At 34.2% G+C, this 129,861-nt stretch overlaps 1 long non-coding RNA gene across 1 annotated transcript; it reads right to left on the bottom strand.

The window, feature by feature from the left end:
- Window positions 1-20,792: 20,792 nt before the first annotated feature.
- LOC143911734 (uncharacterized) lies at window positions 20,793-94,418 on the bottom strand. Its single transcript, XR_013260588.1, has 2 exons — window positions 92,546-94,418; window positions 20,793-21,475 (listed from the first exon to the last, which is right to left on the bottom strand). It is a non-coding gene; the product is annotated as an uncharacterized LOC143911734 (long non-coding RNA).
- Between the last annotated feature and the right edge of the window lie 35,443 nt (window positions 94,419-129,861).

Raw genomic sequence — 129,861 nt, forward strand, 5'->3', positions numbered from 1 at the left:
CGATATTTAATGAAAAACAACCAAAGTACAAAAAGGACACACAAACAAAACAGGGTGTAAAAAGGATATACCAAACTATAAGAATCTATGTAAATAATTGCATTAAAGCCAAGAAAAACAGCGACGTCGGAACGGAGGTTACTTTATTACGAAATCACACAGAAATTAAGCCAGCTGCGGTAAAATATCGCAGCTAAATACAAGAATAAGAAGAGAGCAAGAACCAAAGAAGAAAAGAAACTGAGAAAATATAGTCGAGGAAAAAATAAACGCGAGGTCGGTTTGTTTAACTTTCTCGAGACGCGGGGTTTTCGCTGGCAAACGCACGCCCCTTCCTTGAGACCAGCTTGATTTATATTAATTTCCCCGGCACCGAATGCAACGCCTGTCGGTGGGTGGCCTTAGGGGTGGTAGTAGCGTTTTGTTTTAAATAATGACGTCGTTCTTGAACCACCTCCCACCCTCCCCCTAAGCTCCTCCGCTTACCTAAGAAAGAAAACCGACAGAGCAAAGGGTGGTTGTAAAAATTGTACATAACGATCTAATGAATTAAAGGTGAACGAAAAGTACCGACTTCACACTTGAAATTAGACTAATATATTGTTGAATACAAAATATTAAACAAACTGTGCTTGATTCGACCAAATATATGTTCATATGTACATATGTATGTGTATAATGGACAAATAATGTATATCATAATATCCAAGAGCTTCCGGACTTTAGTTGTTACACGTCGGACAAAATTCAATTCATGTAATACATAATCAACGAGTAAAATGTGTCTAGTCATGTACAATTTCACGCTTTGTCCCAAATATCACATGTACATACATATTACACGCACCCAATAATTGTGACTTCCCCGACGACGACGGCAATGTCGACGACGATGATGATGATGGTGAGTGCGCATGTAGCGATGATGCGTGTAAACGAAACGAGAGCGCCGAGTAAATCATGGTAAATTCGAGGGTAGTTGTCGTGTTAACGAGTCCTGATTGAGGGCGTTCGCTTAAAGAGAACCGACTAATAAATATCCATGAACGTGAAAGGATTGAGAACGGCTCATCGAACGCGATCACTTAGCGTCGATGACTGGCCGAAATTCATCTCTGTGTCCGAGTATGTACATATGTACATACACTAGGATTTTATTAAATCAAATATGAATAATTTCGACTATCCGTGACACGAGCACTTTACTACTGGAATGGAGACGGTTTCGAATAGTTTCAAAAAACATTACACATAAAGCGTGTCATTTCACATCCAATTGAACTTACATAAATTAAAACATCCATTTAATCAGACTCATACTGCCAGTTGATTGAAACGTCCATTCACAACAAATATTACATATTTTCTAACCTGACCATTGATGTACACTAGATGGGCCCTGACGTGTGATTTTGGTCGGAGATCTTGTCTTCACTAACTGAGGGGTGCGGGGGGTTTAACTAGCGGGGAAGTTGGGAAAAAAAAGGTTTTTTCCCTACGACGCAGCGGTACCTATCTACCTACTGAGAGAAACTGTGCATGCGCCATGTATTTTGCATGCGCCAAAAGGGAGACCAGTATAAAGCGTGAGGGCGGATCTATGTGTATTATATATCTATGAACCTGGCAGTTTTAGAAACAGGACTAACATTAACCGTCACAGTCATTTTAACGGATAAATCCCTTGTTGATGTGAAAAATAGACGATAGATTCATTCTCATAACCGTCGATGTCGAAGGTCGATGACCTAAGAAAAGTCGAAATCTCGAATCGAAACTGCATACATTGGTCAGGAATATTACAGTGAATATTACAAGCTAGATTTACAAAATGGTTTCTATTTATACAAACACTCTAAATTGCGAACAAAATTAGCAACGATCATAATTCTACTTTAATGGTTTCCTGAAAGGGTTTAACATTCGATAAACAACTAAACGTTCGATCGTTAATGAGCTTATTATTATTATCATTATTATACTGTAATCATAATCGCCGCGATGTTCTTAATGGCAATTTGCATCGTATTACGATAAGCGACGATCGTTATAATCAAATATGCATTTTGATTCCATTAACCGAATAACATTTTCCATAACGTACATAATTTTGCAGGATGTTTTAAATCATGTTCACTTACCGTGAGTGCACCTATTACGCGAATAAAATCTGCTAAAAGGATGGGTGGGAGAGATAAAACGGCGCTTTTCGGCCAAACGTTATACGTTATTAGGTGCAGAGAGAGACTTGGGAATACGTACGGGGTGGTGGTGGTCCAAGCAATTCCTGAAGAATGGCAGGGACTTAATGGAAATTTAGCATCAGACCAGCAACGGTCGAGAACCGGCAAATTATGGGAACGAGCGCAATCGCTATCTACGCCGGATTACCGGGATCGAATCCCGGTAAAACTGGGCATATATATTATACACACACAGGAAGAAGGAAACGGTGAACGAATCGGGCGGATTTCCCGATTCGTGGATATTTCGCTTGGATTTTATGCGACTACGTATGCATTTTACGTATTTAAATTGAGACATTAACGGTTGGTCGGACACATATGTATGTAGTTACTAACATTAATGGTAGATATACCGACATATATAATATGTATATTTATTACCAACTTTTACGTAAAGTTTCTAAGGCAGTAAGAGTTTTAAGAATGAATTTCAATTAAACATGGTTATCAACAGTATGTTGTTGCCTGCAATTTACCAAATTTCATTTTAATGATTAAATACGAATAAATTTAAATTGAACAGTTTCAGTTTAGATGCGCACAATAAATTACTTTAGGAAAGAGACTGTCCTTCTGATAAGCCTTTACATAGTATACGTGTAAGAAAATGTTTACCTGATATTAAATGACTTTAGGAAGACAAGTGTCCGTTTGACACATTCGTAAATACGCCTAAGCGTTATACACAGTACGTGCATACTAAATAGAAGACAAGTTATCACAAAGCGGATATATCATGTAAGTATGTACTACATACTTTAGGCCGGAGCGAAAAATGCGGATTTTGGATTTTCATCAATGGACCTAGAGTGAAAACTAGCGTCGTATCAAGTGAATATTAAATATAAAATTTCATCGAACAATGTCCTGTGCCTCCAACCAATCGATTTATCTCGACAAAAAATTCTAGGTTCATCGATGAAAATCCAAAATTCACGTTTTTCGCTCAGAACTAATTTACATACATACAATGTATCTGGCAGACTCTTGCGAATCTTTGGGAGTGTGGAATTAAAATTATTTTAGTGCATAGGTTCGGAATCCGGTGCATAGTTTGAGAAACTTGCATCCCTCTTGCGAGTTCGTAAGCACCCGTGAGATAAGCGCACCCCTACGCGAAGACAACACCAACCTAAAAGCTGCAATGGGGGGGAGGGGGTGGCGGTTGCAGAGAGACATAGGAGGCGAGGCAGGAGGGCGGGAGGGGTGGGGGTGGATGTTGTTTCGGGCAAAAAGCTCTAAAGGCATCCAATGTGCTTTATCTCGAGCGGAAAGCCGTTGTTAATCATTGTCTTCGAGGGAGACAATGGGCATTAGTCGCGCGCGAGCTTTTTATTAAGGCCTCTCTTCATTTCGGGCCGAAACCGAAGACGGCTCGCCGTATTTTCGCCAAGGGCTTATTACTTCGGCCGTCATCCGGTCTAGATTGATAGCTTTGCTTACCAGTTACAGATTGGAACGTCGTCGATGAATTATAACGCGCTAAATATGCGCGAAAGCTCGCCGATCGGCGCACGGCTGCGAAACCACTAATCCGAAAGCTCTTAAGCGGAGAAGGAAATCAAGCTGAAATGTAGACGGAAAAAGCACGACAGGATTCGCTTTTTCATCGTGTATTCCAATCAATTAGAATAATTTTGATCTCGAAGAAATTAATGTTGGCTTTTATTACAAATAGGGTAACCCTAGAGCAGACATACATACATATGTACATACATAACTACATACAATGTACAAATGTATCACGGAATTAAGGAATTACGCAAAAAATACCAGAAATCAGACATTTAAAATTTTTTTAAAGTCTTGGTTTAGTTTAAAACCACAATAATAGTTTATCGGTATGTAGATTGTTCCCTTGTAAACTAAGTCCATTAATGAACAAAGGAAATAAAGAAGAAAATTGCCTCGTTTGCAAATCTAAAATATTGTTCAATTGGTATCTTTCCTCTCTAGAAGGCAGTTAAAAACCACCTAAAAAAAAACTTCAGTGATTTTTGATAGTCCATTAAATAAATATATCAAGTGAAACAATTTTAAATATATGTAATGCAATTTTCAAACAAACAGCATAAAACGTCATATTTGTTTAACTATGTACACATGTAGGCTAAAAATAGAATGATGAAAGAGAAGAAAACAACAAAAGAGGCCACAATGTCCTAAACCCAAATTCACTGAGTCTTCCACCCTTCAGAAAATGAAATCCTTTTAGCGAAAAATCTTAAGTCCCGAGAAAAAACAACTGTTTCTAATACTAATTATTACGGATTATCTCTCCATTCAATCTTTTAAATACCTAGGTATGTCTGTAAATAGTCAATAGCGCTATATATTTTTCCCTCAACAAACTCCCATGTAATAACAAAATTTAACCTATGCGTATAAATACATACAATGACAGTTACATATTAAAGCGAAAATGTAGGTTGCGCTTTGTCTCCACTATTTATACACACACACAATACACTTCAAAGCCTTCTGCCGCAAAATACGATCGTCGAAACGTCAGGACGGGCGTGCGTAGAATCTAATCAACACGTTATCGGTTCATTATAACTACGATTAATCCTAGAGAGAAACCCTTGTTTTTGTTGGCAAAACACACAAGCGAGTACGAGTATTAGCAGTCAGTAGTACATACGAGTAGTACGGCGTACGAGTTACTAGCGTCGCTTAATTTACGGCGGCGGGCGGGCCCGCTAACCCCTTGATTACGGTTTAATTAAATTTTAAATAATTAATAGCTGTAGACCGATCTCGGTGCGCAGAGAGCCAATAACGACATCGAAGCTCACTGAGAATCTTGCGGCTTTCACATCGACTGTCATCGATTATGAATAATCACATGTAGAGGGAACCGACGAATAAAACTCTAAACTTTGAATTCGATTAATATTAAACTATTCCAAAATAATACTTTCACCCGATTTGTTTTTCATATAAAAAATAAAGTAAAAATTTTTGTTATCACTATTATCAGAGTTTTAAAGAAAGGAAAAGCCGTAAGAATTGCTGAAATTACAAAGACTCGTTTATTTAATCGTTGTCTTATACATGTATGTACATATGTATTTACACTTGCTTTGTGAACACCATTGACATTAACAATAGTTTCATTTGTTACGATTATTTACGGAACTTCTTATACAGATTCATACATATGTACATATGTATATGTATTTACTGTGGACTGACTATAAGTCACGAACCCAACTAATTATTTTTATTACTAAGCATCATTCTTGCTCTAAAAATATTTATTTATTTATTTATTTATTTATTTATTTTAAACAGACCATTGTGGCATAACAGGAATTCCTAAAGCGCCACAATGGTCAAAAAATATAACACAAAAAAGAAAAAAAACAAAATAACAATTAAACATAAACATAAATACATCTACATACATAAAAAATAGCATTTATAATAACAGATAAAGTAAAAATATCAAATAAAATATAGCATAAGGAATGCCTTGCACCTACAGCCAGTTTCAATAAATATGTAAGAAACAACTACAAATACAAAACATCCCTGTAAGGCCCAAATGGAAGAGAGTTAATCAAAATTTCACTCATAAATCACAATCAATCATGAAAACAATGATGAGCGCAGACTACCAGATAAATGGGTTAGAGTAATTTCCGACAATTTACGCTCACTAAGGTGGAAAATATCACATTCAGTCTCGGCAGCAACGATTTCATTAAGAAGTCGGATAGCTCTTGGAATAGGAGCCATTCGAAAAAGGACTGTGCGGGCAGGAGGTACAGCCAGCAAATGATGATGTCTACCACGCACATAGTGAATAGGGACATAAAGCCCCAACTGCTCCAGCAACAACGGGCATGACGTATTACCACGTAAGAGCAGGAGAACGAAACGAATTAATGAGAAGTTTCTCCGAAGTTCAAGGGAATTATACCCAAGCATGCCCAAAAGGAAAGGAGTGGGGTAGAGATATGGGTAATACCCATATTCTTTCCTATATAGGAAACGAAGAAATGCTTTTTGCACTTTCTCAATCATCAGAGAGTAATTTGCTTCATGCGGATTCCACACAATCGCATTATACTCTAGCTTACTTCTCACACGCGAATTGAAAAGCAAGCGAGAAGACAAAGGATTGGAGAATAATCTTGCATATCTCAAAACAAATCCAAGTCGACGAAAGGAAACGTCAGCGACTTTTTTGATATGGTTGTGAAAGGTGAGCTGAGGATCAAAAGTGATACCCAAATCGACAATAGATTCCACACGCTTCAACAAGACGGATCTAATGGAATATCCGTGACAATAGAGTGAATGTGCACGTCCATAGCTCATAATTGCACATTTGTTTAAATTAAGTTCAAGGCCTAAACTAGAACTGAACTCCAAGACAGCGTTAATATCAGCTTGAAGGAGAGAGGCTTGCCTCTCATCCTTGACAGCAAAAAATAATTTAACGTCGTCAGCAAACAAGAGACATGATGCATTACATAAAACTCTAGGGAGATTATTAATAAGAATTGTAAATAGTAATGGGCCTAAAGTGGACCCCTGAGTAACACCAGATCGATTAAAAAATGAAGGAGATTCATAAAGACCATATCTAACAAATTGCTTCCTATCACTAAGATAAGAAGCAAAGAGTTTAAGAAGACGCGTTGAAAAACCCACTTCAGCTAACCTGATCAAAAGAGCGTCATTATTGACTTGATCAAAGGCTTTACGAAAGTCAAAGTAGGCTACATCAACTTGCTGACCAACGTCAACTTTAGACATGATCAAATGTGTGAAGCAGGCGAGATTAGTGGTAGTGGAACGACAGGGTGTAAAACCATGTTGCTCATCACACAATAATCTTTTAAACTGCGCAAGAATCAAACGGTGAAGGATGATGTCAAAAATTTTGGGAATAGCCGAGATAATAGCAATAGGTCTATAATTTTCAACCTCATTTTTAGAGCCACTCTTATGAATAGGAATGACTCTAGATAATTTCCATTTTTCAGGATAATTACCAGAAGCAAGAATAAGGTTAAAAATAAACTGAAGAGGCTCTAAAAGCGAATTACAGCATACCTTTAATACGTCAGGGGGCACACCGTCAGGCCCAACAGACCCCTTCAGCTTCATAATAGCCATCCTAACATCTCCCAGCGATACCCGCGGAATGTCTATACCGACACCCTCAGTACCAATTTGTGAAGCCAAACTAGCATTAAGGGATGGTTTTCTCTGGTCAAAGACAGAGCTAAAAAATGAAGCAAAAGCATTGGCGATCTCAGGACCGTCAAAACTTTTATTACCAAATGAGAATGAATGCTCAAGACCATGTGAAATATGCTTACTCTTAATAAATCTGAAAAAGTGGTTAGGATTAACCGCAATAGCACTCTCCATCTCATTAAGATAGACAGTATATCGCTCACTCACACCACGTTTCACGATCTTCCTAAGAGTCCGGAATTTCTCATAGTCACAAAATGATTGGCTACGTTTCCATCTTCTATGAGACAACCATTTTGCACGAACATCAGCTATAAGTTTGCACCCAAACCACGGCGGAAATACCCGCCGATGTTGTTCCGAATTAGGATAACTGATGAACCGAGGAACATGACTGTCAAAAATATTATAAAGTGTATAATACAAATATTCAACAGCATCACCAGTATTCATGAGGTACATTTGGCGCCAGTCAATTGAACGAACCTCATTATAAACCAATTCAGAATCAACACGAGCAAAATTCCATCGCAGTGAGGAAACCCCAACCGATGAACAAGCTGAAGCAGCTCTCACAGAAGAAATAAACAAAAGCTCAATATGTAATGCATCATGATATAGGTCCTCAGGGATGATCGCAGTTCCTTTTGGGCATTGGATCATCGTTGCTGACACATTACATTCATTCACTAACATAATATCAAGCATACTTGGATTAATGGGTGAACCAATCTGTATTATGTCGCAATAGGAAATCACAAAATTAAATTTATTGCGGACATGAATATTAGCACTAGGTAGATTAAAATCACCCATAATTAACAATATATCACGTTCATTCATAAAATCACGCACATTCATCATATTCACAAACAATAACTCGTATACGTCCTCTTTCGCAGCAGGCGGAATGTAAACCACACATATAAACATTCTCAAAAATATAAAATCAACTCTCACCCATAAGTCCTCACCAGATAGAGTTTCAAAATTTGTCATCCGGACTGACCGAAACCAATCACGACAAGCAAATAATACACCACCACCACGTCGATCAACTCTATCGCGACGATGCACCCTTCAGGAAGAATCAAAAAGTTCAGCATCAAAAAATGATGAAGTCAACCATGTTTCCGTTAGTGCTACCATATCATCACAAATAGTAGAAACGGCTGAATTAAACGCAGCCAGCTTTGTCCTGAGACCTCGTACATTTTGGTAATAAATTACCAATTTTCGGTTTCCCAGTTTGGCGCGTGACTTTCTTTGAGACAAGAAATGGCAGTTTTGATTGAGCCAACGGAGACGAAACGGAAGAGGAAGCAGAAGAAGAAGCCAACACAGTCACAACAGCATCACGACTATCAGGACCATTTGAGCAGGCAGATGTAGGAGAAGAGGCAAATGTAGGAGAAGAGGCATACATAGACGTCACTGCGACCGTTTCCATAGAAGATTCACCAATACTTGCAGACGTAGTTTTAATATCAGGCTTAAAACATTTAGCAGCTCCCGAACAAACATCAGCAAATGAAACACTTGGGCGCAGCTCTAATGATGAAACAACGTCAGTGGCAGACATAGAAGTAGTATTAGTATTCGATTTTATATTCTTAATGCTCATTCCCCAATCTTTAAATCTACCAAAATGAACACCAGCAGGCCAAGAACCAGCAGAAAATAACAGGCCAGCGACAGAAGCAGGAACAGATACCTTAAAGGATGTATATGATCCTCGTGCATTAAGAGGGGAAACCACAATACCATCCTTTAATCCACAGATGGCACTAACGTGAGTCAAAACCTCGTCACACGAAGTGTCCAACGAGAGCTTCCATATATGTATATTGACATTCCTTTTGACGGAAACAATAACTCCCGAATCTGCTGTTCCCACCTCAAATTTACGTCTAAGTGGAGGATGTTCAGCCGAAGGTCGGTCAGGTAATGCGGGTTGTCCAGGTTTTTCATGATTAATTCGCAGACCAGATTTACGTCTATTTCTTTTCTTTTTGCCCATCTTTACGGCTGCATCAGCAACGAGAGAAACAGAAGGAGAAGGCACAACACTTCTAATAAGTACAGGAGAATTCAAGCCTCGTATTAACTGCTCTAAGGATGAAAATCTTTTCTCAATACGATCAATTGCATTGACACATAGTTCACGCCACATTTTACAACAATCGCCCATTGTAAAAATTCAAATAAAAAAAATAACAAATGACAATTTTTTCTTATTCTTTCTTCTTTTGTTATTTTTTACCGTACTAAGTATATAATAATTTATCGATATATATTAATCAGTTTAACCACTGTATTTAAATCACAATTGCAAATTTTTTATCAAAAATGAAAGCAACACCAATAACACTACACACAATGCAAAAACACGACACTATTAATCGATAATATATTCGAAAAAAGCATCCGAATATCGGACAATCAAAACAACGAACCAGCTAGTTAGTATGCTACCTAGCAACGTAATATAATTATATAATTATTATTAATTAAATATAATTATTAATATTATGCAATAGATTATCTTCATTAGCAACGTTTTTGTTTACTTTACAAAGCTAATTATATTTTACGTCAAAAGACCCAATTTTTATTTACCTACAAAATATGTACAAATATGTAGGAGCAGAATCGAAATGTAATTGTTAAAATGTAACATTGCCGCTGTCATCACTATTGAAGGCACTTTTTGAATCTAACGAAGAAAATATCGGGTGAAAGTCCTACGAGCTGTTGATCGATTTCTGCGGTTTGTACATACATAGATTGGGGGAAAAATGGAGTGGCATTTTCGGGGGTAGATATCGTTGATTAGGGTAGAGTTTTGTCGTCTGCGCCCTTAACCTGTGTCTCTCGTACGGTGAACGAATGCGTAATCAATAACAGGTACCACACCGCGGGATCTGGCATACCCCGGGTTACGAATGGGGAACTTTCGCGTTAAAAGTGCACCCTCACGCAAATCGACCATTACACCGCGCGCAGTGTTCCACCTTCGTCGCTCGCGTATTAAAAAAGTTTCATATACATTTTTTTTGCACTAAAAATTATATACGATTATTGCACACACATAATATTGTAAACGATTTCGAAACAAACGAACGCTTTTCTTTGTTTTCCACTCGTTATTATTAAATATTACCCGACAGAGAGTTTGTATGGCGCGTCGTGTATAACGTGCCACTGCCACAACCACCGCCACTTTAATAACCCTATCGTGACTGCCTACTATTTTACGGTTTTCTGGCTTGTGTCGCAATTAAAAGTCGTATAATTAAATTTGTCGTAATCGTAGGGATGTGTATGTGTGTTGTACATACATATGTGTGTCGAACGGATTCGTAATGAAACGCCTCTGAAAATTTTACGCAAACCGTAACATAAACCGTAATTACAAAACGTTCCTCGGTAATATTGTTTCATATGAGATAGTAAGAATTACGACACTTTAGGCGTAGGTACGGATATAGTAAAAATATATTATATCAAACCGCCCCTGGATAAAATTCGACTTCGCCCTCTACACCCGCGCTATCCTCGCCCCTCTCCCCGGCAAGGGCGGGTCGCTATCATAAATTGAACACCACCCCAGATAAGGAGAGGCAGGTGGGTAGACTCCCGGCGGCAGATAACGATGGAAACACCCTTATCACGAGCTCACCCCCCGCTATGAAGGTATCACATTCCATCCCACCCCCCCTATGGAATAAAACACGCATGCAATTCTAATTTTTAAGCAATTATTAATTACAGTGTGACAGCATGTCGTCAGGGATGAACGTCAAAATAAAAATCAAAATATTTATCAAAAAAGAAGCCTTCGAAGGGAAAAATTTAGAAAAATTTCAGTAAAATAATAAATACATATGTATGTACGTACATACATAAATAAATAAAATCTTACTTTATCATATTTTTCTTTAAAGTTGTCCTATTTTCAAAATTAAAATGCATAATAAGTGTTGCTCAGCTGTTCAAATAAAAATCATGTTTCAAATTAAATTCCAAGTTAAGTATTTGTAACTTATATACTATGGTTTTGTCTTATGTTTTAAATAAAAGATAGGAGGAAATGAGACAACTTCAAATAGTAATTGAGAAAGTATATACATTCAATGCTATAAATTTAACATGAACTGTCTGAAAACCAAAAGGCAGCAATTCCGTCATAAAACTGATTTGCTTTTAAAGAATATCGTATGTGACCAACCCAAGACTTCATCTATGTATTTGAGGAATATAAGAAGGTTAAAAAACAAACGATATTGAACCGTACAGACACATTCACACATACCGGCAGCATTATGAAATATGGCAGCATTTTCGATACAAATTGAGCGCAAATGTATGAAAACTTGCACAAGACAATAGTTCTAATTTCGATTGTTAGATTTTGTTCAAATTTTTTTATTCCTTAAAATTACTATCAGTATTATACACAATAAATATCAAGAAGATTAAAATAATTTAAAAGGTTAAAATAAAATAATGAAATATTGTTTTAAAAAAAAATACTACTTCCGGTTTATAAATTCTGACCAAAACCTTATCAGCTCTAAGTTAGTACGTAAAGAATACAAATATAATTTTTCAGCTTGATACGTTCAGGGATGTGGACGGAATAGAGCCCACAACATTTTTGACCTTTCTAAGAGAAAAAAATTCCATTTCCGGTTTATTAAATTTAGTATTTTTTTTATTTTCATCGCATTGATACAATAATTATACTTGATTTTTTTAGTGAAGAGCACACATGTTAAAGAGGTCGAAAAAAATTGAACAAGAGTAAACTGCCACTTCCGGTTGACGGATGCTTACAAAATTTTATACATATCTTGTTATTAAGCTTAAACTTGTAGATCTGAAATTTAAGTTCAATAAACCAAAAGGTTTCTGAGAAAAACTACTTCCGGTTTAGGTTAAAATATTTTTAAAATATAAAGGTATAAAATTTATAATTTCTATTACATGTAAAAAAACTTCAGTCCGATTCAGTTAGCGGTTTGGGAGATAATTGAATTCAAAAACTTAAAAAAAGAGGACACCTACATATAAGGGGAGGTACCATTTCCGTTCAACTTAAAATAAATTGAAAAAAATTTACGTCGTATCGATAAGAATTTCAGTAACCGATACTAAGTTTCAGTTCGATAGGACTTACAGTATTCAAAATCCCCAAAATACACAAGATACACAGACACACAGGCACACACAGCCACACACACAGACACACGCACACACACACATTTTTTCTAGTTCATGAAAACGTGATCAGTGATCAATTCTGAGTTTGAATCAGTCAAAATCTCGAGTTCGAATTTTCGCACGATCAAAAAACTTCATAATTGTTACAACGTACATAGATAAAGTAATAAAGTTATTACTACCGCTACTATTATGTATGATATATGTACATACATATATTGTACACTATGTACACATACAAAACTTCGTTCTAATTATAGCATACCGTTTAGTGCGGACTCGCGTCTAATTAGATATTAAAATAACGACACGGAAGCGAAGACCGCTTCCAACAAACAGTCCAATTTCAGCCCGAATCTACATAAAATTTGCGTGCGAAATTTTCGTCGTGCGCCAAAAATATTCCCACCCTTTCGCTGTTGTTGCATTAAATTTTCAGTTTTTCCAGTTGCACTTCAGCGCAGAGAGCGCGAACCGTCATCCCATTCGCTCCGCGTTATTATTATTGCAGCGATCATCTTTATTTTGACTTACACAACTTGACTATTATTGTATCTGTAGCTTTACTAATGAGATTAGCACACAATTTTTTAAAATAATAATTCAATATAAAAAGAAAAGTAATTTAATGAATGATTTTAGTTCAATGTTTGCTTGACCAATACAAGAGTGAATGCGACATTTTAACTTCAAATAGTTATTTGTATTAAAAAGCTATTGCCGTACCTTTTTAATTTTTTTTATTTAATTTTTAATTATTTAATTCAAGCCATTTAAAGGTTAACGAAGTTGTCAAATAAAACCCTCAAAGCGAAATTAACACCCCTTAACGAGTATAGTCTGAAAGTCCTTCCATCGGATAGCGAGATGATTGTCCAACTATTTTGTATAAAATGAACTGCGCATCACTTATAGGTTTTTTAAATTATAATGCAATAAATTGAATTCAAAAACAACTATTGAAATAAAAAAGGAATATAAGGGAAGGGGGAAAAAGAAAAACTGGGGAAATATAAGAAAAATATATTTTTATTTGATATTAACGCGTTGAGGAAAAGCTTCCAGAAGGAAACTTCCTCCTGAAGCTTTCGGAGGAAATCTCTAAGTTTCTAAACGTACCCCCTATCCCTTACCAGATCACCATGATGCAAGGGCCCGGTAAGGGACCCATTGACTGTTGAATAGCATCTCCCTGGCAGCCTGCATTCCAGGACGGGACCAAAAAAATGTATGTGAAAAGAGCTTGGGCAGTTGGATTCAGAAATTAATCATCACCATATCATTAGCATCATCATCGCCATCATTCAACATGCTGAAAGAAAGCCTCTTTTAAAACTCTTGCATGCAGTTCAATTCCAACCCACACTCATATATGTATGTATGTATGTATGTATCTAACTTACTTAGTCGACCAAAACCTTCCTTGCTTACTTCTATGTATAATCTCTTGGATATCATTAAATTATCTCATTTATCTATTAACTTTCAATGGCTCAATACGTCAAATATATGTGTGTGTGTAAAAAAAAGGAAAACTCATTCATCCTCACTAGATTTTCTCACGTTCATTTAAAAGTAATGCTGAACCACAGGTGGTTCATAAAAACAAGTACTAAAAAAAACTGAATTAAAAGTTATATTATACTGGTAGAATATTTTATACAGTTGATAGTAAGCAGGATACAAATACGATAATGATAGGTGAACGTATAATATAATGATCTGTGTAGAAAAGGGGGTCAAGAATACGATCAAAATAATAAAAAATTCAACATTATTAATGAAAATTTATATAATTAATTTTATTTATATGAAATCTTTTGTTTACTTTTATTTGAATTTTTTTGTAGTTGGTTTTGTTTAGTTGTAAAAAAAACAAATTAGATATTCCCACAGATTTGGGACTATTATTTTATCCATATAATGGAATGTGGATCGTGAACGTTTATGTTACAATATCAGCATCTCAAATGTTAGCATATACATAAACCGTAATAGTGGTAGAATTGACGTCAGCATAATAAACACTTTATTCGTTATAATAAAATTGGCAACGTACATTTTATACGTACACATAAAAGGCTTAATCCTATTCAATGCGTACAACGAGAAATGGCCATAAAAGAAACGTGATATCCGAATAACGTGTATTTATTTCCGAACATATTGAAGGCAGATAGATGCGTGGAATCATAAAAATCGTATCGAGATTAAAAAAATTATAGAAGCAATTTTGGAACACTTGAATTTAGTGAAAAACTTTATATTATTATATCATTCGTAATTATTTTAGGTCGTTGTGCTGAGACTCCAATCTCCACGCAATTTTCAATTAAAAGCGATCGTTGTCGGCGTATCTGACGCCATGCTTTGACGAAAATAATCCATTTTGTTCCTGCGTCTTCCCGAGGAAAATTGCGGCAAAACTGATGGAAGAAAATCGCTCGGAAAATGTAATGGAGTCGGCCGTGCGAGGAAAACAATTTGCATCTTAAACACCCGCCCGGATATGACAAATCGACGGAACGACAGAAATGATGATTGGAAGAAATAATTTAATTAAATAATATATACCTTAAAAATACATGAATATTAAATTAAGTAAATCTTCCACTTCTCACTGGTAACGACTTTTCGAACCGAACCGTTCAGCAGTTGAAATTTCTAGTACCAATGAAAAAAATGAATTTTTTTTTCAAATAAAAAAAAAACAAAATCATATTTTTTTTGGTTTCATACATTTTTATAGTATTCAAATAAATCAATAGGAATTCATTTTTGTATTCATTAAATTAACACAATATATAAAATATGAGTCAATCTAATCAAAGTTTTGATTTTCTCTACATATTTATATGTACATACATATATTTATTTATATTTAAATATTTTATACAACAATATAAAATTTTCACAAGATTATGACAAGTACATATTTACATATTATGTACATTCATATTGGTTATACTTAAATATTCAAAAAACGATTTTAAACTTTAAAATACATAAATCAATCAATCAAGAAAACGGAAAATTGTTTCGGACGTGTCAGTGTTTTTAAAGCGAGTTTCGCGACACATCGAGGCCACCCACTTATATATTCTTTATATTACAAGATCATTTTTCACGTAAATGTTCGTTCAATGTTGTGACGTTTTAAACTTTTGACAAGTAACTAATCGTTCTTTGCGTCCTGTTTTTTTATTTTTATTATTTTCCATATACGTATAAAATAATACATATTGAAAGTATCGCGCACAGTTAAGTGGCCATAATCGTATTTGGAAACCCTTTCATCCGTTTAGTCGGCGGCAGCAGTATATAGATTCCTGAAGGCTGTATCGCGACTCTCTCCACGTAAGCCTTTCCAGACCCTCGTTATCCAAATCAGGGATTATTGGGGCCCATAAAACCCTCGGTAGGGGCCCTTAAGATCCACTCGGATATTCGTCGAGCCGCGTCGATACAATATTGCTCGGTTATGCGCGAGGACAACGTTTTCCTATTATATAATATGTATTTTCCCTTTCGCTCCACTTTTTTCATATGTAAAATGTACGGAAGACGCAGAATTTGCGAAATCGTTTGCTAAACTCGAAAATACGATACTGCTTTATAGGAAAAATTACCGTCGGATATACATAAATACGCTTCGGAGAATGGTTTTTTATGTCCTAAAAGGAGCGTTCATATGGACGATTTGCATTCAATGTTACAGACAGATTAAAATCACAATATTTAACTTATTTATATCTTTATATACATACATAATACGGAGGCAACTTTTGCAACAACTTTCTTATGATATAAATTTTTCAGAAACTAGCAAAAAGGTTAGGGTTTTAGTTCACAACACATCGACGGATTTATGATCTCAATACTTCTGTGGTAGAGTTTCGAAAATGATAAATTAGTCTAAAGACAAATATTTGCATTAATAATTTATACACCGGATACGTTTTTTCATACAACAATGAATATTATGATTGAATTACTATAAATGTATTTTGAACTTCATTTAGGTCTGTATTTCCATATATTTTATTTTATTTTATTTTACAAAATCAATTAATCAAGCACACTCGTCTAACAGATTTCTCCAAAGCGACGAGTGTGCTTAAAATATTAAGAAGTACAAAAATAAAAAAATACAAGTTAAATAAAAAAATTATATATACAAATATACAAATTACATAAGGAAAAGATAACTAAATAAAACATGAAATCATAATAAAATCATAATTAAAAACACTAACTCAACCTTTCTAAATGTTCGCGTTATAATTCATTCACTGGGTTTCTTGCCGAATACTTATCGAATAGAGGTTATTATAATATTGTTAAGATGGAATCCTGGCGTTCATTTAAATTCGAATCGCCGGAAATCCCGAGCTCTTTTAAGATTCTAAAGCTTGCACTTCGCGCCCATTCAAGTGCACTTAATTAAAAATTCCCAGTGCCGTGCAGATGCAGCGGCGCACAATCCAGGCGGGGGCGGTGGGGGAATCCAGCTTCCTAGGCAAATGAGGGAGATTAAATGCCGAAGCTTTACTACGAGAACGGGATAAGGAGCCAGGATTAAAACGGAGCCGAGAAAGACGAGGTACACCCCCTCTCGGCAGTAAAAGTAGTTCCTCGACATAAACAATGCGGAAAAACCACCGAACAAAATCGGCAAGTAGAGATGCGCATTTCGTGATGAAATTGCAAGTTTGCTTTCAGCTTTTCTATATATTTGAACCTACAGATATTTATTTACATAAAACAAGTTTACAGTAGATGTATACTAATAGGGCAACTTTAAGTACCTAGCTTCCTTCAGACAACAGGCACTTTTGCAACTAATAATATGTTTCTTTACAATAAAAGAAACTTCCTATACATCATAGCATTATACAAATACGAACGAGTATACATATGTACAATATTTATCTTACAAAATTCTGTAATAATAAAATATAATATGGAAAATTTACAAACGAACATTCAACTCGCGTTTAATCTAGCCGGCGCCGCATTAAATGAAATTTCGTACAATACATTTTCGCGGAAAATTACTACGGCAGTTAACAAATTGAAAAATTAATAATTGAGTTTTACATCAACGAAAAAGCAGCCATAACTCGTTCTCATTACGTCTCCCGCGCACATAATTCGTTATTAAATCATCTCCCAGCGACGATAACTTTCGTTGTGTCGCTTTTTTCTCATCGTACTGCGATCGTTTCGAATGATGGGTGTATTATGCGCGTCGATAAAAACCACCCAGTTTATATACTTTACGTCCACAATTTCACCCCACACCACCCCCTTTCGCCATACCCCGCAGTGAATTAATGAAGTGGTGTCGGAGTTTCGCTGTCACTAAAACACCCCCTCTTCAACCAATTTCCATCCGCCAACCCCCTCATGAAGGTCCCCCCATCCCGAGCAGGCTTAATTAGGAACATCCTGGCGGACTTTTCTTTCTTTTTTTACGTCCTTCCGCCTGTAAAAACCGCCTTAGGATCTTGAGTAGTTGGGGAAGTGAGTTGAGGCTTGCATTCAAGAGGGTTGATGATCGCCCACATCAGTGCAACTATTATGCGAGGTTTCTCTTCGGACGATTGTAATATATATGTATTTGCACTCAATTGTTATATGAAATTTTAAATTATGCAAATGAAAAAATTGCCCATACACTTTTGCTGATGATAAAATTCATCCGTTCATTAATTATTCTCGTTTGACTTTCACAGTTTCCCTCATTTTGCATAATGTACACCCACCGAAGTTGGGTCGTAAAAGAAAATTGATCCGAATACAGAAGAAAATTTTATAAAATACGACTCAATAAATCAAAAACAACGCGCAGATAATATAATTGCTTTTTCGGGTGAAATATTTAAAGATAGAATAATTTGTTTGGTTCTATTCGCCAAATATTAAATTTCACTTATACAAATAGTATTGTTTGCATTGTTTATTAAATCCTTACATTTAAATAAATTAATTAAGGGATTATTTGACCCAAAAACCTAAAAACTTCATGAAACAAACTTTGTACGATTTAAGCATTATCCCAACAAACAAAATTTAAGAGAGTCAAATCTCGATATACATATGTATATTATGTTTACTGTTGTCAATAATATATTCAATTTGGTGAGTTTATCAAAATATATATATTAAGATATTAAAGTTTCCATTCCAAAATTTCTGATAGACTTAATTTGTCTACTTAATTACTTTTTTCGTGTGATTTACAGTGGTGATAGAGATAAATATTTTTTTAAACAACAAAAGGGTCAACAGTAGATCAATCAAATTTGTGAGTCCAAAAGTTGACTCACCGACTTAGCATCTGCTTTATGCTAAGAATTTGGATAAAAAAACTTTTGCCATTCAAAATGATAAAATGAAAAGAGACTCTCAAACTGTAGGACGCGAGACTCTCGTTTGATGGCAGTAGTTGAAAGTTTTGCACGTAGTAACTAAGTTTTGCTTGCATTTGAAATATTCCACGCTCGAGACGGCCGCCATCTTCACAAATAATTTACATTGCTCTTCCTTCGCAAGAAGCTTCTTATGCTGTCGGCGTATTTTTTATCCAATATCAAATATGCATACAAAATAATATTCAAACATTCAACGACAAATAAACAAGTCCCAGAATGCAATCGGAACGCATATTTGAATGCAACCTGCTAAATTACGATTGCGATCTGTAGAAAACCAGAACTGTTACGCATTTCGATCGCTCGTAAACACGGACACTTTACTATCGCATTCAACGTTTATATTTATTGTTAAATGTTAAATGATGATAGTATACGGTTGTTCGTGAACTGTATTATATATGAGACTAATCTATCCGGGTGAGAAAGCACTCCGACGCTGCGAAATAAAAATACGTACATACATCGTTCGGGGGATGAGTGTTTTTTAGGGTGGGTAGCAAATTCAGCAACAATTTAATGGCAACGCCCGTAAACCGGGTGAGACGCCTGACGTAAAAGTGTTAATACTCGCACACATGCACGTAATAAGAACAAGGGGAAAAAACCGTCTGAAAACCGGGTAGACAGTCGGAACGAGGATGAGGTGTGGAGGAGGAGAGAAGCAATCTGGAAACAACAAGTGCAGACGACGCGAGGCTGTAAAGGCGCGCATAAACAATGCAAGGGACAAACTGTCTGCAATCACATACACATATACATAACTATATGTAAGAAAGTTTGTGTAGTTTATCATAAAATATTATGCAGATATCAACGGGATTACTGAAGTTCACATTTTTTTTAATTATTCCCAATTGAGCAGAGATTCAGTGTAAATAGCTTTCCCCTTTTTATATGTATAATAATATATGTATTATAAATAAAACTGCATAAAAATTTTGACTACGATTTGAAAACAGCTTTGAGCTTCAATCATGACATTGACAATGACTATTATCATGCTTTCAATTCAACGCAATATCAATAAATTGAAAAGTACATAAATGTATGTTGCAGGGCTGTGGGAGTCATCGAAAAAGCTGACTGAATTCGACTTAATTCATTCGCACCGTAACTATTGAACTTTAGACATTCGTTACTTATATAAGTGCAATATGCACAAAACTTATTTAGTAAATAAAATATTATCAAAAATAGTCGGAGTCGTAACATTTCAAGCAAAGTCGGAGTTGGAGACTTTTTATTATTTTCTTTAATTAATGATATTATATGTGTCACCTAAAGTCTCCAATTATATGGAAGAAAATCCAGTGATAAATTGAAATTTAATAATTTTACTATAAAAACCATGAATTTAAATTAAATTATAAATAAAATCGTTGAATGAACGTATGTATGTATGTATGTATTTTGATGTGTTTCCTCCATCTCATACTTTTTTTTTCTCATTTTTACTCTCAATTTTTGTATTCAATTTATTTGTTTGTAATATGTACATGCATAGGTGCCTATATGAAATTCATACACATACATATGTAGAATATGAATCTACCTAGTTTTTATTTATACCTACATATTTCATTACTAATAATTCAATTCATTTGGTTATATCTCAATTTTTAGTGATTTTTACTATATTATTCCTTTAATTTTTTTATATTTTGAAAATCATTATTTTTATTACTTACAATTTTATACATAGGCAAGAAAATTTGATCTTAGTACAATCGTTCAAGTCGGAGTCGGAATCAGTATATTTTGAAGCGGCCCTGATTAAAATGCAATTTCAAAAAGGAATTAATAAGAGGTAAGTAAAAAGTAGTCGCGAGTCGTCCGGAAATGCTCTATTGTGGGTAATATACATATATATTTATTTGAAGAAAGACATGATATTTCAAAAATATTATAACAGTTGGAATCACCAAAACGACCAAACTATACGACCTTGACTAGTATTAAATAATTTCTATTATATAATGTGAAGATTACAGTTTGAAATTAACATACATACATACATATGTAGATTAATCAATGACTCATCCCTAAACATTTATAGCTCTATAAATCTTCCCTTTCTTCAATGTTTCGGTATAATTCAGTCGACTTCACTTATAACATTGGAATCCACGGCATTAAACATTAATGATTCTTATATTCTACCCCTATATTGTGACAGGAAAATAATCAATTACAACTAAGTACATACATCGAGGTCTTTCTTGTTGAGCCGGACCCCCTCGGACAGTATAGTATTTTGTAACACGCCAGTCAACTCGGCGCCAAACATTACAATCGTGTATTTATATAATATAAATACCTATCAATCGATATAATTTCGACACCCACCTGAAACAAATAAAACGAAAAGCATTAAATAAACTGCATAATAAATTAGATATAAGGCAACATTATCGATTTTCCAATATATAAACTAGAGGCATCGGACGAAGAGGAATCTACCCTAATCTCGTTCGAGAAATCTCATCATTTGTCTTCCCGATGCTGATAAATCAGTCCGAACTTCTACGGTTCACTTATAGCTCAGGTCTACTCGGAAAAACCCACCCCTTTCCATCAGGAGAGGGGGTCGGAAAGAGGCTTTTTTTTCACCTAGCCACATAAAATACTTTCGTAAACAATCGAATATAGCGTGGCGTCTAATGAAATACAGGGCCAAAAAGCCGGATATTGAGAGCCTCAACTGAGCCGGAAATGGGTCGGAAACCCATCCCACGACTGGTTAATTGGACCCTATTCCCAAACCGTTAATTTGGCAGGCTCGTGTTAACATTTTCGAGCGTAATCATAGTTCTTTCCTCCCGCGGGATTACTTTATATTGACGTTTAAAATTCACAGATGCGGTTAAATCAACAATAAAAACGTCGAATCGATCGTTCTTCAATCAAACGATGAAAAGTCTGCGAGTACTTTTTTCCACGATACTTTCATAAAGAACGTTTCAGAGCTCCGCATGCAAACATATTGATTTCGTATTACGGATATATGAGCCGGGAACAGGGGACCCGTTGATTTATCGAAACGCGCTCAACTCTCTATTGGATGGATTTGGAGTATCCTTGGATGTCAATAAATATTTGGTAGAGGAAGGAACGGGGAAGATAGAGTGGATTTTTCAATCTTTCCGTCCCCCGAAATGAAGAAGGGGGAAAGGATGAAGCAAGCATCTCGTAGTAGATATTTGATGAAAATATCCAACGAAATACATTTGATACAACCTTTGCCATTTTTTATATGAAATAAAATAAATTTCATACAATAAATGAGTATTAGCGTGAAATAAAACTCATTTCAAAATTACAATTTCGGAAATGACGAGCGATTCGTTTGATGTATGTATGTCGATTTCCGCGAAATCCTAAAAATAGCCTTTCGGTAGAAATTCAACATTCGGTTAAGATTGCGATGAAACCTTTACTTTTTTCTATATTTTTTTCGTATTTTGTGTGCGTGTGTACACACACTTGAAGGTTTGCTTGTTTCTTCTGGTTTATATCTCCAGAGATTGTTTGTAGAGCTCTCCGCCGGTTGGAAGTGATACATTCTTTTCTACAATAGAAGCGAGAGCAAAAAAAAACAACACATTAAACAACAAAGGAAAATGGGGAAAATATTAGGCTTCTGTGCTGCCGTTGAGTCGAAGAGAGGATAGGAAATATATTTTTACGAGAAAAACTGCGCTCACACAAAAAGAAAAGTAAGTTTTTCAACTGCATAGGTACATATGTCGTTTACAGCAAAATTGCCTTGATACACAAAGCAAATATTTCTACATTAAATTTAATATGACTTAAAAATGTTTTAAGTAAAAAAAATGTCAATTTATTTTATAGTATGATAATGTATGTATGTACCTACGTATTGATAATAATAGAAACATACCCAAATTTATATATAATATATTATTTATATAGACTGGAATTTTCTTTGAGTATTTCATTGCTTGTATTGGGAAAGGGTGGGCAGCGTTGGCGTGATTATGAGCGTTATAATAACAAGGATATAATCCCGAATAGCAGGACGAAACATTTGTACATAATTCATAAGAGCAATGCCGGAATGCGCTTCGTAACATTCCGACCATAAATCTTGCGGAAAGGGACACCGAGAAACATAAGCCAAAACATCCCCATCGACCATAATTTTGTTGGAGGCTCGCTCGTTTGCTAGGTGATTCTAATTAAATTTGATAGTGCAGAATAATTCAAAAAGATCTCTGAGCATAAGCCAATTGTGAACGAGATTGAAAAATTTAAACCGCATTCTAGGAAGAAAAATGAAGTGGGGAAGATGTAAAAGAAGAGGGCTGAGAGTCTGAGGCGTCTGCGGGGAATATTTTCCCTCCCGGCGACGAGGAAAAAACGAATAAAATGCGAAAATTCGCGGAAATCTCAACGTCTGACGCGTCCCAAGATGGCGCGGCGCACCTATAAAACAAATCGTATAAACGAAACGATACCCAAAAACGCCAACATCCATTCCATTGATATTATTTTCTTAATATAAATTCATTGTAACTTACTTCTATTTGCCCATTTTCGAAGTAGAAAAAGCAATAAAAATGTATGCTTTTTCATCTACTTTTGCATATACGAAGACAAATGAAAGCGAAATAAACTTGTAAATTCGATATTGGTTAATCAAGTTTCGATAAAATCAACCTGAGATTGATCGACGAAACACAGGATTGACATTGATTGGTTGCTACAATAGAAATAATACATACGCTATCTCTTTCACACACGTGCGATTTCTGCAAATAGCTGTCGCTTTTATTCACACATATGTATGTCTACAAAATGAATCGTATCGTTAATCACTACCTACACGTTCAGCACTGTCAACACCTAATTGATTAATTGCTTTATTTCAAAAAAATAATTACGCATACAATTTTATTGTTGTATCAATATTACATTCAAAAGAACTGTTACATTGTATATGATTATATTGTACGCGAATACCATTTGAACTTCAATGAATAACGACCAAAAACGTGTGTGATACTAAAAATAAGAACCCAAAAAATGGAGTTAAACTCTTAAAAGTAGCGAAGTAGTTTTCCGGCTTGTAGAAAATATGGTGCGGGAGGTTTTACCTCGACAGACTACGGAAAACTCTCTCTTGTACTATACTTTTACGACGTGGAAATAAAAGTTTTATTTCGTAAATAATAAATTCAAAGTCGCACTATTTTAAACTACTATCTATTTTGGTGTTCGCCAAGATCGGAAACTATCGGCAAATAAACTGTTATATACGCACTAGACTAGAGACACCATTTCCAATACGTACGTGGTAAGATGAAAATAATTTTATGTATTTTATTAACTATTTTTCAATGACAAAAAGGTTTTAGACCAAACTAATCATAAGCTTATCACCTACTTTATGTCGTCATCATCATCAATGTATAATATGGTTCGGTGAATATTCCGCACAAAGCGATCTTGCACACGTCACTTATATCTCGATCACGGAATATCTGGCACCAGAAACTTCCACCCATCTAGAGTCACACACGTGAACTCTTATACTAACAAGCACACGAGTGCTAGAATTCCGTATTCGCGATTTTCGTGGCAACGATTTTCGTGTGCGCGATCGCAATGTGCGAAATAATCCGTTTACCATTTAATGAATGTACAACGTTGTACATACATGTACAACGCCACCCACTCCCGGATGAAGGTCTCTACAATATGCTTCTATTAGTTTTTATCTTACAATTAACAACTCTCATCCTAAACATTTTTCTTATTTCATCTACCCATCTCCCCTGTGGTTTTCCTTGCCCTTTTACATTCTCTAAAGTACCACTCGAGTACTTTTTTCGTCCATCTATCGTCCATACGTGACCCTCCCATTGCCTCAATTCAATATCTTTACTCTCTCCATTATATAAACTATCATTGTCATATTTCTAACCTTCTATATCTCCTCCTTAAGCCGAACACGCATCATTCCATACTTGTTTGAGTGCATTAGACTTTACGCAGCATTTTTTCGTTCAATGCGCAATTTTCCCGTCCATATGTCATAACTGGAATGACAAATTGATCGAGGATCTTTTTCTACTTTATGTAGGTACATATATAATATATAGCATTGAGCAACAAAAACCATTATTAAATTCAAATTCAATGGATCAAACTTAGTAAAAAAATTTCAGTCTCCGCTCAGGTAACTAAAAACGTGATATTTTTGTTGCTTGGTGTACATACATACATATGTATAGTAAAAGTGCAAAAACATAGAAGAAACACGCAAGCATGTTCGATTAATTGATCATGATTTAAAATTATTGGATTTTTATAACTGCTGCAAATGTTATTAAAATTATCAATTAAATTTTTCTGAACTCAAAATATATAATAATAAACCGATTGTATCTATAGACGGATATAAAATTTCTCATCGAATCCAGAAGACAATATGAAATCATCATTAGGTATAAAAAAGAAGCTCAAATTAAAAGAGTTAAATGAATATACTACCTCAACGTCCACCTACACTAACAATAACGTTAGATTTATAACTCAGGCTTAATTAAAGATTATCATCACGATTCGTAAACACATGTATAAAACCCAGAACTGGTTCACACAAAACGCCACGAAGGCGAAAAACGCGGTTGCTTTTAATTGTTTTGGTTCGTTGTGCAAGCCAAAGACAAATAGGCGATTATTGTTAACGTGCACCAGGGTCATTAGTTACATCCCCGAGAAGACGAGAACATATCTACCGGTCGTTGCAGAGGCGGCTCGAGGCTTTGTTCGGACCACCTGCAGGGCCAGATCGGACTTTTTCCCAAACAAACAATACTTTCCCTTCGACCTATTAATTTTCCTTCGTAATTAGAGCACACCGCTCTACAGTATGGGTGAATTGAATATAAATAAGGAATTCAAGACCTATGTACTTATTGGCCCATTTCGAGCAACTAATCACGCATCTTTCAAATCTGAAACAAAACAAAGTCGATCCTTCAGACGAACTTCAATTGAAAGATTCGTCCCAATCAAATGAAAATAATCCATCCGAGATGTTTCTTGCCTAAAGCGTATATGTATGTATGTAATTGTACGACGAAAGTCGTCCGACAGCTTACCGTGAGACGTAAAAACCCCTCCATTATAACCGAATAAGTTATATTGCTATAATTTCCCCGTTTGATTATACGTATTATACGATACGCTCGATTTGTTCTTCGGCAATGCCATGTATTTAGATAGTTTAAGCACCGGTTCTCCTACCGCACAACTGCTAATCGACCGGTCATTACCTAACCGTTCCGACAACATTGAAACCTAATATTATAAAAACGTACATTACGATTACGATCGATCATGTTAATTTTCATAACAGTGTCATACTGACAAATCTGTTCCAAATTGCATGATTACAATTACGACACGAATCATTCAAGTGAAACAATTAAAATAGAATAAAAAAATAAGAGCACCGAACGTGTGTGATGCAATATATGCACACATGATACATACATACATATTAAAAGCTTCAAAATTCGTCCATACAAAGTTATGGCTATTGAAACAATACAAAGATTATTATGTAAAATCAATACAATTTTTTTTTTAATGAATTCTTCATTCGGAAATGAATCGTAAAATTTTATTACCCCATTATATTATGGCTCGTATTGTTTTGTCATTACATTCCACTGATTAAAACATTTATTTTTATTTTATTGTATAAATTTTCTTTACAATGAATATTTTGGAATTAAATCCCTGAATTATTCAAATGCACGATTCTACAATAAAATAAAAAAAATCAACCTTACTTACCAAAATATTTTTCAATTACAATTGACTACAAAATGACAAAAAATAGAAAGTTTGACCTATAAAAACTTAAGAATTCAATTGAGCTCCTTTGATAGAAAACAGAATACGTGGGTGAGAAGGGTAGTTGATATAATCGAGGGATTAAAGAAATTAAAATGTCAATGGACGGGTGACGAAGCTAAAAGAACAGACGAAAGAAGTGCTCGAATGGTACCCGAAAGAATGTAAACGGATGCGATGAAAGCCACAAGGGAGATGAGTGGGTGGATGAAATTAAATATATTTTTATTGCCGTATAGTATAATTAAAAAAAATGTTGCATGAAGTCTGTCGGTGAGTTGTCCCCGCAATGAAATGGTCGTGCGATGAAATGTCCTATAATCGCCCAATACAGAGACAAATGGAAGCATGTTGGAGAGGCCCTTCATTCCCACCATTCACAGCAGTTAATAACTAATTGCTGTGAATGGTGATGATGGTGGTATCATATTTAACTACGTAATACATCTAATATATAATTTCGAAAGAGACTTTGTATGTAAGTATTTTTGGATGGGAACTGTTGGGAAAGTTTCTATTACAACGATTCAATATTTTTTTTTCGATGCAAATAAATTTAATAAAAAAAATCAAATGAATATACTATTAGATTCGCCATGTTTAAGCTGTTATATTACAAATACTGAGCGAAGCCGGGTAAAACAACTAGTATTTAATAAGGATCAGATTAAATACTGACCACATATTTATTCTTCTTCTTCTAATGCCTTGTCCGCATCCAGGCGTTGGCGACCACCTCGTCGATCAAATAATTGCACCCTAAAAAGTTATTCGATAAAATATCTAAAAATTTAAAATAAAATCTCGCATTACTGTTTCAAATACTAGTTATTCGCGATTTACATTATCCAGAACAAGTTCATAAATAACCATTCCAAAAGCTGTAATTTGAAAAAGACTGGTTCACACCAACATCGCTAACACAGTAGTAAAATATACGGTTAACATCGACACTTTCTTAAGGTTAAATCGAGTAGGTGTATCGATTTCCCGTGATCGAATTTTAAACATGATTACATTACTTTATCTGTGTATGTGTGTATATGTACATATATGTACGTATGTATTTACACACACGCCACAGATATAGAACACATTCCTCTAAAATACATTTGATAACATATAAAAAACAAGAACACACAAAATGGAAATATTCTATGAGATTTATGTGTGGGTAAAACGAGAATTAAATTTCGCATGAAGAACACCCGGTGTTCTAAACAAAAGCGAGCGGACATAAATTCGTGATGACGTTCAAAATTGTATAAAATTTTATGTACATCTGTGTGTGCGAAAGCCTCATCTGCAAGACACTTTCTGTTTCACAAGTTTTAGTGCTAAATTTCACTGTTAGTTTGAAATATATTCCCTGAAAGCTTATAGAATTGCACGCGAGTATTTACAAATCGAAAACGTAAATGTGTACATTTTAACAATATGCCTTCAAATACACGAAAGGAAAAATGTCTATAATGTGTAAAATCGAAATGCGCGAAATTTATTCATTTCGACTTCCGAAGATTTGAATAAAATGGTCGTTCGACCAGCGGCAACATCGCTTGACCATTCGCAGGTGCAATAAACCGAACAATCGATTGCATGAAACTTGGAAGGAGGATGAGGAGAAGAAAGAAGAGGGTAGGTCTGAAGATGTGTCCGGCATAACAAACGAAACTCATCGTAGGGGAGGTGATTTTTTTCTCTCCCTCATATATATATTTTAAGGGAAAAGTCGCCCTAACGAAATGAAAGTCTAAATTGAAAGCTTTATACTAAATTCATTCCGTATCCCATAGTTAACATTATCCTCACGCCGTTTAATTGTACGTATAGCGTATAAAGCGTTTAAAAAAAATCATCTCATATCTTTTACATACGTCCTATTACGTTATAATGTTATACATGAACGTTATTAAATTCTTAGAAAAATGGGCTTTTTTTGCCCAAGAACGATTTAGTGTTCAGCTTCGCGCCCTGTTATTATACTTCGCGACTATGTACATACATACATACATATATGCATTAATAAATAACTACTTTGTTTTAAATAATAATTCACGTTAAAAAATTCGCTTTCGGTTTACTTTTTTTATTATTTTCCGATCCAATTTAGTATGGGATAAATATAAGCTGAGCGGAGTTTTCAATCACGCAAATAAAAATCAAAAATGCAAAGCACTTCGAATTGAAATAATGTTTACGTGCAATGAACCGATCTACGTAGTTATGAATTTTATATGGGTAGATTTGATGGAATTATCTTTGCAATTCATCCCCTTCTGATTTTCGCATGAATACACTATGGAAAATGTAATCAATTAAGTTATTCGTCTGATTATAATTGAACTGGTGGTGCACAGTACAAATCCGCCAAAATTTCCATGTATGTAATGTATGTACATACATATATGTATAGGTATAATCACTGGAAATACTTTATAATAGTAAAAAAAGATAAAATGTTGAATCTTACTTATTGAGTTGGAACAAACTTACTTATTGAATTGGATCCGTACAAAATAATATCATTCATCGTATACAAATAATTAAACACGAATCAAACTGTTGATCAAATATGTACATACATATTTATATACATAATATGTATGTCAAAACTCAAAAGGAATAATAGAATTTCAATTAAATAAATTACAAGGCATGAGACGGAACATGGCTTTGCGATATATAAATTTTAATATTTTATGCGCTTTATTCGGTTCGTGCAAATCTTGCAAGTCTCCCCCTTCTAAGTTATGCTATTCTAAAATTCGAAATAGTACAGTTCGTGCTTGCATTTTCTCCCCCATTTTGGTCGTAGACGTCAAGAGGCCAAACGCAATTTTCTTGGACCAACGTACATACATATGTACATCCTATATGCATAGCCATACAAACGAACCAGTCCGTACGTACTTTCGCCATACCCTCCGCCTAGTTCATAACCTATTAACTTTGCATTTGAACCACCCTGTAATGTGTGTATATGCATACGTATGCGGCATTGCAGCGTCTGCCACGGCAACCAGACACTGAGTCTATTATTCGCGCCGAAGTTGACTTTGTGGAAAATTTCCGCATGTGTGCACGGACGTGTCTGGTTTTCCCAACTTTGGCGAAATTTACCGAAATAATTTCGCCCTCGAAATGCGTTATACAAATACACGGCTTCCGGTCTGTGTCTCTGTGGCACGTAAGATGGTCGAACATCCAGTGTGCGGTGAACAAAGAGGTGTCTTGGGACTAATTTCGGCGTGCTCAATGTCAATGGACAGAAACTGGTCGAGGGTGACGCGGTGTAAAGGTTCGCCGGAACGAAACCGGGGTGGAAACATACTGAGCTGACTCACAACAAGGGTTAAATCTTCTCAGATGTGATGGTATTTGTGTTTCTCAAAAATGCGATCGATACGGAAGTAAGACGAAGCGAATGAAAATCAACCATATTTCCTACGAAAAAATCGACAGTATGTTTTACACTACACCTACATATGTAGAAGCAAAATTTCTTTACATAAAATTTACATACACACCAGATAAGGAACATACTTTCTTTGTGAGATAATTCCCAAGGAGCAAAATGTGGGAGAGTGCTACTCTAGTTTCGTGCAATGTTTCAGCGTTCAACGGGGAATGGGGGGGGGGGAGAAGTGAAATATTACACGTAGAGTGAGAATCGTCTTTCCCATCGTCCCACTTTAGTTACTACATACATCAAAGCAATTCACCATACCTTCGTTAAATAAGTTTTATATCAAAATAAGTTTTATATCAAGAAGTTTTATTCAAAAAAAATATATATATATATATATATATATTTTTATACATATGTGCAATATACATATGTACACATATGTATAAAAATACGTATGTATTTGTGGGTACGACCGCGATCAAGTCACAATTTTCGACTTAAGATCACTAAATGTGGTATACAGTTTCAAATTCAGCCAGCAACAAAGCTTGATGGTTGCTTTAATGCTAGACGCCGATAGGTTGTCGGGTTCAATTCCGTGGGTTGACTTTCTTTGAAAATAATATTTTCCGAGTATTTCTGTAGTGCTGCTAGTCAGACATGGATATTTGTGACAATAAGTCGATAGTTTCCTATCCTAAATGGTTTCCGTATCAAATTGACAAAAACCATCCTACACACTATAACATGTATTTGATAATGATTTCACAAATTTATAACCTATAAATTTATATATATGTTAGTTCAATACCGTAGATATTGCTTAGGGGCAACCCGAAAATAGCATCACGGGAAAATATAAAATTGGGTCCATCGACTATGTCGTGCCGCCTTTCCCAAGTATTAAATTAAAAAATATAAATAGTACCCAATTTAAAACCTTGGCATATTTAAGAAGGGCTCGGAGTCTTGGATCGTGGAATTCCCATACAAAAACATGAAGTGTGTTTGTCTGCTATGCAATTCCATAACTTTCAATTTTGAACAACCCACACCCAATATTTTCAATTTTGAACCCGCCAAATTTATTATAATATCTCGTAGTATCATAAAAATTTTCAACCACCCCGGTAATTCATCTAATATATTTTTAATAGTCATAATAATAAAGTAAAAAACTGTCTTAGTATAAAAATCTAAATATTTAAAACATTAGGTTTAATAAGTTAATATTTTTTCTTATAAACAGACCGACGAAATTTAAGCAACTTAAACAATATTAGTACAGAATAAGAACTTGTTCTCAAACTAAGGCTCGCACGTCTAGGTTCCAGTAGATTCGATGTAAGAAAATGGAAATGTTTTACATCCACATGTGAAGGATTTGCTACCACATTATATGTGTCGGTGTACCCTCCACAGATCAAATTCAATTCCGCGCAACATATTGAAATAGAGATTACCGCGTGCGATGTAATAAAAAAATATATTTATTTTCATGTGAACCCTCTTGGAGCAGAGATAGTCAACCATTACGAGGCTCTAATTATATACAATAAAATAGCCGTGGCATTAGTATTAGAAGTATTATTTTTGCTATTTAATATTTCACGTTTAAAAAAAATGCTCACTGAAAAGTCTAGATTTTTCTTCCGTAGAAATATGTAAATTAATATTTTATATAAATTTCTAACCCCTGCTGTTTTTTATCTCGACTGCATGCGTAAGGAGGTGAGCGGCTTATATGTATGTAAGAGTGGAGTATATCCACTTCCTTATGGAGTTGCGGGTTTTACGACCGTAGAGACCCTTGGAGAATTCTGCAGGAAAATGCAATTCGTTGCATTTATTGCATTGGAGGGTTTGTGGCCGAACGTGAATTTTTTATCATCACGCCCTGAGACTCCGAGACGAAATTAATCCTCTCGAACGAATTCAATTTGCTGGAAAAATGTCTATGCGAAAAGTACGTGAAATGGATTATCGCTCTGTAACAGTTGCATTATGATGGATATAATCGATAGTATTATTGAAGAGTGGTCGTATTATTGAAGAATTATTATAAACTTCCATAATGGAATAATCGACTCTTCATACTTATTTTATAATTTGAATTTCATACTTCAATAAACGATTTTCGATAAGGTAGATTAGGTCGGCATTATTAAACAAATTGCTTTTACCATTGATATTAAATCTCGGAGTGAAATTCACATTATATGGAATTACAATAGATAATTAAAAAACGATAAGCATTAAGTACTCGAACAATTTAAAAAATTGTAACTATCAAAACTCCATTTTTTAAATACTAAATGGTATGCCTGTGCATAATGAAACTTCTCAAAGAAGCGGTGATAACAAGGAGTAGCTGAATTAGAAACATTTAGATGAAAAAAATTGTTATTATATCATTAACTTCGTTGAGAGGTTTCAATTAAGGTGGCTTGAGCATATTCTACGGATGAAAGAAATAAAATGTAAGTGGCATAGCTCAGAAAAACTCGGAAAAACTAATTGGCACAAAATTGTGAGGAAAAGCAAACAAACTCTAGTGAGATGGTTGAAGGCATATAAAGTGTATATATATATGTACTTATTTTGGTGCATGAAAAGTCATCCAGATGCATTTTTTGATAATTTCAGATAAACAAATGGATACGATATTTACGTATACGTACATACATATGTAGGTATAATAATAATTGTGTTAGCTTTAATGATAATGTGCAATGAATGAACTAGCAGATTAAACAGACATACTCATAAAAAAAACAAAAGTCGAATTGTATGTGCGGCGAACACTATCCACCACCCCCTAGGTCGTTATTCCAGCAAAAGGACAGAAAGAAAAATAAAGGAAAATGCGAGGATGAAAATGCACTCCTTCCACCCTCTGAATCGGTCCAACCATTAGCCGTAGGCGATTTAGAAAACGGGAACTGAATAAGAATGGGAAGAGGCGTCGGATATGATTCGACAGGGATTACCGAACTCTCGACTAATGTCCTTACGTGATAATGGACTAAACTGTTAAATTTTACTACGGCGAACCTTTCACCGACTCCCCAGACTCTTCTACGATACAAAGTCGAAAGCAAACCTACGTATACATACTTTCTGCGAGCATTAATTTATTCGTACACTGCACTTTTTCAATACAGCCAGAGAGCCTTTGAAGAGGATAACGAACGGCATTCCCGTGGGTGTTTTTTTTAACGACGGCTCTATCTCACCCCAGCTTTCGATATTAAAATTGGATTACCGAAGAAATATAAGAAAAACTCCGAAAAAAACTAGATTTTAGGCACTGGCAAAGTTGCAACGCGAGGGGTGAATTTTCTCGCGTGATTGTGAAAAAGAAGGGAAAAACAATAAAAGCCTTCCGACCCCCTCAGCACGTTCATCTGGAGCAAAACGCACCGGGCGTTTCCCTCCTGATTACAGAATCCCTCTTCAAGGCTGGGGAAAAATATTTCGAAGCAATCGATATCGTTACGCCACCGTGCACGTCAAACGCAAATGCGTTTCGACGATGATTGTTACTTCTGAGGAAAAATCAGTGGTACCTACACTTCACATCCAATATACGTTACTAATTTTAAATAAGAAATAAAAAAAACGAGCTCCTCAAGTCATAAAATAAGATGTAGATATGTTTTGACTGGAGCCATAAATAAACTAAGAAACATTTATTACAATGCAAACTCTTGACTGTGTATTTGGCACTAAAAAGCAAACTTCATTTCGTCTGCTCATACTCGCATTGAAATATTACAATATTACAATTTGAATGCCAAGTTTAGAATTAAAATTACCAACTTGCTTCAAATTATAGATTCTTAAACTGCGACCGAATTGCGCTTGAAACAAACAAACAATAGTAATTATATACAATATTAAATGCAAAGTTATAAATCAAAGCACTAGTCCAAGGAGTCAATATTTCAAGAGACAAAAAAAAAATAAACTTTTTAAAATGAAACTCGAAAGATTTTATAAGACGAAAAATCTAATAAAGGCTGATTGTAGCTGTAGACGTTTTTATGAATAAATTAGGTAATAATATAATAAAAAACAGAAAATCAAATTTCAACTTAAATTTACATATTTAAAATTAATGATAATTTATACGCAATTTATACAATAGTTAATATTCGAAATAAAAAATGTACAGCTATAAATGTACGTAAAATTACGATACACACATACATACATAAATACATACGTGTATATCGCTTGCCGACCATTTTCACCGAGGGTAGTAAACGCTCGGTGTGATGATACATTATTATTACATCTCGTCCTTCCGGTTCGGAAGAAAGCGTACCGTCATCTCGGTAATTGGGTTGGACCGAACAATATCCTTCCCGAAGGTGGCGCACTATTTTCCCCACCTGAGCGGTGAAACGAGACGTATAAGGTGCGGAGGATATGTATGGAAGCGGAAAACGTGTGTAGTAAACGGGTACCGAGCAGTCAGCTTTGGCTAAAAAAAAAGAAGGTTGTAAAATGAAGCGTGCCTCCATTTGTCAATGTCCACTTTATGTGTCCGCGAAAATGACTTTTCCGACCGTCGAAAAAATGCCGTATAAAAGACGACCGGCGAGCGTGAAAAGCGATGAACGACTTTCTCCGTAGAACGTGTGCAATTTGCTTTCATCCACACTGTGATAATATATATTTTAAAATATTCAATACACTAGTAGTTGAATTCATATATAATATTAATATTTTAATTTTAATTCCTTTTTATTTTACTATTGTGACCACCAAAATTCGGTATACATACTACTAAAAGTACTCCAACTTAAAACCTTAGCGGAATTCCAAAGAAGCTCTGAGATGTATTTAGACCGAAGAGCTCCCATACAAAAAACACTTGGGTAACGCCGAGCGATTATGTTTATCCGTTATGCAAATCCTCAGTTTTCAACTGAAAACCAACAATATTTTATAGGAGTATTAATTAATTTATCATTTTAAGGGCTCTGTGCCGTGTACTGAAGGGCAATTGAGTTTTCCCGCAATGCAATTCCAAAATTTTCAATATAGAACCACCAAATTTGGATTGCTATCCTTGTTGGAAATGAGGAAGAAATTATTTTTTTACACTTTGCCTTCAGAGCAACGCCGGGCATCTCCACTAGAAACTATTATAAATGAGACTATTTCAAAGATATTTTGCGCGTATAAGAAATGTGGATACAAATCAGCAACATTGTTCAGAGGTTAGCGTATAATTCTAACAACTGAAGGTTCACGGGTTTGAGCCCTGATCCAGTGTTGCTAGCCAGACCATGAAGTAACACCAAGTCAATCGATTCCTATCAGAGTTTGCCATTTTATCTGATTTTATTGTTGAAACGATTCCTCCCAAATTGGCCAACTACCTTCATTTGTTATCATTATTTGAATTTAATATTATAAATTTATATGTGTGTACAAAGTTGATCATAGGTGTCCCCTTGAGGTAATCCCGTAAAGACACCTTGGTGAAAATAATATATGTATTATTGTTTTTAAAAATAAAAATAACAAACGCATTTTAAGTATTTAAAATATTTTTCATAATTTTGCAGGAGTTAAATTACTTTCTATTGATTCAAAAAGGGTTCTGTAAACTTAAAAAAATTGAGAAGCACTAATATGTATACACATATATGTAATATGATACTAAGAAAAATTGAATGGATTGATATTAAAATAAAATACAAATAAAAGGTATAAAGAAAAAGTTATTCTTCTGTGCGTAAAAATTCTTATCTTGTAGAAATAAAAATTGTATCGCTGAAGTGGTCAACGTTATAGCCGAGAAAATGGAAGAATAACAACGCATTATTATTACAAGAGCCGTCGGTGATATATAGTGTGTTGAAAAACTAAAAAAGAGGAGAAAAAAAAAAGAAAAACTTGAGGGAAAACCGGGATAAACAACTGTCGATGAGAGCTCCTCCATCAAAGGCGACGTTTTCGTTCAGAAGTGGTCTGCAAAGAAAAGACGAGGGTGAAGTGGACGATGATTCGATATCGAAGGGAGAGAAAGAGGGAGGTGGGGAGAACCAGAAGAGCGAAAAAGATCATGGAGGGGGGAGGGGGGATGTTACAGAAACACGGCACACACATACACAGTTTAGCATGTATCGAATATGTGATATTTGGTACATGGTGGGAGGTTTTCCCCGACAATTTTCACGGGCAGACGGTCGACTCATAAAATTACGTTTATGTTCTTCCATTAGGGTTGTCCCTCCGACGAGAAATAATGTGATAAGGCTGGCGGGCGTACAGCCCCATAACGCTTAATGGGCAGCTGCCGAGGAAAACCAAACCGAACCGGGGGATGATTGAACGAGTGAGACCAACGCAACGCAATGGCGAGATCAACAAGTTAACCAAAACAAAGTCTCATAACCGCAAGCTGTCGACTTGCACACGAAAACGTTTTCTATGTAAAAGGCGACCGGTCAAAAATACGAGGGGGAGTCTACGATTATATTCAATTTCGATCAGAGGTATATTTATATGTGCCAGCTTCAAAATTGTCCAAACTTACAAGGTAAATTTATGAATAAAACATTGCATTTTGTACAGTATAACCGATACATATTACAGTATAACCGATATTAAAAAATAAAATCGACTTTTTTCTTGACTTAGACCACTTAAGCTGTATGTACATAATTATGGGCACAATTATGTACATACAGCTTGGAAACTTAATGAAAAAGTTTTTGTATTAATTAACATGCAATAATAAATTGATCTTAATTTGATGTAAGCATCATCGATCGTACCAAAAATTGATTCGAATAAATTGTTATTAAAATATTTTAATTTTTTTACTACAATAGGTTTTTGTTGTAATTATCGATGATTTTATGAACCTCACTTCTAACAAATATTTTGCAATTTATTATGTGATGATATTTTTTATTTTTCTCCATTCATTTTCCATTGCCTACTGAAGGCGATATAAAATAATTAACTGGATAAATGTTAAGGAATCATTATGATAATACAATTTGAACGCATAAAAGACATACATATGTCATCTGATAAGTTATGAAATGTTTAGTCGTATGTAGATGTCCATATTTATTTATTTATTACAGATAAGCTATAGTGACATTACAGATATACTCCAGGGCGTCACTATAGCTAAGTACATTTATAATAATATACTAGTGGTGCTTGCTACCTGAAAATGAAACAAAAACCATAAAAAAATATTAATTTGTTTTTTTATTAAATTTATTTCAATCGAAAAAAAATAATAATATTTCACTGACCAATCACAAACATCTTTGACCAATTCAGCCAATCAGAAACGACTGTGACAACAGCCAATCAGAAACGAATTACATAAGCCGTTTCGGTTTTATATATGTACATATAAGATTTATACCAGGAAAACCTAACAGATAAACCCAATTCGCCTTCCTGGCCAATTACAAAAAAAATTAATAATCATTAAATAAATGAGAAAAAAAATCTAACATAATTTAAAACTTATGAATGATTTACTGTATACCCAATAAATATACATACATATATTTGAATGAACATCAAAGGCATACACATAAAAAAAGATGTATTTTGAGCATATTATTACGTGCTTGGTAGTAATAATTGTATAAAAGCGTCACTTAATATTATTAAATGAAAGTTTATGATATGATTCGAGATATTGAGTCAATAATATTTCGCAATGCAGTCATTTTTTATTATTTTATTATGTCATATTCAACAATAACAAAGTAATATTTCTGAACCGACTTATTTCGCTGTAATCAGCGGAAATGGAATGACGCAAAAATAAAAAATAGAAAAAAAGGAAATTTGTGCCAAGATAATGTCAGACTTTTACTACCTAAAAAAATGCTAACGCGTTCAAAAAAAGCAACAACTATACTAACTTCATCGATCGAAAAATTATATAATAAAGCACATAATAGAACATAAAGACAGATGTTACCGTAACATTAACGCAGCGAGTAGCATTTTAACGGCGAACTTTAAGCGCAAAATTACCTTTTAACCCACTGGCTATTATTATACCTGCCGAACGTTGAGGCGTAGGTAATTCGCGTAAAAAAATAAGCCCCGGCAAATTTAGTGCGAGAGAAAATTTCCCGTATAATTTACGGCCCAAACTTTCAGCAAATCCAGTGGTTTTTGATCCAAAACTTTATATACACAATAGATTATTATTTTCGAACTGGTTGTGAAGACTAAAGCCAAAGGCGGCTTCAATGTTAACACAAGCCGTCAACAACAAGCCACAAATTGGCGTCTCAGACAATGGGCGGGCGCCATGTTGTCAACAGCCAATCGACACAAAAGCATACGCCATTGTGCGTCAATGGCGCCCGTCAATAGAACTGAAAAAAATAATACTGAATGAGCCTAAATTAATAGGCGATTGATAGCGTATCGAATGCCGCCATGGTGCGTCACCCTGAATTGTTAGAACGGACTTGAACCGGAACTTGCGTGTTTAGACCACATAGTCGAAAAGCACGCGTGCATACATACATACATATATCAGTGCTTCTAAATCTATTCGAAATATATGTAGTTTACAAGTGTATTATTGCAGAGATTCGGTTTTTTGAGAACTAGTGTATGTACATGTTTATTCGTGAGACTAAAAATATCAACAGTAGCTACGACTCAAACAAAATCGTTAAAATCCGAAAACATACGTTGTCAATCGCATTGCAATAATACTTATGTATGTACATAATTATACCATTGAAAAGAGCAAAGGCGTTTATTTTTAACAATGTATGGTATTCCGTAAATGATCTTAATAACTATAACTACTTTTAATTACATTGTTGTTGACAGAGCAAATGTATAAGTTGAGTGAACGATTAGATTTTTGCTGATAATAAAATATAATATATAATAATATCGATACTCCACATCAGCTTCTCGCAAATTCGTCGCATATCGAATTTGTGTATTGTACCAGTTTGTCCATATAAGACGCTATTGTACATATTGTAATGTTAGTACTTATATACAAAAGTTCGATCATATATGTCACTTTTGGGCAGCCTGTCATGGCTCCAATGGTAAATACATATGCATGTGTATGGAGGTACGCACACATGAAACATGAAAGCATGAACAGCGACCGATTCAAATAAGTCAAAATCTCGTGGTCGAATTTTCACATGATCACAAAACTTCATCTATTGTTACTGCATACATACGTAGATAAAGTGAAAATATATTGGATACGTTTCAAATTTAATAAAATTGGAAAAGTTCAGTGACCAATAAGTAAATAAATTGAGTAAACACTTCTTCAAAATACACCTCTTCAAGTACCTTGAAGAAATCCTATGCTAGTACATAAATGATTCTACTTTTTAGCATAGGAGACAAATCCACAAGGGAAGGCTACCCAAGTTTTGCGATAGGGTACCTAATGACGGACATTAGATCATTCAGTTAAGAATAAATGTCAGATAAATAAAGAAAGAACAACACAAGCAACCGAACAACACGTTAAAGCCAGAAGTTTTTAAATTTTAAATCAAGTATCGAAAAACTCAATCCATAATAAGTGAACAGCCAAACAATACATGCATACGAGCGTTGAATATGAAAATGTGACGTTTTCGATGACACCTAACGATAACTTGTGAGCTCAAGCCCTATACAATCATTGTATACATGTACATATTGTGCAATATGTATCTATATATTTATATATATATATATATATATATATATATATATATATATATATATATATATATATATATATATATATATAGATATATATATATATATATATATATATATATATATATATACAAATTCTATTTTTAATTTTCACTACTACTGCGATCTATCCTTATTCAAAATTTAACAGCTAACAAAAATTAAATTTCAATACCTACATATACGCAGGATACAATTCTTCAAGGATACCCATATAATAGGTTGGAAAACGCTGGTATGCCTACATAATACAATATACATGTAGTAGATAAGTATTAATTGGGGAGAAGGTGAGTTGAAGCGAAATAGATAATACAATACAGAACCACAGTTTTAGCCATAATAACACACCTAAACCTTTTGTGTAGGCATATAAAATATAGACGGCGTTGCGAAAGGGGAGGGGGTAGAACTAGAGTGACGGGCGATGTTTCAAAATAAATTTTCCGGCTTCAATTTGGGATCAGAACGGAAAATCTGCCCGTAAAGCGGGATAATGGACCGCGGCAAAGCCAGTCTATCCGGCTTGATGTGAGAGCGACGGGAACGGAAAATGAGGATGGGGTGGTTCCGCAGAGGGGGTGAGGCATTAATCAGACAACGGAAGTTAATTTTTCCCTCCGGACCTGGTCTGTTCATTTTCCGGTCTGCGAGTCGGCCACAAGGTGTTCCTAAAGTGCACCGTTTGCTTAAATATTTAATGGCGTAATTCTCCGTAGAACTTTAATACTATTAAGATCTGAAATAGCTTATAAAATAAGTGAGGCGTACAACGTTTCGAGCCCAAAATTTTATAATTGAATAATTTTAATAATATAAAGTAAAACATTTCACTTATTTATTAATATAGAATACAATGCATTATTAAGCTACATATGTATATATGCATTATAGAGGGTAATACAAAACCAAAGGGAAACAATTCCTATGGAATTGTATTTTTCTATTGGATTCCAAATATGAATTGTAACAATTTTATTGACTTTTGCGGAACTGTGTAGTTGGAATACACTGTGGAATTTTTCCGGTTAAATTGGAAATTTGAAAAGTTTCACATTGTGAAAACGCACGCCGAAGGGGAGTGGAAAAGTTTTCACCGCACCACCGACAGATTAAAAGTTAACCACACGTTCGTATAATTTTATTGGAGAAGTAAAAAAAATCGAACAAATGGTTTTTATTCATTTTTAAATTAAATTTGACTCCTCCGAGCCTAAGCTATACATACATAAATAAATACAAAGACAAAAATATAATCTATATATGTATATAAAAATCAATGTTTGTCTCTGTCTGTCTGTTTTTCTCGAATAGACTCCTAAACCACTGAACTGATTACGATGGAACTTTCAGGATTTGTTGTATGCATGTCCGGGAAGATTACTGTGAAATAAAAACGGGATAAAACCTCTTAATAATAATATTCGTAATTACGATTTTAACAACGCGAAAGTATGAAGCGCCAGTGTGTAGTTAAGGAAATGTTAACGTTGGTAACCAATCTGCGCGCACGCGTGCCAACGTACAAATACATTACGTACCACACATACCAACCTGAAATTACGTACCACTCATAGCAATCCAACATACATATGTATATAAATCAATGTTTGTCTGTCTGTCACGTATGCGTTCCTATACTTTACTATAATTTAATTTGATTATTAAGTATTAACTTGAAACTGAAACATTCACTTATCGAAACGCATCGAGAAACGGGAACGGGAACGGGAGTTGCATGCGTTATTGTACGATGGAACAATGGAACTTTCAGGATTTATTGTATGCATGTTCGGCAAGCTTACTGTGAAAAAAAATCGGCCAAAAACAGGAACGGAAACGGAAAAAACGGGAATGAGTGGCATTGCAACGCAATAATTTCAAATGTTTTCGCGTCGCGACATGCGTTGTTAGGGTAAAATAAACAAATAATTAAATAATTTCTAATGTGTTCGCTGCGGGCGTTTTTCCGACAAATGGGAACGGGAACAAGAACGGAAACGGGAACGGGAACGAGAACGGGAATGGGAACGGGAATTGCATGCGTTATTGTGGCATTGCAACGCATGCCATATTCAGCTAGTTTAAATATAAAATAAAACAAAACATGCAATAATTTTTTTATTTATATAGCAATAATTACTTACATTGTAATTAAAATTAAAGTAGTCGAATTAAATAAATTGAGAAAATCTAAATTTCCAATTAGCACATCAACGAAAAATGTGGTGAAAAAAGGTCCGGACAAATTTGTGCTTTCAAAATTTATTTCATTCGAAGAAGACATGAATATGCAGGTTTTAACGTGGACAATACCATTTGTCTTCGCATTAAAAATCCCATTATCCTACCCTGCTTCTGCACTGTTTGATGAAAACGTGAACCGGTGTATTTTTTTTTATTTCACCCACCCCATTCCGCACGGAAAACAACGCACTTTTTTCACATGCAAACGAGTAAAGCAAAAAATATATATAATAAAAATGTACAACAATAATTATTGTATAAATCTTGCATTACACGCTCGCGTATTTTTCTCTCGCGTTTATTTTCATTACGAACCCTATTTAAGGTAGGACGTTGAGGAAATATATGAAAATTATTTCAACAGTCGTACATACATACATATGTATGTATGTACATATGTAACCGAATAAAATACGTAGAATTTGATAAATTCTACAACTAATTTGTATACTGCAAAATTAACAAATAAATTTAAAAAACAAAACCTATTAAATTAATAACAATGAAATGGGTCTTGACTTTAGAAAAAAATCATTTAAAAGATTAAAATACGTTTTAAGTTGGGATATATCAAAATATTGCATTCTGTTGCCGCACGCGCAAGTAAAACTATATGTACATATGTATATGTGCCTTGCTAGCTAGATGCTAGCGAGATGCAGGATACAAATTACTTTAATTTTACAAACCACTTTGATTTCATTTTTTTTTTAAATAAATATGTAAGACCCATGTAGTAACATAATGTAATGTTCCGACAAGTATAGATAAGTCCAAACGTGTAGAAACCTGTCCTAACGTGTCGAGATAATAGCAGCTTAGTCTATTTGTTATTTTTTGCCCACCCCTAGGAAAAGTTAAATAGTAGTTAAAAGTTAAAAGTAGCAAATAAATCATCCTCTCCTTAATTACTTCTTATCGAGCAAAGCTCAGTCTTCCAAATATTATTTAAATAATAAAATTGCATTATCTGATTATTATCATAATTTTTTATTCCATATCAAATAAACTTTTAATGACAAATCAACATATTTTCTTTTATTACATTTAAATCTAAACCTACCACATACTTACGATTTTGAATAGGGCTTAGCGTTTGTCTATAATAAATAAAAATGCCTGAAAATTCCTGTTCAGAATGCCTGCTATAATTTTAAATTGAATAAAATTAGTTTTTCCACAGAATTCCTAAAATATTTTAGTCGTGTTCTATAATTGTATTATATTGTGTAAGTTAAGAAAAGGTCGATTATTTCATGTTTAATACGAGAGGTAAGTACGGGCCACAGTGAGATCAAGAGCCCGCATTCCACAGTAAGTGAACGAAGTGAAAAATGCGTCTCGGGAAATCCGTCGGTTGTGTGCAATAACTGTGAATTTTCCCGGATCAATTAACCGGATCATTGCCGCCATTAATCTGTCCGAAACGTGACAAGATGGCGGCGTCAGCTTCCGGCGGCAAACGGAAGAAAAGGGGAACAAACACTGGGAAAACAGAATCCCCCCCCCAAATCCCCACACTCCACGTTCCCCGTCCTTTTAGCTATTATTCACGTTAATTCCGCAATTATTCCTCGGGGCTTAATCGCCAACAGAAATTATTCAATTTCACAGCAATCCGTCGGATTTAAATCCAACAAACACCCGCACCGATGTCGACGGCGATTTTTCTCCGGTCATTCATTTTTCACGATTTTTCATTTCGGACTGATTGCCGTGCGACACGCGTTCAAATTTTTCATTACAATATAACCGACCGATTCGGCCGAATACCGAAATGTTTACAACAACAAACTTTCACTGCTCATTTTCGGATTTACATATCGTTATGCTATTTTCAGCAGGAGTTTGTGCTACTTATTTTCTCGTTATCTTTTCGTTCTGAGTACGGGCGTTAAAGCCGAAATACGCGTATTCAAAGTTAACTATCAAAATTCAACCGCAGAATCCGAATGAAATTAACTCGCGAAAGCCGTTACCATAACATTATACGTTTACGTCAGATCCAAAACTTTGCGAATTTGGCTTTTTATACGACCGCCATATCGTGATATGGCTTTGAGCATGCTGCCACAACCTGTGCTTTTCGAATTTATAAATCGTAAAAAAATTAATGCCTTCAGTTTTAAAACCACTCTCCGCCGTATTTTTGTCATCTGCATATAATAAAAATGAGGTTCTTATTCCAGTTATACATTTATACATTTGATCAACAAAAATATACATATGTACATACGTATATTATGTAGACTGTGTAAACTAATAAACGCCGTTTTTCGGAGATCGTTGCCTACAGTAATTAACGACGTATTGCGCAAAAAAATTGATTTATTGAGGAATTAGTTGCTCATATACCCTTTCTAACTGCGAGCAACTTGTCTCACAACTAATAAGACTTTTGTTCATAATTCAATTGGACAAATGTTCCGAGTTTAAAACATATATAGTTTATAGAACTTTTTAACAATGTATTTTTTTGTCGACGTGATTCCAAAATTGTATCGCAATTTGTCAACGTGATTCCAAAATCGCATTTGACAAAACAATTTTAGTCGAATCGAAAAAAATTGCTCGTAGTCACTCGTAGAAAGTCACTATGAAAAATTTCGTAGAAAGAAATTTATCACGCTATGAAATGCTCCGTGAGTGACCTGCAAGAACTGTTAAAATGTTATAATTAAGAAGGTTGAAATTTCTTGTATTGTTTGGGTCAAAATATTACAGTTGTTTTACCATAAATAATCTACATATGTATGATACAACTAACGTACATACATACATACATATGTAGGTTTACTCCAATGAACGACAATTGTTATGAACAACTTTTATGTTTCCAAAGTAATATAAATATAAATAAATTTTATTTAGATAGCTTTAATGATTTATTTGCATTGCAATTTTGATCAAATTGAACAAACGAAGCGTAGCTCTAAGTCGTTGGAAGCTGAACGCTTCCGTAGACCAGAAACGTAAATGCTTTTCCCATCGATTTAACACGCGATTCGAATCGAGAGCGTTCCAAACCGCACACACAATATAATCTCCTTATTGGAATATATCCATGTATTGAATTTGATTTACGCATTAATAAATCACGCAAAATTTTATACGATAAATCCATTACGAAACGAGGGAGAATTTGCACGTCCGTGCAAGCAGTCGCGGGTCACTTTTCACCGGTCGACCGCGGAAATTCGTGCGAAAAAAATAAAACAGTGCAGTTTGAGCCCCCAAAAAGCCGATCTTTTGCCCTTCGTCAAACCCAGGGTGAAACGGGAGGAAGGGTGAGAGTTTTCACGGGATTACAAAGTCCCGGACGATATGTCCCAGATGCTGCAGGGGTTGGTCGTTTGTCAACGGGAGCGACCAGGTGTCGGCGTCACTTCTAGGCGATTTTCCCAGGAAAACTTCGCTTTCGAACCCATAGAAATAGAAAGCTACGTTCTTCTGTCGAATTGAAATTTCAGAAAAGCGCTGACCGACTCTCAAAGCTTTTAAAATAAATTACGACATCAATTGTGGAACTTTTCTTTGGCGGTAGCACAGTATGAAGATATTCGATTTACTTTTACAAATTTTACCTGAAATAAGCTTGTATCTAATATATATTATATGTATATGTATCTAATATAATTTCGAAAGAAACTTTGTAAGTATGTAATGTTCGTAAGTAACATCGAAAACAAATCAAATTTTCTATGACAACGATTCGATATGTTTTCGATTCACATAAATTTAATAAAATTACACATGAATATTTACTATTAGATTCGCCATGTGTAAGCTGTTTTATTACAAATACTGAGCGAATTCGGGTAAAACAACTAGTATAAAATAAAAACCACTCGTTGTGAGTGTGTGTATTTCATTTCTGGTTGCTGTCATATTCAATTAAATTCGATTCAATCTCAATAATTTTAAAAATAGTGTTTACTATTAGATTGGCTTTGCTCAATATAGCGATTTGTCAAATAGCGATTCAGGGCGAAAACACACAGCAATGAACGGCACTTCGTGTGCATGGCTCCCGGCTGTGGGTGGTCTCCTACATTTCTTCAAATATAAGATACACCGTTATCGATCACTGTCAAGCAATGATTCAATTTTACCGAAAATACCCCCCAGAGGTTCTATTTGGGGCGGAGCGTGCTGGGCGTTCCATGAATATGTGCAAGGCACGGCCACGTTGGTGCCACGTGCCACGTGTACGTACCGCTATGTGTTTTCGACCTTATATTACAAATGCCGAGCGAAGCCGAGTGGAACCACTAATATATTATTAAAAGAAACTCTCAAGAGTTATTTGTAAAATCTTCCAAATAACTTAAGTATACGTAAATGTGACATCAAAAAAATCAACAGCAATATTATTGTCGGTGTTGTTTAAATAATGCGTAACAGAATTTTAAGACACAAATGGGTTTTTAAATGCACAGAAACTCAACAGACTTATCTCGAAGCATTCCCTCTCCCCCCTCACTCCTCCGTGGATACAGTCAACAGACATGAATACTGGATGCGCACAGTGGTGTAGTCGGGATAGGTCGGGCCAGGTCGCCGCCCTGGAACTTTGACTGATATAAACATTGTTTTTCGAGTACAATTAGAAATATTTTGACTAAAATTTCATATAAAATGTTGTATTCCAAATATTGTGAACAGACTTTCGTTCTAGCACTCGATGACCACAATCGAATAGTAATCTGAACACATTCAAAACATAAAAGACGTTTGTTTAATGAAATTTATTGGCTTATTTATCTAAAACCACCCAAAACTTTGAAAGAAAACATTCTTTGAACTATTGACCATACGCACTTGAGGATAGATAAAATGAGGGAACTCAGCTTAAATGAATGGTCATCTCTAAATTCACATGTTAAAATTTGATAGTTCTTTTAACATATGTATATATACATGGTTTTAGCATTGCTAAGTAAGAATATTTGTTAATTATTATTTGATTTTTTTTATAAATATTTGAACTACCAATATTAGGATACAACTTTTTTTTTAGTAACTAAAAAAGCGGGGGGGATCGTAAAAATTAAACACCGACCTGGTTATTTTTTATTTAGCACTACACCACTGGATGCGCATCGAAACGTCAAAGACCAAGCGGAAGTTATCAAAAATTCCATAGCAACCTTGGTCAATTTTTCCAAAAAATATCGCGTCTCACATCTGGTCTAGATTTGATTTCCTTGCTAAAAACTTTAAGACTTTTAATAAATAAGAAAAAAGGCTATATTTATAAAAAATATATGTACATACATACATACGTAAATGTGTAAATATAGGTCGTAAATGTGTTCTCATATTTCGTTGTTCATATTTTATCTTATTTATTTCTATTATTTTTGTTCTTTACTTTACATAATTTTCATACTTATTTTTGTTTACATTTTGATATTTTATTTTAATTTTTGTATCTTGTAATTGTTTTTCATGTTACATATGTACATGTATCCCAGCTATAGTGACGCCCTGGAGTAAATCTGTAATATTATTACAGCTTAACTGTAAGTAAATAAATATATACATACAAAAGTATGTCACAGTGAAATTATATTTCAAGTGAAAATATATTTTCACTGACGTTTCAGTGAAATCATAACCAGTTACATTTTCAGGGTTGGTTTTATTCATTTAAGATTAGATTGTTAGGGTCGGTATTATTTAAGGGTTAGGATAGGTTAGGTTAAGTAAGAGTTGGCCCTATTAATTTAAGATTGGGTTGTTAGGGTTACTTTTATAGAGTTAAACGTTGTAAATTCATTGTTCGATACATTTTCCCTGCTTGAATTGGTGAAAATATATTTTTACTAGTGATAATATATTTTTACTTAAAATATGCTTTCACTGTAACATATGTATACATAGCTAATCATCATAATAAAAGAATGTACATATGTATGTATGACTCGATCCCCATAACAAAAAAAAAGTATCTAATTACATTTATGAAAGTATTGCGATATTAAAAATTGCTAATATATCAGAAATTTTCAAGTTCGAAACTGAAAAAAAAACATATGCAGAATAATTTGCGAATTCCTGCGTTTACAACCGGAAAATGCCTCGTTCCGGCCTAATTTTTCAGTCAATGCTCGCACAAAAAAAGGTGTTTATTCATGAGACACACTTTTCTAAATCGAACGGTTTCAGTTAAACTCATTACATTACCTATTTATGTATGTACATATATATGTTTGTTTGTACACCTGCCTAATCTCGGAAGTTATTCCGGGTCGAAATTATCACGTTTGATCAGCGAATTTATTCCGGAAAAACGCGAATCGACCTCGTTACGGCGGCGACCGAGAAAACTTTCAGATTATCGGATCACATCTTGGCTCAACAATAACAATCCGTTTTCCGTATTAACCGAGTAGCAGGCTTTAATGGCCATAACTTAAGCTTAACTCGCAAATCCAACTCGACCATAAAGCTTAACAACGGCGAATGCGATATACGCATGTACACCAGCCGAACACTGTTCGTATTAAGCCATTAAGAAAATGAGGAAACGTTATAAAAAGGAAAATCTACGTTAACGATAACGAAAAGCTCTCGATGTTGAGTGAAAGCGCCGTTATCAAACGAGGTCATCGCCGTTGCTCTTCCGTTACATGCGAAAAAAATAGTAACCGTCGTTCGAGATTAAAAGCGCAACCGTTTAAGTTAAAATTTGTACTTCGCGTATAAATTTCAACTCTAGATAAAACTAACGTCGATTAGAATTGTTTATGGGTATAGTTTGGGGAGCTGTTGAATTTATAGGGGATTAATTTAAAAGCTTAATGGTGTTAAGTTCTTAATGCCGACATCACGAACACACTTAGTGATATCTAAAAAAAATGATACTACATATAATACTAATGTAATACTATACAACTACGTAAGTTATTAGATGATTTTATTATTTACAATATCATTATATAAAAACCTTTTTTATAAGTAATCTAAAATATGAAAATATATTCAATTAAACTTTTGTGAAAAAATTCATTTAAGATGAGTGAATCAAGTTTTAATAAAGTATTTCATACTATTTATTGCATAATGTATTTTATACGGCAACCATTAGTTTCTACTATAATATGAGAAAATATTCGTAATTTGTACAAAGTTGTTTTGAATAGCTGCAATATAATCAACAGCATTCCTCAAACTTACATAAATTAAATTTCAAGCAAAATTATAAACGAACATAATATAATACCTTTGATTCATGTCTCGCATATAACACAACGGCCAAGAGATAAGCAACCACATACCTGCGAAAGAAAAAGAAAAGAAACATAATTAACAAGGCAATTCAAAATATTCAATAGGCTCGCGTATAATAATACGCAATCGACTAATCACGTCGTGAATAATAATCGCAGACGGGGGCGCGCAAAGGGTTAATGATAGATAAGCGTTCAAAACCTATAGGCCGCGGGACCTCATCAAGACCTAATCACCGTCGAGGGCCCGATGGACAATGATCGATCACAATGATCGATCACCGCATCATCCCGGACAATCTCGTTAGTTCGGCATTAACCCCGGGTGGCTTGACCTCGCCAATATTCATCAAAACGTAAAAGTAAGTAAGTGGATAGCGGTCATCAAACCAAAAACGGCATTCGATTGAAGAGGTCAACGCGGTCCGCCGTCAATGGGTTAACGTTGTTACGGACGAGCGCTGTATTATCTTTGCGGCCTGAGTTCGCCTGCTGTGTCACCTTTGTGAAATTGTTTGGTGTAAACGGAGCTTTATCTTTTCAAGTTCGTATGTCGGAACGAATCCGTTCGAAAATGAATGAAGACTTTTTTAAAAGTGTGAAGAATGTTCTAGACGTAAACTATTAGCGTGAAAAGCCAGTTGATGTAAGGTTCTAGATACTATAGAAGCACGTGCTGTTTTTTGAACGAACAACATTAAAGTACGTGCTGTATGTACATACATATGTATGTTTCATCATCATCATCATCATCAGCTACACACTATGCTTGACGAAAGGTTCTACAAAACGCTTCCATTCTTTCATCGGAGACACATTCTTTTGGGTACCGTTCCAGTCTTTTTTATCCGTTCAACTATGTAAATATCCCGCCCATTGCGATTTAAATTCAATTCATCAATCTCTTTCTCGTACTTATGTTCGTCATAATTTCATTTATTCTCTGTTCCATAGCTGTCTGCAATGAACGGCCGATTGTTATAACGTATTGATCAGTATTTTCCATACATTTTTCGTATATTCTGATAGGGATAGTCTTTTATGTAGGTGGTGCATTTTCCACCTCTCCCCGTTATACCATTCATATGTAAACACACCATATCTATCAAGACGTTATTGAAATGAAAGCTTCTATGGACGTGATTTGGTGCAGAAGAATTCCGATCTGTGTAGTCTCTGATCAGTACGCGTCATCCCTTTCCTACTGCCAAGAAACAACAGAAGTTTAACTTCTAGCATATGTGACTTCATACATTTTCATCACATTGATACAAGGATTATACTTGAATTTTCTCGTGAAAAACACATATGTATGTATATATATTTAAAGGGTCGAAAAAAATTGTTGGAGAAAAATCTAACAAGAGTAGACTTCCATTTCCGGTTGACGGGTGTTCGCCAAATTTTATATATTACTTGGAATATAAAATTTCAGTTCAATACACAAAAAGGTTTCTGAGAAAAACATAAAAAAATCTCGATTATCTAGAGAAAAAGTACTGTAAAATAAAAAATATAACTGTATAAAATTTATAATTTCTATTAGGTACTTGTAAAAAAAATCAGTCCGATTCGTTGAGTGGTTTGGTAGAAAATTGAATACAAAAATTCAAAAAAAGAAGACCTATGTAAATATTTATAAGGTGAAGTACCATTTCTGGAAAATTTAAAATTAAAAAAAAAAAACCTCGTATAGATAAGAATTTCAGAAACCGATAGGACTAACAGTATTTAAAAAAAACGCAAAAAACACAGACACTCAATTATATCCAAGTCTGACCCAACTGCAGAAATACTCGGAATAAAATCTATTCAATCGAGATTAACCCAGGGCTCGAACTCGGGAACTTCTCGGTAGTTATCAATGATACAACCACCGAGCCATACTGCTGGATAAAAGTGTGTGTGTGTGTGTTTGTTTATCATCTGCATATGTTCATATAAAATCCAAATGTACATACAGGCAATTTTAAATATCGTGTAATTGTACCACTGGTAACATATTTTCAACGCACCGGATAAAAAGTGTGACGTGATTCGGCACGTGTACGTATTAAGTGGTAGATACGGTAGCCGCGTGTTGGGTATGTGTCTTTAACCCTTTCGCACGTGTCGGCCATTTTGAAGAACCCCAACTGCACACACGCGGTTAACAAGTCCCATCCCGCACCCCATCCCTATCCCCGACCACCCACCCACCCACCTTCAATATGTATGTATGCAAAAGACCCCACCGGTCTCTCTTATACGAGGGTTTCGAGTATAAATTAACCCCTAGACATCCCCACGAGATAAATCCAACCCATTTTTTGTCTACCTGTCGCGTTTATATTGTGGAAATTTCTCTTGGTTTATTCGGCTATTTATCTCACTTTATGCGCTTTTTTCTCTAGCGCCATTTTGTATATTTTTATTTACGAGCCGCGCACGCAAACGAAATTATTCGCCTATTGAGAAGCCCCGATCGGAAACGCGTCAATAAACTTTCTCAGTTGTATACGAGCAGCATAGTGCCCGTTAGCAAACAACATATTTACAACAATGAAAAACAAACATAATCAAAGAAGTACATACATAAACGTCGATATTTGATGTCTGTCAGTGTGAACAGGCGATTGACAAGACCTAGTTTCGTTATTTATAAATTATATCCCGTACGGAACTGAGAATTATCGCTAATGGGTGCTAAAAATACAACTTAAATTATCGATTGTTTCGAATACTGCCAGCAATCGTGTGAATGTTTATATTAAATTTCCTGGGGCAAATTGAATAATAACAATAAATACGAACAGATCTGACAAAAAAATGAATACAAGGGTGAGCACGTGTACGCCTCTGGCCACTGTGCCACGTGTCACTGTATAAAAAGCAAATATATGAGAGAGTAGACTGGGTATAGTTGATACAAAAAGCTTTTTGGTGCGGGTGGAGACCGTTGTCCCATAGACTTGACGGGGAATTTGTTTAACTTTGACAAGGGTATTTGAAAGCTCTATGGAAGCGTTATTACACAGGAAGCTCATTTTCAAATGTTTTTTCGCCAAAAATAAGTAATATTAAAAAAAATATATTAAATTGACAGGTGTATAGCTTGTAAATAGTCATTGGAAAAGTCTCACAAGGCCTATTAAATTCATATAACAATGCTTTACGTTCAAAGCAATTGTATAATACAGCAACAAGTGAAACGTTCGTGTTGTACACATTATAAACATAATAATCCAGGTCATTAGTTATACCAACAATAAATGTAAAGCCTTTACTCTGATATATGACTGGCTAAGTTCGAAAGTCGAAATAAATTAATTCGTATATCAAATATTTATAACAGTGAAATTTAATTTCAAAATAAAACTAAAGAGCCGTTCTATAGAAATATGTGTATACCTTTTGACAGTTCGAAATCTAGTGACTGATGAAATTATACATATGTATGTAGTTTAGAGTCGAGTCATTAATATAAATCAACTTTTAAATGAGTTTAATTATTATTACAAAGCCATTGCAGCAAGTACAAACAAAAGCAAAACAGTCAACAATTCGAGGGAAGATTAACTTCCAGCGACAAAAGCAAAGTTTTGAGGTAAAACGTGGGTTTGAAAAGCTTTATTCAAATGTTGATGTGTGTCGTAGGGATACGAAACTTGGATTTCATACTAAAATCAAACGTATGCAGAGAACCACAGAAATATATTTATTTGTTTGTTTGCTGGGAATAAAAAGAAGAAATCGAATGAGAAGCTATATTAGTGTAGCAAATTTATGTACATAGCTGATTTCAAGATTTAAGTTGATCTCGAATAAAAATAATTTATTCCGAGTATTTCTACACTGCTGCTGATCAGACTAGGATATTTCTAACTCCAAGTCGATCGTTTCCTATAAGAGTTTGCCAATGTATCTGATTTAACTGTTGAAACGGTTCCTCATCAAATTGGCAAAACCAACATAATTACTATTTGTCACCACTATTTGAATATAATTTCAAATTTATATATGTACATACCAGTTTTATAGAATAGGTATAGAACAGTGGCGTGACCTGAAAATCACTCTGTTTTTGTCGCGAGCAAGATACAAGAAGACTCGATTTTTTTCACGAAACGTCACTTGTACAGAAGTAGAAATAGAGAAAAGCAATGAACATCAAATAAACATTGAACTGAAGTTTAGATACGAAGAATGATTTGTGGCTTCATCCACCACTGCTGAAAGACTTACTAAACAAGGTGAATATATGTATGTACATATTTATTTACTACAATTTGAGCTTTGATTTATTAGTACACTATTTGAACCCGGCATGCGTTGCAATGCCACAATAACGCATGCAATTCCCGTTCCCGTTCCCATTTGTCGGAAAAACGCAGGCAGCGAACACATTTGAAATTATTGCATTACAATGATACTCATTCCCGTTTTTCCCGTTTCCGTTCCAGTTTTTTCCCGTTTTTTTTTCACAGTAATCTTCCCAGACATGCATACAACAAATCCCGAAAGTTCCATCGTAATCGGTTCAGTGGTTTAGGAGCCTATTCGAGATACACAAACACATACATTCATTTTTATATACATATACATATATAGATATACAAATTATGTTTTATTTTTTTAATTTAAAAAAGTTTTTATATTTGAGACTGACCGCTGTTTATACTCGTATGTAAACTTAGCGTAGACCCATACATCTAAACTTGTAAATATAACATTTTACATACATATGTGTATGTAAAATGTATGTGCATATGTGTATATAGATACTACTTTCATTCATGCTCAAACTGTATGTATGTTGTATAGCCCGGTGACACATAAATCACTCAAATCATACCGAAAAAAAGGGGACAAAGCCCAACTGCGCCCTACACCTTCAAAAATACACCCAACGATCCGAGCTACCGGTGTGATGCGGCCTCACCCTACACCCAATGACACACATACATATATGAAAAATAGACAAGAGATTCAGAGCGGAACCGGGTATTGCGAAAAAGGGGGTCGTCCTCGACCCGACCGGCCGTTATATGAACTTGGCGCCACAATAAAATCCAGATGGCGCTAGTGGGCAAAAACCCGACCCCGACCCGAGAGCTCGGAATCGAACCCGACTCCATAAATTTCCAGAGTCAATCGAATTGCAATTAACGACGGCTAATTCAATTAATAAGGAAGGGTCTCAACCCATCGAGAGCGTCGTATCGCGGATGCCGATCTCGATCGCGGGGGAAAAAGGGCGCCAAATTGGAAATACATGCGCCGCAGTGCGTTTTAATAAGGAAAATTTTTTGATACGCACGCGCGCCACACCCGCACGTATCCCGTTACACAAAGGGTTAATTAGGGCCCTTTGTGCGGTGGGTTCGCACGCGTCCTCGCCGTATGTATAAAGAGAGAGAATTGCGTTAACTATTGTAGCACGTTACGAGTTGAAAGCACCTGTTTGATTAAGTATTATGGTTGCATTTATTACGCGTGGAGTCTTCGTACGAGATAAAAATTTATATTCCAGCCAAAAACAGACATCTAACATTATATGTACATACGTTCGCGAAGTAAAGTTTATAGATTCTACGTGGTCAATATTATGTACATATGAATGTATATCTAGGTAGTATAATGCACACAAATCTTTTTATATATCTACATCTACTCCATTACTAGTTATGAGAACAAACCTAAAAACAACTGATCGCAACAAGCAACAAATGCAATATTCAATGCAACTGCGATATTGACAAGCAAGACAGGCCTGGTCTTACAACTAACTCTCTATAAAGAATATGATTGTGTCTCCATCGGTGGCGTGTTTTTGTGGTTATTGCATGTACCAATCTATAATTTTGCATATGTCCAAAAACCGGATTGATTGAGGTGCTGCAGTACCGCAATACATGTGAACGAGCCGCATTTGGTCTGCATACTATGTATATAATACAAGTAGATCAATGAAAATATAAATATTAAAGAAAATTAAGTCAAAAACGATCATACTAGCCAACACATTCAAATCAACAGCATCAATTGAGCCATTTTATTTGAAAGTGGCAGAAGTCCAATTTTCAGTTTCAAAAACACTATTTATTTCTGTTTGACTTGAGTCACAAATTGTTATCACTTATTTTAATTCGGTATGTCCAGAACCTTTGAAAATCAGAATAAACGTATCCAGTATTTTTAAATATTTTTAAACACAAAACATTATATTTAATGTTTTGCGAGATATTTCACGAAATAAAGAAAAGTGCACTTATGCCACTTTCAATTATAACGACTCAATTGGTGGTTGCATTAATGCTAACCACCGAGAGGTTTCCTGGTTCGATCCCGTGGGTTGATCTCGATTGGAAAGAATTTATTTAGAAGTATTATCTGTAGTGCTGCTTGTCAGACTTGGATATTTGTGGCTCCAAATCAATCGTTTCCTATCAGAGTTTGCCAATTTATCTGATTTCGCTATTGAAACGGTTCCTCATCAAATTGGCAAAAAACCATTCAACCATAATATGTATGTACTAGTCTAATCCAAAGAATATTAAAAAAAACTTTATTATTCAAAGTTGTATTATTATTTTACGATAGTAATTAGTAACTACATATAGTAAAATAATAATACAATTTTGAACCAAAATGAACTTAATAATCAGCCCCCATACTTTCGAGTCTCAAATCATATGCAGTATTCAAATTCAATCTAAATATGCAAAAAATAATTTCGAAGAATTTCAACCGTATACATGCATGTATGTATTGACGTTCTCCCCCTTCTGATGAGACGCATGTTATCCAATAAATAAGAACAACTAGGAACAGACCAATTTGTTAACGACCCAGTAGGTAGTTCTTATACCCTCCATCCACTCGGTCCCGCACTTCCAGCGGTTTCAATTTGGACAGATGTACAAATGGTTGAGGATTATTTACTAGACAGGAAGTGTCGAGCACCACTCGCACCATCCACTTCAAACGCTCAATATCGCCAATGGCATACATCCACCCACATTCAAAATGAAATTCAAACTTTCAGCTAAAGTTATACGAAAATATCGATTCATATCCACGTTATAAAAGTACGAATTTTAGTCTATCGCTGAGCTTCTATTGTACGTTTTTTTCACTGACGCAAAAAATACATTATAATGGGCACGCGTCTAGTTTTATAGACCTCTACCGAGAATATTATTTTAGGGTTAAGTTTTAACAATGAAAGGATTTTTGACGGTTCGGTGCACCCCCGTATTAAATTGTCTACGCAATTCACACGCTTCGAATGCTACATGTTTTCTTTGATTTTCAAAATGAGAATTTTTATCAGTCGCGAAAAAATGAGAATGAAAATAAACGGTCCTTTGATTGGTTAAAGAATGAGGGTTCGTTAAGGCTAGCGTTGTTAATCGGTTGGTTTCACATTGGACACTTTTGGTTTTTTTTTTTCCTTTTCCTTTTAGTTTCAAATTCGAAGACCGGCAAAGTGAGTGCCTTTAATTGATTCAAATTGGAAAGCTAAGCAATAATGGCTCAAGATTAGAGCATTCACATAAAATGTATCGATTAAACTAATTGAACGCTCACGATCGAATCGAATACAGTGAAGTGGTCAATTTTGTATCCGATGACTCGCTGATAGTAAGCACGTACATAAAATAATCATCAAACGGTATTAAAATAATGAACTAATCAATTACGCTATCACAAATCAAAATAAATTTACAACGATTAAATATGGGTCATTTATATCACATCACTAATTGATTTATAAATAAATTCACCAAAAATTCGACAATATAGACCATCTTAGAACTTAGAAAACAACTGACAGCTCTTAAGGGCCTGGAGACAATAGTTTTAGATTTATTTTATTTTATTTTTAAAAGAATTTAAAAAAAAATAAAGATGAAAGGAGATGTTTCTGAAAATACCGATAAACAAATTTAAAAAATCGAGGCACTAGTTTATGCTATCGATGAAAACCACTAATAAAATTTTCCCCAAAAATCATTACAATATTATTCAAATTAGTTGCTTTAAACCTCTCACAAATGCATAATAGTAAAAAAAAACTTCGTATAAAATACGTCGTAATGACTAAATACATATGTATATAAATGACGTTTCACGAACGTCTTCACACCTACGCGTAAATTTAACGCTGCATTTTTAAGCGGCGTTTTATTCACATCAATTTGTGTGCAAAACAAATATACAGAGATCTGGAGTAGAGCGTGGAGCAACGAGTTTTTGCGCGGAGCAGGAGCGAAGCCGGAGCACAGAAATTTGTAGTGCTCCACTGTTATTTTGTTTTTATTATTAGAATTTCATTCAAAATTTAAAAATGAAATGAATTCGTTTTTTTTTCAATTCGTTTTTCAATTTATGATAAATTCAATATTTGACGGCTTATTATCTCGGAATCATTTGACATGTGGCGCATCATGTTGTTAAGTTATATTATTTGTATTTAATATGTTTGTATTTTTACAATTTAATATTTTGTTTTAATAAAGTTGATAAATAATATGATTCATATTAAAACTATTCGGAGCACGGAGCGGAGCTGGAGCGGAGCTGGAGCGGAGTTGGAGCAAGTACCTGGTGTCGAAGCGGAGCAACTAAAAAAAGTGGTTGCTCCAGATCTCTGTAAATATATGCACGTGATTCCTGAATCTAAAAACAATTATTTTCATTTTGTGCATTCTTTTAAGCCTTTCAATAGCAGACGCGACTACAAAGCCGCGCAAATTTTACACGTAGATGTAAAGACATAATTCATTGTACTTTGTAGAACCGTTATGACACTTTGTTATCTAACATAAAAGAGAAAAAAAGTATAAAAATTTCGATATCCGGTACTGCATTCTTTGTAATAGTCATGTACATACATACATATGTATGTACATATGTACGTCTAGCCAAAACGTCTGCATAGATTTGGTTATTTAACATTCACACAAGTAAACCGCTAATTTGGGCAATAACATTCGGTAGTCGTTCGTGTAAAAGTGCACTTGCAATCAGGGGTATTCAAGCGGTCATTTTGCGGTTCGCCACCTCAGTAAATTACATACCAGCGCACAAAAACGGAGACCCCGTTTGTTCGTTTATGCATTCACTCGTATTGTAACATTTCGAGGAAACTTTCCAAACCCCATTGTTGGCGACGAATCGAGACTTGGCGTAACTGATTATGAATATTTTCACGCCTATTGTCACAAGCAACGGTCGTCCATTTATAAATTGTGAATTGCGGGTTAAATGGGCAACAAGTCGCCCCAGGGTAAAATAAAACATATAACACAATATGTATAACCAGGAGGTACGGAGATACACTATCAATATTCAGAAGAAGTTGCTCCTGACATAAATACATATATATTTTTACATACCTCCTTTTTGCCTACACGAATGAAACGAAACAACGAATTGATATCTACTAGGTATGTACTACTAATCTCCAGTCTAAGTAGCTCGACTTTTAGCATATTGGAGTTTTAATCACTTTACCACTCGTATCCCTCCATTGTGTGGGTGCAATGAGATTTCAACTTCAAACTGAGGGTTGTGATCCTTCCTGGCATTCTATGTACATATTATCTTTGTGGACAAAATATGTACACCGTTACATTTTACGTCAAGTAAAAAAAAATTACCATTGGGAAAAATTACCTCGTACCTTTCATGTGTGCTAGACGTAAATGTGGCAATTTCTGGGCTTTATTACACGTCTGTGCTTATTTAGCACTTGCGTGTTATAAAAATAAAAATAAAACTAAAAACGTTACTCCCCTTCCGACTGTAACGAAGTTTGGGCAAAAGTCAGTCAGTCAACCTGTTCTTTATTTTTATTTTCTGTCTTGTCTTGCTTTTACAGTCTGTTGACAATCGCTTTATTGCTTTGGCGGTAAACGACGGTAACTTTTTGCCTACAAAGCGAGAGCTTTCTTTACCCTACCCTGGTTCGTTCTTCAAGAATCAAATTAAATCGCCGTTAATTTCTCAAAAGGCAACCAAATTGGCGGCGCTACTCCGAAGACGCACTTCTGAAAGACGCCTGACAAAACGAAGTTTTTACGGCAAGAAATAAACTGCAAGCTTAATTTTGCGTGTCGGTTACGATTGTAATATAGCAACGTCACTCCTCAGTACTTATTCGTAGTTTCGCAATTTTGTCAGTTTTTTTTCCATATTTTTTTCCAACAAAGATCAGTGACCTCTGCTAAAGATACACATCACAATATGTATGTATAACAATTTAAGTATTCTAGAAAACGCTTACATATTCACTGATAACAATATAATGCGGGTTGATGATGTTCTTATACAAACGAGCCTATTATATAATACAATATATGTATGTATGTATGCACATTATGTACATATATACATATGTAGAAGCAATAGAAAATAATATTGTATTGAATTCATTTTAGTGGTTCTTCGCAATCCATATTGTTTTTATTTCTCTCATTTTTGTGTCGTTTTACAGAAACGATCTATCGTATTATTGAGTTATTGGCTGTGCACGTGTACTTCCCAATTATTTATAGTTATATCATGGATATAAAAAAGATCCAACCCTGATGAATTTTAATAACAAATGGATGTTTTTAAAAAGTGTATAATCTAAATTTCTCATAAAATCTGATATAAATAGTAAATACATACATATGTGAATGTATATGTATGTATGTATGTACATGGGTTGAATTATTTTTACAGTATTACATACAAACTAGCCAGCAGTATAACTTGGTGGTTGCGTTGATGCTAACCACCGAGAGGTTCCCAGGTTCAAGCTCTGGGTTGACCTCGATTGAAAATAATTTATTTGAAAGTATTTATGTAGTGCTGCTGGTCAAACTTGAATATCTGTGACTCCAAGCCGATCGTTTTCTATTAGTTTCGCAATTAATCTAGATAATTCCATTGTTGAAACGGTTCCTCGTTAAAACTATCATACAAATTTAAATCAAATTATCAAATTTATATATACAAGTATTTATACCATAGGTGTCACTCAGAGGCAACCCGTAATAGCATCATGAAAAAATAAAAAATAGCATGTGGCATACTCTAAGAAACAAATACAAGAATAATTACATCTTTCACTCAAAAAGAATATATTCGTAACGAAAAATATTTCCAGTTATCGAATCATTGAATTAACTGTCTTACTTCGCCAGTAATTACAAAAGTTTATTCAGGATATAGGTTGAAACGCAAATTGACTATCTTCTATCAGAATGTTTTCTTTTTATCTGAATTATTTGTACTATCAAAACGCGACAGATGTTGAAAGAATTCTATTTTCAATATTATCTCATCTAATATGACGACAAATAAACAATTTAAAAATCCTAACAAAGGTTGATGACCCCCTCCAAATCTGAATCAACTCCAAACCCTTCTTAAAATTCAAACTAACCCACATCTGTATCCAGATATCGATTTACATTCTGATTTAGAGCTTTGAATAGAATCTCTGCGATTTTTTTCAAACCCTTTGTTTAGCGAAGGGTGCCCTAACAATTCTGCGCTCTTTCTCTGCTCAACAATACTAATGATTTCAATAACCTTTACAATCCCCGCCTTCACTATCCATTCATCAAGCATTTGAATACTTAAAATTCATTGTGTAAAAAATAAAATAGAAAAAAAATTAAATAGAACAGTTGCACAACCGGAAAATTACGCAATCTGAAATGAATAAAGCACTTTTAAAAAGCGATGAATCGCAGTTTTCCTAACCGATAATAAATTTTGATTGACAGCTGAAGGGTTGATAAAGCGACGATCGAGTCCATTAAATTTTATCGAAGCGTGAAAAGCCCATTTGAACGGTGAGGGAAGGGGGTGTTATAATATCATGCTAGGCTTAAACTAGTCAGGTGTTTAATGCTGATGAAATTCGCTAGGCATTTTAGCAGATACACGTCGCTTTTATATCCTGATATGCGTCAATCATCATGAGCCAAGCATTTATCATCGGAATCATCGTTTATCGCGGTCATTACCCGTCCGGCTGATTAATCTGCCGTGCGGGCTTTCTCTATATGTACTTTTTCATCTTATTTTTTGTTTGAAGAAGGGTTGCAACAGAACAACGTCTGTGCGTCTGGGTCAATCGTTAATGAAAGCAGTTAAGAAGTGCGCCAAATTAATTACCCATGTAACTACAGATCAAATTGTACGTGAAACGACCGATTACGAACCAGCGTTAATTACCATCAGTATATGTATGTATATATGCACATATTTAGAACACATATCTACATATGTTTGTATGTCGAAAAACCCGTAGGGAATCGTTAATTAAACAGGCATTTGTTCGATGTCTAATTTGTATAATTGAAAATTAGTTGGATTAAAAAAAATTGCTCTTTTCATTCCCATCGAATATTATTCAGTGAACTATATCAAATATACACATACAAACCTGGGGAAACCTGTTATATCATTGTGACAATAATTTTCTATAAATTAATATACTTAAATATCCTTAAACCAAATAACTTTCTACATGTATGTAAATAAGTCTACTCAAATCCAAATACGAGTATGTAGCATAAATCAGTAGAAAATTTGAAACAATTCAAAACGTCGTGCACGATACTTGAAATTGCATATAAAATGCATACTTGTAAGCTCATACAAATGGCAGCTTTTAAGCTCGTAGTGAACGCGGCAAAGAATTCAAAGACACTCAGAAAGAGCTTTAAGCGTGTAATTAGTGTACGTACATATATAAGACTGCATAATTGCACATAAATGTTCTCATAATCAATCATCCCCTAACGCGCCGATACCTCATACATTATAAGTATGATACTCTCGTAATGATCATCATCAACTTTCGAATCCTGTTTTACGTCGTGTCAGTGGATGTAATGCGAGGTTTTCCGCGGTGAAGGTCCTTTTCCGACGGACGGGTTGGCGGTTCGCATTCCTTCGGGAACCATTCTTTAGCAAACCCTCGTCATTCCAGGAATTCGTGTTTCGTTCTCGGAACATAGACTTTTTCTTTTTTGGAACGACGGAACGGTGTATTCGGCTAATCACGGCGAGCCTCAAATTTCCACTTTCGGTAGGTAAAAGTCGTGATTTTGTTAATTCGCAAAGGAATCCTGTCAAACATCCCCCATGCCAAATTGAGCGGTGATTACATTTTTCATTGAAACGTGACCCTGGGATTGATTGGAACATTCCATTAAATGATATCAAATATGTGTTATTTTATATGTAGCTAAAGTAACCCTCGTGAATTTGAACCCATACAAAGTAATTTTTGAAAAGGAAAATACTACGCCATTATCATCACTTAATTACACATTAATGTTTTCCTTGACAAAATATTATATGTACATATTCTGACTCATTTTGTTCATACTAAATTCTGAATATGATTAAGTAATCTTCCTGATAGACTATATATGACTATGTAGATAAACTAATAGCCAGACATCATTACCTTGAAAAGTTTTAAAATTCCAAAATTACATTTCTTCAAATGTAAATGAAAACTGAATTATAGACGTTTATATCGATTTTTTTAATCTGATTTTCAGTTATAGCTTTAAAAGTTTCACACAAAAATGGGTTTAAAATACATACATATGTATACATATCTAAAAAATAACACAAAAATACCGTTTACATTCAAAAATGGATTTGCAAGGTTAACCAGTTAAGGAAAGCGATCAACACATTCGAGATTATGAAAGTGATAGGACTTATCACACTAGGACGATAAAAATATATACAAAAAATAGCCTTCTATCATCAAAATTTGCATATTTTAGGAAAAGATTGTTGAAAATCAAGTGAGTCAATTAATTACAGTCTTACAGGTGTCTTGTACAATATGTACGAGTGTAATTTTATATAGGTAATTAATGACGAAGACACGGGTGTCAACAGGTTAATTGTGAAACATCATCGCGAACAAAGAGTGAACACCGTGATTATATTTCTTGATCGATAAAATCTCTACGATAAAATCCACAGTGGTGTTCGCAACATATTATTCACGCGAAAAGACACAAATGGGAATTCCTCGGATCGGAAATTAATCACAGGTCGAGAAAGACCACCTACGCACACGGGAAAAACGTCCGAGCGAACGCGCTTCATATAAATGAAGATGTTAATTTGAAAAAGGGTCGAATATTCGCCTTTAAAAGTATTCATTAACACTGAAGATCGTTATTATATTTTATTTCGATACGTTCCAAACGCAGCGATCCCAAACATCGATCGGTGCATTATGTATGCATCATCAGTACCACATACAAACATGAAGGTTTATTTTTGACTAATGGAACCAATCCACATATTTTGTTAAAAAAACTTATTGGATTCATCAAAATATCCAATCCATAAAATTATAAAAAAGTTTTCGATTTAACATTACATTATGTTTAATAACAAAACAGAACTTAATTCATATTATATGTCAAATTGGGAACAAACTATCAAAAATAAACTGAATACTGACCGTTAAATATAATAACACTGAACGGTCGACATATGAATGTATACATACATTTGTATTTTATAATTTATTATAACCACTGGCCCGATTGCACTGACTATTTATTATCACAACTGACCAGAAGCATTTAAAGTCGCCGACCAAATAAATATAGGTCATTTTATATCAACCGCAACATCAACTTTTCCTTTTATGATCGCATATAAAAATCATCTAGCTGTGTGGGCTATATTCAAACTACATACATATTACTAGTGTGTGTTTGATCTTATTTGCAGAACTAAGCACTTACATTAACAACAACAAAAAAATACAAAACAGATCATTATTACTGGATTAGTTACTATTAGAATGGAACTATTATGTTATGTCAATATACCTTATGAAAAATTAAATTCTTTTAAAAATAAATTGCAGTACATCAAAATCGTCAGCATCTATAATAATCCTACTCAAAACCAATGAGAAAGTTAAACAAACACGTCTTCCATATCAAGAGATTAAACCCGGACCGTTCAGTTATAATCTTATTGCTCCACTTCAACACTAGCCCAATAATATATAAAATTCTATAACTTATTTTATATCGCTGCTAGCATATGTACATATATATGCACATACATTTATGTACCTAATATAAAAAAGTCTATACGGCGATTGATCTATTATACGTATTCCCCCATCTAATTTTCAGAAGTAATATGCGATATTGACGCTCTGTCCTCGAATAAACGAAGAAAGTCGAAAAGAGGGGGGCTCGCAAATAAGGCGAATTGAAAACGTGTGGGGTGGGGGAGCTTTGAGGTGCACGTGAAAGCTCACAAAGGGCACGAAACGCCTTTCAGACACAAAATAGGGAACGTGCACTCAATAGACTGTAAATGATGATGTATTCAAAAAGGAGAAAGTTTGCTGACCGACTTGACTTTCATTAAATACACATTCGACTTTGAAATGTTCACAAAATTTTTCAACCCCATAAGCTTCGGAAAATCTTCAATGTTCGCAAATTTCAATTTCCGGATTGTTGTGAGTGCAGGAAACTTTCTATTTACCTCAGATTTGCATTCGAGGAAGTCGTTGCACAGATCGGAAATTGAGAAAGATTACTTTGAGAGCTGCGAATTCAGAAATCGTCCTGCGAAAACTAAGTTGAATACAATTTCCTTTGCGTTAAAAAAATGATATCAAATCGGCATGAACAATGATAGTTCTCACTCTATACAAGTCCGGATCCTTGATGAAAACATATTGTAATACACATCGGATTCAAATCACTAGCTGATTTCGATTTCAGTTGTTGGTTTGAGTTTGATATAAAAAAAAACGCTATGATTTCGATTCGTAAACAAGTCAAGTGCGTATCGAATTCAGATCTCAAAGGATTTAACTATCTATAAAAGTTCACCTTCTTTTATATATTAACGGTCGTTAATATATATAAAATATGAGGCTGTTAAACTTTTCTTATCTGTGAACGAAGAATGCAATAAATCCCTACTTACCTGGGCTAAGAATGAATAGAAAGCTTATCTCGGCTTTAGCTTTCAGAATGGACCTTAAATTTTGGGTACAATAGGCTCATGTGCGTAAATAATGTCAACATTAGTTCAATATGTATTGACTAAAAATATATACATACGTACATATGTACTTTTGTATTGAAAGGAAACGTTAACCGATTATCAAATTCTACTAATAACCAAAAAAATTCTGAACTTAAGAAGATAATTCTTCAAAAATGATCATTTTCATATTCCTGAATTAGTCTATTATTAGTCTATTATGAAGAAAACTGAGCTATTCCGAAATAAAATAAATTTATTTAATAAACAAATAAGAATTTAAAACTTGACAAAATCCAACGCATTCATAGGATATGTTTCAGACGGATTTAATATTATTTTAGTTGGAATGTTATTAAATCCTAAGCGAAGCTGCATGTAATTAATTGAATAAGTAAAACACACCGTAATGATTTCCAAAATATAAAAGCGTATGCAAAAAAATTTTAACCATGTAAGTTTGAGAGTCAGTGCGTGCTTACAATATCTCTCCATCCCACGCTGACACCTTCGCGGTGTTTCAGTATAGTGTTTTTTGCGGTCTTCAGCATTGAAAAAAAAACCAAACACACATACATTTTATTTATAAGTGTGTATTTTATTTCCCTTTGAATAATAGCCGAGTGGGTAAAACGAACAATAACCACTCTGAGGTCACACGAGTTCGAATCCGACGACCCACTGAGCCAATTTTTTTCCCTCCATCAATAAAATCCCACCTTCCTAGCATCACTCAAACAAAAGTCTAATTTCTAGATTATAAATTTATTAAGATTTAAAGACACGTCTTTCATATATGGCGACGAAAGCGCGTCGTTTTTTCTCGCTTTTTGGCCACAACGGCGTCATTAGCGTGCAGAGGCATTCAAATTTATGCACGCGCGCATAAACATGAAATAAGACAAAAGACACCGGGGAACGAAAAAAATAAGATAAAATGAAATAAAAAAGTAGCTTCCCAAACGTTGAAATGTCTCTGCGCGTGTCTTTACATACGTTTATTTTTGCAAAGGGCTAACATTACACGTGTTAACTGTGCAAATCTTTCCGAGAATTTCGTACGTTTATTTTCCGTCCGTTCATTCGCCGCTCTCTCACTCTCAATGGGACTAAATCAACAAAAGGTTAAACAAAAAATATACAAATAAATAAAAATGGGATGATGGAGATAAGGTGTGCCGTTTTTAAAACACCTAAAGGACAGTTACCACACACGTCGTTCGCCGAAAAATTACGAACATACTAAGTTACATATGTACATATGTAGATGCGGCTACTGTACGTTTCCTACATGAAAACCAAAGATTTTTGAAATGTCACGTTCGACTATATTGAATTTATTACATTTGAGAAACGCTGTGAAGACAGGCACCTATGTACATGCATTCGTGTGTCATCCACTGCATTAATATTTAAATACGATTCACGTGCTACAGCCCCGATATAAAGCCACCCCCGCATATAATGCCAATGCACCATGCATTTGCATGTTAATATGCCAATTTGTGTCAAAAAATAGCACACGACGTTATTCACGCGAAAATTGCTCAATTTTGCACATTTACAAACCAGAGTGTTACAAATTAAAATATCTGTACGTATGTAAATGGTTATCTATAATTTTTTTACATTATAAATACATACTTGGGAAAATTCAACAATCTAATAAGAAAAAAAGTGGTAAACCTGAATAGAAGTTATGGGCTACATATTGTAGTTATTTGTATGTAGAATCGCCATAGTAATATTTTATATAAATTAAGCAAATAGTCGCACAAAACTGAACTAAAACTCAAAATTTGTAGAAATATTCCCTATAATCTTTGAATATTTTCACGTGATAGATAAAACTACACTGTCTTTCGCAATTGTTAATTTGAATCAATAATTTCAACATTTTTGCAAGGGCAAAATTTGCAATTTGACTGTCGTCCATGAAATATTTGCGCTCATGACGACGAAATGTCAGGACAGTCGACCTTCCTGATTGAGTCGCACTGTAATCAACTACATATTTAATTGATTACATATTTAGCTCTATGATTTGGGAAGTGGAACATCTACATATGACGGAGCTGCTATGGCGGCTTCCACAGTGGAAAAGTTCAGTGGCGGGGGTTGTCGCACAGTGATTAAAAATGTTTTGTATATAATCAATATGTGTAATGATGGTTTTTGGTATTTATGTACAAAAGTTTGACCACAGGTGTCGCCTTGAGAAACCTGTAACGGCGCTATAGTAGAAGTTAATATATAATGGATAATAAATAACATAATAAATTAAGAAATAAAATACATATATTGAAACTTTTTGGTTTCAATTTTATGAAAAAATATTGAAATAGGTAATGTACGTCTCTGTTTTTAAAAAATACATATTTACATGTGTATGATGATTTGATAGGTCATGAACGAGCTTTTCGCGAGCCCAATTTTTAACTGCATATATATATATATATATATAGGTAGATACAAATCAAAATCTTACGGTCGATTTTTATCTTAATCACAATACTTATGTGTTGATTTTTCGTAAATGTATAAAGTAATAAAAAACTAGGAAAATGAGTAAAATAAGATGATTCAGTTAATTCCTTGAATGTATGAAATTCTTAAACAAAACTAAATTTGCCGGGTTTCTTCTTACGATCCTTCGAGTCACACAGGATGCTTGAGGTATCATTACAAAATGCCATGTACTTCAATGATATCATGAATCCCGAAAAGTCCGTATGACTTCACTTTCTTCAAAAGTTAACCTCATACATATTTCACCACTCGTTTGGTTATTGATGTAATTTCTAAATATTATTCAACGATAATTAATGAATTTAAGCACTTGAGCCGACAACGAGAGACTGATATTTAAAAAAATTTCAGCAAGCAAATAAATATAATTAAACACCCAGTGAATGAGTCAGCACTAAACTAAGGCCGAAAACAATTTAATAGTTTAATCAAAACGGGAAAAATACGGCACACAATTTATTTCCCGCACTTAATTCCGTGTTATGACGCAGTTAAATTCGTTTTTACGAACACAATTCGTATTGTTGCGCGTAATTCGAAATTTCAGACGCTTTTATCAATCAAACTTTTTTCATTACAACAAACCCCCAAAACGAAAGTGAACCCCGCGAATAAATAATACGTACCGACTCGTTTCGAAATATTTTTTCTTTTTATTAAAAAAAACGAAAAACAGCGGGGACCAGTTACGAACACTTTTTGACTTTGATAAATCGTCATAAAATGTTATATCGCATCGTCGACAAAAAACACAAAAGCTCTATGCAAACGTTTGTTATGCAAAGTCGTGGCGCTGTCACAATTTACACACTATTTATCTAAATCTTTTCCGTATAAAATAAATTATGCAAAAAATACGTTACGATACTCAACAAACATGATAGCGTGAAAATAGCACTAAAGGCGAAAAAATAATTTGATATCGTATCCTCACGCAGCCGAATAAGAACTAACCCTTTTAATAAGTTTGATTTTTATTCAAATTCGAAACTTAATATTTTCAATAATGCACTCTTCTTATATGCACACTGTTTCTGTACAAAAATTCGGTAAAAAAAATTATTAATGCATAACGCGCCGTGCCCAAAGGATCCGAGCATCAAAATTATAGGGTCTTTTTATTGCGGCGATATCCTCACGGAACAAAAAGCAAAAAATAATAAAAAGGATAAAAAAACGAGGAGGACGATACCTAATAACAACGACTAGTCTCTCCATTTTAAGAGGTTTATTAAAAGTCTCGGAGAGGGGCGCCGGATAACGCCCGAATAGCATTAAAACTGACACCTTAATGGCGCCAAATTACATCGCCTTGTAGCTGCCACAACTCGCAATTTTTGGACAACCATCATCAACATTTGACCGCCGTTCTGATATTTATGATTCGTCTTAGTATGCTATGGTGCACTTTCATTTTGAATAATTGCATGTTTTAGATACCTCATATATTAGCCAGCAGCATAGCTCGGACGTTAAGCTTCTGCTTACCGTCAAGAAGGTGCCGGGTTCAATCCCTGAATGAAAATGAATTTTTCAGAGTATGCTGTTGGTCAGACCTGGGTTTGTGACTCCAGGTTGATCGTTTCCTATCAGAGTTTGCCAATTTTCTCTGATTTCATTGTTGAAACGGTTCCCGGAAAAAAAAATTGGCTAAAAATCCTTCCTACCTACTATGTCACCACTATTTGAAATTTGATTGATGTACAATAAAAATTTATGTACAATTCATAGATGTCTCGTTAATTTGCGAGTTTTTTCAGTGTCTCGCAATTCAACGACTTATAATAAAAATGCTGCATTTGTATTTGTAATTGGCCAGGAAGGCGCATTGGGATTTACCTGTAAGGCCTTCCTGGTATATATGTAAAATAAAATAAAATAAAATAATACATATGTATAACTATTGTTGGCTATTTAGAAAATAGTCACACAGTAGCTGCGTAATTCGGTAGACTGAAATTTTCATAGCGTGGATTGTCATTAATGAATTTCAAAGATTACCTTTACAGTTTTAATCATCTTTTTGGATACCTATTTCAAATCTGAAATTCGACTTTGCCTTGAAGAAAAAGTAATGATCCATACGTTTTAATTGTAATGAAATTGAATATTACTATGCCAAAATGATGGCTTAATCTAAATCCATTGCCTATCTTTTCATTCCTTCAGAAGTGTTTGGAAATCATTCGAGATTAACTTTGTCTCGACAATTATTTTACAACGACACATTTCAATGAGTTTTGATAACAGTTAAACTATTCTTAACCATCTATTCGTTTTTACAAACTTTTTTACTTTCTACCGACTCTTTGATACAACAAAATAATAATCTTAACAAATAAATAATGAAGAGGCAACATTTGAAGCGAAATGAGCTACTGAGCCACTATTAATCGCAATAAATTCCCATCAACACACTTACTACGAAGATTGCTTTCATAAATTAGTAGCCCGAACTCTGCGATCCTACTACATATTGTATTAATATAACGAAATTCACCAGTCAATCAATATTTGTACGAAAGGCTTCAAAGAACGTGAATCCGGGGCACATTATCCCGACGGAATTATTTTGTCAGAAAAATAAAACTCATATAAATTTGGCATCGAAAGCAAAAACAGTTTTGTGCCCTTGGGAGATAATTCAAAGGAGAGCTCGTAAATTTGAATTTATGCTCCATACGGACAGGTGAATTTGTTACCTGGAAATAATATGCGTTACGTTAAAATACGAAGCGACTTCTTAATTAAATCAATTAACATAATTCCACTACGCCAAAAGGAAAAACCAAAAAAATACAAATCTCCAGATTTATTGCGCTCACTAGCCTAATAAAAAATCATTAATCATCGAATGTCAAAATCAAGGCTACACTGATTTCTGCGGAGTCCATTGTTAGAGTAATCCATCAGCGGGCAAAGCATCGTAATTTATTGTTTATATACGAGTGTAGGCGGCTAATTATTTTCCTCGGGACTAAATCTAGTGATTAAGCGAAACGCTAATGGATTAAGCGCCGTGTACGTTCGTACAAATTATTTTTTTAATTATCTCGAAAACGAAACGCTTCCCAACAATTGGACAAGATAAAACGATTCAATTTTGTATACTCGATGATTATTCAACCCAAAAACAAATATCAAAAAATCTATGAAAATACCATTTATCTTATTTAACGTCAATCCCAACTTTTTTAGCATACACATGTATGTACATACAAACGATATGAAACAAAATAGTATAACAATCTCATTTCCAGAATCAAAGATCATGGTTAAATATATTTGCACAAAACATGGTTCACTATTGTATGGAGTGGTCTATTGTTATTTTTTTTTTTTTTTTTTTTTTTTTTTTTTTTACATATATACCAGGAAGGCCTTACAGGTAAATCCCAATGCGCCTTCCTGGCCAATTACAAATACAAATACAGCATTTTTATTATAAGTCGTTGAATTGCGAGACACTTAAAAAACTCGCAAATTAACGAGACATCTATGAATTGTACATAAATTTTTATTGTACATCAATCAAATTTTTCAAATAGTGGTGACATAGTAGGTAGGAAAGATTTTTAGCCAATTTTTTTTTTCCGGGAACCGTTTCAACAATGAAATCAGAGAAAATTGGCAAACTCTGATAGGAAACGATCAACCTGGAGTCACAAATCCAGGTCTGACCAACAGCATACTCTGAAAAATTCATTTTCATTCAGGGATAGAACCCGGCACCTTCTTGACGGTAAGCAGAAGCTTAACGTCCGAGCTATGCTGCTGGCATTTGATTGTTACTGGTCATGATAATAAGCAATGGTGGCTGGTCAAATGCTGCATCTTTGTCGCACGGTCCATGGATGCATGTGATAGAGATGTGGCATATAACGAGCCGCCACTGATCGTTGTGGAATTCATATTGAACGCTGAGAATTAATAATTTTTGATAATTATAAACATCCAAACATGCATATAACTTTTACTTATCACAGCGAAGAACAATGAGTTGCATTATTTATATGTATATAATCAAAAAGATAAATTTCTATCCATAAAGTTCAAAAGATAAGACCAAAAGAAAGCGTTAGAGAAATAAATGTTCACTGATCAATTCAATAAATAGGTTTTCCTTCTTTGCTTTCTTTCCCCTACATGTTTAAATCGGAAAGCCATAAAATATATTCCTTTATAACAAAAGACAATTTCCAGAATAAACACCTTACTACTTTTAAACCGCAACGACACATAAAAGTACCACACACGGTGTACGGACATTTTAAGCGTTTTTAACGAATCCCTTTATAGCGACATTCATATTGTGAATATTCCGTTTAATTTATATGGCCCTCGTACACGAAAACCACACACAGTTTGAAACTCGTAACGTAAAACTTTGAGCGACCGCGAATACGAAAACTCTGTACCACGACTTGCTATTGTGGCTTCAAATAGAAATTTGTGTCGTTAAAAGACAAGTACGCTTTTTTAACATTACATGTCAAAAATGTACACGAAATTTTGTAAGTCAAGTACAGAAGCTATGAGTTAGAATAAGACGAGATATAAAATTAGGGTGGAGTATTATCGGAAGAATTAGCAGAATATGAAACTGGAAAGTTGAATTTAAGAATGGTACTAATGATGCCAATTTTTATAAGGAACTATTTCAACTTAGTCGAATTGAAAATTTCTGAAAGGAGATTTATTTTTGTAATGTTCAAATTTTACCAGCAGCGAAAAAACGTCAAAAAACCGAACAATTTTGAAATAAAACTTCTTTAAGAACGGAATAGTGACATTGTAGCTGAACATGTAACGAAAAACGCTAAAACATTGCACGAAAGTATGGGACGCCGGGAAAGCATTCACGGCTATCCCCATCCCCCACCTTAAAAATTAGCTCACAAACCTGAGTACGTAGATTTTCCGCAAGAAAGTTTTATGTTTTAGTGTTTAGTACACGTTCGATTCCTTCAGTTTTGTTCGAGTATTCCGTGACCAGAATGATACATATGTATGTACACATATGATAAAACCATAGAAATGATATCTGAATGGCAATATCAAAAAGCCAACGAGAAAAACAAAAATTAGCAAAAGAGTTCCAATGGTACCCAAGAAGATACACAAAACAATATACATATGTATGTATGTATGTATCAACCTTTCAATTTAATTTATTAATTTTTATATGTATATTAATCACATCGTTCGTCAACAAGCAATATATTACAACTTGTCATCACATTATACGACGAATCACACAATTAAATTCGTACATGTGAAATAATTTATAGCCATTTTTATATAAGGACAATTGTCACGCTAGTATTAGCGAGATTACTCGGGCATCGAGTTAACCCCTTGGGTGCCGTACGTCAGCCGTGTGATAATTCACAGAGACGAGCTCGTTACGCACACACTAACAACATGTCATCAGAAAAATGCACTGAAAAAAGGGCATAGGTGTGCCTTCATAACGAAGATGAAATTTTCTGACGAATGTGTCGCCCTCCGGAGACATCGGGAGCGAGAGAGCAAAGAGAGTCTATTTTGGTGTGCATGTCGGCACTCTTGTCGGTCGTAAAATTTCCTGTATGTTTTAACACGTTAATCCGCCGTTTAACACGTTAGCCGGCATAAACGCTTATGTCTTCATAAGAGAACGGAAAGGAATCGCGTTTTACTACCGGTACCGATGCGCTCACTCCAGAATACCCGAGTTTAGAATATTGAGAACGTAAAACTAATTCATAATTTTCGCAGAACGGAAAATTTGACACTGTCGCAGAAGTTGAGCTGAACACCTAAACAACAGTCGTCCGCGGGATGTGTTCGCCAGTCTGGACACAATGCACCTTAATGTGTCTTTGTGCACGCCTTATATCTCGGTGTGTCCTAATTTAGACGCGCCATTAACGACTAGGGCATCCAATCACGGAAGGTTTTTTCAGCACCGGGATTGCGGTGCTGGAAATTTCCGATCCCAGGATCACCGGGAAATTAAATGTATAAGGAAAAAAAAATTTCAATTGAATATTTTTGTATTTATTTAAAAAAATTTACTTAAAATATTAGTAATAATAAATACATAATAAAACACAAGTATAAATAACAAAATTAAACGAAAAAAAAATACAATACAAAGTATTTATGTCTTTATGTAGATACTATTATATTTGTTATTTTTATTATATAGTACTGAATTTAATTATTATTATAATAATTAATATACAGATTATAGTGTTTTCACCAAATCATGAATCAATTCAAATTCTTTCTCTTTAATGAAACGGTGAATCCACATCAATCAATGACTTTAAAACACAGTTTTCAACTTCAAAAAATCGCTAAAACATGAAAAACATCCTGTTCCATCGAGTTTTGACGTCAATTTTTAATTGAATTTCGTATTGTTCAATACTTATATGCTACAATATTTGTGCGGCACAAAATCATTCATAATATTTGTTATGAAAATGAAAAATGAAAAAAATATTTTAGTTAGCAAAATAATGTTGAAGTTGAAGTTGACGACGAAGAGTGCATGCGTCCAGAACACGTATTCAGAACTATGGTTGAAACACAACTGATTCTCAAAAATCCGTACGAAAAACAACATTTCAGAGCGGATGACCTAATATAATGTTGTTTTATGTTTTATAAATATTATTATTTTTATAAAATAATATTATTTTTGTAAAATTAATATTTATAAAGAAATTTCTGTCAGCACCGTAATCCCGGTATTGAGACTAGTTTCAGTAAAGGGATTCACGGTACCAGAAAACGCCGGGATCCCGGGATTGAATGCCCTAATAACGACTTAATAATTTAAGAAAGTTTAAAGTTTATCCATGGAAATATAAAACAAAAATGTCAAATGGTTGGAAATACCGAAATTTAAAGATAGTATGTACTGACAACTTGTAACAAACAAAATTAACAAAACTTGTTTTAATGAATGCACGTTTGTGGGATGAGCTATAAACAGCAAAAAAATTGAAAATATTTTTGTCATTCAACTAAATATCACTACGGCTAATACGACTGGGTGTGCACAACGAAGCGACGCAGCGCGACACGACGTAAAACAACAAACTGTTAATCTTACAAGCGACATGATACTACAAAAATCTGTAAATTTACAAGCGACATGATACTGTAACACAATGCGACAAACTTTCATCAAATAAATATAGTAAGTCCAAATTACCACTACAATAATATGAAATGACAGGAAGCGAAACTGTCACGACTCGCCAATATAATTCGCCGTATCCTGTCATGTCGCAACGCATCGCTTCACTGTCCACCGTGGAGTCGTAAAGAGTCAAATTTTAAAAATGTAATTCGGGATAATTTTTGAATATATCTAGAATACTAATTCAAGGTTTCGCATATTAAATTTATATGTAAATCATTAGCTTTTGATAATTTTTTTTTTTTTAAACTAATAAAAAGTATGCATTTGAAGTGACGGATTTGTCGAATATAATAGAGCCTCTCCTCAATTTGAACTAAACCCGAGAAAACAAAAATATAGAAGCAGTATGTAGATTTGGTATAATTGGGTATGTACTTTAGATATTTGTATATGTACATTGGGTATAAAAATGGGTTAAGAAATAAATGCGATTAATCGGAATCGCTCGAATTTTTAACGACTCCGATTCCAAACAAGAAGCCCCGACTCCGACTCTACAGCACTGCTATCCACTGTTCAAGCTGGTACTCAGACACACAGAGGTACGCAACACGGTTTTTAATTTTTAGGTAGTTTTGCACATTAAAAAAAGCTAGCACGCTTGATCTATGCCAGACAAAAACTCACCCCTGGAGTGTTTTCGGTGATATACATATAATACTTTCCTTATATTGACATAGGCGTGAGAGTGATTGATAACGATAATTCCCATATTTGAAGAAATGTAGGATAAGCTTGTCGAAATAATAAGATCGTGCGAATTAACAATGACATAAGACACGCACGCCTATTCGCAGCTGGATTCTACCTAGGCATGCCGTGCCGTACGATTCTGTGTCTACGCCATTATGCTTCTTACCCATACATTTCCCTCTTAAAGTCATCACCAGAGGCGTTGGCTCGATGATTTTCAAATAATAATAGACCTCTCAATGAGTATTCAAAGCAAGAGAGAAAAAGAAATTGACAATAGTGAACCATTTTTTGTGCGAAAAACATCAAGCCAACGCCTACCTCTGGTCATCACCAGAGATCAACGGCCGAGTTGCCGCCATAAAATAACAATAGAACCCTTTATTGTCCGAGAAAGCAGAAAACCAAAGAAAAGGTTGAAAATAGAAATTGATAATAGTGAACCATTTTTTAGCCGTCGAGCATCTGTCATCAGCAAAAATCGGCATTGGAAGGATGCTTTTCAAATAACAACAAGCCGCTCAATCAGTGTTCAAACCAAGAGTAAAAAAGCGAGGTTGAAAAACAAAAAGAAATTGACAATAGTGAACCATTTTTGTGCGAAAAGGATCCATCGACTGCCTAAGACTGGGCATCACTGGTCATCATATGAATCTTAATTAAATCGATTATTCGTTACAAAAATTTACGTCAACAGAAACCGAAACGAGTTTAGGCATGCCCATCAAAAGTTTCTTAAAAAAAATGGTTTAGTAAAAAAACACAAATTAGGCAACTTTTGCCCCTCCCCCCCCCCTTGAAAAAAACTAAAAAGGCTGAACGTAAAAAATATTTCGATGATAATATATATATGTACGCATCCTTTCAGAGAAAGATTAGTGGGTGGCTTTCAGAGGATCAGTGCATTGAATATGTGACCAAATTTAATATGACGGATATTCGACGTTAATGATGGAATAGTTCGACGATGCAATTTAACGCATTGAATGCCCATCAATCGGGAGGTGCAAACGCCGTGTTTGATTATTGATTCAGTGAGCGTTCAGTTAACCCTTACGCTGCCGGCGCTCTGGGGTAATTCGGTTAGAATGCGGGCGCCAGTTTGTGACGTGCAACCGCGTGACATGCACGGCGTACATTATCCATGCTCGGGGGAATTCGATAGCAATCAAACCCTATAAATACCCACACTGTGGGCACCTCGCATTCGCATACTTGTACCGTTATTGTACTCGGGTGAAAGTCGTCAAAATTGTTGCAAACTACCCCCCCCCCCCCCTCTATCGCATAATTATTCAACTTGGTATTTAAAGTTCTAGCCAAGTTCTCTGAGCCAGAGTTTGAATCTGTTTTTTACTATCGAAGCTGAAGTTGGATGTGATTTTTTAACTCCGCATCATTAAAGTGAAAACTGCACATCTCTATTAAAAGACATAAAAGTCACTAGCGACACTTCTACCCAAAAATTAATGAACGAATCTAAAAATGTAATCACTTACACTTCTCATAATCAAATTATATATAGATAAACTATTTGCTTTTGTTTAGACGTTGCCTATTTTAGGGTAAGTTTTAAGCCCATTATGGATGAAAAAAAAACTGACTTAAAAGTTATACGAGTAGCAATTCGCTTTTTCGTTTTTTGGATCCTACTTAAGAAAAAGCTTTAACTTCTTTAAACGGGTTTGACCCATAAAAGAATCAATCAATTTTCACCAACTGGTTTGGTATCATGGTTTGACCCATAGACGTACGATATGATCGCAAGTCAGAGATCCGCTGTCCTAAATCATTCCTCGGCATATCGTTGAGTGAATTATGTCATCAACTATAACGAGCGTGATTGAAATTCAACAGAGAAGTCATTGAGTGGATTTATTGACCGATTGTCCACTACCGATTCAATTCACCCCATACATATGTACATACATACATCGTATAAAATATATACAATGATATATTGAAATTACACGGTCAACAAGTCGATTGTGAACCGTTACGATATGGACTCATATCAATCATCAATTTAACCAAATAATAATATCGACTCGATCCAACATTTCTAGATTAACGAACAATTTAAGTGGGTGTATAACAACCATATATATATATATATATATATATATATATATATATATATATATATATATATATATATATATATATATATATATATATATATATATATATATATATATATATATATATATATATATATATATATATATATATATATATATATATATATATATATATATATATATATATATATATATATATATATATATATATATATATATATATATATATATATATATATATATATATATATATATATATATATATATATATATATATATATATATATATATATATATATGTATGTATGTATGTATGTATGTATGTATGTATGTATGTATGTATGTATGTATGTATGTATGTATGTATATATATATATATATATATATATATATATATATATATATATATATATATATACATACATACATACATACATACACACATATATATATATATATATATATATATATATATATATATATATATATATATATATATATACATACACATATATATATATATATATATATATATATATATATATATATATATATATATATATATATATATATATGTACTTACATAGATATGTTTGAAGTTATTTTAGTGCTCCGGGCTAGGCGTTTATTACCTACTCTCCCTCGTTTACAATAAAGGGAACAATTTTTTCCCAATACATTAATTGATCTACAAAAATGTACCTACGCATATTAAAGCATTTACTAAAGATCGATGTTTTTTATGAGTAATGAAGTATGGGTATGAAACTTGGCTGTGAACGCCAAAATATAATTTTACAATAGTCAAATACACTCAAATAAGAATGAAACACTGTATTCTCGGCATAACGAGATGAGACAGAAAACGAAATACGTGGTTAAGAAGTATTTTATATAGTGGAGAGATTTAAATGGCAATGATTGGGTCACGTGGCTAGAAGAATGGACGAAAGATGAACAAAAGAAGTGCTAGAATGGTACCCGATATGATGCAACAAGGTGAAAGGAAGGCCGCAAGGAAAATGTGTGAATGAAATAAGAAAAAGCGTTGTTAAAATGAGTTAGGTGAGGATGAAAGTTGCGCAAAACAAAGACGAATGAAGGAGAGGCTTTCATCCAACGGTATATGGTGAATGGCTGTAAATGATGATGATGATAATGACTACTAGGAAATATTAATGTGAATTATAAAAATAAATTAAAAGGTATTGCAATATTTGGAACGATTTTTTCACGAAAAGAACAACGGACGCACCTAAAGATAGACAGATTAATGCAGGAACTGAAGCAAATTGGAGATTCATATCATGGATATGACCAGGATTAGAACAAGACGCTAATTTTTAAATCCCACTCCATTAGTAATTCGTATCAAACATGTATGTACTGTAAAAATACAATATAATATTTTACCGACGTCCAAAATTCAAATTAAATTTATAATATGTATAGCCACCGCATCAGTTATAATGCAGTAGACTACTAATAAGCAAGCGTGACGGTACGTTACATCAAAAATTTACCTGGGTAATGCTTTATTAAAGCTTCAACAGAATTTCATTATTTTTACGAAATTACGTTTAGTGCTTTTTACGATAGGGGATTTAAGAAGTCGACCACCTTGTACACCTACAGGTTCTGTCTACACACACCACGACACCCCTACCTCAAAATCACAAATATGTTACGCCTATTATAAATCTAATACGCGAGTTTTGGCACTCGACCGATTTGCATCCATTAAGACAACAAGAGAGAAAACACGAAACCAGTCAAAAGTGACGGGTGTGTGTGTTTTATGAAAGGAAAAAGAAAAGGTAGACGCAGACGACGACAGTGATGTCTTCGCATTATTAGTAGATAATCTTTCATGCGAAGCCAGAAGGATATCATCTCGAGCCGAAGAAGGTTAGAAAAGGAGCAAAAGCGACATTCAACTGCGAGAGACCCAAATATACCCGTTGCTCTTGTCTACTAGCAGACAGTACGAAACAATGAGTCCGTTTGTTTTCAGAAGTCTAATTTAAAAGGATCCCTCGACGAGGATTATTGGCCGCCGGTGGCTCTTGACTGAGTGCCAACATGTGTTCCTGACTCTCCTCTCCGCCCCTCCTCACTCTTCGTTTTTTTCCTCACTTCCACTTTTTTTCGTGTGTATAATGTGAAGTCGCCGCTAACGCGAGTGTTAAATTTGTTCAGATGCAAAGGGAAGATTAGAAGTGCGATGAACAAATCGCTCATATTGCCGTGATGACCTGAGAGATAGGACTTGCCTTCTTCGCACATACCGTGAAGACTTTAACACGCCTCGACGACTGCAAAGTTCGCCGCGAAAAAAAAGTCCCACGTACAATATGCTTTAAAATGGTGACTTCATATCGATAAATAGATCTGAAGAACGACTGTAACATATCGCAGAATCTAGCAGACACTCTTCAGAAATGTTTATTGAAGAGTTGCCTTTGTAGCTGTGAAGTTTTTGAAGCAGTCTGCAAAGTTTCTCGCTTCGCCAAAACGGTCAAAACTTTTGCATACGTACTAAGTATTTTTAGACTATCTTCAAATAAAATAAATTTATCGTTTGATTATAGAAATTCGCTGATTGATTGAAACGAGTAAAAAACATTAAAACTATATTTTCACTGATGATACCTGATTGAACGACAGTATACAAGGTGATAATCTAGCAGCTGCAAGATCAAAAAGATGTACAAGGACTAAGCACATACAACATTTGTAGAAGCAAATACCGCTCAAATTTTGTACACTTACATACATGTACATATATATATATATATATATGTATATGGGTACAAGTATACACAGATTTCGTGCAATTATCATACAATTTCACCCCGTTCCAGATTTATTACATCCCTCCATTATTTCGGCGCAAATATCGCATAACTTCGCAAATACGATATTTGCAAATTGAGGGGTCGAAACTTGGGGGCCAGTGTGTAAAATTGAAACCGACAATTGCTAGGAGTTGTATGTACTTCGTACCTGCGAGCTACAACGCACATTTTCCACTAAATAATCATTAGGAAGTGGGAGAGGAGGGATATATGGGAAAGCGTTATTGTGATATACATATACAGATTATACTTATGTGTATGCAAACGTGCGTATACGGGTTTCGGTAATTATGGCGAGTTTTCCTTTAATAATAACAGGACCTGCCCGGTACGCGCGAACGTATTACACAGGGGTTGGCCATATAATAAGTCGAAACTAATATAACGATATAAGTTACCTGCCCTTCGTGTTCATGGGTACCTTACACCCTGAGGGAACCAAGAGAGAGAGAAAAGTACTTAAAATTTACCCTCTCGAAACCCGGGCTATTGCTTGTAGTTTCGTAATAAATACTTACACACACACGTACACACGAATTGGATCTGATGTGAAAAATGAGGAGCGTTTAAATAGGGACACGCGAGCTTTAATTAAACTTAGGACATACATATTACACACAACGCTACCCATCAGTTGATTTTTTTTCTAAAAGAAACGTTTTCAATTGAACAAATTTAATTATAGAACTCAAATTAATAACAGAGAAAAGGTTTAGATTTTATCGTTGAACGTGTATGGGTAACATCTGTCGCTGGTAATAAATGTATATTTATACTATATTACTTGTTAGTAAAAAGCATTAAATGAACAAAAACGTATGAACTAAGTCCATACCCGAATAGCAAAGCAATGAAATGTAGATCCTACTATGTATGTACATATGTATGTATTGTGGACTGAATCCATACATAATATTGCCAATAAATCGTGATGGTCACTTAGCGTTTACCGAAATAGTATTGTAAAATAATACAAATAAAATTGAATTGAATCAAGTTAATAAAATTTGAAGACAGATCTGACTGGAAGACACTACTTACAGGCGTGGATGACCCCCTATTGGGCCTATACCGTTCTGTATGCACGCTCGCAAAAGAGTAAAACTTTGAGTGCTGTGTTGACCGGTAAGTTTCTGCTTAGTATGAAATGGATTGAAAATCAAGAGTAAAAGATTATGGTGAGCCTTTCCCTTGCGACTACATATATTGTATACGGGTCTACGTGACGAGACAGAATGTTAAATTACCGAAAACACAAATATCGGAAGGCAAAGATCGAAAATCGAAAGATCTTAAGTCGAAAGATCAAAAAAAATGGTGGATGGTAAACTGTACATACTCACTTAATTTGCGCGAGCAGGATACAACAGGAACAAGAGGAACATGCTTTTCCTCCCGTATTCTGCGCGCGCACACTAATATATAAAATCTTATAGATATATTTTTAATATGCGAAAAATTTATGAAACTATTACATAGAAAAATACCTATATGTTGGTTGCTATTTTTTAAAATAAATGAATAAGAAAATATGGTATAACTCTTTCGTCGGCCCTGTGTATATGTTGGATTTGGTTTTGAACGTGTAGGGTTCATAGTACAGAGCGTATATGGGTGGAATATTTGTGTACCACCAAGCTTGTAATCATTAGAGGTAGGACCGGAAGCGCGCCGTCTATTGTTCCATTATTGTAAATGCTTTGTAAAAATGGTTCGGCAAACCTTTTTAACAATGCATTTACAACATGTGAACAATGAACAGCGCGCTCTGGGTCCGATCTTTACAGTAATCATGGCAAGAGATCGGCGGTCAGAAAAATGGTTTCCTATTATCCTACAACGCAAGAGAGCATTAAAAAGGTTGAAAATAGTGAACCATTTTATGCACAAAAAATCTTTTGTGCATAAAAGAATCCTGGCCGCCGATCTCAAATCGGGGCATGCCCGACGTTAAGACGTACATAGTAAAATAAAACACTGTAGCTCATCTTATCAATTCGATGGCATCGCACATATGTACATACATATACATATAATATATACCATATATGCCTTTTTATCATAAATAATATCATATTTATGTATACATATATATGTATGTATTTATGATGCAATCAGTTGATTCACAAAAAGACCGACCCTCATAAGACAAGTCTATTGGAACCATAATTTTTTTACAAGCTTTATTCCTGCACACTAAGCTCGTCTACATATGTATGTACATATGTATATTACCATTCGTGCGACTAAAATTAAACCGGAGTGCCCAACGAAATTGAAGCAAATCTGAATCTGAAAAGATCGACCGCTCCCAATTCCTAACTTAAACTGTGTTTAGACAATTCGATACGTGTTCTACCAAAACGAACGATTAACACATTTGTTTATATGGATTAGTAAAGAAAACACACGCAGAAAAGTGACAGACAAGCGACATGAGTGACCGGAGAGAGAAATCAAGCGGAAAATTAAACAGAAACACGTGACAGAATAGTGACAGTAATTCTCAAAACTTTAACAACCATTCGCTTTCAACGCAATTTCCAAACGGCAATGCACGCGAATATACAAAATTTAACTATCCTGTGCACTAATGGCGTGCGAGAACCAAGCAAGGGTAGAACTAACCGTTTCATAGTTTGCGTAATGTACAGTCTTGTTCTACAATAACAACCCTCGCATGCTCCACGCATTATACCACAGGGATGAAAGTTGGGGGTCGGCACCGTGTGATGGGGGGAGGGAAGTTGTAAAAGCGGTGGAAAAATGGCGTAAATAGCCGAAGGAAAAAACACCGACGATTCTTCGGGTAATTTCACCCAACGACTATTCGAGGGTAGGAGATGGAGTTAGGCGGTTCATAACGGGTCAACCGCTTTCGCCGAAACGAGATAAACTTCCGACGGACAAACTTCGGTCATAATTCATTTATCCGTAAACAGGACATCGAAGAGATTAGGAGAGTCGAGTTATTAGGAAAAAATGTTTTCCCGTTCGTTGCGCAAACTGTTTTGTACCCAATCTACGCAAATTATCGTACCACTACTACAATATGTATGTATATTACAAATATTATTTGTTACAAGATGGCTCTATATAAAATCTGGCACAAAATATCATGTACTATTTCTATTCCTTCCAAAAGAAAGTTTAAATCATTTAAGAGTCAAAATCACTCTTCATTTCAAATATAACACCAGGATTCGAGCGCTGAAAATTTCGTATCAAAACATTGATGAAATTTTTTCAATGGTTTCAAACAAGTCTTGGAAAGATATGAGTCTAAAGAGCGGACCCAGAGTGCGCTGTTCATTGTTCACATGTTGTAAATGCATTGTAAAAGGTTTGCCGAACCTTTTTTATAAAGCATTTACAATAATGGAATAATAGACGGCGCGTTTCCAGTCCTACCTCCAGATATGACACTTGTCAGAATATTTCATTGACACGAATTAATATTATTTTTTTATTTATAACTGTTTTTTACAAAACTGGGACATTTGCATTTCAATATGATTCCAAAAGAAACTAGCATCACATGATCATAATATATTAATTTTAACTCAATTACAATGGGTAACCACTAGGTAAATAGCCTTCACAATAAAATTTCAACGACAGGATAAAAATGATTATCAAAATAAAGCAAGTACATAAGCTCAAAATCCAGTACGCCAATATGAATAAAATAATACTATTTCAAATATACTACATACTTATGTGCGTATCATACATATTAATATAATACGTTACTGTTTCAATAGCTATAAGTCATTAATAAAAAACAGATACAATGAAGAAATAATAATTATGCTACTTCAAAATCAAGAAACCAACATCATCAGCGTGAATCCATGTGCTCTACATATGTAAATACATAATTTGATTAACAAAAAAAAAATTACAACAATCAGGATCGATTTTTAAATCCCACTCAACACATTCTCCCAATTTACTTTACTCAATACCCGTCACTCATTTGTTCCTTTTAAGAACTCTGTTCATTATGTCGATCATACCTACATACATAGCTCACAATTTTGATTTTTTGCAACATCTATTCACGAGTCAAACGTCCATATTGTCAAAACATAATACATTGATCACGCAGACTTTCGTTGAATTTTTTTTAAGAATCATATTTGTTGTGGTTTTAAATAATTGCATATACGGTAGCAACACTTTACCAATTATGATAATGAATACAATTAGGCCAACCCTAAATTATCCACGCGTTGATGATTCTGCGAATGGGGTGCGCGTTCCGCTCAATTTTTACGTACCTATTTTTTATTTTTTTAGGGGGACACAAAACGAATTCCGGTGGCTGGAAACATATTTTTTTGGTCGAACAAAAACTCAATTTTGTCGAGAACGAGCTACTGGAGAGGAGGCCACACATCACCGGTGCGGGAGTTCGAACTTGTCCCCGAAATGGAGCAGTTTTTGCTGGTCTCGGCCCGAAAAAATGCGTCACCGGCCCAACAACAAAGGGCAGATTTTTTTTGTCGACGCAAAAAAAATTATATACGGCGAACTTACTGCCAAAAAAGGGGAAGGCATTGTATTCGGATTGGACGCTGGGAGCCCGAGAAAACGGCTATGTCAATGTGCGCCACACGCACATTGGCATAGCCATATGAGCGAAAAGTGAAGAAGAGCGGTGAAAAAAAATTTGAAAAAGAGAAGAAACAGCGTGATGATACTTTCTTCGCCTAGAAATCTGACGGAAAGTTAGCGAAGAATCAAACAGGCGAAAGTAGAAAAAGTTGAAAAGCGAATGTTAAACGAAAAGGAAACTACGATAACTGACTCAATGCCGAACGAATTTTTCGCTCAAACTCAAAGGATTTAGAATGAACAATTTTTTTCTTTTGTTACTTACAATTCAAACAACAGATAATGAACTTATATAACTTCTGAGCTCATTTCGGCCTAAGAAATAAATGCGTTTCAATTCATCAAATTCTCTAATTATATGGAAATTATGCAACAACCCGTTCATACAAACGTAATAGAATTGATTGGATGAGAAGTCATTGAAAAATCATCAAAAATGTATCAATGACTTTAAGTAAATACACGACTAAACGACTAGCAGCATGTAGACCAAACTGAAAATAGTATTACAAAAATCATTTTTTAACTTTTATACATGTAAACGTCAATATGATAAATCCGGTATAAAAAGTATAAAATTAACCATTTTTTCCTGAATTTTATTTGTGTCATGAGACAAAGCCTCCCATTTTACATACACTATAAGTACATATGTATGTATATGTAAAACGGTCAAATAAGAAAATACACAAACACCAAATCGCATTTGTCGGTTTACAAAAAGTCCTCGATTAAAAGGGCCAGCACACAATTCTATAAATTTTTAGCATCTGACTCCGAAGTAACTATGTACATAAGTGAGTCATTCACCAACGCTTTGGTGGGCACAGTGGCCGCATATTATCGCATAATATTGACCCTATAGGCGGCGAACGGGTTAAAACGATAGTAGTCGTCCTGCGTAGCCGACATCGCCGCCTAAAGGACATTTCAAAATAACGATCTCACCCGGGCTCGCGTTCGCTGATAAAAAACCGGATTTTTATTCCAAAAAATTAAACGAAAAAATAAATCGAAAGACAAAAAAAAGAAAAGAGAAAAAAGGAGCACAGCAGCCGGCTCTTGCGCTTTTTACACACAAGGACTGTTTTTTATGCGGCCAAACGAAAATTCAATAGCGGCGACCGTTTCAATTATTCAATATATCGCATTTGCGGGAATGCGAATGCAACCGTTGCACTTGCAGCAGCCGTTGGCCGAACGCAACGCAACGTTCGATGCAATTAAATCCGAAAACGCTTTTTTATTTATTTTTTAAACGTTAAAAGAATAGTGTCACTGTATATATGAATGGGTTTAGTGGCAAGTACTTAATTGCACAACAAATGAAAAATTGTAAATTGAACTATTAATTTCTGTCATGTCTCCCACGATCGTGGTTGTGAAATTGAAGCACGCCGCACGTTCTATCCGAAACCTTTATATTATATTTATATAGCAGCGTTTCCCAAACTAGGTTCCTCATTTGCCACGGGATGTTCATTCAATAAAAAAATAAACATGTGATAAGCCCTTACGTGTAGGAGAGTGGATAGCAAATAGTCAACCATACTATATGATATACATAGGAACCGATACTTAATCGCGATTCAAAATTAATCGCGAATAGAGCTAATATAAATTATGAAAATCAATGAAGTAACTTGAGCATTTCGTTATATCGATCAACAATTGATAAGTGGATCTAAAAAAAGTTTATTTTTGTACGTTTGAACTGATATGACACGTGTATTAACATATATGTATGTAAGTATGTATGTATTCATCATCAGCCTCATTAATTACAGCCATTCGCCAGCCACTGCTGGAAAAAGGCCTCTCCAACGCGCTTCATTCGTCTCTGTTTTGCACAACTTTCAACCATCTCACTCTTCACATTTTTTCTAATTGCATCCACTCATCTCCTTGCAACCATTTTTGCACCCTTTTACATTCTCTCGAGTACCATCCAAGCACTTTTTCTATCTAGCCTTCTATCTCTATCTCTTCCATGTACATATCTATCTCTTCACTCCTATAAACTACCCTTGACATACTTCTTATCCACATATTTAATTTCTTATCTCTACTCGTTATGCTGAGCATACAGCGTTCTATACTAATTTGGGCGCATTTGACTTTGTGTAACATATGAATATACATACATACATACATATACACGTACGGATAGACAATCTAAAATTCAAACGCCCCTACTGAAAAAAAAGCTCAAAACCAGTCCATAAAACATAGATAGTTAGATAGAAACATAGATAGATAGATAGAAACATAGATAGATACATAGCTAGCACTTGTTTCGGAAATGAATGGTTCAAAAGTGTAGCTTGAACTAAGTATGTAATTGTTCCGTCGTATTTAGTTAGTAGATTAAAACTTGGAAACAAGTGTGGAGTCAATGTTCTCGGTAAATAAAAAGTGCTCCATTACCAAAAAAAAAAAATTGGGAAACGTTGCTTTTCACAATTTACAAGATAGAATTATTCAATACGGACGATATTAATTCGACGTGACGAATCTGGTTGAATTCGTTTCTCTTGTATAGAACAAATTGGCTCATCATCATCTCGACGTGTCTATGATATGTAGGTATGTATGTACAAATGTACCCACAAATATACATATGCAGTATTAATACTACGTTGAATGTAAAACGAAAACTAAAAAATGGAAAACACGACAGACTCGTCCATTTTGATTGATCAATGCACTTGAACTTGCACTTGCAACGATCGATCGATCAAATCGATCGAAACCCCACGATGTTGAATAGTAAAAAGAGATGTCGCAAATACTACTATATAGTAAATGGCGTAATAGTTTTGTACCTACGTACGTATCTTTATATGCAAGCTGAACAACTCAAATGGACCGTGAAAGATACATTCACGACAGTTTATATATGTACATATAAATTCAAATTATTCCACATGGCAGATATGAATAATAAATCTGCTATTTGTACACAAATACAAATGACGCTCAAGTATGAATGATGATGAAATTGTTGATGAAATTTAGAATTTGTTACTCAAATTTAAAACGCATCCCTTATGCGATCGATACGTTCGGGACCAATGCAAATTCAAATCGCAGATTGTCAATTAGAGCTCATTTATTACGGACACACATTACAAGTAAACACGTGGCGTATAGGAAGTGCAACGTGCGTGACGGTTTATTGGGCCAAAATTGTAAAATCGATACGAAGGGCCCTTTTTTTAAGGGTTCGCCATACAACAAAATCCCTCCCCTTCTATACGGAAAAAACTTTTTATTCGCCCACTTCAACTCTCCATGATATAATTTTAGAATTAATCGTATGAGTAATTTATTTTTCCAGTCAATGAGTAACGCGTGTCAGCACTAGAGGTAATAATAAAAATGAACCGATCGTTAATATTTTTTTCATGCAAAATTCTATCGACCGTATGTGTATGCATACGCGTACATAATTTCGAATGAATATTATAATATTTTAACCCTCGCACTGCCCGCTTCCGTATCGTAGGTTTCAATAAAATTATACATTCGTTTGACGTCCGGCGTATTATAATAAAAAAAAAAATTTTTTTTTCGAATTATTCGTGACCATACGTTGTACGGAGATTTTAAAGGCGATTTATAACATCGGAAAACGAATAAAGATACAGCGATAACGATCGAATTGTCTTGGTTAGGTAGCTGCGTAACTATGTATATGGGCGACATTACAAATTCTTGATAATATGTGCGTACGTGGAATAATTTCATTAACGTTGAACACGAAACGATATTGTACGCGTACTCTCATACTCAAGTGAAATTATTGTTCAAGATCAATATTGAAATAAACGTTAAAAAAATATTTCATTCTCGATTAAATCCAAAAAGAATTTTTTTATATGTACATAAGTTAATGACTGCTAAAAAAAAGTGATTAACAGTAAAATTGAAAGTTTTACAAGAACAATTCAACCCATATTAATATTTTAACAACCGGAATATCATCAATCTTTTTTGCAAAATGCTTATGAAATTGAATAATGTCCGTTGTTGCCGATTACATATATATTATATGTACATTGTATGAAATTTTATAAATGTACTTTATAGATGCAAATACATATGTACATTGTGCAAAAAATATTGATGGTCAAAATATTATTCATGTGGGTTTTATCCTTTTTACAAGCTTTTAATTTTAATTAACTACGCTCGAAAAGCAAAAATATTTAAACCTAATTTTATGACCGAAAGTCACAAGTAATAATTATTTTATTCAAAATATACTTATCTGTAATTAAACAAGTAGTTCATAAGATATACACGTTAATCTAAAATGTACATTGTCCAGTTATTAAAACAATGAATTGAGGGCGCAGACACACATACGTACATTGTGTTAAGCGACATGTGCTTCTTTATTAGCTAGTTTTGCACATGTAAAAAATGCTAACACGCCTGATCTATACTATGTCAATCCAGGCAAAAACTCAGCGCCTGGGATATTTTCGTTGATATTTTATCCTTATATTGACATATGTTTGACAGTGATCGATATCGGTGATTCTAATATTTGAAAAAATGTAGAAGAAACTTGTCGAAATAATAGGATCATACGAATAAACAATGACATGAAGACACGGCCATTCACAGCTGGAGTCTACCTGGACATGCCGTGCCGTACGATTCTGTGTGTCTGCGCCCTAGTCCTTACCGACCATATGTACATATATTCCGAACTGCACCTCCTCATCATTTACAGTCATTTGCCAATCACTGCTGGATGAAGGCGTCTCCAACACGCTTCCATTTGTCTCGGTTTCGACAAATTTATGAATTTCGAAAACGAAAAGTACAATAATTACGATGGTGCCGTCACAAAATCACTCGGACGAAACCGCGCAGCGACAAAATCGCGCAAACCAAAATAGCACGGTGATAAAATCGCGCAACGCATATATCATCATCATCATTTACAGCCATTCGCCATCCACTGCTGGATGAAGGCCTCTCCAACACGCTTCCACTCGTCTCTGTTTTGCGCAACACTCATCCATCTCATTCCGCACATTTTCCTAATTTCGTTCACCCATCTTCCTTGCGGTCTTCCTTTTACTCTTTTGCCTTCTCTCGGGTACCATTCAAGCACTTCTTTTGTCCACCTTTCGTCCATCCTCCTAGCTACGTGACCCGCCCATTGCCATTTCAATCTCTTCACTCTATCCACTATGTCCACTACCCTTGTCATATTTCTCACCCACGTGTTCCGCTTCCTGTCTTTCCTCGTTATGCCAAGCATACAGCGTTCCATACTTCTTTGAGTGCATTGGATTTTATTTTGCATCTTGGCGTTCAGTGTCCAAGTTTCACATCCATACGTCATCACTGGCAAAACGCATTGATCAAAGATCCTTTTCTTCAGGCAGAGTGGCATTTTTGATTTAAAAACAGCATTCATCCGTCCAAATGCACTCCACCCCAATTTCATACGTCTCTTTATCTCTTCATTTTTACTACCAGACATGTCAATTATTTGACCTAAATATAAATAATTATTTACTACTTCTACTGGTTTATCATCTAAGGGGATGCTATCAGGCATGCAATAACTATTGAACATTAGTTTAGTCTTATCTACGTTAATTTTTAATCCTACTTTTCTACTTTCCCTGTCCAGCTGTGTTAGTCTGATAAGTAGGTCAGCTGAATCACGAGCTACTAAAACTATATCGTCTGCGAACCGAAGGTGACTCAAAAAGCGACCATTGATGCTTACTCCGGCTGTATCCCAATCCAATTTCCTGAAAACTCCCTCAAGCACCGCATTGAATAACTTGGGCGAGATTGTATCTCCTTGTAAACAAGATAAAAAATATATAAATATTAAAGCGTGTTTATCGTATGTTTAACGGGGAGCTGGATGACGATGATCTATTCGGTATTTCCTTACATCAATTCAGGACTGCCATCAGGACAGTTTTGATTGATTGATCCATTTATATTTCTATGTATTTATATTATATATTCTTTATCAAATTATATTATATCACTTTATGTTTATCCAATTATATTATATCACATTATGTTTAATTATGCATTGTCTTATTTAGTTATATTTTAGTTTTTATTCTTTTCTTTTTCATTTGTCTGTCTATATATACTATGTATTTAGATATGTATATTATGTATTTTGTAAAAATCTATAATTGGGGCTCAGATGTTATTTTGTTATATTTATTCTTTATTTTTATGAATTTCTACATCTGAGGCCTGTTGATTTTTCAATAAATAAATAAAAACAGGTCTAAAGATTATTATATCATTACTGTGTTCTATGGGATTTTTCTTATACATTAGACTTATTTTAATATTTATATTACTTGTTTTTTATTAATTTTCATGCTTATATTTGTTTGCATATGCATCGCGCGATTTTGTTTTGCGCGATTATGTTGCTGCGCGGTTTAGTCCGAGCGATTTTGTCCCGTGCGGTTTTGTCGGGACACTAATAAAGATTACAAGTCAAAGACAACATCTTTCGATGTGAAACAACCATAAAACATTCTATCGGCCCAGAAAACAATATATGTACATATATATAGCTTGACTTTATATAGGAGTATTTCCAACGCTATGGTATTCAAAGTTAGTCGAAGAACAAAAACGAGCCTATCGCATTACAAAGTTTGCATAGTTCAATATGTACAAAGTTTCAATAAGAGCAAGAGTACAGATCGAACGAAAGATAACCAGCTAGCTCGGTTTAATATAAAGCCAAGAGGACCAGAGATGTTAACAAGATAACCCGAGAGCGAGCTCGCAGATAACGCATCAGATCGAAGGGGTTAAATCTTACACAGTCGGCGACATTTACCTTTGACTTGTTGCAGTGACGATAGGATCACCAGCAAGACGATGGCGTACTCCGCGCACAAGCTGCTCCTCCATCCCCTGCATCCAGGGGATGACGATGACGATGATGGTGAAGACGACGAAAGAGCGTCGTGCTTGAATATCGCCATCATCCGACGATAACGTTTGCAACACCACTTCACACTTTTATTATACAGATACCATTTCGTCACGAGAAAGAAACACTGGATTAATTCGTATCACATGTTAGGATAAAATATCACCGAATTGTATTATATTACTGAAAAATTAGGTAGGAGCGATTCGATTCATTAGCGCGTTGAGATAAAAGGGCATTAGTACTCGAGCGTAAGTATTTATAAACAAAATTATGTGATAAGAGCTGCAGTGAATATAATGCGTCCATTCAATGTTTTCCCGAATCAACATTATGATAATTAGTATAATACTATTGTTATATTTAAATGGGTTATTTTTCTGAACATGGTTTTTGATATATAGCCATTTTGCATGTTTAATGAAAAAAATCTATTAAATTAAAATGAAAAATTTGATCTAAGGCCATTATGAAAGTTAAATATAATTATGTATGTATACGTCAAAGCCTTTAAAAAATAACCACCTTTATTTATATTTACATTGGAATATATTTTAAAGTTATTACTTATTAGAGTAAAATATGAGCAATTTCTACTTAAACAAAAATTAGTATTAAATTACTTTTTACAGAATAGTAACAAATTTTAAACGCATTATTATATAGCAATAATGTAAGTAAATAAATGTAACTTTTACGAAGATTTTGTGATAAGAGTGTACTATGTACCTATGTACATATATGTAGATAAATAAAAATGAACGTTTAGAAAACTGATTATTATTTAAAGTATTTTTTGTCAAACAGACAACAGTAAGACAGTCAATGACTATTAACTGACCAAATCAAACGAAGTTACTGACCAAATAAACAAATGCCAATATTTATGTAAATACGTATATATGTACATATGTAATATTGATACAAATGAGAATATAATTGTGAACGTTATTTAGTAAATACTTTTTTTTTACAATGTATGATATACAACTAATATAATAAACTCAGCAACATTCAAAAGTACAGTTAAATTTGCAGATAAACGTATTATGTATGTGTATTTTCGGATTGAATTATTTTAATTATTTAATTATTACACGGATCAATACAAATAATACAATTTTAACATGTAATATCATGATATTTCTAGTACATCTTGAAGTTCGAAATTATTATAAATAATTTACACAAAAAAAATATAAAAGAAAACAAAATCCTAAGCTGAAAATTCAAATAATTTTCTTTTGTTTTTTTATTACACTTACATATAATAAAATGGTTAAAATTTGCACCAACATTTCATCACAAAACGTTGCAATTTTCCACGGCTTTATAAGCAAAACAACATCCCTAAAAACTATGAAAATTAATCCAATCCACAAATCTTAACAAAATCAACAAAAATACCCAAAACCTACAATACAAATAAAAAGCCGCCATTTTTTTTGTTTCAAATAAACACCGACATACAAAACAATAGCAACAATAACAAAACGTCGAGAAATTTTCCAACACGCATCAAATACGATGCACTTCAATCGCAACGCTTCGAATGAATCGCACCACTTTAAAATTTAAGTTATTATCAATTGATCACTCGCGCCATTGAAGTTCAAAAAATACGCACAATATTCAACTGCAAATTCGTACCGAGTCGAAAATGATCGGTGGAGATTTACGAACCGCGATGATGCGGCGAACGAAGATCGCGAACGCGTTGTAAACAAACGCTACATGAACGAACACAACCCTCCCCCAACACGTCTCACGACCGACTGATCTTCCAGTACACCAACACATGCACGTGCGCGTTGTGCACGCGCCGTACGCACACGCTCAAATTCACTCACACCAAATAATTATAAAATTCAAATTTGAATTACACACATATATTATGTTTCATTTGTTTTCATTTTCGTTCTCGGTGTGAATCTTGTAAGTTTGGATCTGATTACCGATTACGAATTATATACATACATATTTACATATATGCTGCAGACCCGATTATTCGACGTCTTCTATTGAAATTTTGTTACATTTGGTGAATTAGCAAACATTTTTCAAATTTACCGCATTTTAGATATCATCATTTTCAGCCATTCGCCATTGATATACAATGCAATGTATGTATGAATGAAAATGTCTCGGATCCTCTTACATTCCCTTCTATCTTGACTAAACCTCATCCATTAACATATTTTTTAAGATCGTCTATGAACGTACATCGTTCGGTCTGCTTTCCTTCCTTCTTTTCAATATTTCCCCATACTAAACATCCATTTGCCTATTCACTTGCTTATTATACATATATCTTGACGATGCTTCATCCATAAATTACTGTTTAGATATTTTCTCATTATTCCGTTCCCAGATATTTCCAAACATTTTTGCGCAAACTTAATTTCAAATGTTGGATATTTTACTTCATAGTTATCCAAATACCATACTATGAGTCTCTTCGAGTCCATGATTCCTATTCTGACAGTGACTCCTATCTCATTTCAGCTTCACACATACATACCTACCGCTGTTAAAACTCAAATCCCGGCTACAGCAATGATTCTGTGTGCAACTCAACAGCCCCGATTACAGGTATTCTCGAATGATTTTTAAATGTTAAAAAAACACGGGTCAGTTCAGGCACGCACTGGTGATTAATTGAGTGACTAAAGAGTAGTTTGTCTAAACAATTTTGAAAAACAAGCACTGAGTTCATTACTACTCGACTAGTATCATTCTAAAGTTAAAATATAAGTTTATGTACATATTTGCATATGTATGTAGGTCGATAAATATTTTGTTCTTTCGATAGAACATATATGTACCAACATAGTACAAATAAATAAAACTGCATCCACCAAAGAAAGCAGCCCAATCATATATATTAAAAGAAATAGTTTAAAATCTCATCACAATGAGGATAAAAAAATATTTATCCAATTTTATTAAATTGAATATGTACTTCATATCATATTAAAAAATGTATAATTAAAATTGTTTTGTTCACATTTATATTTATTGTATTTTATGGCTAAAATGTACTATGTACATACATACATATGTCCATTCATACTTCAAACCGGATTGTCACAAAACTTCTCGACCGGATACCGATGTGTTGCAATCCGAACGGAAATGAGCAAGCTATCGTAAATATTGAATACATAGATACACTAAGAATTTTACTTGGATGTAATAACACAGTACCTGTTTCAGTATGTATTTTAATCCGTACCTTCTACCACAAAATGAATTCATGAAGAGAAATTCTCCTCTATCACTAGTCAACTCCAGCTTCATTATATCACCGGGATCTACATACATATGTACATATGTATCACATCACAGTATGTACATACTGTGGTGACTTCGGCCCTATTAACAGGCAACTTCTCTAAATACCACTTCAAAGTGTGTTTCTTATCTCCTTGATTTAAAATTTTATATTCCAAAAGTGACATCATTTTCCGATCTCGCATAAAATGCCGTCTACCTTGCGAAACACGGGCTAGTTATCTCGCATTAAATGTCCACCATCTAAATACGATTCGACAAATGTCAATTTCGTTCATTAATACAAAAATACGGCTATCGTTTCTCCTGCCTTTTTTGTAATTGGCAGACCTCATCAATCTTTGTATTTATGATTTCGAATCCAACATAAATTATCTTCGAAGATTTAGCGGCTTTGTCTCCTTTGATTTTCGTGCGTATAAAAATATGGAGCCGCAGTCGTAAATTTAAAAATTAAAGAATCGAATGCCACTTCACATCTCTCCGTATCAAACACGAAGCCATATTTGTGTATAGACGAGTTACATTCTCGGATACAAAAGGAAAACTTCACACGTGAATAATATGCCTTACAAAAGAGGCCCAATCTGACACATTCACAAAGGATATGCTTTATGCGTTATTTATTCTTTAAAACAATAATTTTTTCTCGAACAATACAACAGCTCACTTTTTTAACATCCAAGAAACGCGCATACATAATACATATTTATTTATGACTCAAGCATTAAACATTAAAGATAAGACAGGATTGTTGAGTCGATTTTATTGACTGTCTACTGAAGATGAAAATATTACTTTTAACTGCCGATATCATTACATTTTACTATTATAGTTCAAGCTTGGTATAAAATGTATATATAAAATTTAATGACGTTTTGTCTACTTTCTATTGTTATATGAGTGAATCAAATATTCAGTAGAAGTGCCATATAATTTTTTTTTTATATAACTAATTGAAAGAAAATTTTTCAGTTAGGCTTCACTCCTGAAATCACCAACAGGGTACATCGAAAATAGCGAATTTTACAACTTTCAATTTGAAACAGCTCAATTGGGGAAACATTTTCTGTATGATGAAGAAGTTCGTAAAAAATCATAAAAAAATACAGTTGTTTCCAAAATATTTTCCCCTCTCCACATTGGGCAATTTTTAAAATGCAAATTTCTCGTTGTGTAGGTACATATATATGTATGTATGTATGTATGTATGTATTATACACACAAGTCACAACAAATTAAATCAATCAAAAAAAGTTCTAATAGACATATTTCATGTTTACTGCAACTTTTTTTGTACAGGCAATATGCTCAAACAATCTTTTTAAAATATATAAATATATTTTTTTCTAAAACCGCTGCACCAAAAAGATAAACGATTTTAACAATCGCGCCATGTATCAAAGGAACTTGCAAGTCAACCAGTTCGAAGCATACGAAACACGCCTCTATTTACACAATAGGCCAGAATGACAAATATTCTCAATATATCGCTTTGATAGGTCGCGCATATCAACCCATCATTACACATACATACATACATATATAATATGGAATTCATTCCATGAAATACAGGTGGGTTAGACCTATAAAATATGCATGTGTATAAACGAAGAAACGTATGAAAGTTTCAAAAGCACTGGTTTTTCAAGAGTGGATCTACCGCATTTTCGGACACATTAGTCTACTCATTGTACAACTTTTTTTGTATTGTCGAATGCTTTGTAGGATTTTTTGCGTGTACAGTAAAAATAGACGGTCGCAGCATCCTCGAGATAGCGTACCGGTCCCAAAATCGATACGCCTAATGTTTCATAATACGCTTATACGATTTAAAATCTCTTCGACAAAATTTTTGGAACCATCTATACCTACTAAATACATACATAAGAGCGCGTAAGATCCTTCCCGTTATCACCTGTAACTGAGCGGTTGGCTCATTTGCATACAATGGACTAGATGAGAGTCTATAAATTTTGGCCTTGGATCGATATGGGCCGCTTTCGGTACTTCGCTTTTTAATCCCATAACATTTTCCATAATAATTTTACTGTTTTGTATGATTGATTGTATATTTCAGATAAATTTTATCCGTGAGTTAGCGCCGAATACCGAAATTAGGTGATGACGAGTGTGACCGGACGTCACCATGAGATATCAAACAAATAGTTTATACAATGATAGTACTGATTCGTCATCAATGGTAATTATTAACACTAGCCAATGTGTTAAACGACATTGCACGGAAAAAGCGTGCTATTGAACCAATGTATGTATGTATGTACATATTTGTGCAATGAAGAGCAAGGAGCTTAACTAAATTTTCACACACTCGTGCTTTTTGAATGCAACAATTCTTCGTCAACTTGGAGGAGTTCTGTCTATAGGAACTACTTCACATGAGTAATTTTTCGACATTCGAAACTCATGAATATTTTATGTAGGTGTCAGATATATTTTAATATTTTAAAAAGTTTTCACTCTTTAAAACTATCCTTTCGTTTCAATCGCTAGAGCTCGGAACGTCTTTGTTGTCGTCTACCAACATAACATAAAATTTCTCGATTACAATTAGCTCTTACTTTCCTAACGATAATTAATATTAAATAATTAATATTCAGTGCATATAAATTATAGCAGATACTTAATCTGAAAACTAGTCATGCAAGGAAAATTAGTCACATTAGTAAATTTGCATTAGAAAATATACTAGATGTTATAGACTAAATGTACATTTCGTTCGTTCATGAACATATGAGTTTTTTCATACACGAACCAATCTGGGCAGTTTTAGTGTACATAAAATAACAAATTTACAAACGAACTAGAATGTTCATTTACAAACTATTAAGCTCAAGTTTAAGTATTCTCAATCGTTTCTACCATGCTCTGTGTATACATATGCACATACATATATGCTTACCTTGGGTTGCAATATTTTTAATATTAGTGGAAACGAGAATTACATCAGCGTTGCAATGTGGTTTCCATAGAAATTCCTTTTTAAATACTTGGCGTTTTGACATCTCAAAGTTTTTGACAGCTCAAAACTTTTGACAGCTAAAAGTTTCGTGCGACGCCTGGTGAGTCTACTTGAAGCCAGTGCCGGTTTTAGGGGGGGGTTGGGTCAGGTGGCGCCCGAGGGCGCCAAATAAGTTGGGCGCCGCTTGATGCGTCAAAGGCGCTTCAAAATTTAAAATTAGAGCGCCAAAAGCTATACAAAATGAAGTCATACAAAAAATTTAGGCCATACAAAACAAAAGCCATACAAAATAAAGGCGAAATTTTTTTCTAAGGGTGTTTAGAAAAAATTGCCCGAGGGCGCCATTGGGTATAAGGCCGGCACTGCTTGAAGCTTTTGACTGTTAACTAAATAACTAAACGAATAGTTCGTGTATAAACAATCTACAGATTATGTAAGAACCGGAATGAACACTTGGACTGTAACATAGCATCCATAGGTAATGATACATATTTTATATAGAAAAATGATATCGTAACTATTCTTTATTTTGTAAATACTGAATTTTAAATTTAAAGTTTAATTCGCATAGCATGTTAACAAAACGTTTAATGCGGAAAAGCAAACTACATATAATAAATTTGTCAAATTTATCGCTTTTCGCAAGTCACAAACGTGCGGAACAAATATTTTTTGTCCCCCTAGCCTCCCCCCTCTTCTGACATTTCATACTAAAATATAATACAACAGTTGCTCTTTCCCATGGGCGCGAAACGCCGACCGGCGTATGGTGTAACACGAGGAGTCTGTATATCTATGATCTGGACATGAGACTCGTGATCAATCACCAGGCGACTGGAACCGATAAAAAGGATAAAGGGGAAAGAACCCACGGTAGCTACCAAAACAAAAGACGAATTCCTTTTATGCGTGTCGCATCGAGAGATTACAACTCGACATCTCGACTTCCGTGATTAACATCATTGCTCAGGTTGCGCGATACTGATGACTTGATTGATTCGCCTCTCTGGATATATTTAATAAATAGCTTCATTTCTGGATTGAGCTATTGCGACGGAGCATGTGTGGCGTTTCTTTTTTTTATTATCGCGTTATGTGTATTTTATGAGTCTTCAGGTCTGCTTATAAAAGTCATAAATGCGTCCGAACAGGTATTCGGATCGTGACTCGTTTATACAAAAGTCGTGAGCGGAGCACGCGACAGTTCGGTTAAGTTCGAAAATTTCCGTTCGCCTTCGTAAGCTTTACATCCCTTTTTAAGTGCGTTCGAAATCCCTGCGAAATCACCTGTCTGTCTGTCTGTTTCTTCCTGCACGTGTCTGTCTGAATGTCTGGATGTTATATTTCGACTCGCGTCTTCCATGCCCTGAGAGAGAAGGGAGGAGATAACCGTTTGAGGAATTTTTAATGCATTACACCTACAGAATAGGCCCTTTAAACACGACAGGAAACGAACGACAAGAACGTATTTTTGAATGGTTATTCTTAACTCGCGCAAATTCGAGCTTTTGAATATTTGCGAAGCTTGGAACGTCTTTTAGGATGTTTCTAATTAGGGTCATTATTCATTTCACTAATTTGTCAAGAATTACACGAAAAAATTCAAGTGTAATTCTTGTATCAATGTGATGAAAATAATAAAAAAATCATTAAATTTTATAAACCGGAAGTGGGATTTTTTCCTCCTAGAAAGGTCAAAAATGTTGTGCCCACTATTCTGTCCACGCCCCTGAACGTACCAAGCTTAAAATTTATATTTGTATTTTTTATATACTAACTTGCAGCTGATAAGGTTTTGGTTAGAATTCATAAACCGGAAGTAGTATTTTTTTTAATTGTTTTAATCTTTTTAATATTTATTGTGTATAATACTGATAGTGATTTTGAATAATAAAAAATTCAACAAAATCTGACAACTGGAAGTAGAACTTTTGTCTTGTGCAAGTTTTTTGTTTTGTGCAAATTTTGAATATAAGGAAAAGATAATGAATACCCAATTATCAATTAGTGAGAGAATGGAACACATAAGAATGGGAAGAGATTAAATGAGAACAAGAGAGGATGATGAGATAGGTTATCGAGAATAGAGTCGAAAAATTAATAATGAAAGGGTTTATTCTTAACTCATTTTTAAATTGTTAATAATATGAAAATAATGATATCATAATAATTAGCAATACATTGAATGTCCCCTTCATTGGTTTTATATCTACTATAGAACTGTTACAATTCACTTTGATATTTGAGAATCTGCCCCAAGTTTATATTCAATATGAAAACGATAGACAGCTACTCAGTTCCAATGTGTAAATACAAACTCTGATTATTATTTATCAGAGGGTAAACACAACACAAAGCAACATAAAATCGCCAATAGATTCGAGGGAGAGAGAGGGGAAATCGAAAAAATAGGAACGTTCATAATGCACCAGTAAATTTTTAGGTAAAATCTGATTATTTCCGCAATAAAGGCTCGTTCGTATCATATTGTTGTTGTGTGAAATGTGCAGGTAAGTTCGATGAATAGATTGTTATCCGGTACCAATATACCTGGAGAAAAAAAGGTTTATCTATTGTTGACATAATCAATTGTGTATTTTTGAAACCCAGCCGGATAAGCGAAAACGGTACGTCTCCAAAACGTACAATAATACTAGTTTGGCCAAATTGGCCTACGTGCAAATCATCATCTGTCGTCGTCTGGGTCAACCAGTGGTAATTTGTTAAGTAATAAAATTCACTATGAATTAATTAACTTATCGATTTGATGCGTCTATAAATAATATATTAAAACGATTTCCTCTAAATAACTTTCATCCTCCATTCGCATTGCCAACTAATTGGTCGAGTTTACTTCAACGATAACATCACCGTCGTTCGAAATCAAACTTCGATGTTTCGAAAGGTCGAATAAAATCCTTTTCAATTTTGCGGTTCATTGTTAAATAATATTTGAGCACATCTGACGTTCATAATGTTTGCGCAAAAAATAAATCATACGTTTGATTGTAAAGTCATCGTGTTGAGTTGTTGCGAAGTAAATAATGACAAAATGCCATAGAAGTCGACCATATAAGTTCGACAATGTCCGTCATGTTATTTTCGAAGTTGTATCTGTAATATAAACATGTTTTGAAATATACACACATTTATAATATCACCGATGTCTATCGTTCGAATATACAAATCTATCATATAATATATGTACATATGTACATACATATATATATACATATACAAATTCATTTCTATCAAATTCAAATACATATGCATACGTATAATATATGTATGTACATATGTATGTATGTTGGCAACTCTTGGTTAAAATATGAATAGGATTTCTTGATATTATATTTAATACTTTTGATAGATCATTCTTCATACATATATTGAAATTTACTCCAATAAAACCCATATACACATAATTTTCACTTTTGAAGTATGTACTTGGTCTATGATCACCTATAAAATTGCATGATACAATTCCGTGCCATGCACACCTATACTTACTAACATATTATATGTTTATTTTATTTATTTTTATTTATTTATTTTTTTTTATTTCATACCAGGAAGGCATTACAGGTTAACCCCAATGCGCCTTCCTGGCCAAATTACAAACAATACAGCATTTTTTTTATTATACAAGTCGCTAAATTACGAGACACTGATTTAAACTCGACAATTAACGAGACATCTATGAATTGTACATACATTTTTATTGTAATATTTACATTAATCATACTCAAATAGTGGTGACATAGTGGGTAGGAAGGATTTTTAGCCAATTTTTAATCGGGAATCGTTTCAACAATGAAATCAGAGAAAATTGGCAAACTCTGATAGGAAACGATCAACCAGGAGTCACAAATCCTGGTCTGACCAGCAGCATTACAGATATACTCAGAAAAATCCTTTTCAATCGAGGTCAGCTCAAGGGATCGAACTCGGCGCCTCTCAGTGTTAAGCAGAAGCTTAACGACCGAGCCACGCTGCTGGCTGGCCATGTAAATACATATATACTATTATACCTACGTTAAGTTTAAATTTTCCTTTGGCGAACTCATTACCTCGATGAAGTAGCCTGAATTACCCCTCCGTGGGCAATTACCCCGTTGTTGGCGAACTTTTAATCTCCGATCTTATATGAGCTTTAGGTTGTTAAACAATTACCCTTGATACATTTTTATAAACAAGTATTATTTTTTTCATTTCGAAGGTTTCCTTAGCATCGTTGCATCAATCCCATCGTTGCGTTAACGCTCTAATTGCATTTAACCCTAATCGCCCCTTCTATATCCACAGATTCACCCTGCTAACCTCCATATACATTTAACGACATTATACGATTAGCATAATTTCCGCTTACAAATTGAATCCGTACACGATTCGTCGCGGTTTTTTTTCCCTTTTGGTGCATTTTTCGGTTCGTCACGTCTAGCATAACGTCTCTTTGTACCGGATATTGAGGATTTGGGTTAACGCGCTAGGAAATGCAGTATGTATTTAGATATTTGTGATGGTGCGGTCGGGGCAGCTGCCATGTCAACAGGCGTGTCGCAGTTTGAATCTCGAAAAGGGTCTAAAAAATGTGTACGTGTGTGTGTGTGTAAAAGGGCAGGAACGGCTGTATGTAACGCGATATTTTTGCAGGGTAAAATTATCCGTGAAATCTGTACGTGGAAACAGTTGGCAATATTTATGAGTGTGTATGTGTGTGTGAGTGCTTTTAGATTTTATGTAAATTAGTTGTTTTAACCCTCCAAAGAACACCGCTGATGTGTGAGCAACATACCTGTGTGACGATATGTTTATAGTGGTTTCCAAGTTGCGAGGTGATAAGTTCGTCAGACTTGCAAATTGAAACCACCAGCTTTGGATTGTATCCAAAAGTCATTGTCATCACGTATTGACAACGATCGTATCGAACTATGTAACTGGGACGAATTTCCCGGAAAATAGATAGTTTTGATTGTTGTTTTGTAAACATTATAATTTTATTTTATATAACAGGTGTATTAAAGCGGCACTTTTTTGTTTCATAGTGTATATGTTTTATCCGTCCAATCGTCTGACACGATCAAGTACATGTGATCAGTATAAAAAAAGCCAGTGTCATTTACGAAAATTTCCATTATTGTTTGTTGTGATTGTTTCCGTTTTGAAAGTGAGAAAGTTTTAATAAAAAGTACAATAAGCATTTCATTAACCAGTAAAAAGGTTTCCGTGTCATAGAATTGGTGGTATTCAAATTATCTCAAAAATACACAGATACACACGCATTTTTTAAAAACCATGAAAACGTGATCAGGGATCAATACTAAATAAATACGAATTTTCTCACGATTATAGAACTTCATTTTTGGTACATATGTAGATAAAGTGAAAATGATCGCAAATCAAAAATTGTTTCGTTCTGTCAACACTTCTAGCCGAATTGATCCAAATCGTACCATAATGTCTTCTCTTATGGTACGAACCACACAATAATTTAATAGCATTGAAACGAACAATCGATACCCGCAACTGACAAAGAAAGTATTATGCCATTAAAAGTAATTTATATAATTCAACCAAAAGTGAAGAAACATCATGGTCCGTGTACAATAGTCGTCATCGTCATCAACAGCCACTCCCCATCCATTGCTGGATAAAGACACGATTCCATTCGTTTCTGCACATTTCCCCAATTTCGTCCACCCATCTTCCTTGCGGCCTTCCTTTCACCATTTAACATTCTCTCAGGTACCATTCTAGCACTACTTTTATCCACCCTTAGTCCATTCTTCCAGCTATGTAACCCACCCATTGCCAATTCAATATTTTCACTGTCTCCACAATATCCATTTGACATACTACCCTTGTCATACTTCTCATCCACGTATTCCGTTTCCTATCTCTTCTTGTTATGCAGAACATACAGCGTTCCATACTGCTATGAGTGCATTGGACTTCTTGTAACATCTAGTCCATGTTTCACATCCATAATATGTAGCATATCACAATGGTTGTATGGCATCATAAATTCAAAATCCAACGATTAAAATTGTATTCAATTTATAATTAATCTATTCGAATAAATGTAATAATGTATTATACATTAGGTATAATGGAAACGGGAAAATACCGCACTCCCAACTTCGGCATCATGGATCGTAGAGAATAAGTGGAATATTTCGAGGATAATTGAATTGTTGAAATACAATAAACGTTCAGGAGATATAATATAAATCTCTAACGGAAAATAAGAGAATACGAGACGACCCAAGACGTTGCCAAGTAAATTTTATTCGAGTCTACTCGTACTTGTACACTATACAGCGTTGAACGGCGCCTTAGGCGGTCGTCTGAGCCGCTTCAGCAGTGATAGATGGTCTGAAATTTCAATACAAAACTCTCGAATGTAAATTCATCGCGGTTTCAGCGTATGTTTCCTGTTTTATTTTTTTGATCCCTTTTTACAGGTTTTCGAATCTCTGTATTGGGGTGGTACTTTCGTATGCGAGTCGTGTTTTATAAAGATCTCTAACGGCCCGTCTGAAAGTTACCCTTTTCATACGACAAGCTTATTTTCATTAAAAGCTCTTTATTCTTTGTACTTCGGGGGCACGACACGAGCCCGACACGCAAACCGACCTTTTATATACCGTGCGGTTCATTAATTTTGATCTCTCCTGGCAAATCTGACTCGATTTAACAAGTCATGCTTGAAAACAATTATAACACTCTGAATTGGTGCGTGGTGCGGTGGTAAAGGGTAATAATAACATTTAATTAATAAGTGCCCGTATTTTTTTTTTGTTAATTAAATTAAACCGTCTTAGCGGAGAGAGATGATGTTGTGATTTCAACAGTATCTACGAGTCAAAGTTCGGAATACATAGTTAACGTTTTTGATAACCTTTCGTAGAATGTAAATTGAAATTAATGTGATTCTGATTAGCCTATCGTTGAATAGTTTGACAAATTTTTATTAATATTAATATTTACTACGTAACTACATAAACATATTTATATAAACTGAAAGATAAGTTTCTAACGAAACTCTAATGATAAACTCGAACGCAAATTTTAAATGTATAATGATAAATGTCGAATTGTGTCAATAGAAGTTTACTAAATAGATTTCGGACAAATTTATTAGTTATGTCTAGGGCGACCATATTTCCCAGGACGCTAAACAGGATACTCCACAAGATAATTGTCCCCCCCCCCCCTATATAAACAATAACCAATAATATTGAAATTATAATTTTTTTTCAGAATGCACAATTATACAAATATGTATACAATATATTACTCGACGTTCATGCGCCGCAGGTTTATTTTTTTCTGAAACGTGTAAAATTAACAAATAAAATAACTATAATTTATTAATATAATTTTTGCCAGAACGTGCATTTCTTTAAAATACAAATGAAAATTGAAACAGGATACAAAATTAAATATAATATAATATTGTATTTCACAATGATTATTTTCACAATAATTATAGTGAAAATAATAGCACAAAGCGATTTTTTTTTCCGAAACAAACAAAACGAACTGATTTGGAAAAATATGAAAATAAACGCAATATCGAAAAAATAAATCAGTGGACGGACAAAACGAGACAAATCAAACAATTTTATGAAAACGACGGTACGAACGCAAAGCACATAAAAAACGGGACTCTCCCGGCCTAAACAGGACATATCGTAACCCTAGTTATGTCAGTAATTGAACTTAAAGATTAATTTTAGTCATATTTTATTAAGAATACGATTTTTATAATTTTCTTTTTGCATTTTATTAAATTCCCACTTCTATTTTTATAACACTCACATTCTGAAATGAATCTCTTGATTAAATATTTTATTTTACGAACAATTTTGATACGTATGATCTTCAATCAATGTGTTTTGCCAGTGATGATGTGTTCACGTATCTATTTGAAACTTGGACATTGAATGCCAAGATGCTACACAAAATACATTTTACTCAAATAAGCATGGAACGCTATATGCTTGACATAACGAGAAAAGATAGGAAGTTAAGTATGAAGAATGGATTGATTAAAGTGGCTAAAATGGATGAATGATATTTAGATTCAATGAATTTTTGTAGCGGTCGAAATTCTCCTATGCGTATTTTTCACGACGGAAAATAGATACATATAATAATAGTATGAATAAATATCAAAATTCTACTACTTACCCCTTATCCATGGCATTTAATACGATTTTCGCTGATTGTTAGAAATCATATGGTGATTTACAAATTTGAAGTCAAACAGAGCAGGTTAGTTTAACCTGTCTTTAAATATTCGTTTTGGAAATTTCGAATGACATATTTTTGTATAAGTTCCATTTAGAGGGATAGAGTTGAAATTTGCTATTCCAACCCTCGCTAAGTTTTTTAGAAATGATTTTGCACATCGTGCACAATTATTTTCCAAATAAATTGTGACCTTTGTAGCCGCGGTTCCCAAAGCGTCGGCTGCTTGAGATTTTTTCGACATTTTCTCGAGACTCTTCGGCCGATGAAGTGGCCCGTTTGACGTCGTCCGAAATTTACTTATTATGGTGGCCCACAGAAATGTTTACATTGACAACGACGGCCACTTTGGCCGATGATGGAGCACTTCCCATGGACACCTGCGAGCCTGGAGATCACTTCTGTACGGGCCTGTGTAAATATTGTCACGATTGTTTATGCGACCTGCGAGACGTTTTGTTTGTATTATTACGTGCGTGCACCCAGTCAACACGGACACTCGAACTTTTTACAAGTTTTTTAAACCCGGCCATTGTGCGTAAAAACGATGCACTATCGACTTTCTAAAACACTCGTCTGCATACACATAAATAATAAAAAAAAACTTCTTTGAATCAAAACATTTTTGATACTATCTACGTATAATATAACGCTTCTTCAATCTTACAAGTAATTACGAATGTGCGGTCTAACTCTTTCATATAAATACATTAAAAAAATCAACCGAATTAACTTGAATATTTAAAATTTACATGTACTACATACATTTGTATCTTGAATGAATTATTCATAAATTGAGCTAGTATAGAATTCTTACATTTTCTTCTGCATACATAGAATCAATGAAAATTTTACAAGTTGTAGCAAACATTTTTACGGGTTCAACGTCTTTTAATATCGTGCACAAACTATTAAGATTTTAAATTAACGACGTTTCACCCCGTTTTATAATTTGACTGTTATAATTGACATTGTTAAAGTAAGCGGTTCTCATTTTATGGCATGCGTATCGCATGAACGGCCTATGAAAAACTCTACGACGATAACGACTTGCACGCAATCGGCGAAATAGAAATAATAAATATATATATTTAACACTTTTGATTGTATATTTAGTTTTTGTTTTAGTCGCAGTCATTGCCTTATCCTAATGTAGATCTTATCCTAATGTAGATTTCACGCTAAGCCTATATAATGGTAACAATTCGTTCGGATTAGATGTTCCGGTCGAAATGCTCATAGCACGCGAACTTCATCTAGTTAATTTTAACTATGAATAACTACGGCTATTCAACTATTTAAATATGTGATAATTGTAATATAAATGTCGCATTTTGAATATATCACATTGCAAACAATCGACGTTGACATTAAGCTGAAAAAATATAGCTTAAATTGTATGAAAGTACTTAAAAATCGATGCATACTTGGCGACTATGTAGATCAAGATACTTATTTAATAAAGGCTTTTAAATTCTTTACCCTAATTTATCATTATGGTAAAGATTATAATCTTCCGTTTATATGCTTGCTACTTATTTTAATTCATTTGATAGAAAATATAGTAATTTTGGTTTTATTTTCATAGGTAATTGATTAAACAAAATACGATTTACTAGTGTTCACTTAGTATGTGTGTATGTCTTATTCTATCAATTAAACTGAATGAACTCCAATTATAACGGATTCAATTAGCAATTCAAATACTTAGAATACTCGGTGAAAGAAGAGGTTAGTTATTATGAAGTGCAATTTTGTACAGACAGAATGTTGTTACCTGTTGCGCGGTCTTAAAACGGCTTTTAACGCTCATTAGTTAAAAATTTAACCGAGCCGTTAAATAAATAAATGGCAGAATTGCTCGCACGCTGGTATCTTTAAATTAAATAAATTATTTACGTTCAAAATATATAACTGAACCGCGAAAGAACATTCGTTTACCATTCGAAATGCCCTTGGTTGCTTTTTTTTTTCTTTCATTTTTTTTTATTATAATAATAAATAGCTCGGGTAATTCATATGAACGAGTACAGGATAAGAAGAAAGTTTAAAGCATAGAATAAAGGTCCGTGACCGAATGAGGTCTGAATGTTCGTAACTAATCAATTAGCCGCGTTTGATCCACAAAGTATTCAATTGATTATATGAAAGGTTGCCGACCGTTGCTCCGTGGTATAGTGGTTTTAAAATTTGTATTCTGATTGTCAAGTGTTTATTATAAATAGATGTACTTACATGATGTATTATAAATGGAAATTAATGCTGGATATTGCAGTTTAATTTAAATATATTAAACAATCAAAAGGCGTCACGTAAGTAGGTACCTACCCACTAAATTAATTATTTTCCACATCTATGAAATTTATTACCGTATTTGTCATAAAATACGAAAAAATATTAATGGAATGATTTACGAGACCAATTTGAGAATAGGTTAAGTATTGTATTAAAAATAAAATAAAACCAGCTGGATAAAACGGGTCCTTCAAATGAAATATACGGTCCAGTTACGCGTCAGTGATTATAACGTTTAATTACGGGATTGTGTCCGACGACTAATTAAAATTAATTTGTAGATAAAGTTGAAAGAAATGGAATCTACCGAGACGTATAATTATAAGCTTTTTTTTTGTAATTTGAAAATTAATTTCTATTTGGCCCCCCCATTATGAACATTCCGTTGTGATATTATTTATCAAATTAATGTACACTGAACGAACTGTAGCCAGCCACCATAGTTGAATCTTGTATACATATATGCATCATTTTATTATTAACTAGTTGTTTTACCCGGCTTCGCTCAGTATTTGTAATATAAATGATGTTACATATATTATATATTTACTATTTGTTTTTTATATATATCTACATCCTGTTGTCTGTTGATTTTTCAATAAATAAAATAAAATAAAAATAAAAAATAAACAGCGTAAACAATGCGAATCTAATAGTAAATATTCATTTGTTTTTTAATTAAATTTATTTGAATCGAAAAACAATCGACTCGTCGTCATAGAAATTTTGACTTGTTTAAGAAATCCCCAACCAACAATACTTATATACAAAGTCTCTTTCGAAATTATATATTAGATACACACTTTTTTATTCAAGTTTTTTAGCAATAGTCCAAGATCATTTTTCATATTCATATTATATCCAAATCATCTGTATAATAAATAATTATCATTTGTTAGTATTTTGGTATATAAAACAATCTTTTTGAAAAATTGACAAAACCAATTCAAAACGATATCGAAATTCAATATCGCATTTGTTTGTTTGCATGCAATCATAGTGTTCAGTCAATTCGTATCAAAATAAAGTTACGTATTTGGAACGGAGAAAAAATGGATGTTCAATGTGTACAAGTATATTATGGACATGTTTTTACATATATGTATGTATGTATTATAATATAAATTTGTTGTAAAAATTTAATTTAATTTAACAGAAAGGTAACGCAATTTCAATCACCAATACTACACAATCTACATATGTACATATATGTACTTACATATATTGTTTGAACTCTTTTGATATTGAACATTGTAGTTCGAACACAAGATCATCGTCTCGCAGTGTCAGTATATGCAAGTTTATAACCATAGCCATAATTATGCCATTTTTTGAAGTTTTTAATGGGTTTTTTTTGGGCATCATCCCACGCTGACTTGAGGTTGCGGTCCATAAATTAATTGAAACGTTTCACGGAGCGATCGGATTCGTCACGGATAATGTCTAATGGTCCCACGGAAACAATTAGGCCTTTGTGCTTTTGAAGCATACAATTGTCAATGCGTTCCCCTCAACCAAAAATCGAGCTTGGTGAACTTGAGGCTTGTGCCGCCTTTGATAGACCGTAGATAAGACGCAAGTCAAAAAGCCACGGGTATATATATATATACATATATTGTATATAGGGAGAGGTTAGAATTGCACAAGGGAGTTTAGTGGGTCACTTATATGTACATATATAAATGTACAAAACTGAAAATAGAATACCTAGCAGGCAACGCTGCACCCCAAGGCAAATCCACGAGGTAGACATGTTTATCTAGAGAGGCTTCTTATATTGTCGAGACGGGGTGCCCGACTGGTAAACAGTTAATTTTGTTTACACACACCAACTTGGGTAACACCAGACGTTGCCAATCCACCATAGGAATCTCAAAATCAAAAAAATTCAAATTACACTGGATATCCACCGCTAATTAATGTTAAATATTAAGTTAAGGATGAAGTTTGGTGAGTGTCAAATTACACATACGTAGGCAATTCTATAGCCGTACAAATTGGTCAATTAAAAAAAAACTGCTTCTAACTAAAGTAAAATATGCGAATAGTTGATATTCTGATCGGCATTTTGTGCTCGAGGCATCATATGCGATGAAGATATTGTAATAAACAACAGTCGAGACATAATAAGAACCCAAACTTCGTCAGACGAAAAAATCGATTCTGAACTAAGAAGAGGTTAAAACAATTAAAATCTGACAAAACGAGTGGGGGGCGGAAAGTCAAATAAACAAGGCTACTGGCCATGAGTTGTCACCATCTCTAAAATTTTTGGATTCTTAAACGTGTTTAATACGATTATTTTTCACCATCGAACTAGCGGAAGCGATTTAAATTTCTATCGGTGACCAAACCGCGCAAAATGGCAACGTTTCAAACCAATCGGAAGAATATAGGAATAGTGTCAGACCAATAGGCGAAGTGAAACTAAGAATAGGCTTGTAAAAAAATCGTTCACTCAACCAAAACTGTAAAAAGTCGATTTGGTTGTTTTGATGCAAAACAACTTCAAATGGTAAAAACTGAAATTTTATTAAATTTCAGTTTATTATTATCGTTTCCATTGTTACATTTTAGAGACATTATCAATTCTTGTTGCAATTATGTACTTTGCGTTACGCTAGTTTCTTCCATCTGTGCCTGATTCATGTTGAATCGTGACATCGTGTACTTACAAGTCGAGCATTGTCAATTGTGTAAAAAGATTGAAACCAACAGTCAATTGTTAGTATCTGCTTATGTGTAAGATATTCACTTTTATTTCCAAAAAGTTGGTCTTGAAATAAAATCATTCGTTTCGAATCGACTGTTAACACGCGTCGGTAGTTTAATGATGTTCCGATCTTTGACATTAATCACTTCAAAATCGCCACTAATAAAGTGAAACTTTATGTATTTTGACCCGAAACGTCGCAAGAGGGACAGTGGTTCCAAAATATTCGCCCACACGGTCATAATTCGCGAAAATTTACGAGACATTTATAAGTATACCTTTCAAGTTCGCGCTTATGTGCACTCGCTGGGACAAAAAGCGAGGAATAAAATCATCGGTCGCGTGACGTTTACCGCGCTTCAAAAGGTTGAGAGTCACTGAATTTTTTACGAGTGACGACCCATTAGTCGACGAGGATCCCGTCGCCTTCCTGAACAAACATCCCGAGGGATTTGTAATTTTTAATTTGAAAACCATAGGGTCCACGCGTCTGCTCAACGTTTATTTTGTCGCTTGTTACCCCCTCCTGTATTTATTTATTCTTATTTTTTTATTTAAAAGTCTCCCGAAATGTTTAGTATAAAATATGAGAATCTTGTTGTAAACCACTGTTCGTTAGTACATATTCTTCTTTTTTAAATAGAGTAGGTATCTGTACTCGTAAGATTTCTTTGGAGAACATTGAAATTTCATGTTATTACAATAATTAAATAATACGCATCTGGAACTTTGACGCATATATTTCATCAACTTAACCTTTATATTTCAAGAATTGAAAAAAAATCAGAATAGTCCCTTTCAAAGTGGACTATTCTGATACTAAAATGAAAGAAAATCAATGGTTTTAAAAACCGAGGGAATATCCAGCGGTAACCAGAATCCTATTAGAAATTATTGTTGATTTTTTTTCTCTATCTGTATTAACTTTTAGATTTCAATCAAGATTTGAACTGAATCGTAACTATCAAACTACTATGTAGATATGAGCAAACGTGCAATAGAGCTGCCACTGAAACGATGCTCCTAGAGCTTGTTCGTAACAATTTGAGACTTTTTCTTAGATGTTACTTGTTCTAATATACATAAGTACATACATAAATATGTATGTACGAAGTGATTCGTCAGCCTATACCTGCTCAAAAACACTGAGAAGAAAACTCGAATTGCCGCGAATGATCTACATACATACCATACATATGTATGTACATACATATATCAAACAAAGGTAGACCGCATGCGACAAAAATACCCGTATTACATATGTACATATTTCACGTTTCAGTGTTGACATTTACAGTCGAGCTTAAAGCTTTCACAAGTCAACCCAGCGAAAGTATAATATTTTGACTTCGTACCTTTGTCATATAATTAAATCGATCAAAGCAACGTTGCGTCACCCGATTGGTTGTCGAATTTATTTTGGGCAATATCGAACGTCCTGGTTTGAGCCCTTATAAGGGTGGTTAGACTTGGTATTTATTGCCTCATCCTCGAGGCAAAATGCCTTGTAGCATACCACAACGAGTCCTAACACAATAAAGCTTTTAGTGGCGCAGGACGCACTCTAAAAATCTATCCACAGGTATCATCTACACCCTCTCCACTAAATTTTTCACACTCCCTATTTTTGGATCGGTAGTACAAAATGGTCATAATCCGACTTACGATTTATCACCGAGGAAGAGTCGAAATTCTCCGACTAAAATCCGACGAATACGGCGTGGAAGGATTAGCGAGGAAGATGGCAAATGAATATGATTAATCTGAGAGGATTTGGGACAACGGGCAATTTGCTCTTGTGTCAACTTTAGCATTTTAACACCTGTCAACGACCTGAAAATACTCGTATTTTATATTTACACGCCGAAATTCTTCGACTCGTTCGAATATTTGTTCTCCGCGCGCCAAAATTGACTAAATTCGATTTATCATCTATGTATGTATGTATGTATGTAGTTGTAAACAAAGTTCTTAATGAGGCATTGCCGTTCATGTTTGAAAAATTATTTCAATGATTTTGACACAAATTGAGAACCAGAACATTCGGTTGTAGAATACATACTTATAATCTGGGTAAATTTATATCATCTTGTTAATGTAAGTGACATTATACAAAGTGGAATGAAAAAGTATTGTAACTATCTTCTGCTACGTTACTCGAAGGTAAGGCAATGATTTTCCGGAAATTTGATGGCTATTACCAATCTGGATTGGTAATGGTCATCAATAATAGAGAATAAGGCCACTTCTTCCAATTTGGCTTTTCTTTCTGATGTACGTGGTCCATGCGACCGATTTCATATGTAATTCGCCTCATTTGTCGCATTCTCTGAAATTTAACCACAATACATCTGTCAATCTGTCTCGACCATTTAAATGGATCGTACATATGTTGAAACCAACGAGACTCTCTTTCCCTGTATTTTACATATAAAACGAAATGCAAGCAAGTAACACAGTGGCATCTCGTCGCTGCATATGCATGCTCGTCTGGAAAAATTGCATTCCGTTACATCGGAATTCAAGACAATATGCATCCAAATACGCATATTCCGACTCCAATTCCAACTGGATTCAGTGAGATGAAAAATAGATCGATCGAAAATGCTTGAGAGAACACGTATGTATGTATGTACATTGTACATATGTATATATGTATGAACTAGTTTTCACATAAGAATACCTCAAAAGTAAACGAAAGATGTCGCCTGTTTTTGACTCAAAATATTTGTATTGTTTTATTTTCTGTGTTAAATTTAAATAACTTTTAAATATTTAACAGTTAGAACACAAATAAGAATGTAAAATTTTAATATTTTTTGCAAAGTTCAATATGCGAAGATTTTTTATCGAAATCGTGTTTCAATCGGCACAATATATTTACCCAGTCTTAAAAAAATTTCGGTTGCGAAGCATTTGTTTTTTAATTATAAAAACTTTTATTATGATTATTATTTAAATTATTTGTGATTTCAAAAGATTAAATATTAAATTATTTGTGATTTCAATTTTAGATACGGAATTCACCAATCTTTTCTTGTTTCTTGATTCCAAATATATCTTTACATACATGTAAAAGCGGGTTCACACACCAATTGACAACATTAAACATATAAAATGATTCTGTCTTACTATCAGTGGCGTGCCATGAAAATCTCGCGAGTAGGATACAAGGAGAATAGGTGACGTCATACCGAGTCTCATTGTATCCTGCTCTCGCACACGTAAGACAGGCTGTGCCATAAAAACAGGTAGATTTTCACCGCACTCCACTAATGTATACGTCGATCCTACTATGGAACAACAATTTTTTCATTCAAGATTATTTAAAGTAGTATAACTTCCCATTGGTGTGCTTCTACCATAATCTTCAAAAGAAATGGTAAAAAAACATCAGTCACCTTCTTTTCAAAATCCCAAATAAACAAATCACTCTTAAGTAGGTGGTTAAGTATCCTAATCGAAGGAACAATCTTGCCACCTATAGTAACGAAAATACTTATTATATGTGGAATGTGGTGCGATGACTTGCGCAAAAATGATCAACTGCCGCAGTATTCTTATTATGAATTGAGTATCACTCATTTCAGTGGACGTTAAACGATTTTGAAAGATCGTCACGCGCCAGCATTGCTCGCGGTAACATACCCAAGCGAATCTTAACAAGAATAGCTATAAAGAGAAAGCGTCACGCTAAATTTTAATAAATCACGCACGCTCGCGTATGTAAATCGCGTCCTTATCTAAGAAGACCTATTACGTTCAGTGTGTGCGCGTTTAAACGCTGACAAAGGGACCGTTCAACGAAAGCATTAAGGGTCTACGAGCGTTTTAAATATTTAATTTATAACGTCCTCTTCGTCCTGCGCCTTGCACGCGTCTTATGAAATATTGAATCGCCATCGATTCAGGGCTCATATTTCTTTCACGCCGCGAATCGATAAGTCACAAGAGGCAGCCCTGAATAGGGGACGTTTGACATATGGTTATATAGTGGTGGTATTCGGTAGTAGGGGCTAGAACAAAAATCAATCACGCATGTCCTCTTCGACAAATCAGCACGAAACGACCGGAAGTGGATCGTTGTAGTGACTAATTGGAGAACATGTTCGAATGTTGTTTAGAATTTTGTTTCCATTTGATACTAAATTGAATTCAATGAGAGGAAAAGTATTCGATGAAAAGGTGTCATCAAGTAGAACGTGCCGTTAAACAAATCTGATCCGTCTAGCGTTTTGAAAATTTGCTTTCTATGTTGTTCCTCCACGTCTTATTCCTCAAATACATTAAAGAATTACTATGGGCACTTTCAATAGGACAAATAACGTGTATACACACATACATAAATATATATGTACTGTATACGTAGATGTAATTGTAATAAATAAGACAAGTAAGAATAACCGTTTTCACGATGTGATTCATGTGAATCGATTCATCCGTCTTATTTTATGTTATATGTTCACTCTGACAAAAAAATGTTTTTAAATTGCAGATTAGACTGAACAACAAACAAAATTACCGGAGCGGAAACTTATCAATCGTTACTAAGTTGGACTCACTGAATTCGAATATGACAATGATTTTCGTTTGCGTGCACTCGTTTAAGAGATATGAGCGTTTGAGGTCGAACGATGAGGGCCCCGTCCCACCTAGAACATTTCATATTGTAATTTCAAAGCGTATTTACCGCTTGAATATGTACGTTCAAGATAAAATGAAAAATATTGAGATTGAACAACAATCGTTATAAAAGTGGTCAAAAAAACTGGTAAAATTAGATCAAAATTTGCTAGATAATTAATTATACGTATTTTAAAGCAATAAAAAATCAATCAATAGAAAAAACATCTGATTATTGATTCCTATGCTCACTTTTGGCACAGTAATACTAGATTTGGAATGAAAGACTGCCAAAGTCAAAAATCTGTAAAAATTGCACTTTTTTGCACAATTAACGAGAACAAACCAACAAAAATTATTGTCATATTCGAATTTAGTGGGTCAAGATTAATTAATCTCCGCTCCGGTAAGTAAAACACGTGGTTTTTTGATGCTCAATGTTATTTTTATAATTTTAGCGTCCTTTTGGCAATGCCGCCTCTTTGTTTCCATGCTTGTGTTTTCCTAGGCACGGATCTGTTCATAACTTTAAAATCGTAGTTCACTTCAGACGGGTTACGAGCTTATATCGAGCTTTTGTTAGTTAGATGTGCGGCTGCGTTAAGTTTCTTATCCGGAATAAACACACATTATGGATATAATTTAAATTAAAATCAGATAAAGTTTCCTTTGTGCAGTAGTCCTGTATTTTAGCGGTAAAAAAGCGTAGATAACATCTTACTTTTTAAAGTGTCACCGTTCCTACGCGAAAACTTTAGCGACACGTTCTTCAAACAAAGGAAAAATTTGAAAGGAAAAAAATTAAATAAAATATACGAAACGACCATTCTTTCTCCGTTGCATATAATTTGTGACGTACGCCTTTTAGGGACGTTATGAAGTAAAAATTAGTACGACGCGTGGGGGTTTGGAAGTTTACTCGAGTTTAGTGGGGGCTACGCCCATACGAATTTACATAATTTGTTATAATGTTATGCCCGGAGACCCGCAATTATAACGACGCGTTTAGACCACCAAGACGATCACCCGAAAACCTGAAGCTCGGGATCCAGAAATCTGCATAAAACCCATAAAGCGTTCCCTCGAGATAGGAGACTGTCCGCTCGCGGGTACGGGCAGTGTTTTAATGAAAATTTAATCCTTTTTGATTTTAGATGTTTTATTTTTTTAAAGCTATCTGCGGATTATCTCCGCTCTGTCCTCTTCGATTTGCAATCTAATCGATTAATTTTTTAAGACGAAACATGCAATCGATGCGAGATTCACACCAGGCTTGAGTACACTCTCCACGCCCACGCCTTAATGAACTTATCTCTTCAACAATGAATATGTCATTAAATACACACTTTATTATTCGTGTCCGAATTATCGATTGGTCAGGTGTATACGGTGAAAACATCTTGATGATCTTTCCAAAAAGAAAAATTAAGAAATTACTGGATAACATTTTACAAGGACTATAGATTCCACAAGCACTATGGCCCATCCACAAGCTTTAAAAAATAATAGCACTCCGCAAGCTTGAATTTGAACAATTTAATATCATATAAATTTTATTTATTTATTATTCTTAGTAATTTTCATCATTAAAAAAAGGATGGAGATTATGAAGAACTGCAATGGTGACATCATGCTACATTTTTATCATGTAAACTTCTAGCATGTAAAGCAGTCACCGAAGTGCGTTACGATCACGATCTGTTACAAAACGGCGGTTAGTCTAGTAGTAGTTAGGCTTCATCCTCTTGTTTCCTCTATGCTTTAAGTCACAGTAAGTACCGATAGGCTGTCTTCTCATTTCCATATCATAGCATCAAAGAATCAGAAAATTCGTACCAGGAAATAGGGTCACTCATATGAATAGAAGAGTAATATTGAATAATTACGTAGTGTTAAATTAAACCGTAATCTTTTTATAAAGATATACTTATCTACATATGTATATATATAATACGTATGTATGTATAATTTCTCTTTAATGTAAAACTACACATATTTTCATGTCTGCAGTTACATGTCTGAATCATTACTTGTTTGAATACATTTTGAATCTTAATCGTCAAATCGAAATCCCTGTTTTGCGATATTCGTTTTCTTTCTTCTGGGTGATTTTGGGTACATATTGAGTTACGACAAAGTGCCGAAACATCAACGCGTTTTATTAATTTTATCATTCGAAAACAAGTGGGTATCAATTTCGCCTTGGCAGCTTTTTTGTCCCTGTTCCCACTTTAAAATCTTGTTGAAGGAAACTTCACGAGTATAAACAATTAATTTGACCCTTTGTGTGTGAAATACGGCAGGTCGATATCACCGTTTTTCACTGGAGGGTTAAGTAAAGGGTCCTCGGTGTGTTAATATATTATATAACGTGTATCCTCCGTGGGGATTTTACCTCTTTTTATCTTCCGGCTTCCAAAGCACGCGTTTCTGAAGAATGGGGGTAGCTCCTAATTCAATATTGGAGAATAGCTTTGGCTATTTATGTTTGAAAACAAAAGGTCCCATCACAAATTTTCCCGATATTCCATTGCTACGATGAATTGTCGACTTTCGCCGGACCCAAAATTACATACGGATGAATCATGAGTCATATTATTCATAATATTTTCTTTGTGTCTTTGTATTCAAAAATTTTGCGAGGGAAGTGCTTTAAATGCAATTTTTTTCACTACCTACTAATTCACCATTGAATTTGAATACTTGTACCCGCATCTGTATTAAATGGAATTTCACTATAATTTTAAGGGAAAGGGATTAAAAAGTGTATATTTTATTGTTTCCTCATAGTCTGGGTGGTCTCGCGAGCAGTTTGTATCTTGTTAACCTCAAAACTTATCTCATTTTGTGGCAATAAATCCCAAGACAACACCAATAACGCTCTTTATTCCTTTATTTACATAAAGCAGTTGTATGGGATGTTGCAAGGGCCGCTCTGTTAAAAGCGAGTAAATTAAAAGGTTCCCATGTTAGCGAGCGGTTATAAATATGTGTTGAGATAAGCAGACTTGATCGATCGTTTTAACTTATTAAACGATCTAAGTTTATGATGCGTATTATTATATTCACAATGGGTGTTTTTGCTTAATGCAGAAAATATTACTATGTATACACATTGTATACATATTATATTTACGTAAAACAGAAATAGCATAATACCGGATGAAAACTAGCTATGCACTGTATGTACATACATTACGTTTTTCGCAACAAGATTTCACCGGTGGCTAGACACCATTAATGAAAACCAGTTAATTTGTATGCAGTTATCATAATAGTTGTTGTAAATTATTGTATATGATGAACGCTATAATTCCATTGACGATGTCATCTAGCATTATGCACAAAACAGCGACGAAAATTAGCATCACATTATATAATTAGAAGCAACCAGGCGCCACAATGACAATGGTTAAGAACGCATTCAAAAGAAAAGCAGCAAAAATCTAACACTTCTTGGAAAACATTTCGCCATTGGCTCGATGAATCGAGCGAACGCTGCGATACGACCGATTTAGAAACGGTTGATGAATCAGACGTGGCCTGACGGAATTTTGCCTGTGTGAGTATGCATGTGTAACCTTTGTAATCCAATAGCCGGATTTACGAGTGAAATGCATTGGCCAAATGGTTCAACTTCCACAAAAATCTCGAAGATCCGACGAGACGAAAGTGGCCACTGCCAAGTTGATGTCTTTCGAACGCGCGAGCGTCGATAAAACACAATAAATTGAATCTTGAAAAGCATTCTCGAAAATTTCAATAAGACTATAAAAATAACACTTTAAATATTATCTAGTAAATATTATTAGGTAAAGAATAATTACACTGAGCAACAAAAAATCACGTTTTTCATTTTACCGAGTGGAGTTAATCAATATTTTCGAAGTTTGATCCACTGAATTCGGATATAATAATGATTTATTTTTGTTGCTTCTCCCTCGTTTGATTTGAGCGTTTAAAAAAATGTGCAATTTTTACAATTTTACGGCTTTTGCGGTCTTCAACTCAAAATTTATTATTTCTGTGCTCAAAGTGAGGATTAAAATTGATAATCGGACGTTTTCTATTGTTTGTGGTTTTTTATTGCTTTAAAATACTTACAATTAATCATTTAGCGAATTTTAAAAGTCAAAAATACATATATTGTTTTTTTTTTACATTTTTTTCCGAATTGTTATTTATTTCGCCAATAAACCAAATAATTATTGTATGTATACATATGTATACATTTGTTATTTTATCTTAACATACATACTTACTTGCTTACATACTTACCGTGAATACTTACTTACATACATACTTACTGTACACACTTACTGTGCATACTTACTTACATAATTACTGTGTCGTTTGCTGAAATTAAAGTGTTATGGTAGTCATAAACGATTTAATTTCCGATATGGTTCAAGGTCGCCATTTACTAATAATGACCAAATATTTTATATTTGACCTAAAAATTAAATCATTTTTATTCGTGCATAAAAATACATACATAAAGGTAGTAAGTTTTTGAAATGTATGTATCCTTTTATAATACTTGGATATTTTTCAAATTAGAATAAATATAGTAGGAATTGGAGATTCACATAAAAAATGTGCGAATACAATCATTAAATAGTTCAGCAGTATTAAATTAAATAACTTCTCAGTAGTCCATAGTAATATAATACAATTCTATGATAAGTTTTCATTTGAGATAAACTCGAAATCTTCACATTTTTACAGGTCGTTTACCGCAAGACATATTACCGATATGGACAATTTGTCAAAACGCTTTTTAAAACACACGAGTATCTGCCAAGAAAACGTTGGCACTTGACAGCATTTCGAAAATCATATTTTACGTTTTTATTTCGACACGAAAAGCATAACTTTTCAACGTATTTATCTAGGGAGGAAATTATGATGTGACATATTTACTCCATATCGGTTCGATAAAGATCCACTTTTATGATCGCGATAATAAAAAATGTCTCTTTTCGACCACTTAAATTTCAAAGATTTTACGATTTATCCTTATTCGGATATATGTATGCATTTTTATTTGCCTAATTTTATGATGATTTTGTTGTAATAAAACGTAGGGAAATCTATGATTTTCACGTTGCGTGTGGTCGAAGTAGCCAATCCGGAAAAATTGCACTTACTGTGTGAAGAGACGAGTGCGATAAATTGTCGCACAGGAATACCCAGAATTGAGTCACTCCACATAAATATTTTTTGGACGAGCCTGTAGGTGGCGATGTTTTAATGGCAGTGACGAGTAGACACGGTGATTTGTGTCTGCAAAAAATCATGAGATCAAAGGACGAAAAAGACTCAAAGATTTATTCCGAGAAGAGTGCAAAAACAACAGGAAAACGGAGGTGGCACATTTGTGTATATTATAATGAAGACCATTTGAGTAATTGATAAATCGTGTTGAAACAGACGCTATAAAACGGTTATTCGCTGAGTGACAATACTTTTGGCACTGTGTTTTGAAATATGTAAAGCAATAAAAACCCATGATAGTTATTTATAATGACATTTATTTCTATATTTATACTTATAGTGAATTTTAACCTTGACATTGCATTGTAATATAGGGCGTTGCATATATTTATTCGTCATAATATCATAAAATTACTGATACATAGTCCATGTTTAGCGTTTGGTGCATCATCTAATGTAAGATAAAGGTTCAATATACAATGTAGATTGATATGCACTACATATATGTAATTAAGTTAAATGTCAATAATCACAATTAAAATTAAGTTAAGATTTCTAAATATGTAGAAGCATACTAAAATCAGTAACAAACATCATATTTTAGGCATATCGATACAATTCAGCAGTATAGTTCAGTGGTTGCGTTAATGTGAACCACCTAGAGGTCAACCCGGATTCAAGCCCTGGGTTGACCTCGATTGAAAAGAATTTATTCCGAAGTATTTTTGTAGTACTGCTGGTGAGACTTGAATATTTGTGATTTCAAGTCGATCGTTGCCTATCAGAGTTTGCCAATTTATCTGATTTCATTGTTGAAACGATTCCTCGTCAAATTGGTAAAACCATCCTACCCAATATGTCACCACTATTTTAATATGATTTCAAAAATTTATATACAATGTACAAGTTAAATACCATAGGTGTCGCTCAGGGGCAACCTGTAATAGCATCATGGGGAAATATAAATTTATAAAAAGAAAGAAAAATAAAGCCATAGAATCTTTTTTTCAAAAATACATACATATGTACAACTTAAATGTTGCCACGGGATTCCTTTATCTACAATGTATGTACATACATATATACGCTTCCTAGAATTTAAAATCGTATATGTAGTACATATGTATGTACATACATACATACATATATATGTACATATCATACAAAAACATTTCTTATTTATTACACATAAAGATAAAAGTAATAAATATCAAAATACGTTGTAATGTTTCAAGAAATCCTTCCTAGAAATATAAGCCGTTATATTTGAAAGTGGCGGATGTCCAATTTTCAGTTCCAAAAACACTATATTTGTTTGACTTAATTCATAAATTGCTATCACTTTTTAAATGCGATATGCCCAGAATCTTGATAAAGCAGAATAAACGTATTACAGGCCAGCAATATTTTTAAATATTGTTAAATGCAAAGCGTAATATTTAATATCTTGCGAAATATTTCTCGAAATGAAGAAAAGTGAACTTATGCCACGTTCAATATTTATTTATTTAAAGTTTGGACCATTGTAGCATTACAGGAATTCTTAATGCGCCACTATGGTCAAAAATATAACAGAAAAGAAAATAAACAAAATTATAACGGCTCATATGCTCTTTGACATGAAATTTTAATAATTTTGAATCGTTTTATTCAAATATAAAACTGAAATTCAATTGTTTCGAATATAAAAATGTGTATATGTTGCTCGCCGAACAGATATTTTCACAATGCGTACGAGTCACTTTTCCGCAATTTTACAATGTTAACACAATGCGGGCCGGCCACATTTACGTGTCACCTTTTAAACCGAACAATGTAGCCACAACAGTTTTGTAGTATCGGGCATGTTTATCGCCCATCGTTGGCTTTCAATACCTGTGTAAATGTAATATGAACGATTTTGTACTTCTTACCTTGCTATTGTCAACAATGTTTCAGCGAAACAGCACTACGCGAGCACAATGTTTGCACACGTACAGCATACGAATTGTGTCCGCTATACGAACGTGATAGAGATCATAAAGTTGTCTAGACGTAGGTGAACTAATTCCCCTTTTAATTTCGAACCGACAAAATCCGGGAAACAATGGAAGAAACGGTGAAACGAAACTTAATTAACTTGGTCGTTATTGCCTTTGCTCTGTTGGAGCTTTGGTGGCAAGCGAACGAACGAGCTTTCCATTTTCGTTAAATAATAATATACGGTAGAAATTGGAAACCAATATTGTATATAAATATAAGCGCGTATAATATGCTAGTAGGTCGGAAAATAGTTTATTTGATTTAACGACAGCTGTCAATGTCACACTTAACCTCAAATTCTCTTTGACAAGTGTCAACCGTCAATTATCGTATAAGCCGAACGGGTGATATAAAACGAAGCATGAATATATGTATATATTAATAATGAGTTCATATATTCTAGTAAAAACCACTTTAATTCTACTGAAATATTAGTCAAATAAATATTTACATATACATATTTATGCATAAATCGATTTATATAATAAATATGTAAACGTAGTAGATATTTAGGTAAGCACATCACGTGAGTCAACTATTATTAGTTTCAACAGAAGCTTCTTACTAATAAAAAACATCTTGGTATATATGACGATGAAGAAACAAATCTGTAAAACTCCTATCGAACTGGAAGCGAGAATTTTCTCTTGGAGAAATCTAAAACTCCAACACAATCTTGGATAAGGAATAAAATTTAAAAAATCTGTGATCTAAATTCGCGTCTTTAAGACTTAAAGATTCGCCATTTCAGGAGACAACTGATTTTGTAGTGTATAAAGTGTCTTATGTCTCCATTTTAATTTATTTTTATTTTTTTAACATACATATCAGGAAGCCTACCGGGTAAACCCCAATGCTAGATCATGGCCAATTACAAATATCGATAAGAATTTTTTTTTTTCAGTATCATGACATCTATGGATAAATTCGATAATACTAATATTCCGAGAAATATAGTACAGGGTGTTATGAAGCAAAGTGCAAAGCCTTAAAGGGTTGATAGCTCATATCATTTAGAACATTTTGAGCCACACATACCTCAGTACAAAGCCTTATGTTTTTTTTGTTCTAAATTATATGAGCTATCAACCCTTTAAGGCTTTGCAATTAGCTTCATAACACCCTGTACTATATTTCTCAAGAGTGGGTAGCATTTTTGAGCAAATTAGCAAATTCAAAATCAGAAAATTCGATACGTGTTGAACTCGAATTTGGGAGAGATAAATAATAGAAATATTTCCTTCAAAATGATAATTGCTATACACTTTACAAGAAGTATGGTACAAAGAAATTTCAGAAGATTATTAAAAAACATTGGTTCAATGTCTCACAGGTTTGAGGCAGAATTTCGAAATTAACGAGGGCCAACTGAGTATTAAATTTTGTTTCGTTTGAAGCTAGTACAATTATTAATATAACAGAAGTTTCATTTTTTGTATTAATAAATTAGTTTTGTGGCACTAAATTTTTTTCTCGAACTACTATATTTTTCCAAATATCACCGATTTCGAAGAACTTCAATAATTTGTTGATTTCATAATTTATTGCAAATTTTGTAAGTTAAATTACTTAAAAATATCAGAAACAAATTTCAAAATACAAAAAATAAATAGAATAACATACATATTTGTACATAAAACAACACAATGAAAAGAAATGTCGATTTTTCAAGCTGGACACCTTTCATTGACTGCTACTGTAGTATATATTCATATGTGTATGTACTATATATATATATATATATTTTTTTTTTTAAAACAGAAACGTTATATTTCTTTATAACACATCTACAGATTCACAAACAAAATACTAGAAGGTCTCGAATAAAAATTAATTACTTGTTTATGATCTTTTAAACCTTATTCGAATAATATTCATAATTTCAAATGTTTTCTGTGTGTTTTGTTTTTCCTTTAAGTTTAATATTTTTATGAAATATTCTACACGTATGAGTACTGATTCTGTATTTACTGAATTTTATAACATATTATACCAATAAATTTATGATAATATTGTCAAAAGTTACTTCACGTGGGATATATCACTAATTTCTTCATTTAGCAACACAATGTCAAAGTAATAACTAACTTTCAATGATTCTACGATTGACAACGAGAAACTGCAATATTTTGCCATTAAAACTCTCTGTTTTTGCGTATCTCTTATCCAAATACATATGTATATATATATATATATATATATATATATATATATATATATATATATATATATATATATATATATAAAACCTCTTTCAACGTAAGGCTATTTATTTCTCTGTGGGACTGACTTCATTATTATACATATGTATATTTATCAAAAAATGCTTAAAAATCCTAGTTCGGTATTGATGGACACATTTCTTAATTCGTTGTCTGTCCCGATTAGAATCCATCATTATGGAACCTTTTAGCGGTCATCACAAAATTCATTTAACTCAGAGACATGAATTTTAGTTATTTTGACAGATTCATTAAATTATGCGTTTAGTATATAACCTTCAGTAGACAAGACAGGACAGAATTAATATTCTGACCGTCTGAGCATTCCGAGCTCAGCTCCATGGACAGTGGAGAGCTGGGGAGATCAGCGTAAAACTTGACGACACTTTGACGCCGAGCCAACAATGCTGGCATTTATTTTAACACCAAAAGGAAAGTCGAAACGAGATTTCTCGAGATCGATAGACGACCAAAAGGAGTTCGCGCGTCCATTAACGACCATTTCGGACTATTCTCGTCTGATTTAAAACGGCGGGAATTCGCAAAAACGACGTTCAATTTATTGCTTTTTGTCGCATTAGCGCAAACTTCGATATTATTCAATGTCGCAGACCGCTTAGTGTCGCAATATATGGCCTCAATCGTCTTTGGAGATGCCTCGCGTCCATCATCAGCTCGGAACGACTGTTTTAAACCGAAATGTAGCACAGACGTCACTGTTGCATCTTGACGACTGCATACAATCTACATACCCGATGCACATTGTATGCATATTTTTTATATTTTCTTTCGTATATATTTGTACTTCAGAAACAACTTTTATACAATTTTTCGGTGGAACCAAAACTGTGTAAACTGAAGGATGGTTGACTTGTATATATGTATGTAAAAAAGTTATTTCTACTTCTAAAATCCTCAAATGTTTTGACTCATCAAAATTAAGGGCACAAATAAATGTCAAGACTTTTTTTAAAATAGTTTTGAGAACGTAAAAAATCTAACTTGGATCATCCACGCAAAATACGTCTATGGCTTTCGCTGTATCTATATCTACATATGTACGTGATATTTTACGATCATGTTAGCTGAGAGATGACAGTGATGAATACCGGTGAGACATTTTCATATTTTGCAAGTACACTCTGACTGACTCAGATAGTATCCTTTTCTACACATTCGGTCGACCCCCAATGACCTAAAATCTGCCCATCATATTTAATTTCCATAAAGCATTCAGCTTATTTGTATGTGCCTTAAACAATGCAGCATAACTGACTACAAAATTACAGTTCCTAGTGAATTTGGATTTTGATTTTTTCCATAATTCGCAGGAAATTGAAATCAAGCAAATTTTTCTTTACAAATTTTTCATACCAAATGGTCAAATTGGTGTTTATGAAACGCTTAAAATGACTGAAAACAGTTATGTGTCAAATATAAACTTTGCACATCAATTTGTACACGTGCCCAATTAATATTTGAAGACCTTCTAAAGATTCTAAGTTGATACATAAATATTCAAGCTCAGTCAAAACGAACTGGTTCCACACTATTCGTTGTTTTTCACGGTGGGTCTCACAGGGATGCAAGTCAATATACATAGATACATATCATATAGTCGTGGAGAAATGTATGAATTGACCTTAATATGCCATAGATAAGAAATAGTTCTTATTGAAAACGTATTTTATCCTTTTGCAGAGATAGTCCAATTTAAGAATTGTCACAGCTAACAGTATACGATGAGACGTAAAGTCACACGTTCGTTGAGTTATTGGCTGCAAATGGTCACGACGACTATTTGGCCATCTTCGCGGAATCTGAAAGTCGCTTGTAATTGGCTATTAGCCGTCTGCCCTGACAATCATACGGAGAGTTAAATGTAACATATGGCTGGAGTCGCGTAATTGCCATAAATCATCACACGACGTACCGTAGATTTCAAAATTTGATGACGTGCTCCGAAAGTGCACCATTTGGCGAACAACTTTTCAGACAAGCAACATGACAAACGATTTCATCTAGATATTTACAATTTTAAACATGGTAATAAGTTACGAGTGTTCTTTCTAAGCAAGGATCAATCAAATTTTTTCCAAAGAATAAAATCGCTGTGTATCGTTCGTATACAGATAAAATATATATTTGAAAAAAATCTAATAGTATTTACGATTATCGAAAAACATAAAATAAGGCGCACGCGAATGCGATAAAAGCCCCGAAAATCCTGAAACGTAGTTTTTCGGTTTATATGTAAATCCTTTCTGTCATCGTATTTTGCCGGTTACATGGCGAATTTTCCGAAGTGATTTATTTTTCCGTCCCCTAGTATTTTCTCTTCGAGCAAAATGAACATATTTCCGAAAAGTCTATAAACCTACTACTTCCGTACGTACATATGTAGGTATAGCTAAGAAAACCAACTTTTAAATAAGCCGATTAGGAAATATACTTTTCTTGCTGGGTATTTCGAATTGAATATTTAATCAAAAATTCTACAGGGAAAAATATATATTGTAGTGAGTGCCATCTTCAACTAATCGGTAGGCTCAAAGGTTGCCAAAAGTGAACACTTTCGTACTTACGATATGTTGCGATCCAGCTCGGGCATATCCCATAAATCAGAGGTCCGCGGCCCGCCGACATCTGCGGCCATTTATAATTGTTAGCCGACTTGCCGAGATGAGATTTGACAAACCGTGACTTTTCTCCAGTCGGTTTTGACGTCGGCGATGCGTTGCTTTTGATTTCACGTGTTTTGTGTTGCCATTTTTGCCATTAATGATCACTATAGCATTTATAATTGGAAAGATATCATCCCATGACATCGGTTTGTCGTTGGACGTATTGCCGCCTATTTATTATATCTTGTGAAAATCATCTGTGAAGCATCATAATTTTTGAATTTTAATAAAAGCACTGCCGATATTGGGCCGTGACGATGAATGGTATCGTCACTTCGTAGAAAGAACACACTCAAAAGTGAGACACGGGACGCGTATGTGGACTCCAGCGGTGAGAGGTGTATCTTCACACCGCGGGGTTTGCCCGTACCGAAGTCGCACACGCATATACAATTATTCGTACGATCTTATTATTTCGACAAGTTTCTTCTACATTTCTTCAAATATGGGAATTGCCGTTATCGATCACTGTCAAAGCTGCATTGCCAATACAAGGATAAAATATCATCGAAAACACTCCAGGGGGTGAAATATGCTACATTACAAATTTGGCGAACCGGAGTACATCTAGCGATTTTTTTCACATGTATATGTTATGGTTAAATTGTTATTGTCAGTGAAATTATATTAATTATAATTCAAATTCAGTTCATAAATTGAAAAAAATCGAAAGCGAAATAAGAAGACGCTAGTAAAATATTAATCAAGTAGAGTATTTTAATAACTTAAGCTTAATTGATTATTAAAATTAGTTTAAGAAAATTTTGAAATAAGTTTACATACATATTACTAGTAAACGGATTATTGCAAAAATTGCGATCACGTGCACGACAATCGTTACCACAAAAATCGCGAATACGGAATATCTGGCACTCAAGTGTGATTGATAGAGTTTTTGGGTGCCAGACGAT

Source organism: Arctopsyche grandis, chromosome 5 (genome assembly GCF_051622035.1).
Source record: "Arctopsyche grandis isolate Sample6627 chromosome 5, ASM5162203v2, whole genome shotgun sequence".
Lineage (NCBI taxonomy): Eukaryota > Metazoa > Arthropoda > Insecta > Trichoptera > Hydropsychidae > Arctopsyche > Arctopsyche grandis.